The following is a 144179-nucleotide window of genomic DNA, read 5'->3' as shown; positions in this document are numbered from 1 at the left end:
GTGATTACACCTGTTATAACAATGGCCAGAATACAACTCCAGTTCTCAGAGGAATTCATTAGCCCCCCACTGCTAAGGAGAAAAAAAAAAAAAAAAGAGTAGTCTTCCCTTTGTCCCTTGTTAGCAGTAGACAAGGTCCAAATACAGTGAGGGGTCAGATTTATCATACAGTAAGATAGTAGTCTTTAGGGAAAAAAAAAAAAAGAAAAAAAGAAAAAAAAAAACTTTTTTTTTAAGGGAACTTTTGCACTTGTGCTTTTTCCCTTGCAGTTTCAGAGCTGTATTTATTATCTGTAAAGAAAGGATATAAGTAATGTTGTATTACTAACATTGCACATTACTTTTCCTTTGAGTCTTAAATATGTACCAAAGCATGTTTTCTTTAAAATATCTCTTTTCATATAGACAAGGCTTGGTAAACTGACTAAAACAAGGTCTCACTTCTTCATGCAACCAACATTATGTGGCCCACATTTTTGGCACGAGTTCTGAGGCACAGTAAAATGTATAATATTATCACTCATTTCCATGGTTTTCATCTCTCCTTCCTCTCTAACTCAGCATTCAAAGCCATGGAAGAGAGGCAGTTGTGACTTGGTTTTTACGTCTATTAATTGCTGGCTCAAAAAAAAAAAAAAAAAAAAAAAAGTATTCTAATTAGGTTCCAGATTTTAATAGACTGAAATATGTGCCTATGCATTGTCCTGAACCAAGATGTCTTTCTGAGTCTGGGCCTAAACTGCCAACATAAGCTTTTGTGCATGCACATTTTCTATGGAGGATTCTTATCCAAACACTTACTGTCTGAACCTTGTTAGCACTTGAAATTCAAAGTAGAAGTAGTATCATACAAACTCTGACCACTATATGTGAAGTAGAAGGCTGCATGCATTTCAAAAGCTAATGCTTCCCTAAAAGAAAAAACAAACAAACAAACAAAATAGTAACTACTGGCTAGATACAGACAAACACTGAGAGATATAGAAAGAATACTGCATGTATAAAAGGACTTCTAGATATGCTGAGTGTCCTAGCTTAACCTAGTATACATGACTGAACTTCTTCCTGGAAAATGAAAATTATGCTATCGCTCCTTCCTATGTACTGTAGCATTTGGATTCATGGAGCTGCACAGCGATGACTTATTTCTTCTGTTTGCCAGCAGTTGCTCCAAGAGAGTGCTAGAGTAGAGAAAACGGGTCAGAACTGTGTGTCTGAGAGGCAGGCTGGTGTCCTTTTACATAATAAGCCTGTACCACTGATTCCCAGACCACAAATTTCTGCAGCATACAGATTTTTTATAATTAAATCCTGATGAGGAACAGAGCCTTTAAAAGGATTGTGCTGGTCTGTGCTATTGCTTTGCAAGACAAGCAATCATGGAGTACAATGTCTAGGGTCTAGTTGTGTTTGACCTACAAATCTACTTTTACTGATTTAGAACAGGCCATCCAGAATTAAGGCAGAGACCCAGTTTTCATGGTCCTCCATTTTAGGTTCATGATGTAGATGTCATTTTAAGTCTTTCGAGGGCTGGCAAAAGACAGTGGCTGGTTTAGTAGTTCCCCTTCCTTTCTAGGGGTTTTATAGCAGCTTTCATCAACATGAAATCTGAGTACCTATTTCCTTTTTGGTCTTCAGAGGAAGAGAGGGCCATGTAGATAATTCTGCTAGAAAATCTGATAAAGCCCTTGCCAGCACAGGGGCTTCCTGGGACAAGGTTTAGGAAAGAGCTGGCATCAGACAAGGACTGATGGTGGATTCAGTTTGGTAGGAAACTAGAAGCAAGCTGGAAACTGCAGCCAGTAGTGTAATTAGAGCACCTCCTGAGCAGCAGCAGGGGATCACACTTAGGACCACAAATGAGGGCCCTGTGAACGTGGCAGAGATGATGCTTCATGGCGCTGACCACTTATGTTAAGCAACATTGTGATCCTTTTCACACATCAGTCTTCCCGCAAAGGGTTAGTTCTGCATGCAGTGACTCACAACCAACACTTGCCAGCTAAGTGCACCTTCAGCAACTGCGTCAGGTGGAGGAGTCAGCATGAGAGCAGGAGCTGAGAGTTCAGGACGGAAGGCACTGCATTTTATCTCCTCACTGTGTTCAATGAGATTCATTTACATTTTTTTTTTTCTACTTTGCAGTAATAATCCATCAATTACTTCATTCCTCTGTCAATTAGAAATCTTTGAATAACCAGGCTACAGGCATTCATTGCCAGTTCATATCTATTTGCCATTGCTTAAGTGACCTATTCTAGCTCAGATTTCTCTTCTGGTGTTTTCCCTGTCCAGAAACCCAGCCATATCTTGGGATGCATAAAGAAGTGCAGCTAACAGTTTGAAGGAGATGATTCTCCCCCTCTGCTCCAGTATTCTGAGACCCCACCTGGAGTACTGTGTTCAGCTCTGGGGCCCCCAGCCTAAGAAAGACTAGGACCTGTTAGAGAAGGCCTAAAGGAGAGCCATGAAGATGATCAGAGAGCTGGAGCACTCCTCCTATGAAGAGAGGTTGAGAAAGTTGGGGTTGTTTAGCCTGGAGAAGAGAAGGGGTAGAATCACCTCCTGGGGAGACCTTACAGTGGCCTTCCAGTGCCCCCTTTAGGGGGCCTGCAGGAAAGCTGGGGAGGTACTCTGTCGGGGTGTAGTGATAGGACAAGGGGTATTGGCTTTGAACTAAAAGAGTGGAGGTTTAGATTAGATATTAGGAAGAAATTCTTGACTCAGAGGATAGTGAGACACTGAAACAGGTTGCCCAGAGAAGTTGGGCTTAGCAGGACTGCATGCTGCTAGTGGTTCTCATGGATCAGAGCTGACCAGCACACATTCCTTATCATTTATTTATTTATTTATTTTAACTGCAAGCCAGTTGAGCATATTAATTTGAGACTGGGGGGTTTGAAGTCAGTTTTAATTAGAACACAGTGTCATACCTCTGGGAGTACATGGAAGTTGATGTGACAACAGACCTGTGTCATAGCTCTTGGCACAAACCCTCTTTGGTACCGTTATATTATGAAATATACCATAACAATGGACCCATAGCAACAATGACATTAATTCCAGATCTGTTAACCACAAAGCAGAAGCGAGAGGATTTTTTTAAGACATTGCTGATTTGCTTTTAGTCTGGTTCCTAAGGAAACAGGACTTACATGATCTGCTGTCTATCTGCCTGCTCATCAGTTTCCCTCAATCCATTTCAAACAAACATAATGAAGAGATCCCAAAGCTGCCCACATTCAGTGTAAATCTGTTAAGGAGGAAGATAAATGGCCATATTAATGCTGCTACTAGGGGAAAGACAGTCATTGCTACTTGTTTTGTTTGCTCTGAAGGGATTTTGGAGAAACAGGTGGTCAACTAGCACCAGTGTTGGTGGTAGCCTAAACAGCAATTTATGTATGGTTTCTGAAAAAGCCAAAAAATACACTGTTTTCTACACAGCTGATACAATAAATAACAGTTGAAGACCTGAGAAGGAGCTGAAGGTAGTGGACAAGTTGGCCTGAAGGAGCTTTTAGTGATAATGTCATATGGAGGTGAAGGTGACCCAAAAAGGATCTGCTCATACTGTTTTGGGTAGGGGGAGTGAATGTAGGAAAATATAACTCAAGTTTATAGGGAGGGTGCAACAGGGACCCAGAAAATAATCCATTAGAACAGACGATTTCTCTTCTACAGGTGGTTTGTGTTCATTCCCTTGCAGAATTGCAGCAAGATCCTCCTTGCTATGGACCACAGCCTTATCACCACAGCTAGGTAACTGCATTTGTTGAATAAACTTGTCAAGATTTGACTGCATATTTCATTTTTCTATCTTGTATGTGCTTTGGAAGCCCTTGAGAAGCACCAGCCTTTAATATCATAGTGGTTTGAATTTGAAACCCAGGAGCAGTTTATGTTCCACAGGATTTTTGATTCCTCCCCCCCCCCCCCCCCCCCCCCGTCTCAGACTCACTTAGTGAAAATAAACTCTCACATGAGTGTATGTTATTCAATTCATTATAAAAGTTAGACTTTTCTTCTGTGCAGTTCCTAAGAGGATTGCTAATAATTATATATATATAAATACAAATATATGTATACATATTAAGAAATGGAGTGGATTTTTTTTTCAAGAAACCCTCTCCACATGGCTTTAAATGGTTTCAGAATGAGGTAAATAATTTAAAGATATTTTCCCCATGTTAGCAAAGTTTGGTTTGACACAGGGCAGCTTGAAGCAACGCCTGTAATGCCAAACGTGTTCACACAGCCCTCCGTGAGGGTAGAGTCCCTGAACTGAGAATAGCAAAAGCTGAAGAATTTTGTTTCCAGAAGATCCCAGCCACAGCCTCTGAGTGCTTCTGAAGATAAAATACAAGCAGTAGGAGATGGCAAGGTGTAGGGAAAACGTAAGACACCTCTACATAGTTCTACCTACTGAGAGAGTGCTTTTTCTCGGTAGGGGGGTCCATGTTCTTTCAAGGCAGCAATGCAAACCATAGAGCCTAATTGTGCTTTCTGGGCATTCATTTTACTGGTATGCTTTACTTTTAGGGGGAATAGTCCCTGGAGACAGGCAGCCTTTTAATTCTGTATTAAGATAATCTAATGCTTTATGTACAGCACACAGGCAGCCTGGAGCATATCTCATTATCAGATCCTTTTGTAAACATTGAACAACCAGTTGTCACGACAGTCCTGAAGCTACTAGGTGAATACAATCAACCTTTCTTTACACATGCAATTGCTGTGACTAAGTGACTGGGATTTTACCAAGCCTCAGGAATATCATGCTGCAAATTTTTATCTAAGCTCCAGGATAACTACAAATGAAGACCTCCAAGATTTGTGTACAGTTTGTGATCATAGTACTTGTGATCATACAGTAGATTCCTGAGAAAGTTTTGCCATGTCAATAACAAGGAAGGTCCTTCTCAAATGTATAACTTACCCCCATAACTGGTATTAAAAATATCATGCTGATATGTGATTGGACAGAGATGGATGTAAATCAGAAATGTTATGATGAGAAACTGATATCTAACATTACTGACCTTGGGGGTCTGGAATGAGTTCCTCTCTTTGCCCAAGCAATACACTGCATAGCCCCCTAGAAAGTTGTAGAAAACCTCACCTTACTGAAAGCCTAATAACATTTTTCCTAGCTTAGCTAGGATTTCTTCTGTACTCCTGGTCTGCACGTGCTAGTTCAGTAACACCATTATTTTTCACTATTACTTATTATTCACAGACCTTATGAAGGTTCTAACAAGAAAAGAAATCAGGCGATTTCCAACAAGAAAATGGTGGTAGAAAAACATGTATGTGTGGTTGTGTTTCATTCTCTCACCTTGTAAAACATCCTAAGGAGTGTCCAAAGTCTGTTGTTGTTATGGTGTTTTGTTTTATTTTGTTTTCCATAATGGCAACTTGAAATGACTGCTGGAAGTTCAAAGTCTCCCTTTCCTGCTGAGGTTCCTCTGTGCTGACTTGCAGCATTACTGCCCTTCGCTCAGCTCAGTACATGCTAAACATCTAGTCTTCCTTCAGTACAAGGAAATCACATGCACAAGTGTTTTTAATACAAAAGGGCATGGTGTAAGTGTGTGAAATATGTCCATATGAGAATGTAATTCTGCCTTTCAGAGCTTTGCTTGAGGTACTGATTTAATGCACACTTTATGGTTATTCTGCAACAGCTTAATGGTCCTTAAATACAGTCCGGCCTGCTAGGAAGCCTTCTTCACAATTGTTTTGCCATCCAATATCCAATATACAAAATTAACTGGAAAATAAACTGTATTATACACAGATAAGGACCCTTTGACAAGCCAGCTTCCTCTGCAATCAAAATATTTTCCTAGTTTCCAGTCTGTTCCTGCTCACACTTTTCTGTATGTTTTGTTGTCTCCTGAAATGCCGTGACTGCAAAGAACACATGAAAACTCATTGCTTCCTCTGCAAGCTCTTAGAAAACTTATCTTGACATGCTAATTAGTTTGCATTGGATGACTAATCGTAGGAAGTTCTGCCTAGAGGAGTAACACCGTGAAACGGATATATAGATGTGCAAGTATAAATGAATTGTGACTCACAGTCACTCTTAAACTTTTCTTGTGAATGTGTAGACACAACACCCTTTTATACATTAGTGATGGTGAATTTAGCTGCTTAAGTACAAGGATAATCTAACTTAGAGCTACAGCCATGTAGACACTACTAGTTAGGCTGTGTGGCACCATAGTTTGTCTCACTGTCTTTTCCCAAGATCCACTTTCCTGGCTCAGAGTATACAGCAAGACCCGCAGTGTGCAGCAATGATGCCCTAAGATCTACATCCTGGTTTGGAGGGGAAGAGAGTTGAAGAGGACGGACACAGCTGGCTGCAGTCCAGGGAGTGGTCCTGGCTGTTAGAGTACTACTGTAAATGTTGCCCATGTTGTCCTGGGTCAGTGAGCATGCAGCAAAGAAACAGTAAAAACGCAGCAAGATTCATATTGCTTACCTACATCAAAGTGGGAACTTAAGTAATCTGTTTGAGTGATCTAACATTTTCTATCTGGAACTACATATATGGCCTCAAAGCTAACTCATGGACACATATTATAGAATATAATATCCATTCCTAAGGGAAAGCCTTGAAGGGATTGACATATATGCTGATGCCTAGCTAAGGCTTCTGAGAAGGCTTATTTCACCAATAAAAATCAAGCCATTTCCAAGCAGCAAAGCTCAGTTACTCTTATCCTAGATTTGTTAATTTTTTTCTCTCTCTTTTTTTTTTTTTTAAACCATGCACTGTAAAGCCAACAAACAATTCATAAAAACATAAGGGAATCACACTAATTTACACATACCAGTGGCCTCCAGCTTCCAGCAAAGGAAGACACGGCTTTTAGAAGCACTGAATAGTAACTGAATTGAACTCTGCAGAGAGCTGTTATCTAGAGAGATGGGAAGTAGAAAGGAAGGATGTTCTTGGATCACATGCTATGCTGCACCCAGGAAAGTCAGATAATAGTATTTCTCCTGATGTTTGTAAGAACTCTGCAGCCACAAGATATGGCTAGGACAAAGCAAAGAGAGCAAGAGAAAACTACTGAACTGAATAATCAGATATTACAGGGGTGCTCACAAAATGCTTGTTACAAGTTTGTGCTTGTTGTAAGTGCTTACAAAAATATCCAGTAGCACCCTAGTTTCTTTTTAGTGTATTTTTCAAACATCTGAGATCCTTATAGTCATTTCTAAGTTGTATTTTCTTACCATAGCATTTGCTGTTCACCCCTTCTGCATGTGTTGCTCAGTTACTCCTGTTGTCAAACCATTGCAGAAGACTTTATGGGAGATGTGAGGCTCATTACAGGTGTCAAAAGGTTTAAACCTCACATGCATTTGTAATTAAAAATAAATCAGTTAAAAGCTGGGATATAAACAGAATATATTCCGGGGAAAGGCAAAGGGGAGAGATGTAACTTGTCTGGTATATTTAGATTCAGGTATGGCTTCCCATACACACACACCTATTTCAATTTGATTTTATATCCTAATTCCCTTCATCAAGGGAGATGGCACACTAGAAGAATCTGAGCAAAGAACCTACATAAACCAGGCTGTTGGGAAATGGCATGACTGTTTCCTTGTCCTTCTTCAGGCTCACTGGCAGCACAGAGTTTGGAGGAACTTATGAAACCAAGACCAACTTCTAGATCTGTTTTGCAAATCCAGATATTCCTCATGCTCAGGTGTTTCTGAGGATCCTAATAAGAAAACAACTGGCAGCAATTTGCAGAACTCTTTCCTCTGACAAAATACCACATTGCATTTGCTCTGCATTCTCTTGGTTCCTCCCGCCCTCATTCCGAGCAGCTGTTTCATCACAAGCAAATCACAGAGAGGATTCTGCAGGAGCCCCTTCTTCCAAACCCTTAGGGGAATGCTTTTAACCAGTGCTGAGAAGTGAAGGGACGCAGAGCTAAGGGGAGGCTTTGCTCTAAATTGCCATCAGCCCAGTACAGCTGTGGGAACCAGTCATCATTTCCTCTTGTAATCAGCACCACCCAAGGCAATACCACTAAAGTCTGAAAGATCCAAACCAGGACATGCTACAGTATACCTACTGCACAAATACCATGACCAAGGCTTTCTGTTTCTTGCTGTAGAAATGACCTAGCTTCAAACTGCAGCATCTGGCTTTATTTTTCACCTTAGATGCTGCTATTAATGCAACAGGGCCTTAGAGCTTTAAATTCCATTCTCTGGAAGATGAAGGCCCTGCATCTTTATGCTGTCATGCTGCTTTTAGTCTGGTGGAGCTCATTTGTCCTTAGTGGAATTGCACCAGTGTAAAACTGGCATAATGGGGCAGAGAATCAGGCCCATGGGCTGCAATTTATTCTGACATAATAGGACAAAATTATTTGTCTTTTATGTATTATCAAGTTATAGTGCTGATGAAATGTGTCAGAATAAAGCCCTGGAAAGTGAAGTCCTTTTTCTGTCCATTAACCAGGCCCAGAGTGAATGGGAAAGCACAAGCTTCACCAGCAAGGCTGCGTGCTGCCCTCCAAATACGCCTGAGACGAGACCTGGGTATGCCCTCTCCCATGTGACAGGACAGTTTTGTTTCCTCGTCCATTAATTTCTTGACGTCTCTGCGGAGACCGCCAGAGGGGACACCAGTCAATGTCGATGTCAGTTGTTATGCTGTTTTACTGTGCATTGGAAGCACACCCAAGAACTGGATTGGCACCCCTCACCCACATAACGACTGGATAACCTACTTTCCCTCCTTACTGACCTACTTATATTCACACTAGTGACCTAGATATGAAAGGCCCTATAACCTGCTTAGTTCTCTGGTCCTATCACCATGAATGAACTCAGAATGTTAAGTGTATATACATTTTACCACCGTAAATTTGGTACTACAGAACCACCCACTGGGAGAGAAGATTGCATGCGGAAGAGTAGTGATTAAATGAAGAAAAACATTATCTTTGCCTCTCATATTTTTAGACAAGGATCACTTGCAGCACCAGAAAGGTCTGGATACAAAGAGCAGAGATGGATTAGCAAAAGGTAGAGAATTGCCAAGAGAACGTGGAAGAAATTGATTTTGCAATTTAGTACACTTCCACTGATACATAGTCTTTACCAAATATTATTAAGTAAAGTCTCAAGACCAGTTGCAGTTATTGACAATTCATATTTTCCACACATGTAAATTAGGGGGAAAAGCCTATACAGTACAATAACAGGTCAGATGTGCCCTTATTTTAGCCCATAGTTAACTGTTATCTGAAACAACTGTCTGCTTCTCTTATATACTGGTTCAGTAAAAATCTACAGTTACTGTAATTCCTATTGTCTGATGGGCTGCATCCTCAGGTAGTGCAAATTAATGTTCCTCCAGTGATCTGGACAGTCTGGCTCTCAATATAGGTTATGTAAGAAAATGGACGCATACGTAGACGCTGGCCTGGTAGTAGTTGATATGATAATATAAATCAATTCTGTACGGGCTATATTTACATCAGGGGCAGATCCACTTTGGGATTCACAATGTCAGAAGCTCATATGCAAACTGGGACCACCATACCTTTCAAAGTCTCATGACAGGAGAACAAATAGAGGTTGTAAGCTTTATACAGACACATTTTAGGTGCTGTAAGACACAGAAGTCCACCCTCACCTATGTGTTTTCCATGTCCTCATGGCCAAGGAACAGCTTTTAGCTCATGACACATAAGAAACTGATAAAGCCAAAGCATCACATCTAGCTACCCTTGTGGCCCAGACACCCATATCTGGGCCTGCTGTGGGAAATCTTCAATATTCAGCTAGCTAGCAACACTCAAGTGTCTAGCTTTGGATTTAAGGTGAGACAATTTCAGCACTTCATCAATGCATTCCTCATATTAAATTTACTGAATAGATTGCTACAGCTTCTTAGCATGTCACATCCCTGAAACAGCAAATGGGAGAGGAAGAGATTGAGGAGAGATGCTTGCCACCCTGCCCATTGTAGGCCATGATCCTGAATATACTATGCATACTTAATTCCAGTTTTACATCACACCACCCTATTTCCTTTATCTACATCTTATCTATAGATTAATGTGTTTCATTCACAGAATTTGAGCATGTAGCCAGGGGGAAATGAGTTTTCAAAAGACATTTTCCAAAGGCACTCATGTGTGCCCATGATGTGAAGTATGACTTTGTGAAAGCTGTCACACAGGTAATCCACATGCTCCAGCACTGATGTATCAGCATGCTGGCATGGTGACATAAATACAGTCTTTCACCACTGGCAGCATTTTGACTCTGCATTTTAGGCCTCAGTGATCAAAAGCTCTGTTTTTCCATTAACCTCTCACATGTCCTCTGCCTGCACTAGAAGAACAGACTTACAGGTGGATGAATGTGTCATCTACCACAAGCCCAAAATATTCCAATGTTCACAAAGTGAGAGATGCCTTTCTATGTTGTGGGTCTACATCCCATGCTGACACACTTTCCGGTTATATGCAAGTACTCTTGCTTCTGTAGCAGTCCACCATAAGGGCACTAGATTTTCTCATACATCTCTGAGAGACAGTGAGCTGTTACAACAACTGACCGGCCTATGGGGAAAGGAAAGCCCAAGGTTTCTTCTTCGGAGAGCAAGCTCATCACTGTGATCTCCTATATGGACTTAACTCTGGTCATTGTGTGTCTCTCCTCAGTTGTCTGGAGTGAAACAAGGTAGTGTCCTCTGACACGACACCAACCTTCTTTTTGACCAAGGTGATGCACAGCCCAGAAAAATCCTGCAAAGGCACAGTTGCAGTTGTATCCTCAATGACCTGGCAGTTTCAGTCTCTACAAAGAAGTGGATTTTGATGGAAACAGAAGTGTCCCTTGAGCACCTGGGCTGTCTGAGATTGAGAGACGCTGCAGGCATTGCATGGTACTGTGCCCAGCCTGCAGGGAGAAGAGTCTCCTGGGTGCATTTTAAAATCAGAAACAGGGCAGAATACAGTCACAGCAGCTGGCTGCAGATACCCGACACCAGACTGCACTCAGGAGAAAAAAGAGACCCTTGTTGCCAGTAAGTCTGTAGGCTGATAGCTTACATTTTCACATGAGGCTTACTGCTGTCAAATGCTATTGCATCTTTCCAGCAGAGCTGGTGCAGAAGTAGGAGGCTCCCTTCATCTCGGATAGGCTTTGCCACCTTACTGACCCAGCCACAATTTCTCCTCTTTTCTGGACACCTTGTTCTGCCTTTTTTTGTCCCCTTATTTTGAAGAGTGCAGTAAGTGTGCACAGCTTAAAGAAAATGGAAAACACCCCTGTCAAGATATCAAGTCAAGTCAGAACATGGGTACAGCAATAAATTTGCTCTTCCAAATGACATTTGCAACAAAATAAACTAGGAAAAGAAATCTGCTGGAACCTTTTTTTCCAGAGGTAAATAGACATTAGCATGAAGTGAACCTACCCCTATTCAGTGTCTGCACCGTTCCCAGGCCTGGATCCAGACTGCAGCTCCACAGCTGCCTTCCAAGGAACAGCACATTTAAAGAGCTCTTCAGAGATGCAACGCTGTCTGCACTGTTTCTCAGTAAGCACGTCTTCCCATTCAATTAGCTTCAACAGTTTGACATCACTGTTACACAGGACCCACAGTGACTGTTGGTCCTCCTGTGCCTGCTGCAGGAGCTGGCAGCGCTGCAATGTGCAGCACGGCACGGCTGCTATGCAGGCAAGGTAATGTTGAAATCTCAACAGGTGCTGCACCTCTTGTGGGGAAACAGAATCCTCCTGAACTGGCGTTTGATAATTGCACTACTTCGTGGACAAAAACCACCATAACACACCTGGCACTTACAACACTCCTGAGCGGCCAACTTATGACAGATGTAGTTGCAACACCAATTTGCAGATTTGTACTGCTGCTGAGAAAAGGAGGGTGATGTTCTGGTGCTACTCTGTGGAGCAAAAATTATAAAAACATGAAAAAAAAAAAAAAAGTGAAATAAAGAGTTTCTTTGCCATGTGGGCTGACAAAGAGGTCTGTGCTGATAGCACCAGTATCTTCTGGGAGATGGATGGGCTCACTGTCCCCCTCTGCTACATGCAGTTGGCCTTGATTCTTGTTTAAAGGCAGGTGACTCCACCAGCAAAAGTTTACCTGGGCTCAAGACATAAGCGAAACCCTTCTACTGAAAGATTAATCTTGACTACCTGGCTGAGAAGGGACATGGATATGACAGTGAAACATCATCCTTTTCCTTTAGGCCTAAAGCCAGTGGAATCATTGCAAAATGCTTTCTGTTCCCGCTGTCCACGAGACACACTGGTTGAAATTTCCTTTTTCTTTCTGCCACATTATTTGTCTATTAGCTGTGCAGAGTTAGGCATGGGGGTTGCTTTCTGGCATCACTTCCAGGACTGCTTTAAATTCAGCACAGGGTTGGGGTGACACTGTATTTGACCTAAGAGAGAGCCAGAAGGTATTTTTGGCTCAACTGTCTCCTCCTGGCACATTCATGCTCAAACATGACAGTGCCTGTGCAAAATATAGCCTAAAGTGTCAAAGGAAAGGCAATGAGTCAAGGGAATATACATCAGAGAATTGAAAAACACATGAATATTACAAAAAATAATAATAATAATAATAATAAAAACTTAAATGGTAGTGACAAACATTGATTCAGAGAAAATTCAATAGCAACGTGTTTCAGACTGCTACCAGTTGTTAATGAAAACATTCCCAAAGTTTCACCAAGTTTAACACGAGCAATTCTTAGTATGGATACTCACAATGAGAATCTACAATTAGGGTGGACCAGAATTATTTAACACTGGTTTTCATGGTTCATTACAAATGCAGCTAATTAATTTGTTTAAATGAAAAAATAAGTTTTAGTTTATCTGAAATAAAAACAAAATATTACCTCTTTTTCATTTTTTTTAAAATTATTTTCCATCCATGAGGAATGAAAACAGTAGGAATATAGATACCATGCTAATTGGGGAAAAATAAAAAATATAAAAATAATCTTCACCAAGAAATATATTGAATTTATTTCTTGAGAACTCTTTTTTAAAGGGAATGATGAATATAACAACTTTATATATATATATATATATATATATATATATATAACTATTGTAAGTCCAGTTTCTCATTAGAAAACCTCTGTTGATTAAAAAGTTTTAAGTGTTTTTGTTCAAGACCATCATTTTCAAGCAAGGGGTTGAACACTGGAGGAATAGAGACAATACCAAGAGGTCTGGGGCCCTCAGCTACATGATGCCACCAGTGAACAGCCAGAGAGCACAACACACAAGGGAAGAATGCAGAACTGGTGCAGATTACTTAGTAAATACCTGAGAATAATGAATGCATCCAGACAGACTACAGATCTCTTCACAAGTGCTTTATTAGCAAAGGGAGGCTGAAATTACTAGTGAACATATTTGCGAGTGGCAAGTTGGAGAAGGGAAGCCACCAGCAAACAATAAAATTTGTATTAATTAAATAGAGTGCTGTCTTCACAGATGAGCAGAAATAAAATATAATGGTATGGTTAATGGTAAATCTGCAGGATGCTTAAACAAAGATTTACTGTAGGGGACTTTTAAAACGCAGCTCTAAAATATACAGAGCATTAAGGATTTTTTTTAGATCTATAAAACAGCAGTTGATTATGTATAGATTAAAGTTAATGAACCAGTATACTCTGAAGTGTCTTCTTTTCTAGATACAGCTCTGTAACTTCCATTAACATCAACACACTCTTAAATACACAAATGCATTAGTCATGCATCAAATCACACCGTACATTTCATTTAGTATCCAAAGACTGAAGTGACTCATATGGTCAAAATTTCTTTTCCCATGTGAATCAGATGTAACGCTTGACAAATCTCAACCAAAAAAAGAAGGATGGCATCTTTTGAGTAATATTTTTTACATCGCCCAATGGATTTAGGACCCTGTCTGTAAATTAGTCACGCTGATTTCCAAACCGGGTTTTCAAAACTGTATGAAAAACACATCAAAATATTAGGAAGCATCTGTCAGCTATGGAAACAAAGTCCAGCTCAGCATTGCCTGATCCACATGTAGCCAGTTTGCACCAGTAGCAGTGAGTACCTCGCATTACCCAGCCAGGATGGCCATGTTTTGCAATCACGTTTCGTTAATGAATCAGATCTCAGAGGCTAGAATTAAAACTGTCCCTACTCTTTTGCAAGGAGCTTGCTTTATCCAACATTTTCCCTTCAAAAGTTCAGTTTGGTCTCCAGGTTGGAGATGAGTCACATCACGACTGCAGATGACTTAAACAAGTCATTTCTCTGTGATTCACCAGCAGCAGTTTTGCAGCCTTTTGCATACATTTCCACCTCAAGCAGCAACAATTTTTGGAGCGTTTGTGTTTGTCTTTTGTAATTTCCAATCTTAGTTTCTTATATCCCACCCAAGATCCTCAATCTGTTTCCAATTAAGATCAGATGGAGGCAAATGCCGACTAGTACGAGGAGCTTCACCACGTGCACACCATGTAATAGCTGCAGAATCTGGCAGCCCTCAAGTGTGTCACTTTCTTCAAAAAAAAAGGCAACTGGCCTCACTTTGGTGCATACGTCACCCTCTTTTAAGAGTTTGGCTTTTTCTGTGTAAACAGGGCCCGTGAATGACGCATGTAACCCTTTCCTCCTGCCTTGCTGGAAGCTGCGGGCACGCACTGGTGACACGAAGCCTTGGAGAAATGCCACGGGGGGCTCAGAGATGTGCCTACAGCGTGGGTGGGAGGTGGGCCTGTGAAGTGCTTGTGTGCTGGGGGAGAGAAAACCCTGGCCCCAAGGTGCTGCTGCACTGCTGGGATGCGTGTCCAGGAACTCAGGGAGCTTTGCCCACGTGAGAAGAGCTTGCTCTGTGGTGTGCCCCATTGTCCTGGGCTGGAGGAGGCAGCGGGTGTACTTTCACAGCTGGAAAGCCGTTGAACCTGCCTTCACATCCATCTGCTTGCAGCCAGCCCTCTGCTATGACACAGTAAAACCCACAGAGCTGGCCCGGCAAGCACGAGGGCTGCGTTTTCACTGATGAAAGAGATGTTTTTTGCACTGAGAACAATGCGTGCACACACTGAAAGCTGTCCTCATGTATTGGAGTCACAAAGAGCAACCAAAGAGCTTAAACTCGTGAGTCCTCCTTGGAGTCAATCCACAGGCCCTCAAATACAGGGACTGAAAAAAGATGCTTCTGGAGGGAGGGGAGGGGCAATTTAAATTCAAAATGCTTTGAATGTGAGAAATGAATATGAAGAGGGCGACAGGAGATCTGCAGGAGAAGATGGTATAATAGGCTGGAAAGAGAAGGAAAAGACTGTTGCAGAGGGTTGAGAGGAAGAATGATAAGACGACAGAAGAGTCCCTTTCAGGCTCAGCCTTTCTGCTCCTGCTAAGGCAGGAGTGAGACCCTGGTAGCCCTTGGTCTTCAGCCTGCCCTCGCCACATGGTGTGAAAAGCAAGTGCTGCAGCTGTGGTGGAACGCAAAGCAAAGCAGACAGAGCCACTGATTTAATGGAAGAAAAGACAAATCTGTCCAAGTGAATGAGTATTACTACCCTGGCTGCCACCTCTGCTCCAGCTAGGCATTTCTGCTTGCTGTTTAACCCAGGCTCAAGGGCTTTGGCTGGAGCAGCTTGATGTTTCTGGCTCTTTCAGCTTCAATGCCAAAGGTAGAGGATTTCTATTTGGGACAAGAAACACCCCTCCATATGAAGCAGGTCTTGGTAACGCCTTCTATTCTGGCTGAGTTAGAGCAGATCTCCTTGTCTGCCCCTGAGTCTCTCTCATCTCCTGATAGAATGAAATGGGACAGTCTGTTATTTCAATCCATCTTTTCTTGCCCGAAAACACAGACGGTTGCTAACCAGTATGCCAGGGACTACATTCCTCCGTCTCTGCCTGACTGCAGCACTTTCTTTCCCTGCTTACATTACAGCCTGCCAGTCTGAATGGTCACACTGATTCTATTTCTCCAAGCACACAGGTCCTCAGGCCATGTGAAGATGAGATGCATCTCCTCTTTTGGGCAAGCTGCTTTTCCCTTTTCCAGTGGGAACAGCTGTGTACGGTAACTCCCTTCCAGTTCCCCACCTCTGACTTCACACAGAGACAATAAAAGCTCTTTACACACATGCTCTTTACACACATTCATAGTCCTTGCACTTAAAATGTCTTCTGGGAATTTCTTTGTTCATTCTCAAGTGCTCTATAAGTGTTCTTGTGCTCTACAACCACTGCATCATTTTGTGGCATCCCAATGAGCTGATGGATAGGGATTCAACTTCACACTCTGTCTCAGTCTTCCTTTACAAACAGCCCCAAAGGTCATTTCAGCTCTTTACTGGCAAATTATATTACTGTTTCTTGCCACATGAAGATCCATGGTGAAAACAGGATTTTCTGTCAAGCTACATCTGCACAGCACGATACCAGGTCAGCGCTGACCATGCTGCTCATATGGTAGCAGCTATGTTGGTGCCCAGCTTTGCTTGGGGTGAGTTGTCCTGCCAGCATGCACCATCTCAACTGTGCTCACACCAGCAAGCTCCCGTGTTGGGCCTGACTGCTGACTGCACCAGCACATGGCTGGGAGCTATTACCTGTTGCTTGGCTTGGCCTCTGCATCAAGCCATTCCTCCATGGCCAAGTGCACAGGCTGGTTCAAGCAGAAAGTGAATGCACCATTGCCCGGACATAAAAGCTCTTCTCTTAGTTAGTCTCTAATCCCCAGTTTTGGCTTCAGTGTGCAGGGACCTGTGCGGGTGTTTGCTTTCAGATGGGCAGTCTGTAAATGGGCTCAACTGCAGCTAAATCCTGAGGAATGTAAAAATTCCTGCAATAAAACTGAGAGTGGTCATTGCAGGAGAATATGTAATTTCCCATGGAAGTAATGATACATCATGCTGTAAATTCTACAGCCAGACTCAAAATGACATTTTTCTGTTTATTTTTTTTTTTTTTTTCCTTGTCTGTTGCTGTTTGAAAAGCTTCCTTAAATGATGGGGGAAATGGTGATTTGAATTGACTGTATAACAAAAATAGTAAAGCTGCCCATCGAAAAGTTAAACTGTGTACACCCCAACCCTCTGAAATGCAAAAACGATTAACCCTTGCCCCTCCTGCCCTCCCCAGATTGTATATATTTTTCCTTGCAACCCTTTTATCTGAAATAGTTTCAAGTGGGATTTCCTTTTTAAAAGGACCCCAGCTCACACGTGGCCCAGCAATGATGTGCATGGGTTTTAACCTTTTTGGACCTTTTTAGCCCGTTCGCTCAGCCTGAGATCACTGCTGCTTCTAATATAGCGACGTCCATCGCTGTCAGTTAACAAGAAAAGAATGCACGGCTCTGCCAGGCAGAAGGACCGAGACCGAAACCGGCAGCTCCAGCCGGCAGCCACCGGCCCCGGGGCCACGCCGGCTGCTGGGCGGCCGGGGGCTCCCTCGCGTGGCGGCTGCGGGGAAGAACGGCCCGGGCTGCGTCCTCCCCCGGGGGCGGGGGGGAGAGAAGAAAAGAAGAAGAAGAAGAAGAAGAAGAAGAAGAAGAAGAAGAAGAAGAAGAAGAAGAAGAAAGAAGCAGAAGAAGCAGAAGAAGCAGAAGAAGCAGAAGCAGAAGCAGAAGAAGAAGAAGAAGAAGAAGAAGAAGAAGAAGAAAGAAGAAGAAGAAGAAGAAGAAGAAGAAGAAGAAGAAGAAGAGAAGAGAAGAGAAAAAAGAAAAGAAAAGAAGAGAAGAGAAGAGAAGAGAAAAGAAGAGAAAAGAAGAGAAAAGAAAAGAAAAGAAAAAAAAGAAAAAAGAAAAATAACTCTTAAGACACTTTTACTCTGAAAGAATTAAAAAAAGTATAGCAGTTCAAGGGAAAATGCAGTAGATTTACATCAGTCAAAAGAAAAATGTACTTGGGCAGACAACCCTTGCTTTTGAGTAAGAGCCCTTCTGAGAGGTGTTTTTGTTCAAGTCTCCTAAGGACTGCAATCAGTTACTCTGTCTTGTCTAAACTTCGGCTGAATATATAATTTCATTTAGCTACAGTAACTGGCTCCTGTTAGCCTTCATGCAGAGACCCTTTGGAATGCTGCCAAAGATCCCTCCCATTTGGAGCCTGCAGCAGCAGCAGCCCAACTCTCCTATTCTTCTTCAGCCCCTTAATGTTTGGCAAGCCCCGCAGGGTGTGATCTGCCCTGGCTCTTGGTGGCATATGCTGCGGCAGGCAGAGGAAGGTCCCCTCCACCACCCTGTCCCCAAACAGGGGCATTTGATTCCCCAGGAAGATCTTATTGATGAAAAGTGCCAAAACATGGCAGAGTATTGCTTGTAAAACCATGTAAGTGGCAGTCCTCACCCATAAGAACATAAAGCTGCCATTGGGAAAAAAATGTACTAGGAGCACATGTGATACTTGAAAAGATGTTCTGATGTAAACACGAAGTGGCTCCCAGTAACCTAGGCTTTGTAAGAATGAAGATGAGAACACTGGAATGATATGGAATTGGGCATGTAGTAGCAAAAGAAATGGAAAAGATTCTGATCTTTGGTATAGTTGTATAACCAGAAAAGCATCAGACTGAAGATGTCTTATTACAAGTCCGTATTCATCTGAATTTGAAAGTTGCATGACCCACATGTCTCAGCTGCTGCAGTTTGGTATCTGTCCATGTTAGAACACTTTGCTGTGCTTCTGGAGCCTGGACTTGGGCTGTTCCACCCCGATTTACTCTGGAACACAGCAGGTGTTTTGCTAGGAGTGAGCATGGAGAGATCAAAGGTGGCCACACATTCATACTGGCTCTGCTGTGGGCAGTTGCCCTGAAAGGACATATACAGCATTGCCATGAAAGAGTGACCAAAATTTCCAGGATCAGCAACACTTATTATGTTTTAAATGAAGCAAAACTGGTCACTGACATCAACTTTGCTGCATGACCATGACTCAGTGCATGGTGTAACCTTCCCTGCGTACAAATAGAAACACAACTAGGACTAGAGGAAGGACTGAGCCTTGCTTATAAACACATAACAGTAAATATGTTATTTTGACTTGGAAGGTGCCTTTCCAAACCTGAATGGCTGCATTTATCATTTGAGGTGTTACCACCACTAAAAAGGCTTCATCTTTCAACTGGTCTTCATTTGTTTCTATTATTTTTCCTTGCTCTTGACTAAAGACCAGGAATCCTAGGGACAAGAGAGTTCTTGTATGGTCTGGAAGCCTAGTGTGCCCCTGGAACTGCTGGAAACCTATTTAAGATGTTCAGGTCAGTTGTTGATAGCCTTGAATATTTAAGACTAATTAATTGCCATTGACTTAATTGGGAAAAAAATAAAAATGATATGTTGTTAAACAGACTGTCATGACATGGCTATCTCTGATAACAGGGGCTGGGCTTTGTCTTCCAAGACAATCTTTTCTCCCTGACTTTCTGTGCCTGCACTGGCTAATGGAAAAGGGAAGGAAGTCATCACAATGTAGAAAAAGCTTCTACATGTGGCAATGTACCATGAATTTCTGTGCAGTAGTTTGCATCTCTGATATGCACCGATACATATTTACTGTCTTGAACCACAACTTGGTCCCACAGAAGTTAGCATAAGTTTTGCCATTGACTTCAAGAAGCTCGAGATTTCATTCCATTGTTTTTAGCACAATTATATCCTACAAAACAGTAAGAAATCTATGCTCTTATAAGAAGTTACAAGATGATTCCGTATAAGCAGGTTCCAGGACCTGGAAAGTAATGTGCTACAGAGCAAATCTGTTATATATTGTTCTCCTACTGATTGCCTCTGTCACAGCTTGGGATGCTTTCCAAGACTGCTTTGATTCATCATCTAATATACATCGGTGTTTTCCCAAAGCTCCCAAATTTATGCCTATGAATATGGCAAAAACTTCATTATCCCTGTGTTGGAAGATCTTAAAAACAAACAGAAAAAAATAATAACAGCATGAATAAGTGAGCCTCATCACTGACTACATTTTATAAACTGTGACGTCTGGGAAATCTAGCATTCTGGCATGGAGAAGAGACGGGATGGTTAATGATGAATCACTTCTCTGGTATTCCCTGCAGAAGTAGACTATAAAATTGCTAGAGAAATGGAGCTGGAATAGGAATGAATAAACTTGTCTTTTGAGACTGCCTTAACAGCTAAGTAAATTCCACACTGTTCTTGTAACAATATTTGTAATCAGCTATGTGAATTCAAGCTACAGAACGGAGTGAAGAAATGCTGATTATTTCAAAGCTACACTAAAAGCACTAACAAGTCCTTCTCTTACATTGATACTGCAGGAAGCACAGGGAGCTTGCGAGAATGTCTGTGGGGAAAAAAAAAAAAAAAAAAAAAAAAAAAAAACACTTTTATTTCTTTTGAATGCCTTCCAGATACAGATGACAATAATTGTTCAACTCCACAGGGATGGTTTTACTTATGCTAGAAAATGTTCCTGTTTCCCCTGCTGTGCAAAGGAGACCTTTCACCAAACAAAAATGACAGGTCACATCTCTGTAGACTTATGGCATGACTTCTTCAGAGAGCCTATTCACACAAGCACCTCACATCAGCCAAATAGCACCAAGCATGATTTAGTGCGGGACAGCTTTTTCACAGAAACTTCGTAACTGCACTAACCAGGTGTTTAATATACTTGCTGCTGGGCATGTGGGGTTATCTGGGGCATCAGACAGGGTTTCCCTGCTGGAAACCATTAAGATCTTTGCTTTATTTTACCAGGAGGCTCACTTTTACATTATGAATTTTATTTTACAGTTCTTTTGTTAATTTACTATTGTTACAAACCAAAAATAAACCAAGCAGCAGGTCATATTCTGGGTCTCATGAGAATAATTACTGGAACAGTCTGCATCTGTATTGACCAGACATTTCAATGTCACAGCAAAGACAAGACTAATAGAAATATTTGATAGTACTTATGTGATAAGACTCTGATCTGGATCTTGCATATTGTTTTATTCTTTTTTTATTTATTTTATTAATTTATTTTTAGAACAAAACATCTTGTACACAAATGGATAAACAGGCTATGAACAATATGTCTCTGGTTTTGGCCAGCTTCCAGGATTTTACTGAAGGTGGTAGGTGATGTAGAATCAAATATTTAGGTTATAATATTCTGGTTTAATTGGATGTAATAGGGAGCTTTGAGACTAAATATGATTTAGGGGCTTTATATTGTTCAGATACATTTGGGGTTTCAAGGAAAACATAATTGTTTGGCTGACTACCACAAGCATAACTGAAATTCATGTTTTCCTGACACACACTGATGTTTGGAGCTTCACATTTCCAGCTTCCCCCACAGGCTGAGCATGAATTCTCTTCTGTGTACAGAGTAAGTAAATACTGGAGTAAGTGTAGGGTGATAAACTGTAAAAGGTCTTCCAGGATTAGATTGACAGAGAGCTCGGGGTCATCTGGATGATCAGGTTTGAGGCCTTTTTGATCCTTCACAGAGCACAGGTCAGCAGACCATCCTCAGAACAATGTCAAGGCTTCTGCCCACACAAGAATGTCATCACCCTTTGAATGGTTATGAAGCCTGATTTAAGTATTCCCACTGAGAGTGGGTCCTTTGCACTCCTTGGGAATTCACTATTGTAATTAATCACTGGTTTAAAAATGTCAACATATTGCCCATGCATCTACCTTGAGTTCAGTTTCTGTTTCTTGACTACTGTCACTATGATGGCTGTGCTGCCCAAAGGAGTAACCATCAGCTAGGAAAAGTTTTCTTGAGCTTGTTTCTGAGATATCGCCTGGCTACCTTTCCTCTTTTACCTAAGTAATTGTGTGCAAATTTTTCATATAGAGGGTGTTTTCCCAGATGGGTTCACTACAGACCTTTCTGAGCACTCTGCTTATTCTGTCCATTGGTTCAGCTTCCAACTCTCCACTGGGATTTAGTAAAACAGTTACCATGTCTTGGAAATAAACTCACAACTGACAGTATTTCATTACTCTGCAACTTGTATCTAACACTTGGAGTGGCAGAGCATTGGCCACCTATGGATGGCCAGTGACACACCACAGAAATTCTGTGCCTGTGTAGAGTCCAGTGACACACCACAGTAATTCTCCTTCTTCATCATGTAGCCAGGAGCATGCCTTCTCCTTCTGACTTCATCAGCAAAGACTATTTCAAAAATAGACATGACCTCAAGAGCATCATTTATCATTAGGAAGGAAAGGTTCCAGCCAAGCCAGAGAAGAAAACAACCTTGAAGTTGGCCAAGAACAGACCCAACCCAAAGTACAAGGATGACTGTTCACAGCTGTTCCAGGAGGAAGCTAAGGTTATCATACAGAGTTATGCAGCCTCTTCCTTGCAAGATGGAGAGCAGACCTGTATGGAGCTCTTGGAGAGAGTCAGGTGAAATTAAGCTGTTGTCAGAGGGGCTCTCTTTAAGTAAGAGAAAAACACCACACTAAGTGAGAAAGATCATACTAACAACTTTTTAAGAGGTTGGCATTTTTTTACAGGGTAATCGTTATTTTTGTGAACTACTGACTGCAGTGCGGAAACTTCTTGTGAAATACCGGTGAAGTTACCTAGACCTTCAGTGACTTGGCTTATCTACTTACACATTAAAATAAAAATGTATGCTACCTGGAATCTTTGTGAGACTGCTCTATTTAATATTTGAAAAATATTTGGAGATTTCTAGATGATGGTCACGACAGAGAACTGAAAAAGGAAAATATATAATTGTTCATAAAATACGCTCATGGTTTCTCAAAACCTTTGGATTTTTGAGGCAATGACAGACAAGTAAATAACAATTTGATAGCCAACTGTTGGGGTTTTCTTTGTATGAATAATTTGAATCATTAACAGCATGTGTACACACACAGTTCAAAAGCAAGTGAATGTAACAAAGTAATCTAAAGCAAGCTGATATTTGTAAAAGGCCTTGCTATCAAAGCAAAGACTTGCAGTAGAAACAGAACTGCAGTCTCAGGTAAGATTTTGTGTGACCAGCCATTGCAGAGACACTTAGCTCATATTTTGTCACCAAAGTTACAGCTGTGGCCTGAAGACTCAACTGTTTCTAAGATGTGAAGTACCCAAAAAACACCGGAAAAATGACCTTTTCCTAAATTTTTTTTTCACGTCTGGGCCCTCAACAGATTTTCTTATTCTTGGACTGGATTATTGTCTGCTAAGAAAATGACTGAAGACCATTCTATTTGAATGTGAGCTACATATTTAGACATCAAATGCAGTCAGAGAAACCAACACTCTTGCCTGCTAAGCCACATCGTTCACATTAAGTATTAGTTCTAACTGTGCAAATATTGAATTGATCTAACCCATCAAAGTAAGCTGTTTGTAAAGCCACTGCTACCACAATTCAAATGCTTAAAGTTGCCAGAAAACAATGACTTTAGAAATGTTCCTTTGAAACTGACTAGAAGAGATGGATGCACTGTAGGTCTCTCCATATTCATGTCCTTTCACAAAGAAGGGCTTGTCCAGATGCTGGGGGAAAGCAAGTGGAAAAAGGGGATTTATCCCAAGAACAAAAAGCCCAGCCTCTGCCCTTACCACAGTGCCAGGAGGCTTGCCTGTTTTGTTTTGTTTTGTTTTTTAATCGCTCCTTTAACAGATGGGCAGCAGCATACATCTATCTCATCAGAAAAGTTCACCCAATAGAGTGGTCAGGCTTCCAGCAGCTCCCAGTAGGCACAGACAGAAAAGCATTTCTCTAACACAGGCCCTGCTCTTGAGGCAATTAGTTTTGACATTCATATTCAAATGGTATCATGGTCAAGCTCAAGCATCTACAGATCTGGTGGGTCCAGCTGTCCAAATACTGAGCATATACCTCATAAATAGCAAAAGATATGCTAGCATGGGAGACTTATACTGTCCTGGTATTGCTACAGCACACAGCTCTCACTTCTGCTTTTCTGAAAAAGTGTTGTTCTGCAGAATAATTTGAATATGAATAATGTGTTCCTCTCATGGCAATGTATTTTTCTTGTACTTAAAATAAAGCTGTTGCGTATGTAAATACTTTTTTTTTTTTTTTTTTTCCCTACAAATCCCTACAAATTAATTCATTTCCCATGCTTTATTCCCTTTGCAGTGTCACTGAATTAAGGAATGTTTTTGGCCATAAGAAAGCAATGTGCTTAACTAGGAAGTTTGGTTGTAAGGTTAGTTAACTGAAAGTTAGAGGTGCCTGAAGGCACACATGGTTCCTCTATCAGTGTGAGCTGACTTAAAACTGAACTGCTGCTAAAAAGGTGTTCCCACCTCCATCCTGGTGTATGAACCAGCACAAGAGCTAAGCTCTTACAAGGGACAGTTTTCAACCAGACCAGAAAGCCTCATAGGTGTACAGCTGTCTGTGCCATCAGCAAGGAGGCGGTGTGACTGTGCAGGATGGGAAGAGAGGACTGCTTCCTTTGAGCAGGGGTGCAGCCTTAGATCAGCTTGCATTGCTTAGGAAATGCTGCTGCCTTACCCCATCCACACTTAATGCACTGCTGTGGAGAGTGCACGTATGGACAGTGTTAGGAGTGGTGAGCCCCCTGCCATCCTTATTTGACTACATGAAACGTAGGGCCACAGTGAAGCCATACTAAGATCCCAAAGATCAGGCTTTTTTTCTGTTGACACAAACTCAGGTATTTGCTATGAGCTAACCATACCTTCAGCAGGACAAAACATTGCATATATATGCAGCATGGCAAAAACAATTGTTACATTAACATTTTTATAGTTTAAAATTTTGTCTTCGGAGAAGAAAATAAGTAGGAAAGAAAGATAATCTAATTGGCTTTTATGCTCAGATATTCATATGCTCAGCACAATATAACACACAGCAAATCAAAGCCAGCTTAGACTCAGCTTTTATGCAGCTTTTTCCTCCTCTACCCTTCCAGGCTTACTAATTAATAGACACCAGATGTCAAGTACTTTAGTATGACCATAAATCCAGGATGTGAAGAGACTGATCTCCTCATCGCCCTGGGGCCTTGTGTGCAAATTGAATTTAAGCATCACTATTGATTTGCTAACATTTTGTATCCCTCTGCCCTTTAACCTGATGTAAATAATGATGCAAAGGAGAAACTGTGCCCAACTTTATGAATACCTTCCTCTCTAACAGTTTTCATCAAATCTTCTAAACAGTGATCAGCAAGAAGCATGATTCTAACCATACACTTTGCAGATCTGACACAGAGGTAGAGAAAATGGTCAGAAACAAAAATTTGAATTTAGATCTTTATTATACAGGCCCAAAGCTGTGGTCACCATGCAGTTACACCATCATGGGAATGATCTTGCTGAAAGGATCTCACTAAACAAGTTTAAAGAGACCACAGACTACAGCATTCCATATAACTGGCACTTTAATGTTTGAAAGAGTGAAAATAAATAAAGGAATGGCAGGTATGTCCTTTTCACATATGGTGGGGCATATACATATTCCTTCTTTTTTATAGCTATTTGCGAGACAAAATGAGCAAATACTGCCCCAAAATGCAGACCTTTCACATGAGGGGTCAGATAAATTAGCTGTTTCTCTCCCCTTGGTTATTTAATCAAACAAATGTTCTGATAGGTGGATATACCAAAAAAAAAAAAAAGTAATTTTTTTTTGTCTTATTTTTTTTTCTACTTCCTGACTTTGTTTTACCTTTCAGGACACTAACAGGAAGTAATTGGAGACATCTACTCAAATAAAAGCCCTGGAATCTGTCCCTTCTAGTTTTCCATGATACTTTCATAATTTAAGGATTCATCACAAATCTAAAAAGGTTCAGGTGTCTCACAAAGAATTCATCATCTCTGGAATACAGATAGTCACAGTGAAGAGCTGCACATAGACTGCACACATAGTGTTATGTAAAAGTGGTTATTTTTTTTTTTTAAAAAAAAATTTTTTAAATTTTTAGATCAAAACAAAGCATATCTTATTCCCTAGAGGATTTTCTTGCAACCTGTTCTTCAATTATTTGCACTAGGAGATGCTACAAATGGTATTAGGTACAATATACAGTCCACTGTCTTCTTCTGGTCCAGCAGAAGAACCTGTCTCTCCGATGGATGCAAAACTGTTCATTTGAGCAGATCATCCTCAACAGCACAAATATGGTCTAGAAACTCATAGAGTTTATGGCTTTAATTTATAAAATTAAACCTGCCCCAGACAGGTAATACTGGTATGTAAGTTTGCCACCCCTGGGTTCTGTCAGAAATGGGGTACTGAGGTGCTCAGAGCCGTCTCAGTCTGCAGCGCTGGGATCCTTCTGGCACTTCAGACCCAAGATGCGATGTGATGCACGCTAGAACATGGGCGCACGTCTCACTTAACTCTGCAGAGCCCGGGACATGGTAAGCTGCCAGAACCTCCTTCATCTTGCCTGTTGACAAAAGGAACAATAACTAGTCATCACTGGTTCTTGGAGTGTAATTTCAATTTCTAAAAAGTCCTGTAAATGAGACTGTTTTTTACCAGGCAATAGCAATTTTTAATAAATTACAGATTTCTGAAGAGGTTTACCATCTCTCTGTTACCTATAGGATGCTTCTAAGGAAAAAGATGTCTCATACCGCATGGTTCCTGTATTATTAGTGAGGATCAAACATACTGTTATTTTAAAAGTACTATTAATTTCCCTTTAATTATCCATTAACTTAGTGTTTTAGTATATTATGTATACTTCATTAGTATATTATGTCTGGAAAGAAGAGTTGATCTTTTATAGAAGATTTCCTGGCTAAAAGTGCTGTTTAGTCTTTCACACACAGTGTACACAAGATACAGTATAAATAATTTAGAGGATTATTAAAGAATTAAAGAATCCAACAAGTTAATAAACGTCTTATGTAGATTTGGTGTATAATTGTCTATGACACATATTGGTCATGTCAACTATGTATTGATAACAACTATTAACCATTTACTAGTGCTTTATAAGTGACTCGTTCAGTGGGCTTCACAGAACTGAGGCTCAGAAAAGACTACTAGGTTAGCTACTCTGATTTCCTTTCAATTAAATTTTATCCAGGTAGTACTTTATGAAGAGCATGTACATTTGTTTTACAAAGAACTAAAACTTTAATATCACAGACTGAGAAAAAGAAAGACCAGCCATACCCCTGCAATATATAATTGCTACAGAATAAGTACAAAGAGAGACAGAGGTACCTTTGGAGGGTGATTCTTCCACTCCTTAGGTAATCTCTAAAAGGTGTCCATCTTTTTTCTATTCACTATAATTAGACTAAAGACTGACCTTTCACATGGCTACAATTAAGTGTTTTGTGTCCTACCACAGGAATCTGACTGTATTCACTTATTTATTTCATAAAGACCATTCATAAAACCATCAGACAGTAATTATTTTAAATTATTACTGACGTTGGCAAAATTAGAAAAAAATATAATTGCTCCAGTCTAATGTAAATACAGATATCATACAATAAATTCCAGAACTAATATTAAGTTTCTTGTTATGTACCCTGAAATTTTGTGAAGATACCCAGAGTGCATTTGGTATGTATAGTTATTAGCCTCATCATTTTCACATACTAAGAAATCCCTAAAGGACTAGGGCTAGCAGGTAATCTGGTTGATCACTTCATCCATCTCTGACTTACGCTGTGTTCACTGACGTTTGTCTGACCTATTTTTATACTTCTGCAAGGCTGAAGATTCCAGGAATTCCCTCTAAGCAACCTATTCAAGGGTTCCACTTTTCCTTGCCACTTTTTTTTTTTTTTTTTTTTTTTTTTTCCCCTATGCTTACATTAAATCATCCTTGCATTGATTTAAGAATATTATTCCCTTCCCATTCTGACAGCATACATGGCAGTTAAATCCCTTCCTCTTCAGAATCACCTATTGCTATAGGAAGGCTGCTATCATGTATCCCTTCCACCTTCTCATTTCTAGACTAAACAACCCTTCAGTCTTCCCCTGAAGGCCCATGTGTTTTAGATCTTTGACTAGGCTCATTGGCCTCTCCCTAATGCTCTCTAGTTGGATTGGATCCTACTTCAGCTGCAGTTCCTAGAGCTCAGTAAAGCACTGTTGCCTTATCAGTACTGAGTAGATTAAAATAGTTACATTTTATGCTTTATTACTCCTGATCATATAGCCCACAATAACACTGGCCTTATTTGCAGTAGCACGATATCACTGGCACTTGTTCAGCTTGGGATCATTACAAGACAGGTGTTTTCTGCAGATCTGCTGCCTGGCCAGGCATTTTCCATTTGTATATTTTTCAGCTGACATTGCTTACCTATCTGTCCAGTTCTGCAGTTGTTCTAATTTAACTGCTGGAAAGCTGACATTTTCTAGGCTACACCACTACTTTATCAAGATAATTTTCAACTGTAAGCCTTACTTCCAACACACTTGCTTTGGTTTATGCATTCATTAAGCCTATCTCCTAGCCTTTCATCCAAACGCTCAGTGAGAATATTGAATAGTACCAGAACAAGAAAAAAATATTTGCAGAAGTGCACTTAACAGTTTATCATTGAGAACTAGTCTCTGCATATGATTTCCAAATCATTTATGCACTCACTTCATAATAATTTATTCTAGCTCAGTTTCCCTAGAGCACATGAGCATATAAACAACTGAAATATATTACCATACAGTGCTGTTCAAATAAAGCAGGCGATGCTAGTAAATCTTTTATAATGAATTATTATATACACTTTGAAAATGAAAGCATTATGGAGAAAAGATTTCAAGTGAGAACGCAGTTTTGCTAAGAACTGATTGTACATTTGTATACTAGTTTTATGAAGTATGTGCCCTTTGGAATATTTTTCAATTTGGGCAAAATGGAATTCTTTCATAACCTTCTAAAACTGATTTTTGTTCAACAGAAACCTTCACTTAGAAAACAAAGACATCACTGCAATACTTCCATTGGAAATAAATTAGTTACAGTGTCACAAAACTCCAAACTGCAAATTACTGTTTGCTGGTTGTGTAAGTTCTTGATCAGAAACATAATGAACAGGGAGTGCAACCATCAACACAACTAGTTGTACTGACCCTTGCATAGAAAGGACTACCTTTTACATTAATCTTCATGGAGATACAAGACACAAATGCAGGAGGCACAGATCATTCTTATTACCTAATAAGGGTTATGTGCCAGACTTTTTCTACTTCTCATTCTGTGAAATATTCTGTTTATGCTATCTGAGCCACTCACAAGAGTGAAATAACTGGCTTCCTGAAGTGGAGCCCAAGCCCTCAGTTCTTTCACACTGATGTTCAGTGCTGTGTTTTCAGTTCTGGACTAGAAGAATTGGAGACCAGTGGAAGTTGAAATACAGACTAGTTACTAAACACCTTGCAAAACTGACCTTTAAGTAACAAGAAAATTCATTTGATTTGATATTTAGGGATTTATGTTCTGTGCTGCTATGTATACCATTATATTTCCAGTGAAGACAGAAACTGTAACCCCTCTGAAAAACATGTGGTTACAGAAAGACAACAGCATAAAGAGAACATACAAATGCTTTCTACTTTCTTCAGTGGAAAAGAAGGAAATATGAGAGGGAGGGATGGGCTAATCAGCCCAAGCCAGCACACATCATGATGTACAACCAGCTGTCTGCCCGCCAAGGCAAGGAAGGGTTCTCACAGAAATCTCTGCTTGTTATGGGAAGTCAAAAGTCCTGAGTCTGAGATTAACCAGATGTCTTCACTTCTCTGAGAATAGCTTCAGGGGCTTTAAATTAACAGGATTTAAGAGACTTCACTGAGAGTCATAGGCATTCAGATACTAAAATTACTTTCCTCATTTTGTTAGAGACAGGGCTAGAATTTCCTACCTTTCCTTAGATCAAGAATTTTGATGCCAGTAAAAGGGAAGGAAAGACAAACCTCTCAATCAGAAGTACAGCTAAGAGAGGATCTGAGCAGCAGCTTGCTCAGCAACAGCAGCAGAGCTGCCGTCACACTGATGATACAGAAAGATGTATGTGACATGGTTACTTTTCTGTTAAAAGATCTTCATAATTCTCATGGGAATCCAGAAATTAAATCTGCAGAGCTTGACTGCTTTACAGGCAAGGGAAGGCAAACTGTTCAGCGGTGAATCCTGCTTCCTGTGCTTGGGTATTACAACACCATCATCTCCTGGTAGAGAAGAGTGGACTGCACATCAAGTCATGCACATCTAGTGCATTTTATTTTTTAATTTTTGAGGGACCGCCACTTCTCAATGGTAACTGAAGCTGCATAAAGAGTTGTGATTCTAATACACACAAAATCTTTCCCTATACCTCAAACCACATGTAAACGAGCTGCTCTGGTCATATAGAGTGATGTTGGGGGTGATTCAACTCACCAGGGGTGGTTTTCTAAGGATGGGATTCAGTTCTCTAAACATAGGTGTCTCAGTGTTGGGCACTTCTGAAGGAGAATTTGTCCCACGCTTTCTAAAGTGCCTAATGTAAGCATTGGGAAGCAGCCCTAGATGTGGGTGGGTGTCTGTCTCCTACTGCTGAGAGCTCTCGCTACACTACAGAGACAAAACAGTCACATTTGCAGTGTAAATGTTTTGCAAGGATAAAGTTAGGTGAGTCCCACTCATTTCTGCAAAAGCAAGAAACATGACTCTGCATATAGAGAGCAGTGTAACGTTAGCATGTTGACTGACAGAGGGAAATTAGTAACAGAGGGTAAATAATTCTGAGGTTACCAAATAGCAAATTAATTAAGAGCCATAATGATAGCAAATGCACAAGTCTTTCTGAAGTTAGCAAGCACCATAAAACATCCAAGTTTTAACTGACTTCAAATTTCAGTCAAAATTTATGATTAGAGAGAAAACTACTGAGAAGGAAATAGCTTAATCTGCTTGTCTTAAACTTTATAGTGAGGAAATGCTAGTGATTATATACTTGAATTAAACCATGAAACATCTGTCCATGATGTTAGTGTAGATTCTATCAAGATAAAACTAGTATTTTGAACATCATTTCATGTTGCATATTTTGATGTCATATCTAAACAGGTAGTAGGAAATTTGAAAATTATGATGGTGATTATAAGACTCAGTCAAAGGTGTTTTTTGAGGGGGGGATGAATGAGTTATCTGAATTATTGTAATATTTCTGTGCTTGTATTACACACAAATCCCCATAGCTATCTTCTTTTTTTCTTTTTGGAAAAAATTAATGGATAAACATTAAACAGAAAAAGATTAGATGTATTAGAATACATCTAAGAGCTTTGATACCATACAAGGAAGCTACAATTAACTAAATTCAAATTACCCTTAAATACAATAGATAGTCTCTAAACTTTCAAATAATTTATTTAGAAATATATTTTAAAACTAACAAGAATCTGCCAGCTTGACAATCTCATAAAACAGTTAGAAAAAAATAGTAGCATATGCCATTCTTGAAAAGAATTTAAAATTCTTTAAAATTTTTAAGATTCTTATACAACTTGATTAAAAAATCTGCTTAATTTATAAGCTTTTCTGCATTGAGTGTGGGTAATATCAGCTAGAAACGAGCAGTAGAGTGTTATACCGCATTCTGTAAGTCAGACACGACTGAGGTACAAACTGATAACCCAATTGCTAGCCCTCCAAATGCAGCCTGGGTCCCTGCAACTTGTTGTGGGCTTGGGCATGTCCTGCACTGGAGGGGGAATTTTGCAGTCTTGGAGCAGTTTCCCTGATGTGTAACTGCAAATGCACTGCACGAGCCAATGACTGGAGCCATCCCCGACCTCCCACTTGATTCCCAACTTTCAGGTAATCTATACCTCTGCTTTTTCACCTCCCACGTCTTCCTTCAGTAAAGATGCTGGAATCCAAACCTATCCTCATTGCAGCTGTGCTAACTCTGGCCAAATGCAGCCCTTGGCTTTATCAAATGTGGCCTTGTCAGCTCTGGAGATTTTCTCATGTGCTCCATGATGTGATTATTTATTTATTTATTTATTTATTTATTTATTTATTTATTTATTCTATAAGGTCTCACCTGCTCATGTGACAACCTCATTTTTAATCTTTTAGCTACTTCTGTGTGCTCATAGATATGTAAAGAAAATGTGCAAAATGTGACTAGGCACTGGTAGGCTCGGAAGAAGCTGAAAAAAAAACAAAGGACAAAATAAAAGGGATTTCCAGAGCATCAGTTTTAAGATTTCTCAAGATTTTAAAGCCAGTCTCACAATTTTTGAAGCTGTGATTTTTGCTTGTTTCACTTGTGCAGGACAAGAAACAGACAGATCTGGTGCCTGCCAGATTTGCAGGCTGAAGCAGTTATCCCAGTTATCACAGCAGTGCTGTGAGGGAGACGAGGATTTACGTTACTGTTGGCCTATATCCACACAGCTAGGGGACTGAATCTTGACCAGCAGCCAGCTCCTGACACACTGGCTAGCATACTCAGTCTGTGTTTGAGCTGAGCCTTGCTCGCTGCAGTGGCTACGGCGTGAGAGCTGGAAACTGCAAAAGAAGACTTGGAGGTGCAAACAAAGAGTAGCTTTAATCTCTGCTCAGCTGGGCTTGGCTGCAGGACTGCTTCTGCTCTGCCTCAAGACACCTGAGACTGATTTGGGGAAATGTGTGCTTCCAGGGTCCAGGTGAATGTTGTAATTTGTCCCAACAGCCCTTCACTGCTGTTTTCCTCCAGCACAAGCCATTGGGGTGGAGCTGGGAGAAGAAGGAGGGAGTGAGAGCAGGAGGAAGGGGAGGAGTAAGAAAGCTCAGCAGCCATCTTTCTCACCAAGGAGTAGGAGCGAAGCAGCAGCTGTGGTGGTGGTGTGGTGTGGTGTTGCTTTCCTGTAAATGGTTGCACTGGGACAAAGTAGATATGAAGTCATTGCACAGTCACTGAGGTTCAAGTGGACCAGAGAACAAGAAGTTTGCCAGCAGCACAGGGTAGCTCCATACCTCATCTCAAAGCAGTAACTGACTCCGTTGAGCTTCCAGGGATGTTGAGAAAGCAACCTTAAACCAAAGTCAGAATTATGACCCTGAAATGAGCTTGAAGCTCTCATGCCTCTCTGCACCTTAGTCAGGGCCATACCTCTCTGATGGCTTGTGCCATGAGATGTCTCCATAATGAGACAACAAACCTTTTCTTCTTTTTCACAGCTGAAGGCTCATCTAGCTTTTCAATCATTGCTTGCCATCTCACTGAGAACTTCTCATTCCCAAGAGCAATCTCGGGAGCATCCAAAATTGTCTGTAGCCCTTTGCTATGCAGAGTAGAATGGGTGCCACATATGGGAAAACAAGAAAAAAAGTCATAGATTGCAGACTCCTGTTGCTCCTTTCCATTGACTGACTGAACTTTATCCCATCAGTTTGTTTACTCTTCTAGGAAGTCATGGCTCTGATGGCTAGAACGTCTTTCCCCGCATTCCCACTGCCCCCCCTTTTTTTCTTAATTTAATAATAATTTGCAGCTTACATTTATGCATGACCAATATATATCACTGAGGTTTGTGTCTACAATAAGCAGACTTTCTGCTTTTTGGGTGTGTACAACTTGAAGGCAGTTACAGAGAATGTGACCGTAGTCTCTTTCCCAGGTCTCCTTTTACTGAATTCAATTAGTCAACACCTATTCATGCCCTTTTGCCTTGTAAGTTTTTCTATTCTTTCCCAAAAGCTTGCCTCTGTGTCTGTTCCAGTTTGATTCAGTCCTTGAACATGAGTGATGATACTTCCATACTATATCTTATAAAAACCGCCTATAAAGGCACTGATGATTCCACTATCGCTGCTGGAAATATCTTATTTGATATGCCCTAAGATAGCATTTACCTTTTACACCCATTGCTCAGAGTCATCTCACAACTAATAAACATACTTTGCTTTTACCTCATTTTAATATCTCCAACAAGTAATTGTAGAAATTGTCTTTCTTTAAATATCTGACTTTAGTTTTGTATTATTAAGCTGCATCCTAGTCTTTCAACATTTTCTTTGGATGAAAGAAAATCACACCTGCAGTAATCTGGTAGGACTTTTCCAATCTGCAGAATTAATCTTTGCCTTGGTTGCATGCCCCTTTGCTGTCTAAGAGTTTTGTCTTCTCTCTGTCTTTAGTCATGCAGTGGAGGCCTTCAGCTTCCTTTCCACATGCCCTGTACAGCTCCCATTCTGCAGTAGAAATACAATTTCTAATAGCTAAGTGCAGGAATTGACTCCTGGGAGAATTAGAAATGCAGGAATAGCCAAGAAAGTTGCAAGAACCTCGGAACCTAAAGATTCTCTTAAATATATTGAAAATAGCTTGACAAATATCAGACTACATGTAAATATAACTATTGATAAGAAGCAGATTAAATTAATGTCTTAAATAAATTTATTTTAGGTATAAGATATGATTTGTCATTACATGTGGTTTCTCTGTGACCTTAGCTGCTATTGATCAGAAAGTAAACAATTTCAGTGCTGACTCTGTCTTATGGGGCTTGGTACTAGATATATTTTGGCGCCTTTAATTTTAAATTTATAAATTATGTAAACAAAATACCTCTTAGTCCCATATTCTTGTTAGTCTATAAATGTCTCTTTATTCTTAGTAAATCTATCCAACACTAAATAAGCTGGAGACAATCTTTCTGTAGATCATTTTCTTCAGATCATTAACTCCATTTTCTAACATGCCTGTCTCTGGGCATGTTATAAAAACATTGATTGAATCTATAATGGTGTGACTGCACATCCATTACAGTTATTCCAATCAAATACCACAGCATATGAAAAATGCCTCAGATACCCATTATGGGATGACAGAGTTTCAGGGCATATGCAAGGTTCTTGCACTTGTTGAAGATTATTGTCCCTTATTACTCCAGCTATGGGTTCTCAGTCACTTACTACTAATGCTGGAGGATTAACTGGACTAACTGTTCAACATAATTTGTTTCAGCATTCATTCATAATACATTTTAGATATGTTAAAATGCCTAAATCTATTTTTTAAAAGAATAATCTTTATTGTCCTTTAGAAAAAAAAAAAATAGTTTTGTATAAATAATCTTAATTATTAGCAAAATACTTAAGAAATACTCTACTACAGGACCACAAGAAATCTTAATAGAGGAAACAAAGTAATTTATTATTTTACCTGCTATTGAACTCACTTTTCTCTTTTAAAATACAGACCAAGGCACTCTTCATGTCAACCTAAGAACATCTCCACCACCACTATTCTCGCCATTAAGTATGACAAAGACTTTGATCCGGTTTTAAACAATGGTAATTACTATTGCTTGATGTCATTGATTTTAAAATGATGCCTTTTACATCTGCCTGATTCTGAAATCTTGTGAAGTTTCAAGTTTGTTGGGCATTCTACATGAGGCTCTTAAAAATATTTAGCTTTTTTAAACAATAGATATTTTTTTATTTTTTATTTTTTTTCAGAAATGGGAAAACTGAAGACAAGTTCAACTTGAATTGTGCAGAGACAATCATCTTTTCAAAAACAGCCTATCACTAGAGCTAGGATCTTTGTTCCCCAGCTCTGGCACAGACCACCCAAGCTTCAGAAAGTCATCCATCAGCTCTCGGTGGCAGAAGAGCACAGCTGGCTCCGGATACCAAGGATCTCCAGAGAACAACATAGCCAAGTTCATATCATTCATATTTACCAAAGGATTTAAACCAGAAATATTTGTGCTAATTGTTATAATTGTCTCTAACTGTAACTACCACCAGCATTTCTGAAGAGATCTGACATGCCAAGCATGAAGATATATTAATGAATTGTTTGAGCCAGAGGAAGATAAAGAAACTTCAGAGGATACTAAGTCTCCAATCAGATTAAGCTGTTGAGAATATTCAATTCAAAAGCAATCTGAAGACCCTTCTTTTACCCTGAAGACATATTCTGTTTTTTCTTCTGAAAGAAAAAATTCATCACAAAGGCAAATTCCTTTACTATAAGCAAAGCTTTTAGTAAAAAAAAAAAAAAAAAAAAAAAAAAAAAAAAGCGTAGTAAAAATTTTAAAAAAAGCAACCTATCAAAAAAAAAAAACAACAAAAAAAAAAAAGAAAAAAATAGTGACAAACTTGTTTACTTATTTAGGATGGTTGTGCTATTTGGCTCGTAGCACTGATAGAAAAATCTTGCTATCAGTATTTCATCAGTAATTCTGCAATTATAAACTGAGCCAGAATATATTTTATTCTCTAATTGTAGCACATGCCTCTGCAGTGATATAAATAGTTGGAAAAACATGTTCTGCAGAGAACAAACACATCTGACAAGGAATAAATACGTATAGTGTAATGGAGATAATTGAGTAAGAAAGCCTAATAAATCCAAAGAAAACTTTATCACCATGGCTACTTTAATTACTGAATTCCTACTTATGTTGAAATAAGATTTGTGAAATGTAAGATTCAACAAAATTATAGACTTATATATCTTGAACAGCTTCAACCTAGCAAAATTCAGTCTGGTGCCTTTAAATACAATTTATTTGGAGATGCCTAAGAATGTAGAGGACTTTCCAAAAATGTCATTTAGAAAGATTTTTTTTTTTTTTTTTCAAGTGCACTGCTGCCAAATATTTTTACCACTAAAGAAATGCTTTTTCAGCTGCATTTGAGCAGAGTAATAGTGGTAGCTAATGGCCTATTCAGTTAATCATAGTTATTCACTCCCTGGAAATGCCTCAGAATATAATAAATGTTTTGTTTTCTTTGTGGATTCTTAAATTACAGGCATTATATAATATACATGATATATAACCCATCAGTATGAGTACAAACTGAATCCAAAACCACTCCCCTAAAATAATTCTAATATTTGGAGCCTCTGAGAAAAAGAAAAATGCTGTTGTTACCCACAAAGCTACTGAAATAGCACTGATAGCAGGGTAAGAAAATGCTATAAAGAAAGTTCTAGTTTAACTAAAATGTGGCTATTTGTCATCTGCTTACAGGGGTCTGAAATAACTGTTACAGACCATTTTCAATAAAGAAAACAAGGAACATGCTCAAAGAGCTGAATGATATAGATAATTTCCTAAAGTAAAACAAACAAACAAACAAAAGTTATAGATGTAGTGTTGCAGTTTGGCACGTAACAGATTATATAAGACTAGTTTTTGGTCTGAGACCAATAGTCACATTGGCTGTTCTATCAATACAGGATTTATCTTGCTCACCCCCCCCCCCCTTTTTTTTTTCTACATTCAGATATGTTTTGGAACTACCCATGGTTTTGTTCTCAGATTATCTGAGAAGATTATATTGATTAATTGATTACTCTGCATGTAGTCTACCTGTCACAGCAGTAAGGATGGAGCTGGCTATACCTCATCTCTTTGTGGTTACCATTACACTGAAGAGTCATGTCACCCAGCATAATTCCTTCAGCAATTTTATGTCAGATGTGTTTAAAAAGTTGCAGATTAATCTAAAAACAATGGCAGGCTTCCATGGTCAGAGAAGGCTGTGATTTTTAGTTGAAATTGCTTTACAGAAGGGATTAGTTTACTGGCTCTTGAAAATAATCCACTGGCTACTTCAAGGAGTGAAGACAACATGCAAGACAGTCGTCTCTTGGCTTCCTGGATGGAAGAACTCTGCCATGAGCACTGCATCTGCATGTTGACTTTTGTGACTGAGACACCAGTTACCTTGGGCTGTTGTATGCAAACGTCGCTGACAAAAAAAGGGAAGCTTAACTATGTTCTACAATATAACTGCAGCTTTTCTGAGAGGTGGGCACAACCAAAGAAAATGGTTGAGGTGTTCAACCATATATTTCCATCAGGGTTCTCAAAAGAAGCCAGCTATAATCCTGATGCCTAACATATTTGAGGATCTTCAGTAATAAAAAAGAGATCTGTAGAATGAGATGTGATATAAAACAGTTTACAAGATTGGCTTAGAATTCACTGTGATTGCAATAATTTGGGTAATTATTCTGAAATTAATGCATTGGATCTGTACAGGGCAGATCACCACTGAAGACTAATGCAAGTGTGCAGATGTAGAAAGACTTGCTGGGCAGCAGTACTGCAGGAAGGATCTGCAGGGAGGTTACAGTGATGTATAAGCAAATTATAAATCAGGATGATATGCAGTTGCAGAAAAAGGCAGTCTGATATATATTCGTGATAATACTATATACAAATCAAGTGATTATTTTTTTCTCTATTCTGTCTGTTCTGTCCAGCTCTGCCTACCATGCTGTCAGGGGAAGGAGACAGTTGGAGGGAGTCCAGATGAAAGCTATAAAAAAAATGATAATGGATGTAGAACAAGGGGAGGTTGAAAGAATTAGACTGTTTAGTCTAGGAGAAGAGAAGACTAAGAGAAGACATGATGATATACTTAAGCTATGCAAAAGTTTGTTATGAAAAGACAATGGTGACTAATCGTTCTCCATGTTCATCATGCATAAGACAAGAAACTGACTTAATATGCTGATGTGGAGACTTAAGTTAGACATCGGGAAAAACTTTCTATCCTACGGACCACCAGCCCTGCCATGGGTTATCTATAGGTATTGCATGTAATAATGTCACAGCAAGGAAAGGGGGTGGTTGAGACGAGCACCTGTGGACATGAGTACAGGTCTGCTCCATCCTCTCACCAGCAGGTGCCTGGAAGCCCAGCCAGCCCCACCTGTCAGTGCCCAGCTGCAGAAGGAAAGCACAGGCTTGATCAAAGAGACTAAATACAACCACCTGCACTGATGTGACGTATCTTGAGATACTTGCCAGGAAGGACTGAGGATGGGCCTGCAGCACAAGGGCTGGATGTCCTAAACCTGTTCAGTTCCTTCATTCAGTTGGCTGGAAGCAGCAGAAACCAAAGCTTCAGTCACTGCCGTGTGCTGTGGGACTTGTTTAATATGCTCACGTCCACCCCTAACTTTATTCATCTCACCTTTGCTGTCAACAGCTTTTTTCACAGGTTTGCAGGGACTGACACAGGGTGATTAACTATCTGCCACTTACAGTCATTAGAGAAACAAAATGAGACAAATTTAAAAGAAACAGGCAGGACTGAGGCTGTAGTGATGCCAGGCAGGGATCAGGCTGGTCATCATGACAGCAACCTGGAGGAAGTTAAGGGTGTGGGGATGAGGAAGGGTGGTACACCAAGAGACTGAGTAGTGGAGACACTTGCTAAGGGGACACAACTGATGGCTGCGGATGCTGGATCACAACTCTTGCTAGTGAAATGCTCTGCCTGCACTAGAGCTGCATGCCGCAGAAGCCAAAAGGAACAAGGAGGTTTCTGATCTGTAGCATGAAGCAGGCAAATGGAGCATGGTTAGGAATATTATCTCTGGTCAACAGGATATGGAACCCAAATGTGATAGTTAAGGGAAGGAGAGCCTTAATCAAAGGCAACTAGGTCTTTGAATTTTGTTACCTTTGGAAGTAACTTGGAGTGAAGATCAGGGAAAAAAGACATGAAAGGTCCCACCCCCTCCCTGCATTTTTTTCTCCCATATCTGGCCAAGCTCCAACCTGTCCTGTTGCTAGAAGCACTCTGGGGATTGCTGGAAAACAAGGGCCTGTGCTGCACAGATTTTCCTGCCAAGGAAGAAAAATGAGTCATCTGCTCTCTCCTGTGGACTGTTTAGGAGGTCCTGATTCCCAGTGATGGTGAGACACAGGTACACACAGGTACTTGGCTTTGCCCTGAACATGGGTGCATTTCACATCTATTATATTCTTGTTGTTGTTAAGAAGTGTACAGTTCAGTTGAAATTGATACAGATTTTCCAAAACAAATCTACATGTAAGCTGGCTAGTGGTGCTGACTGAGTTGCTTGAGAGGAGTCTGCAAGGCCAGAAGCTGTTGTTAGGGTACCTATTCTGACTTCTCGTGCAATCCTGCCAACCTTCTTCCTTGGTTCTTCCTGTAACAACATCAAATACCACCGTACATCTAGCATAAACACCTGAACTTGAAGTCTTCAAACTACTGCAAATTCATTTTCCAGGCTACAGCAGCGTGAAACACTTCCATGATATCTTGTCAGTGTTTTAGTCTTAAACAAAATAATCTACAAAAGCAAATTACTCTCCACTTAAAATAATTAATTAAATAAAAGCAGACACCAGTGAAAACATGGCAAATGCTCACAATTGTGCTTGACCACTTGAACACAGAGATTAGAAAGTGACCTATACAGACTGAATAATGCACTGTGTATGCTGGAATTTTGTTGTCTCCTTGTGTGACAACAAAAACTACAGTTCTCACCTTGGGAAAATCAAATTCATGGATAGATGGGATTAAACTTATACTGTCAGTTGTCTGTACTTTCTACTTTTCTGTCAAGCTTAACAGTTTTCTGAAAAAAAATCCTCAGGTTAGAATTAAAAAAAAAAAAAAGTCAATTCTTAAACCATTTTAATGATGATTTACATGTTTTTTCTTGATATGATGTAAAAATTAGCGTAATTACATCATCTTTTATTTACAGATACAGACAACTAAGGAGACTGTACAGTTTACAGAAATTCAAACCTGAAAGTCTGAGTGGTCCCTGCAGGGAAAAAAAAAAAAAAAAAAAAAAAAAAAAGAAAAAACAAATCAAAAAAATCCCAACACAAGACAAAATATGAAGTACAATACTGATACAGAAGAAATGTTTGTAATGCAACATTCTGATTATCCTTTATATTTTTTCAAGTATATTGAGGTAATATTAATATTTGGTTGCCTAGACATCTTCAATATTCATAAATATAACACTTGTTTTACCTTTAAGCACTTCTGAGGATCACACTTGTAGGTTCTGGAAATGCCCATCAAAGAAATGCATTCATCAGGTTGTTTTCCTGCTTTGATTCCTCAGCCACTCTAGAGCCCCTGAAGACTGTACCTACATGGGCAATGATGACCCATGAAGAAGAATAATTTGGAAGATGAGATGTCTATAAAATGATGTTGCCAAATTGGACATTAACAACTTCGTGAAAATGACAGTTTTTCTTCATTTTGTAAGATTGCCCTGTTGGGGATCTACTTTAGCCTCTCCACTGAATTTTGGCACCAGCTAAATGCTATGAATGTAGTAAATATTCCTTTCTTCTATGTGTGGTGTCCTCCTTAGATTGCTGCATATTGAACAACTACTACTGAAATTCACAGTGCCATAAACTCTGAAAAAAAACTATGCTAAATAGGGACTGAGTATACAGAAAAGAAACATGAGCTTCCACAGACAGAAGAATTGCCCATAACTTCCCAAATTACAAGAAAGTATCCTTGCCTTTCTGAAACAGTCTAGTCATAACCTCCCTGAAAGCATATAGAGCATTAAATGAGGAAAGCATCACAAAACTTATTTCCAGTACTGCCCTACTTTGTTCCTAGCTTTTCTATTACAAAATCTAATGAACACGTGCAAAAGAGTTCCTTATCCAAAAGACCACATTTAAACCAGATAAGAGACAGAAATGAAAAAAAGTAAAAATTATATATTAAAAATACTACCATTATCCCCTTTTCATACATGGAAAACTAAGACACTGAGACAATAAGCAATTTGTCCAATATCACCTTGAAAATCTACACTAAGCCACCTGAGATACGGGCTAGGGTGTCTCTCTTAGATCATTCAGTCCAGCTCCCAGTAAACCGTAATTCATGTAATGGATAATATTGCTATGAATTAGCTATACATGTAAGACAAGGGTGTCAACTCAGATACAAATGCCCACTTCCCCTGATTTTTCTGAAATCATATTGTTGATATGTTTAAAATGAGAGCCCCAGCCCCCTTCCTACTCCTACAAATAAAGTAGGGGCTACTTCTCTTCTGAAATGGAAAGTGCATAGCACGGAAACAGAAACATGTGCTCATGTGATTAGAAACAGCAAGGAGGAGAAAAATTAAAGTGCACTGAGGAATCAAGGTTTACAGAAGTCAATACTGTACTGTCCTCTGATCTTTGCAAAACAAGAAGGAAGAAGGAATTCACAGAAATTCAGCAGGAACAATGCTCTAACCATTGCCATAAGATTCTGTCTTTTGTGACTTTACAGTTGTGTGTTACAAATATCTTAGCTTGAAAGTTTGAAAGACAAAATATCACATTTGTATAACTAGCCATAATTAATATATATATATATATAGCCTTTCAGGATTGTACTTCAAGTATTTCAAGTTAAAATCTTTGTACACAAAGTAAGGGCTTAAGTGCCTTGAGAAATCAGGCGATGATGTGTACTAGGGAGACTCTAGAATAAAATGAATCTTGAACATATGAGACATCGTTCTTCATGGGAAGAGACAGGAAAATCCAACGTAAAAGACTGTGTAGGTTTATAAGCACACACAAAATGCTTTTCCTGTGATGATCTAATTCTAGGTAAGCTGATTTCAGCACACCTACCAGGAACCATAAAACATTTCAGTTCAAAATCTGCTTTACTATGCAGGTGCATTTCCATCAGGGTTTACACCCATATACTGGGGAAGAGAATTTGTGTCTTTAAAACCCTGTGCTTTTATACTCTGCTCTGTACCATGCTCACAATGAACAAAAGAGAATAATGGACTTGTGTAAACTGTAAGATAAACAGTAAAGTAATAGATTTCAGAATCTATTATTTTACTGTTAGTACTGAAGGCCAGATTATTATGGTTTGTAACTGATTACTTTTCAGAGTTATACAATTATAAGCTAAATCAACTTGATAATGGTAGAAGTATTTGTTTCCTGTGTTGGAACAAAGATTTTCAAGAGCAAAGAATAAAATGTCATTTTCATATCCTGCAAAGGAGTCCTTTCTAATGTGATGACACATTGATATTTGGAGGCAAATACAATACAGCTTTATTTGGTATAGCAGCTTTCATACAAATCATGTCTAACTTTGTCTTCTTTTGTTTAAACATTTCAATAATTCAATAATACCGTTTCAAAGTTCATATAAAACAAAAAGAGATAAGGAGACAAATTAAGATGCAAAACTATTTATGTCTATATCCTGATTGTCCATGAATAGTATGGTAAATTTAAGCCTGTTTAAAAAAGAGACAATAAATACCATGCTGGACCAAAACCAGTCAGGCATTAGGAAGACCATATATAAAATTTCAAGGAGCCTGGTGAAAAGATATTTACTCAGACAACACCCAGGCTTATGGACACTCATTTGTAAGTATTAAAATACGGTTTAACACACATAAATTAAACAGCACTAAAAATGTGTCTCAGTTAAATATCTTGCATCCTAGAAAATGTACTTGCTTTATGAAAACCTAATTAAAAGCCCAGGAAGATATCTAATCATATCTCCCAGTGCTAATGAAAAAACTGCCTTCTGCTTCTATCAAAAATGCCCTGTGTGAAGAGCTTCTGAAAGCGTCTGGGAGGAAGGAGAATCTGAAGGAATAATGTGTGAAAGATTGCAAACAGAATATATCAGAAGATGAAACTCCTCTATATGAGATATTTTGAAATTCACCAAAGGTAGCCCCACCAAAGAAGAGCTCACTGGTGGGAGGGTAGTTTCTGTATAACATTTCCCTAACTTTTGTTTAACATAATACTTTGGAAATCAACCCAGATTCATGATTTTTTTTTTTTTTTAATTCAAATAGCACTGCACATTCTATTATAGAAAAAATGATTTCATTAGAAAAACAACAACAAAAATACCCTCATCTATCTTGAACCACAACATCAGAAAAACAGAAACCTAGGAGATGGAAATATTAACAGGAAAAAAAGGACAAACTAATGGTGCATTTTAACATTACTAGACTTTAAAACTTGTCACTATTTCATCAATCATGCTTACATCAAGTAAGCAATCAAGATTACATAAGTATTGTTTTTAAGATAATATTTATTTTTTTAAGTGTTGTTTACATTCTTTTCTCTTTCTCCATATTTGCCTTATTTATCCCTTTTCATGTAGGCACTGCTGCAACTCTGCACTCACCTGTGTTTAAGTTTAAACATGTGAGAAATTCCACTTACTCTAGTCAGATTAGCCTCATCTCATGTGCTTTCTTGGATTGGTGTCTAGGTTCTAAAATTTAACATTAATCATAAAAAGAGGTGGTTAAAACAAACAACACAATCAATGGGGTAAGCAGTTCGATCTACTTTTCAATGTATTAATGGAAAATCAAAAGCACCAAAAGAAGGTAGAAGGGCTTTAAATTAAATAGTATATTCAAATATCATTAGTCATTGCTTTCAGGTGGTCAATATTGAAACCTTAGACTCACAAAGCAACTGTGGAATCAATAGTTACCTAAACAAAATCTATTACATCTGCCATTAGCTTACACATAAGATGAAAATAAAGACCATTATATCTGCCAAATAATGACAGCGTAATTTGAACTAGCAGGAACTGGTCATGAGTTTTCTTAAATTCATCGACCAGTCTCCTGACAAGGAATGGTATAATAATTTTCAAATCATCTTTACTAGAGGAGAATCTAGTCTAACCACAAATATTTCATTCTGACTAAATTCTGCTACCAGGTTATTTTCCTATCTACCTGTTTATATGCTTGGGCAGTGTATTTATTTCCTATTATTGAATTACAAATGTGTACCCTCTTATAAGATGTACAGACTGGCACTGATCGTGAGGCAAGAGCTCAGACACAACTTTCCAGGCACTTTTGAGGGGTGGCTTCCTCAGCCCTCTTAGGAGCCATTGCCTCCCAGTGAGGCTGGATGAGCAGACAAGGGTCTGTTCCTGAGCCATCAAACCCAGCATGTCGCTGGAAATCGTTGAGCTCTCCATTTAACATCAAAAAGGATTTTGGGAAACATGTGAGGCAGATGTATAACCAGACCAGCTGCTACCAGCTGAATTCCCTTATGGTCTCAAGACAAACTCCCAAGACTTGAAAGGCCTTACTCCATCACATTCTGATGTGCTCCTTTTCCCAAGTCATTTGTTTTCCAAAAATTGTGGATATTTTAACTGTTGATACTCTAAATCATAAGAGCAGCAGCTTTCTTCTAGTATTCATGAGAATAATTTCTATCATAACCAAACCTTGCTCTCCATAGCAACCTCTTAGTTACTGTAAGTTAACACTTCTAGTTGTGTCTTTGATGAGTATTTAAAATACACTTTGGGATAATAAATATTTTTTAGGGATACAGAACATATCTGGAGCAATGATGGAGAACTGTAATGCCCTGATAACCATGAAAACTCCAAGTAGGTACAGGATTACACGTGTTTCTGCTGTGCTTCTCCACCCAAGCTCTCTTTGAAACCACCTCATTTGCCAATTCTCCAGTTACTAGTCACTAAACTGAGCGGCTTTTCTGTCCCAACAGGAGCAAGATAGTTCTTATCTTGAAAATCTGGAAGCTGGGAGACTTTGGCTTCTCTCTGCTACAAGAGCAGTGAAGAAGAGCTCTTGCAGGAAGAAGGGACCACGTGAGACATTACCATAGTGGCATTCCCTCACTAACATGGTGTCAAGATAGGAAGGGAGTAGAAGAGTCAGATATGCAACAATATGGGGCTATAAATGAGACGGTTGCTACCCTTTGGTCCACATATGCTGACACCTATCCAGAAGATGTCTATGCTGGAGGTACTGCAATCACCATGATAAAAGTAATTCAAGCAGCAACCAAATAGTATAACCTCTACTGAACCAAATCTGGGTATCACTGAGTGGCAAGTTTCACTCTGCACCACCTTCACAACTGATTCTAATGAAGAAAAGACTAAAAGAATTTTCTGTCTGCAGAAAATTTTATTTCTAAATAAATCTGCAGAAAGCCCTCTTTCCTACTGTTTGGGACACATTAGGAATGCTGTTAACAGAATCCAATTGGAAAAAAAATTCCATCCTGTTTTTGCAAAACTACAATTTTTTTTGAAACATCAATAAAGATGTTACTGAATTTGTTTGACAAAACTTCATGTCCATGAAAAAATGAAAAGTGTATTTATACTAAAAGGTCAAACAGGTGTAAAATCAGACTGTCCTTTACTTCATTCCTTTAATCACAGTAAAGGACATAATTTATATTTTACTCTGTAGCTAAGAGAATAGTACAAACACATTGTTCTTGAGCAGAGTGAGAAGACATTAACTACAGTATGGGGGAAAAACAGAAAGAACTGTAACTTCAGAGAACTGGATAGGATCTCATTAAGGAGATGACTGAGAAATCAGACACTCCTAATTAAGGTTATCACATGAAAATAACTAATTTTCTGGCATTTCCTTTCACATTTCAGCACTCTAAAAGTGGACCTCTGGGTTTCTTTTGATGCTCTCAGTTCAAAGCACTGTGCAAAAGCTGAAATACAAAATCCGACTAATACTCCAACATATTGAAGGTAACACTGGACTAAGGAAATCAATGTAAATAAAACACTCATGAAAGCAATGCTCAACTGACCCAAACAATACTAAAATTTATTTTATTGTGAATGAGACTGAGAATTTTATAAAGCAAAGTAGAAAACAAATCACTTGCTGCTTTGGATGCAAATCTCAAGTCTCATCATCATCCCTTCTCAGCAACCTGAAGGAGCTTCAAAACGTCAGTCTAGACCAGTTACTTAAATCCATGTACTCCAGATATCTGAATTAGGGTTTTCGTACTTCTACAAGATCAATCAACTAGCAGATGAGAGGAAGAGCATAAGACGATGTTTGTAAATGCACAAGAAATGTTTCCAACCAGATGCTGGAAAATTAAGATGTTTTTGGAAAAAAAATATATAAATAGAAGTTAAAAAGAAGAGATATATTAATATGAAAATAAGCTAACAAGTGATTTTCAGTGACTCATGGTAGGCTAATTCACATAATTATGCAAGCATTCTAACAGCCAAACATTATAAACATAGATAGCCAGACATAAATGTAAATTTAAATCCAGACAAAACACAGGATAAAAATGCTTCACAGTGGGATGAAAACTTTTTCAAAGCAGTATTATGCAACTACAATGTTTACATTGTGAATCTAAACTACAGATTGCTTTTTCCCTCCTTTGAGATATTACAGGAATTAAGTTAGGGCTGCTGAGGTGTCACAACTGTATGCTTCTACATGGTAAACTTACAAAGATTCTTTTTATGTCTCAGAAAATTGTACCTGTGATGCAATTTATGCCACTGAAACTATATATAAAATGTACTCATGCATTCAATATAGAGTACATTGAATACGTTACTATCAATAAAAATATACATATATATATATATTTCATATGTTATTTGGTATATTCAGTATCACGCTGTTAAATAGAGTGCATAATGACAATAGCTTAATGAAGAAATTAGTCAGTAATGGGCATAGTAAAATAAATATCCATTCAGTGCAAACTTGTAGGTGATTAAAGCCAGAAGACTATCTAATTTATTAGACTTCATCATATAAATGACCAACTACTATGCAAATATTTTTGAAGTGTTCATAGTATTTCTCACAGGAATGATGTTAGGAGATGGGTTTATAGGTGGGAATGTAAGACAGCAGCCACCTTCTCTTTTCTAACCTGTTGCACATGGTGGGATAGGCCGACACCAAAGGCTGACACCAAATTTGCAGCACTGCGCCAGGTTGCTGGGAAGGATGAGACAGCAGGAAGGGTGGAGGAAGAGGAAGAGAAGAAATGGGGTTTGAAGGGGGCCTTGACAGAGGGCTGCCAATCTCCTCCTGGGTAGCACTTGGGTTCCTGTCAGCACACTGCCGTCGTACACAGTTGGCAACACAACAACCTGAGTTGTTGTACACCTTTATACCATGAGGCAGCACTGATCTGCTGAAACTGTCCCCCACCAGAGTCACGTTACCCAGAAACATCCAAAACTCATGAACATATTTACAGCACTCCTATTCTGGAAACAAGTTTTGTAGATACTTCACTGGGTCAAGGCACTCCTGTATTATACCTGGGGAATGATTAGATACATTCATCTACATATATATGAGCCCATGAATGTTACCGCATAAAGAAATCTAATCTCATTGAGGTTCTATATAAATATAGGGGAATAATATCAAAAAGATGACAGGATAAAAATCATCCTACCAAAAGCTGTGATAAATCTACAAAACACCTAAATTCCAAGCCCCCAGCACAAGAGCAAACAGTTATAGGTAAAAGTTATTTTCCCAGTTCTTTCCAGAGGTGTACACAGCTGGTCCCCTTTCAGACACGATGCATCATACTGTCAAAACAAACAAACAAACAAACCACCAACATCAAAAAAACTCCACATAATAAAACATACTAAGCAGTAGTTAAACAATAGATTCTTATACTCAAAGAAAAAACATATTCTAAAGATGATGTAAGGCAAATTCCCTCAGCTGAGCTCTCCTGGTCATGTTTTTCTGATTTGTGAAATAAAGTGTATGAGGAAGTATCTGAGGATCAAAAAGGCAAGAGCATGGCAGAGTTTGAGGATCAAAGAGCACAGAGCAGAAAGTAGCCTGGGGAAACACCTGCTTGCTTCTCATCAGGACGTGTAAAAGGAAATAAACTTTTAAAAGTTATCTATGTCCTTGAACTATGTTGTAATGGGCCAGAAAAGATAAGAACTGGGAGGTGGTAGGCAATGCTGACTGGTCTGCTTGGGGAGGGAGTGTAGCAGCTCTCAGTAGAGCACCTGCCAGGTTAGTGCTAGGACTGTTTTGTTATGGTCAGTCAAAAAGACAGAGAAATGCTTAAACAGCCACTTTCACAGACATTTCTCCTAAAATATCACAGTGACAAACAACTAAGGTTCACCAACAATTTCTGAAGTAGGCTGTGAAAATGATGCATGTGTAATCCCTGTTCATTTTAGCAGGGGATTAAGGATCAGACATATAGGAACTGGCACGCTGTCCTGAGTCTGGCGTAAAACAGTGGGGGGAAATTCCCCCCCAGTTAGCATGGACATGCACAAATTGAACTGAAGGCAGTGCAGTGAAGCACAGCTGTGAGCTATTTTTGAGAATCACGTTCAAGTGATGAGTACCTCATCTGAACAGGGCTTAAGAGGGCAGCTGTCTGATTCCCATGCTCCAGTAACACAGGAGACTGCACAGAAACAGCTTGGACTCTGTATTCTGTGCACCCTCTGCTGGTTTCAGAGCACCAAGCAGCCAAGTTTCAAGCAATAAATTTAGTAAAATTGAAGCAAAACAGAGGGAAGAAAAATCAGATTAATTGCAAGCAATAGTAAAAAGAGATAGCACAATTACTTGCAAAAAAATAAAAAGAAATAAATGTTTGCAAAGACTTCTTATTTTGAAAGTACAAAAAGGAAATTAATATCAGGCAGTGTCCCTTGCCCAAAGATATTCCATAAGAGTTGCAAAATTACTGGCCTTACATTTTTACTGCAACTTCTTAATATCTGGTTAACTCTACTTGCATTTTTCAAAAACGTTTAAAAGAAGCATCTGCTTAGATTTCAGTATTCTCTTTTTTTTTTTTTTTTTTTTTTTAAGAGAACAAGCAAATTAAGCTAATCTCAAAAAATTTAGCAAAGAAACTCAAGTCAGTGACTACATTGTATTTAAAAGTAAGCCAGATATTTCCTACCAGCTATTTCAGCTGTTTTTCATTATGGTTTTTACCGAACTACAACAGACATCCTACTCATAAAACAAGAAAAATAGGAGTCAGCATTTAATGTTTTCTTCAGAATCACTTCTTTCTCTCTACCATAGCTTTTACAAACATCATGGTTTGTAATTATCATTTCTCTTCAGTTTACAGTACTCCTCTTGACTGTTCACAGGGTTACACACAAGCCTCCATGGTTTGTAAAGCTGACAAAACCCAAAAGTTTGCATGTTAGAAGTGACTGAAAACTAAAGTGAAACAAAATACCAGTGTATAGCAGCGTTAGCCCTCAACAGTAGATATAATGAGCTAGCTTGGCACCACCTCTACATCACAACTAAGTGAAAACACACGTAAAACCCAGCAACTTCACTTAATATTCCTCACAAATCCTTTTACTTCACATTTTTTCAAAGCCACAATAATCCCTTTGGTCACTGCTCACACTTCCAAAAACATATTTAATCAATGCTTTAACCAACACTAAAGAACAGAACATCAAATCTCGAGTTCACTGCATCACTAACAAAATCACCAAGTGCTCAGAAACTCTTTTAGAATATGCAACGTTGTGTACCTTCGCAAAAAGAGCTTCTATAGTGATTAATTTTAATTTTCACACAATAAGTGTCTTCTGAAAGATCTCATGATGCTTTATCAAGTAACAGCTCACTACTATCTATGCATTTGATCATGAAAGTGTTCAAAATTTTAGAGCGCAGAATTAAATATTGTAGTAAAAACCACAGGAAACATGGTGGAGCTTCAGAGATCTCTCCTGATCCTGCATAAAACACAGTCCTCGGTCCTGAAAGAAAAGCTTTCCCAATTCCTATGCTATCCTGCTTTTTGTGGCTTGAATGCTCTGGATAAAAGGTAAAAGAATAAAAATAAACAAGTACATAATTCTTATACTGCAGTGTGTGCAGCCAGAACATGTGTTTGTTTTAGAAATACAGCGATCAAAGAAAGGTTTAACAACCACATGAAAGCAACAAATTTAATAGCATTGGTGGAGATTATAAGATCCTCAGCCTATCAATTATTTCTGAGTGGGGGATATACAGCTCCCCTCACTGCTATGGTATTAAATTGTAGGAGAGAATTAAATGGTGAAAAATCAATAATATTTTGTTGTTGGTTGTGTTTTGTTGTTGTTGTTTTTCCTTTTGTTTGTTTTTTAAAGAAGAGACAGAAGAAGCTGTGTGCATGGCCGAGAGTGCTTGTCTCCTTTATGTTACGGAAACAAATCACTGATTCTAAGTATCTGTGTACTTCACTAGTATTAGCATGGTTTGGAGCTCTGCTTAGGATTTCAATAGTATTTGCAATGAATGACTCAGAACTGGCCACACATTATGAAAGGGATAATAACCAGCTGCTGGAATTGTAATTCCCAGAGTCCCAGTAAAGATGATGGTAAAATCATGGAGCAACTCATTCAGCTGTCATTCTCGTCTTCCTATATCCAAGGACTTGCTGCAAAGAGAGGCTCAAAGCCCGGATAAGGTGGCCTTGAAACAGAGACTTGCTCGTTTCACTCGTCTTGCTGCACACACTCTGAGGAGCTGCTCTTCACAGAAGTCGTGAATCTTCTGGGGACACATTGGACATTCCCTCAAAAGAAAGCAAGAACGCAGGCTGCGGTGCCTTGCTGGATACCACTGCTTTATGGAGGTGGGGGAAGCATAAAAAAAACCAGCAAGAGTATGCAGAAATTGTTTCATGAAAACTCTTGAAGAATATCTTCACATTCTGACTGAAGATACTGGAAACCTTGCTATAATAGTTAGCTTTAAAATGCTCACTGCAAAGAGCTTTTGCTGAAGAAAATAATTGAGAGTGAAAATGCAAACTGGAGAAGTATTTTGTCACTCCAGTAGAGAACTTGTGCTGAAAGAAAACACTTGTGTTTGCTACAGCAAAGATATCTGTAGGCTGGCAACTTCTTTACTCTGACATAAAAAAAAATGTCACAGACAAGACTGAACCTTTCTTATATATGCAAAAATATAGTTTCATTTAATTTAAAAATAAGATCTTAAAAAACACTTGGTGTAAAAATGTGGTGTAACCACACAACCATTTCATAGCAAGATAGAGTCCTACTTTAATAACTGATTTTTAAATATTCACCTGATTTTCAGAGATGATGTGCACTTAAATCTATACCTGAATACTCCCATGTCTAACTTTGACTCCATTGGCAAAGTAGAAGACAAAACAGATGCTTCACTTTCAGGAACACCATGGCTGACACATATACAGCAAAAGGAAGAGTTCGTACTGTACTTTGTGATTCTTTTCATACGGTGCATATTAGAAAAACTGTGGCTAAGCTTTCCAGAAACTTCTAGAAAGTATATATAAACACCATCAATAGTTTAATAATAATAAATTCTAATGTGTTTTGTATCTTCTGGTATGTACCTCAAGTCAGTGCTAGGCAATTATGGTAAGACAAGATGTATAATTTCAAAGCTATACTGTAAGGTCCCAGTTCTGAAAAACGTTAGTGAGACAAACGTGAAATGTCTTGGAAGTATCTGTAAGAAAATAAAATTTTCAAACAGATGGCTCTCAAAAAAAGCCAATCGGTTAGTAAAACAGACCGTGAATTAAAGCCTTTCCAGTTCTCTAGCAGACTTTGTGTCTTACCCATAAAATTGTGGAAATGTTTAATAAATTGCTATTGTATTAATAAAATTGTATTAATAAATAAATTTGTTCCTTTTGGATTCATGATTGCTTGCTTTCCTGTCACAAGATCAGAGATGTTCGGAACAAATTAACTCCCAAAGTTGGGAAAAGTAAAATTCTTCATCATTTTCAGACTTTTTTTTTTTTGGTTAAATTCCTTCATTGAGAATAAGTGACTAAATTAGCTGGCAACAAGGTAAGACAAGAAGTGAAATATGAGACCTTGGCATTCACTAAAATGTGTAAGCATTGCATGGGACAACAACTGAAGTCACTACAGCTTGTGCTTAACCTTACAAGTTGCATGGAATAGCATAATCTACTAAGTGGTTTTAAAAATACCAACTTATTTATATTCTTGAGCATGCTGGAACCAGACTATCATGACAAATATATATAAATATAAAATTTTTATTTATTTTTGTTTTACATGTCATCCGTTCTTATTTGTATTCTAGTCATACAGAAATGTAAGAACTTGTTGGAGAAGGAAATTGAGGAGAATTAGGCAGTGAATTCTAAAATGAAAAAATAAAATTTTATTAACCTAAAGAATTCATTTTTCTTTAATTCATTTGAAGAAAAACTATTTAAAATAATATAATAATAATTAAGAAAAATACAAAACAAACAAACAAAAACAGACAACAACAAAAAAAAAACTCCCAACCTTTCAAAAAAGCAGTAAGCAGATGGGGAAAAGAAACCAGAATACATAATGGATTCTAATCAAAGAACAGTAGCCTTGTAGTATGGGGCAGCTCTACATGCTGCAATTAAAAAATCTTCTTAAGATCATTTAAGGGAGAGACAGAAGGTAAGACCAATGTGCTTAACTAGCTTTACTTTGCTTTCTTTCTTTCTTTCACTCTATGAATTTTTGAGCACAGGATTAGAAATGTATAGGGCTTGCAATTTTATATATTTTTTTAGACATTTTGTACAATCTACTCCATCATACTCTCAGAGTCTTACAACTGTCTTTAACAGGGCTGTCTGCTCATGAATTGAAAACACATGAGAACATAAAAAAATTCAGCACCACCACCAAAAAAGTCTATATCCTAGAAGGCTTTAGCCTTAGAAAGAGTAGAAATCAGACAGATCATTTTCTACCACCTGCTCTTATAACGGCTGCTGAAAAAGAATCCAAGACACACAAGGCAAAGAGTTTGAAATTCTGGATTCAGTGAAGCCAATGGCAATGTCCCACTGCTAAACAACTGAGGCAGCATGCCACATCCTGTTTTAACACTAAGACTGAAGAAGCATTATATTTAAGTCCCTAGAAATCCCATGAAAGCTAACACTCCCAACTTGTCACTAGCTGTCTGTATCTGTATTGGTCAGGTATGTGAAGATGAGAGGTAACTAAAAATGTAACAAATCCAAATATCCTCTCAACAGCATCCAGATTAGTTAAATACTGAACAAGGTCAATATTTGGACTGGGGCATAACACAAGAAAATAAAAATAACTTGGATTTTACACCAACATCTCAGTTCAACACATTCCTTGCAGACAAAATGTTTCTTTATCATTCTTTTACTTGGGGCCTTTTGTGTTTTGGAGCATCTACTACTTAAAAGTGCCCAAATAGTTATATTAACATTGATATTCAGTATTTTTTCCAAGAACATTGTAACCTTACAAATATTTGTACATCTATCTGAAACTTCCTAGCTTTTTTTTTTTTTTTAAGGTATGCACAACATTAAAGAAAATGCTCAGGACTACGTAATGTTATTGGATGCTTACTTCTTAATCACTAAATATTAAATCAGAATGTGTGCATTAAATTATTAAACCTCAAAAAAAAAAAAAAGGTTTATTTATGCTTTGTAACTGAGGTTTTATCAGATTTCAAGTTAGGCTAGCAAGCTATTGCTTCTGAGACAACAATATCTACCCATTGCTTCTATATAGATGCGATTCATACCACATTCTCAGTGTCTGCTAGGATTTCCCACTTTTCTCTTTTCCACATTCGTTTTGATCATGTAAATTTTCAAATCAGTATGAAGTCTGAGAATATGACATTATATAGCTTTTAATAAATAACAAAATTCCAAATGAATGAGCGAACATTTTGATTTGTTTTCAGCACTTTATGGAATGAAGTCTTTTAATCACAGATAGCTTGAACAATAAGGTTCTCAATACTGAATTTCTTAGTGATCGGTAGTCATACTGTAGAAGTAATCCATGAATTTCAAGAAAAAGACTTATTTAAAGTCTTAGATTTCAATAACCCATTAAGCAACTGAATGACATAATTCAAAGGCATTTTTCATCTGTTGTAAGAAGAGTTCTGTGATGGCACTAACTGACAAAACAATGTATTGCAAGCATATGAAAATAAATGAAAAATGAACTGGACAGACTAGTATAACTTGTAGTAGACATTTTTAAAGCAGATTTTCCATTTAGTGGTTATGTACTCACACTACTACTGAAGTGACAAAAAAATTATAGAAGAAAACCACCGAAATGAAAATTACATTTGAAATTCTACTGACAAAAATTTTGTTCATTTTGTCCACACTTTTGTGGAAAAAATTAAGGCACACTTAAAACTGCATTTCACTGCATTACTGAATGAGACCTGATGATCTCAGAAACAGCATAAATTCAAAGTTTTTTTTTTTTTTTTTTTTTTTTTTTCTCTTGATAAATTAATATGACAATGATGTAGCTTGCTTTAACTGGAAGAAGGTAGATGGATTTTTAAAAAGGACCTTAAACATTCTATCATTATTTATACTGAATTTCTAGTGCCGTCAAGAAAAAAGCGAGGCTACACTTCCTGCTTTCCTAGACATAATTTTATCATGATGTCTCTTTTAGTGTGAAAGTCACATCAGACCAAAAGTTCCCTGTATCTACGCAGGTGCTATGTATCTAGGTCCAAGTTAACAATTCTATGTCCACTTAATATTCTTTACCTACAAAGGATTATTTGCACTGACTTGCAAACAATTGTAATGCTCCAAGATACAAATCACTACAGCTGTGAAGTCTACCCTAGTTTTAGAAACACATTGTCATCTACCCTAAAGAAACTCACAATTTGTCTTCAACAGAAACCTTGAGATGTGCTAATGTGAACCACATTTGTTATAACTCAAATTTTAGAGAAAAATTGCAGCATTAAAGCATTAAGTTGTGAAGGAAAAATGTTCAACTAAGTTATCTGCAGGTTGAAATACTGCCTGAGAAAACCTTTTCTGTAAAGAACAAAATAGTTCCTTGTCTAAGGGCAGTAGTATGATTCATTTTATAGGAAAAAAAATTAAAACTAGCATTAGTGAGGTAACTTGAAAATAAAAATGACAAAGTACAGAATAAGATTAATAAATCAGAAACAATACTGATATAACAAGCATCTCTCAAGTGCTGCAATGTGTACTTTAAACTTCTAAAAAAGAGAAAATATGTTCATCTTCAACCGCACAACATATCTTAGCAACTACTTGATTTTTAAGAGCATGCACATCATTTGTCCTTTCCCTCCTCTAATCTCTGGTAGCAGAGCATCTATAAGATAAGTATCCGTAGGATGTTCAGTAAGACTTCCCTTTCATCAAGTTTTTGCAAGATAGAAAGGAATTTTTTTTTCATCAAGCTTGTGCAAGATAGAAAGGAATTTAAGAATTATGGCAAATACCATTTTCTGGTTTACCAACTTCAAAAACAATCAACAAACCCCCCACCATCAATGCAACTATTAAATGATTCTCTTGCCATCCTGTCACTGACAAGAATCACTTTTCAAACCTTACACACCTTTTCCAGAAGTTATTACATTTGAAGAGATGTTACATATTTTTAGTAGCTTTACTTTACCATTCTTGACTATAAAATATAATGTACATATTTAAAAAACAAACAAACAAAAAACTTCAAAATGTTTGTTGAGTACTGGAAGAGCTTGTATAGACTATGTGGGGTGAATGCCATCACTAAGAAGATCCTTCAAGAAGAGTTGTAAGACTAGTTACAATTCTTATCTTGCAATACGATATAAGCTTTGCTGCTGTAAGGTTTCTGCTGATGTGAATGAATATAGTAAAATATATATATATATATATTCTATTCTTGTTCAATTAAGCAACTCCACACTAAGATGATCTGCTTTTATGCCTATTAAATCAGCCTCTCAACTACACAAGAAGTTGCTGGCTTCTCAGAACAAGTTTACATGTGAATGCTCAGCACTTGAAAGGAGAACGTAATTCATGTAAAATTCAACTGTCAGCAGGAAAGAAAGATCCTTTTATTACTATATTAACGACAACAAATTGTCCTTGTTACTCTTGGTGACTCCTGATATTCTGAATAGGTTTTAAATTATATCTGTTCAGCTCCTGTTAAACCACAAAAGCCACTTTTTATTGTTATTTTAAAATACATTACAGGAAACACAAAGAATGAAATCTGGTAAAAATTGATCCTAATTTTGAATTAAATGACCCAAGCATTTGACTTTGTAGAAAATGAACCAAGGAAATGAGTACTTGAAATGTTACAGCACCTGCTGAGGTAGCCTGGGTTGCAGTGATCATGCCCTAGTAGAAATCATGATCTTGGGGGATAAAGAAAATAGTCAGGACTTCAGGAAGGCAAACACTTTCATCTGCTTAAGGGACTAGTGGATGGCACCCCCTGGAAAAGTGCCCTAGCAGATAAAGGAACAGAAGACACCTAGCAGACGTTTACAGACATTCTTCATAGGGCACAAGAGCTTTCAATTCCAACCTGCAAGAGATAGGGCGAAGAAGGCAGGAGACCAGCATGGCTTTTTCAGGACCAACCACTCCCCAACTCCCCCCTCCACCCCCCCCCAAAAAAAAATACAAAAAAAAAATACAAAAAAGAACCAAACCAACCAACCACTACCAACACCAACTTAAAGGACATGCATAGGCAGTGTAGACAGGGACATATATCCTTGTAAGATTATGGAGATATGGCTTGTGGGTATATAGGGACGGAATCGAGAAAGGCAAGGGACAGCTACAGCTGAACTTAGCTTGGACGTGAAGAATAACAAGGATTTCTATCTACTTAGGTCAGCAAAGGAAGATAAAACGTATTGTACCTTATCCTGTCAAGTGAGATAAGGGACTTGGCTACAACTGACATGAAAAGGCTGAGATACTCAACAACTTTTTTTCCTCAGTCTTGTTCTGACCATCTCCCTTTTAACCCCCCAAGTCATAGAATCTCAGGGTAGGGACTAGGGCAATATAGTATGACCCACAACAGGAGAAGACCAGGTTCAAGGCCATCTGAGGAACCTGAAGTTGTGCAAGTCCAAGAGACCCAAGGATATGGGATCCTGAACAAATGGTGGATGAAGTTGCTAAGTCACTCCATTATATCTGAAAAGTTGCAGCAGTCAAGTGAAGTACCCAGCAACTTGAAAAGGGGAAACATAACATCCATTTATAAAAGTGTAAAAAGGAGGACCCAGAGAACTACAGACCAGTCAGCCTCACCTTCGTGTCCAGTAAGATCACGAAGCAGATCCTTCTGGAAAACACGTTAAGGCACACGGAAGACAGGGAGCTGATTGGAGACAGCCAACATAGCTTCACAAAGGGTAAATCATGCCTGACTAATGTGACCTTCTACAACAGTGACAGCATTGATGGACAAGGGAAAAACAACCTTTATAATTTACCTTGACTTGATAAAGCCTTTGATATGGTCCCATTCAACATTCTTGTCTCTAAATTGGAGAGATGGATTTGACAGATGGACTATTCCATGGATAACAAATTAGCTGGATGGTCACATCCAGAGAGCTGTGGTCAATAGCTCAATGTTCAGGGGGAGAACAATGATGAGCAGTGTTCCTCAGTGGACCATTTAACATCTTAATTGGTGACACGGACAGTAGCATTGAGTGCACCCTCAACACTCAATGAAATACCGATGTCAGCATAGGTGACACCAAGCTGAGTGGTGCTATAGAGGGAAGAGATGCCATCCGGAGTGACCTGGATAGGCTTGAGACATTGGCCCATACAAATCTCATAAAGTTCAACAAGTCCAAGTGCAAGGTACTGCACCTGGGTCAGGGCAATCCCAAATATCAGTACAGAGTGTAAGATCAATGTGTTGAGAGCAGCCCTGAAGAGAAGGATGTGGGGACATTGGTGGATGAAAAACCAACATGAGCTGGCAATGTGCACTTGCAGCCCAGAAAACCAACTGTACCCTAGGCTGCATCAAAAGAAGCGTGGGCAGCAGACTGATGGAGGTGGTGATTCTCCTCCTCTACTCCACTATTGTGAGATCCCACCTGGATTACCATGTTCAGCCCTGGGGTCCCCACAACAAAAAGGACCTAGACCTGTTAAAGTGGGGCCAGAGGAGGGCCACAAAGATGATCAGAGGGCTGGAGCACCTCTCCTGTGAAGATAGGCTGAGAGAGTTGGGGTTGTTTAGCCTAGAGAGGAGAAGGGTCCAAGATGGGGTTATAGTGGCCTTCCAGTACCTAAAGAGGGCCTATGGAAAAGATGGAGGAGGGAGTCTTCATCAGGAAGTGTAGTGGTAGGACAAGGGATAGTGGTTTTAAACCATTTAGATTAGATTTAATTTAAACCAAATTTAGGTTAGATTTAAGGATGAAATTCTTCACTCAGAGGGTGGTGAGGCACAGGAACAGGTTGCCCTGAGAAGCTGTGGATGCCCCAACCCTGGAAGTGTTCAAGGCCAGGTTGGATGAGACTTCAGGTAGCCTAATCTAAGTGGGAGATGTCCCTGTCTGCGGCAGGGAGGTTGGAACTGGATGGTCTTTAAGGTCCCTTCCAACCCAAACCATTCTGTGACTCTGTGATGACTGGCACAATGTACCCTTACGCGTGTTCAAAACTGCCAATACTATATTTTAAGAAACCTTTGCAATAGTGGCTTATTTTACCAATACCTTCTATAGACGATTTATTTGATAATTTTCCAACAATGCTTATTAAATGACTATTCATTCAACACTACAGGCTTGATTCCGGTATTCCTGTCTTGCCTTATTCAGGGTAATTTCATAAATAAAGCTATTTAAATCACTGATATGGCCTGAGGAGTGGTATACTATTCTACTAAAGCAAAGAAATCTAACAATCTGTTCTCTTGAGTTTGTAGTAACAATGTGAAGCACCATGTATAAAAATGAAAGTGTACCAATTTGTAAAAGAAAAAATCTTCAGCAAATAGATCATGTCATTATAGCAAATAAAGCCTATATTTTATCTTTGTAATCTTCTTGATGCAACAACATTCTGCTCAAGTAAAGTACAGCAAGAGATCAGAATCACATTCTGCCAAGGTGGGTATTAAGTATATCACGGAACTTACTAATGCATAAGGTTTTCAAATAACGTGCATGCCGTAGTATTTTGTGTTGTCTGCAAATCTACCTGAATTATTTTTCAAAATATGTTACTTGTGTAAAAATACAAAGCACTGTGGATCAGCTTCTTTAGTTGCTAGAATTGACAGCTTTTATCACCAGAAAAAGCTTTAAACTGGCATAAATGAGAACTGTTGCCCAAATGTCAGGCCCGTCTTCTCTATGTCCCATTCTCACCCTTTCCATTGTGTCAGCAAAAAAGTACGTGTCGCTACTGTGAACTACATCACAGACTTGATCTGGATATTACTACAGCTCCTTTCAGTGCAAGTGTTGGCTTATGACGGTTTAATCTACAATGGGAAAACAAAAGTCTTCACTAAAACTTAAAAAGATTAAGAACATTTCCACTGGCAAGATAAAGAAACCATACTATGTTTGTACGTATTATGTCCCTTCTTGTTCTTTTGGTAATATTTGTCCGCGCCCCGAAGTAGTAAAACAAGACATGGAACCGTTCTAGCTCTGAAGACGATGCAACTGAAGACTGTACAATAAATTTTTATTCTACAAAAAAAAAAGCTGTTAGAAATCGATGGTATAACACATATGTACAGTAGCCAATTTATTAATGCTTGAAAGATATTAACAAAGATGAATTCATTAAATAATACATTGTTTTATATCACTTCCAAATGGTTTATTTAACCTTTCTCACCCAGTAATTTACCTACATCATGATACTACAAGTAATTTAGCATACTTCAGGTCCCAGTTTAGAAAACAGACTAACTTTTTGTTTTAAAAAAAAAAAAAAAACATTTAACATTACATCTGAAAATAAAAGCTACTGCCAATATGTGTTTGATTCTGGGTATTTACATGGTCTATGACTGAAGTATTTTCAGTCTGCATGTATTAAAACAAAATGAAGAAAATCCCTTATATTCACAAAGTACCCTTACAGCTATTTTTGTATTTTTGGACTTCCAGAACCATATCTACCCGACCAGAATACTAGTAGTAGGTTGTGCAGCACCCATCAACTTGAGCCACAATGCCTACACATGAAGGTACTTTTAACCTTAAATATTGTTCATCTCAACTCCTGAGACACGTTCTGGTAATAAACGCATCAGCATGGTCTTTTACAAAGCAGTAATTCTTTAATGCACACCACACCACATCCTAATGACTAGTACTTGCACAGTAGATAAAGAATCATTCATGTCCACTTTCAAAGGGCTACCTTCCTTAAACTGACAGTTTATTTACTATCCGAATAGAAGTCCCTATAATTGAAAAACTGAACCATGACACAGAGTGAAAAAATAACCCACATCCCAGAGGAAGAGGGCAACAAACACATGCATAACTTGAGTCTACTTTCAAAGGCGTGCTTATGCTTTACACTCATGTGACATTCTCGTACTTTTGTCCCTTTGGGAGAGCAGGAAGGGGAATTAAAACTTGCATGTTTACACTTCATCAGGAAAGATCAAAATTCTAATCTGTGCTAAAAAGTGTTTCTTCTACCAAGGGCTGTTCATGTAACACAATCTAATCCTTGATCCTATTATGCAAGACAAAAACAACTCTCTCAAAACTGAGTGAAATGCTTTCAGACAAAATTTTAACACAAGTTATTTTGAAAGAAGTTGGTGGAACGCACTTGAGTAGAATAAATTGAAAATCTTACATTACCAAATCATCCACCACCAATTTAAATGACACAAGCAGCAAAATATATGAAACGAGAGAATAGTGCTACTAATTTACCGAGGCAGCCAATTCATCTCGCCAATTTAACAAGAGGTTCTACTTCAGTATTAAGCCACCAAAGCACAAAGTCCCCCTTATTTCTGTTAAAAAACATGTAGTTTTTTTTAGACCAACAACAGCTTTTTACTTTTCGTGCAACACTTCTGGATTTTGAGTCACTAAAAACAAATAACCACAAAGTACTTAAACACTACCACTACCTATCCAGAATATATCCAGAATACTAAATATGTTACAAAATAAGACAATGCAAATATTTAAGTTTTGGCTTCATGTGTATCTGCATTTAAAAAAAGAAAGCTAAAATCCTACTGTATATTCTTACAGTGTATCATGTTCCACCTTCTATAAGTAGTAAGAACTTCGTATAACTATTAGCATAAGAAGGTAAATAAAAGCTTGACAGCATTGCAGTGAAATAAAGTTATCTTACTACCTAAAGAAGGTGAAAGGCAAATTTTTAGAACCTAATTTCATTTCAATTTTATTGAACTGTCTACAATATTCTGTGAGTGTGTGCACATACACAGGCACGCACAGAAAGACTGGTATCTACAAACAGTTTACACAAATATTTACATACATATGTCATATACATAAACTAATGACTGCATGACTTTCAATGTAAAAACCATACGCTTCTTTCTTGCGCATTACAGCTGTTGCATTGGTCTTACAAAAGTAATATAAACCTTTTGCAACAACTAGCTAAGCACATACCATAGCTGACTCCAAGTTTTTATAGCTTGCAGGTTTTAAAAAAAATACAATACCTAGAACACTGTTATCAAACAAATATGCTTTATTGGCATCTAAAAACAAAATGCACCCAACATTAAAATGTACTTTTTCATTTTTTTAAACCCACTGCAGTACGAGGAACAAGTCACAAACACTTACTTTAGAGAAAACAGAGACTATAGTGTAGATTTTACAAAACCACTTTTAATCTCTGTGTTATGCTCCTTAAGTAACATGGGCCATTTCTTTTTTCTGCCAAATTGTAGGAACATAAAATATCACAGCTTTGTCTATACTTTAAAATTCTGCAGCAGCCTAAAAACACGGACAAGATACACCAGCACCTGTTTTCAAGTATAACAATTTCGATAGCCAACCTAAGGGTAGTATCTAAAAAATTCCATTGTCTTCCATAGGAAGTCTTTGTTTGACAAGCTGTTATTTTATCTTTGTGAAATTAAAAGCAAGTGGGGGCAAGCTTACGTTTTACCAGAGAAATAAAAAAAAGTTTACCTACCATGTTCAAATTAAGAACAGTGTTCTATACAAGTCAGTTGTACAGTTATTTAAGCGAAAGATGAACATGAACATCAGATTAACTTAATTCTGGCAGACAAAAGTGAACTACTAAGGTCCAGTCAGCCATTTATCTATTACAGAGAGATGACAACTTTACAAAAGGTATCTTTTACCTACTGAGTGATGATTATGTCCCCTCAGTTTCTGTGCTTTCTACCACTGGTTCACTTTCTATATCAGCTTCTGTGTCACTCTTCTCTTTGTTTATCTCGACGGAAGAGGTCAGTTTTTCATAAAGTTCTGGTTCGTCCTGCACCTGTGCAGTTGGTGGCTGACTTTCTGTCTCTGTATTTTCACCGTTTACCTGGGGCATATTATCAGCTTTGCGTTGGGGAGCGGCCCCATCAAAATATTCAAAAACCCGTGGATGTGGAGGGGGGATCCAGTTGTTTGACATTCTGTCTCTTCCAAACCTGTTCCCATTAATTTCTCTGCAAAAGTTAAAATCTCTGTCATCCCTATCCCTCTGTCTTTCCCAGGGTCTTCTGCGGTCATCAAAATCTCTGTGTGCATCTGGTTCAAATCCTCTATTCCAATTGGGACCACTTCTACTATCAAATCTATAGTTTACATGCCGAAATCTCTCTCTGTCTTCATGGAAGCCTTTAGGGCCACCATAAATAGGGAAGGTATGATGCTCTCTTTCATCATAATCTCCTCTCTGTCCCCAGTGCTTGTCTGAATTGAAAGCAAAATGCTCTCTTCGGCCAAGATTATCTATACCTGGTCTTCCAAAATTTTCTCTCATGTCTATATGTGGTCTTGCAAAATGTTCTCTTCCATCTACTGGAGGCCTTCCTACACCCTCTCTTGGATCAATTGGTGGTCGTCCAACAGGATCTCTGACATCCACTGGGGATGGTCTGTTAAGATTATCTCTATTTTCTACTGGAGGAAAACGATAATCTCTGTCTCCTTCCTGCTGTATGTTATCCCCTCCAAGTGGCAGTCTTTTCTCTGGATTAGATATGCTATCAATATTTTGTCTTCCTGGTGCTCCAAAAGGTCTTTCTGTTTGATTAAAAATATCTCCTGGAGGAAAAGGACCTCGAGGTGGTGGGTGAAGAGATGGATCAAGGATTGCTGGAGGAGGAATATTACGCTGTGGTGGCACTCCTGGCTGCATTAATGGAAACCTTGGTCCAGGTGAGTGGGGCATTAGGCCTGGACGGATATCTATGAGAGGCATTCCTGGCATCCTTTGATTACTTATATTTAAATGAGGCATATTTTGAACACCAGCTGGATGCTGCATTGCCAGAAGTCCAGAACTACTTGAAATATTTGGTGGTGGCACTCCCATAAGTCCAGAACTACTCGAAACATTGGGTGGTGGCATTATGAGAAGGCCAGAGTTGTTGGAGACATTCGGTGGCTGCACTCCTGACAGAACTCCTGAGCTGCTTGAGACATTGGGTGGCTGCATTCCTGGTAGAAGGCCAGGGCTACTTGAGATGCTGGGTGGATGCACTCCAGCTAGAAGCCCTGAGCTACTTGAGACATTTGGTGGTTGCACTCCAGCCATAAGTCCAGAGCTACTTGAGACACTAGCTGGCTGAACTCCTCCTGCAAGGGAAGAGCTACTGGAGACAGTGGGTAGCTGTACTCCTCCTGCAAGACCAGAACTGCTTGAAACAGTTGGCGGTTGCACTCCTCCTACAAGTCCAGAGCTGCTTGAGACAATGGGTGGCTGTACTCCTCCTGCAAGTCCAGAGCTACTTGAGACACTGGGTGGCTGGCCTTCTCCAGTAAGCCCAGAACTGCTTGAAACGCTGGGTGGCTGCACTCCTCCAACAAGTCCGGAGCTACTTGAGACATCACTTTGCACTAAAAAGCAGCAACAAGAAGAACAGTTAACAGAATACGCCAATGCAACACACGGCATTCAAAACAAAATGCAGCTTAATACATCATTCAATTAACAAAGCCTATCTCTGCAGTGTCTCATTTTCTATAATGAACATTGATCATTTTAATCATGTTGGTGATAGACATTAAGCCATGGAAATGAACATCTCAAGTAGTAAAGAATGCACAGCAGCTTAAAACTGACAAACTCCAAAACCATCAGCCCATTCATGCAAGAGAAGTATTAAAATCTTTGATACAGTTTATACCTCCTGTATCCTACCCCCTCCTTCTTCTTTCCATTGCCGCTTACATAGAAAGAGCACACTTTCTAAAGGCCCAGCTTTAGTTCTCAAGTCTACAAATAAGAGATTCCTGAGCATGAGCTGCTAAAAATCAATGATCAGGTGATGATAGAGATGATTTCCATCACTCCTCCATCTTAAACTGAAAATAATATTCAGTCTGTAACTTCCTACTCTATTTATTAATTCAATAGACAAGGATCTGCAAAAAAAATCTCACAGGCATTTTGATATTTATTGTATGTGAAAATATCAGACAATAATTTCTTACCAGCTCTATTGTTTTCACTGGAAGAAATCTGAAGGTCTGTAAGATGTGATCCCTTTTCATCTGATTCTGGTTTGTTGATTGGCAGAGGATTAAAAACACTTCCAGCAGACAACGTTGGAGTAGCTAGATTGCTTGTAACTGTGCCAACTGGTAAAATGAGGCTAGTAAAAGGAACATCCTTCATCGTCTCTTGTGTAATTGGTAATGGAGGCTGTACTAAAGCTGTAGGGAAATAACAGAAGTGTATCAGAGTAATCATATTTTCAGCCTTTAAGTTTAGCTTGGCATATGTCAAGATGAAAAATCAAAATAAGTGAAATTATTTCAACTACCATAAGAATAATGATGGTTTTGATAACATTTTTTAATCGTCAATCACCACTCTTTTACTTTTTTTGTAGAGGCCACAAACTGCAGGCATCTTAAGCAATCACTACTCTTTAACAGAGCCTTTTAAGTGTTAAACTGATAACAGTTAAAAGGCTAAGCAAAAATAAATTATTATAAATTATTCAGCAATTAACTCTAGATAGCCTAAGTTACAAATACATGTTATAGCCAAGTTCTAATATTAAACTATGTATGCAAATAATAAATAATTCATTTGTCATTATTTTTTTTCAGTTACTCCGCAGTAACTATCATTTTTCAGTCAACTTGAAAGGCTCTGTAAAATTTTATCTCAATACTTGCTTAATACAGCTATGCAATAACTTCTACGTTACTATTGTCCATTAGACAGGAATAACATACTTCTGTTTGAATGAAAAGTAGTATATCAAACAATTAAGCTTTCAATGACATATGACAGCCACTAGAATAATCAAACTTACGTGTTGGAACAACTGGTGGGACAACAGGAGGTGGGACAACAGGAGGTGGGACAACAGGAGGAACTGGGGGAGGCATAAAACCTATATAGAAAAATGACAAATCATTAGAAGGAGTAGTAAATATAATTTTGCATTAAAACAGTGTTTACATTATTTATCCTGAGAAGTTGCACCACTGAAAACTAGCAAACAATTAATGTATACAAAGGGATGATAGTGGTTGCTGTTTTCAAAAGCAATTAATTTTTACAGGAAAAGACCTGTATGTGAATATTTAAAAGATATTTCTGTCAGCAACATCCAAGGAAGAAAATCGAAAGTTTCAAAATTTTACGAAGGAGATAAATCTTAAGATTTTTTTCATTTTCTTTGATTTTTCCCAAAGACTCAAATCACCACCAACAAAAAAATCAGCTTTAATTAATATTCTCCACAAAATACACTGGCAAGAATAATATTAAGTTAGACATAAGAAATTTCATATTGGGCTGAAATTACAGATCCAAAGTTCAGCTGTCTCAAGCAGTAACAAGAACCTGATGGAAGCTATACAAAGCAAAATACACATACACAGCAACATAGGCTCAAATTTTACTAACTTACCTGGAGGTGGCTGTGAAGGGTTGAAACTTGCTCGCAAGAAGGGTGGAGGAGGAATTGCGCTATAACCAGGAGGAGGGACAGACATTGTGACAGGAAACGCAGGTGGAACTAAGCTAACAGCAGGCACAGCTGGAGCTACTGGAATCTTTTTTTCATGGAAAGAAAAAAACAAGTAACTTCAATACTTACAGTATTCAGTGGCATTAAAAGTTTATCCACTGACTTGACTGCAATTTATGTTAAACATTAAACATACTAAAGGCTTCGAACTTACATTCTGAACACCCTGAAGTATTAGATTGCATTCTGGAATGGTACCTGCACTACAGATAAATAAGGACACTGGAAAAATCCTATGCTATCTATTCTTTATTCTGAAAGGAAGAGAAAATAAATACATGGTTAGCCATTATACTAACTAAAGAATTAAAATTTATCTACAGTAGAGAGGGGAATACAGAAAGGGAGAGAAACAAAAAGAGGGAAAATGTAGACAGTGCGATTTGAGAGCACATTAAAAACAGTGACTCCATTCTCATTACAGATATTTGCATATTTCAGAACAGTATTAGAATGTTGAGAGCTTAGTGTATGTAATTACCAGGCTAATAATCCCAATAATAATCCTGGAAATTATTTAGTATTTTTCAAGATTCTATTTAAGCTATGTGTTTTGGTACAGTGCAGCAGAATTACAAATAATAAGCAGCAGAAAAACATCAGTATATATACATATATGTATATATATATGTGTGTGTTTAAATGTATACATATCAGCGTATGCAAGCAGAAAGACAAAATAAAAGACCAAAGATAATTTTTGTTAAAGTAAAAAGAATTCAAGCTCAAACTTCAATGCAAGCAAATGCAAAAGCATTAGCTTTCACAGTAATCTTACATCAACTTAAATACAGGGAACATCTATACATGTTAAGAGAGAAAAAATGATAATACAAATACAATTTGTGTTAAGCAACTGACTCTCATTTTACAATCTCATACGGTCATAATAAAAAGGATTTAGAGATGATATCAAAAAAAGGATTTGACGTCTAAAAAGGATTTATGGATGATATCAAATGCCTTTGATAAAAGGCATTTGAATTTATACTTGATAAACACATAGCATGTAGCATAATAAAGGAAAATTACGTTGTATTCTTCCAGTCTTCTAAATACCTTAATCGATGTTAACAAAAATAATGTTTTAGCAGATAAAAGACAATACAGCAGAGATTCAAAGACTCTCATGAATTACTGTGTATATCAGAACTGCAACAACCTACTACTTTGAATAATCAACTCTTTTAAAGACAAGATTGTCCCCATGAAATCCTGCCCTAAACTACCGGGAAAATAATTAATGTGATGGTCAAACTTCTTGTGGGGAAAAGTGGACAGCCAGAGAAGAAATTTAACATTTAAGCCTTCCTTTGAGATAGCACTCAAGTTTGAGATATGTTGTGCATAAAATTAAGGATTTTGCTCAACCAGGGCAACTGATTCTTTTCTAGAATATTTCAGAGAGAAACACATGAGCACATTGTTTTAAGTATTTTTGTTTTCAATACTATCATTTAGTATTAAAGTTTGTCTGTATTGAATAAAAACTTACCCCTCCAGTTGCATGGAATTCCTGCAAACTCAAAGTTTAATACAAACCTGCAGCATAGTGACTGGTTGTGTGTAAGCTTCTGTCTGCGTTGTGATAACTGTGCTCTTATCAACTGTAGTAGTCTGCGTAGTTTGAGTAGTTTCTTTAGCGGGTTCTGAGTTTCTGGCTGTTTCCCATTCTTAATAAAAAAAGGAGTATTTTTAATATAAAGAAATAACTAATCTGTTTGTTGTTGTTGTTTTCATAGTAAAAAGTCCTCTTCCATCTTAATCTTTATTTTTTAATCTGATATCTATTTAGACAAATTACCCCCAAACTTATTGTGAAAACAGCAAATACAATTATTTACGTATTACTATATATTTTAAAGAATGTAAAATATCTCTAATCACCTGCTATACACTATTTAATTATGCCAGTGTACAAACTGAATTTTTAAAACTTGCCAGTTTTTTCAATCATTTTGTTAATAATTCATAACATAAAGTGTTTTCTAAAAATTGTTGCTGTCAACATATCTATGTTATCATTTGTGTACTGTAGAATGACAGATCCTCATGTGGAAAAAAAAAAACAAACATCAAAACATAATTCCTTCCTTCTACTACCTCCTCAAGCTCACTTCCACCAATACCAGGAAAAAAGGTTTAATTTTCAAGTATAAAATAGTGACTGTATTTCAGTAATGTTGCATGTTTTAATTCCTCTGTCATTTATATTAAATTCTTATTCAGAGCATTTTGAATGCATTTTTACCTGAAAAATTATTGTCTCTTTTATAAAACTGTCTTAACCCACTGCTTATTTTAGTGCTGTCTAGTCGTTTTGTTGCTAAATCCATTTCAAGAAACTACAGTACTTATAAATCCTTTACAAACCCAACAAACCTCTCAATTAGCTGGGTTTCAATATATGGTCTAACACTACCTGTTTTCTCACCTCTTTGACTTTAATGAAGGAAATACCTTAAGGTTCGGCTAAACTGTGGCTGTTTAGACAAGTTCCAACTGTAACTTAAGTATTATACCTGAATTATAAATACCTGTAAAGTATTTCACAATCACCACCATAACATAATTTTTATACCAATCATATATTTGGAAATGAGTACACAGCAAATTCAGAACTGTTTTTGGAAAAATGTTAACCATTGTTATCTTGCTTAAATTCAACCACTGACAAATGGTCATGACAACTAATTAATTACTCATCTACAGAGACGATCTAGATTTCAATGACATTTATATGGACATATTAGAACAAGTCCAGAGGAAGGCACAAAGATGACTGATGGACTGGAGCACCTGTCCTGTGAAGACAGGATGAGGAAGTTGAGGTTGCTCAGCCTGAAGAACAGAAGGCTCCAGGGAGACCTCATTGCGGCTTTCCAGTACCTAACGGGGGCCTACAGAGAAGACTGGGGGGGATTCTTTGTCAGGGAGTGGAGTGATAGGACAAGGATTAATGGCTTTAAACTAAAAAGGGTAGGTTTAGATTAGATATTAAGAAGAAATTCTTCACTCAGTGGATGGTGAGGCACAGGAACGGGTTGCCCAGAGAAGCTGTGGATGCCCCATCCCCAGAGGTGGTTCAAGGCCAGGCTGGATGGGGCTTTGGGCAACCTGGTCTGGTGGGAGGTGTCCCTGCCCATGGCAGGGGAGCTGGAATGAGATGACCTTTAGGGTCCTTTCCAACCCAAACCACTCTATGATTCTATATTGCAAACAAGTAGCTAGTAATATTAATGTAAAACCAAAAAGAGTGTTACCTAAAAACTTTCTGGAGATTTACAATTAGCAGGAAACAAACACATTTTCTAACTATGAGAATCCCTGTTAATGTCCATACCTGTATTTACTGTTTCCTGGTCAATCATTCCACCTTCAGCAAATCCCTCCAAATCGTCCAATTTTACTTTCTCCCAAGGAATATATGAAACTCCCAGATCCACATCCCAGAATTGCTTGTACTCTGTTTTCACACCTTTATTCAAAGCCCAGGCAATCTGAAAATACAACCCAAACAGATAACCTCGTTAAATCATATAACTTGGCAACTGGTAAGACATTTACTTGGCCTCTGCAACAACAGGCATGTGGAAAATTAATTACATCAGAAAGCTCACATTTATTCAACATTAATGCTAACAAATGTATATGGGGGAAATTAAGAATACAGTAATTCAAGGACTTATGGTAAAGCATCAAAGAAAGTAGGGAAAACACAGCATCTAATCACATACTTTAATACTAGCAGTTTTAATAGTAAGAGATCCACGTGGTCAGGTACAGGACTTCAGTTGTTTACAGTACTCTTATCACTAGAATATATATAAAATGCTTTCCCAATATTTCCTAAGTATCAAGACAAAATTTCACTTTACTATCTTCTATATTACCTGTTAAAATCTGCATTTTTATAGAGAGGAAAGAATACAATATACACCTTATTGATTCATTATTCTTCACCATACTAGTCATTTGAATGAATAGCTGTTAAATGACAAATCACCATTTTAAAACTGTACTGTATTTGAAGTGAATGGCATCCTCAGATTAAGATTAATTTACCTTAATAATTTTAGATCCAATTTTGTAGGACCCAGAACTAAGTTTCTGAAGAGCACGATATGCATCTTGTCTATGAACCATGCAGACGTAAGCACAACCTCTTGGGGGAATCATCTGTGGAAAAAAAAAAAAAAAATCAATGGTCTCGAAAAGCAGAAAAACCAGTGCTTCAGTTTACATGTCTACATGAAGTGAATACTAATACTAAAAACAGAAGAAAAGGCTCACACTGTAAATAACCATCACTGTAATAATTAATAATTCTGAGCATCAGCAAAACCTAATAGTGAAGCTGGCAGGGTACATCAGTTATAGTATTTTCAAGAAGCAGCAGCAAGCTGAAGAATGGCTGCTAAAAATGTCACAAGAGATTTAAACAACATGCAGCAGGCAAGAACTGCAAGCTATTTTATGGTAACTTCAGAAAAGCAGGTCACCAACTCTTACTAAGTTCCAAATTCACTGTGAGCTGAGCAACAACCTTTTGCAGAGGCACAACCTAATGATTAAAAGTATTGTGTATTTTTGGAGGGTAGAGTCCTTATTCTTGAAGTTTCATTTCCACTAGCTTTAATGTTTAATTTAGGAAGTAAAAGCATGATGTGACTTACGATCTTTGAAAATTTTCAACCCACGTATGACAACTACTTAATTTAGTTTTAGTCAGAAGCAATAAAACACATATGTGCTTTTATGTTGTTTTGTGAACACACGGTAACAAAGAACACTTAAGAAAGTCAATTTTAATGCAGATGTTATAAAAAATGTTTAAGATTATACAGATATGTTATCCTACTTACATACAGCAATATGGACACCACGTCCAGCGGTGTCCATTACAGTAAGGAAAAATAACCTCTACCCCTGTGCCACCTCACAGAAAAGAGGAAAATGCATAACCCTATCAGCTAAGACCTGGGTTTAAAAAAAAATGCTTAAATTGTCACACTATAGTTATTGCCAGGGAAAATCTATTTTACCATGAAGTGTATGTACTGTGTTTAGTGTTTCAAACCCAGTACACAGAAACCACCAACAAGCAAATATTATAACCACAGTTTTTAAACAGTGATAAAAAATAGTCTCCAATAAAGCTTATGATGCTAAAAAGAATCCAGCAGCATAAGTCTGTTCAAGTTTTAAATCTTTGAAAGTGGATGATAACATGCTCACTTACATTAATAGATTCTATTTGTCCAAATTCTTCAAACAAGTTAGTCAAATCTTGCTGCGTAGCCTTCTTGTCTACTTGACCTACCCAAAGAGTAGTACTGCAAACTGTTGAGAGAAACATTCACGTCATATTAAGTACTAAAATGTTTGCTCATGAAATAACTTATATCATGGATATAATAGGTGCAGAAATCATAGATCAAAAGCAAGAAGAGTAAATCTATAACTTTTTATACAAAGATTAAGTAAACTACCAGAAATCTTAAAACATTAAAGTGATGAAAAACTAAAATACTATAAGTTATTACCTATGGTAAACTGTAATAGCAGTTTTCCATAGAACTATGCCTGTAGGATTAACAGATTTTCAATTGACAGTAGTAAACAGTAAAACTAAGAATGACTAGCCTTTAAGATTTCTCTTAGACAATGTCAGGTACATTTTTCCCCCTCAAATTTCCACATCTTAATTGTGGTCCTTAATATCTCCCTTCTACATGACCTGAGTTACTTCATAGGACCTCAAGTGCAGCTGGTGTTCTCCAGGTTAGCATCCCTATCTTCCAGCTCCCATCCACTCTGATTATAGTTCCCTGCTTTGTGGATTGCTGGGAAAAATCTTCACCATAAAAGCGATTTGCTACTCTTAATGTGAAAAGCCAGAGAAGAAAAAAAAAGATACATCTAAACTGTAGTGAAGTCCTGAGTTTAAAGTCACCTTGGAATGATGTAAAATATTAGAGACCAGAGAACCCTTTATTTTAGAAAAATTATTTCTGAACTGCTTATCTTATCACATAAATGATAGAGTTTTAAAAACACAAGACAAATGCAGAACTACATCAGAGACTGTGCATAAACCATTTAAGTCAAGTTAAATTCAGGAGTGTAGGTTTGTTACAAAAATAAGTTAAGTGCAATGTATGTATCCCATGAATCTAAGGTCCTGAAAACAGCAGCAATGGGATATACTGCTACTGTACCAAAATATTTTTTGATTTAAGCAACTGTGTGGAGGAAGTTGTTCTCCCTGCTACCCTCTTTTTAGTGCAAATTCAATGTGCTGCTCTGCACAGAGCAGTACCTGAAATTCAGTTGGGTTTTGGATACTCTTTTTAAGATATGACCATTATGGCTTTCTTCTGATGGCAAAATATTAATGTTTCATATTTCTACCTGTTTTGGTTCTATATACCTGTGAAAAACTGTTTAAAAAGCACTTGAAAATATTTAACAGAACTGGATTTTATTTAAGTATTCAGCAAACTGTCCAAAGCGTGCACCACATACTTAAATCTCTTGTTGGTATAATTCTTTTCAGATCAAGTGCTGCTCATTTTCAAATGCACCATAAAAGAGTATATTTTAACTTAGGGACAAGCTCTTACTACTCTTTGTTCAGAACTAAAAGCATCAATGCAACAGTATAAATAAAACCATCAGTGGAACAGTATGATACTTACTTTCCTCTAAGATGAGATGATGCATCTGTATGAGTTGTATGAAACATCAGAACTCAAACTTAAAAAAATAATTTGTTTACTTTTTTTGTAACAGTACTCCAGATGAATATTGTTCTTTCAATAAAATGTAAGGCCTTTTCCCCTTTAATGCTACATTATTAAAACAGGAAGTAGCTGCCACTTACCACTTAGTGTTTTTGACCGTATAGGAGGCAATCCTTTTTTCTGACGTTCTTTTTCCCTTTCTCTAGCCCTTCTTTCACTGGAGTACGATCGAGATGACTTTCTCTTCCTTTCCCTTGATCTTGAGCGTGAACGTTTTCTGTGTTTACGCTTACGAGAACCAGATCGTGATCTAGACCTTCGTTTTCTTGGTGATCTACAAAATACTTAATTTCAGTATGCTGAGGTATAAAAAAAATAGTTTTTTAGTTTTCTTTTAACTACAAGCTTTAAGCTTTAAGCTTCATTTCCTTTATATTTACTCAAACTGCCACTAGTGTGAAGGACATATACCCTGGGCTTTAAACAACAAAAAAAACAACAAGCCAAAACAAAACAAACCACACTCAAAGAGTTCCATATCAGTATCTATTTTCCTGACACCAAAAATCTGTCCAATTCATTAGTGTTAACTGCTTATTCTTCTTACTTGAGCAGGTCTTAAAAAATTTAAAGTAGTCCATAGTTATGCAAAACAAGGTTTTATACAGAAAATCTTCATCTAGTGCACAAATACTAAATGAACACTTCCTGTTTGTTACCAAAACTACTTTGACAACCTTGGAAAATACAAAACAGAATGACAATCACAAATAGCAATTCTGTTCAAAAAAACCTTGATTTTCTTAGTACAAGTTCATTACTATACCTTGAACGAGATCTTGAACGAGTTCTTGATCTTGAACGAACAGTTGATTTCTTTTCTTCTTGTTCAAAAATCTCTTCTTCAGCAACATCCTGTACTTCATCTATATCCATGTCCTGAGGTCAAACACAGAAGTTCATAAACATTTAATAGAAATACTCACTATACATGAGCATATGAAAGTATGCATTGATTTTGCTCATTTTGAAATCAATTTAATATGCATTTCCTTCTGTAATTACATTGAAAATAGTTTTACCTGTTGCTGAATATCCATTGAATCATCTACATTTGTTTCTGCTTCTAAAAACTGTTGTTGACTGCTCCCTTGTGACGGTGATGCAGAGTGCTCTGAACCAAAATTTCCTTCTTGATTTTCCTCGTTAGGGCTTGCCTAAATAATGAATAATTATAGATAGATGAATAATGAATAATTATAATTATAGATAATTATAAAAGGCCTCATAATTCAAATTGTTAACTATGTCAAAATTTAGACTAGATGAAACAATGATTCAACTTTTTCTGAAAAAAAAAAAAAAACAACAAACCAACAATTAAGTTTCTCTTATTTTCACACTTTAATATAGAACAATTATCTACTGAGAAAATGACAAGCTGAACTAGATGTGGCACCATTCTGATTCCTTTTGTGTCATCTGCAATAAGAAATATCCCTGACTATAAAAAAATAATGCCATCTATTTGCTGAATCAAAAGAAAGAAAGTACACTATTTGTTGCTTAATTTAGTTAGCTTAAAAATAAAACTCACAGGATAAAACAATAGTGAAGGCAGCCTTTATGTACAGGGACACTGAAAGAGACTCATCAGTCACCTGCATTAGGCACATGCATGAGCACATGCATTACTACATTCCATTTTGTTATTATACAATGAAAATATTTTTAATACCAATTCAACTATTTAAAACATTTACATTTATATCCAAACTTTCTTAAAACATGTGATTCAAGACAGTACGTACTACAAGATAAGGGAGGGTGTTTTGTCATTTATGTGATCATGTCAATTACAAGAGTTCTAACCAAAACAGACAGTTCTGAAAAACACCAAAATTAAATTCATTATTTTAAAATGTAAAATATTAAATGTGTTGTTGCATTACTATCCCACAGCCCCCAAAATCTATAATGGCCAGTACACTGTTTGAAATCACAGATTTGGAATTAGTATCTGTACGATATGAAAGACATGCAAGAAATACAGAAAATGCAATTAAAATATTCAGAAATGCAATCTAGACAATTTAGATAAATAACACAAACCAATATAAATATATTTCAATGATTCTCATTACATTTTCATTTCAACAAAGATATATTCTATCTGCTAGGAGAATGCCATATATGGCATATATACTCTTCTGCTGTACCTTCGTATTCTTAGACACCTTATAATGAGAATTTACTAAAAATAATAAAATTGCTACAATTCATTTAAAGCATTTGTCTTCTAACATTATCTGTTTCACCTCATTTTCTTTAATTATTCTTCAATAATTTCTATATCTTGATATTAGTTCCTATATCAGTAGTTGATTCTTCTGTCTTCTATCCTCTCCTCCTCTCCCTCTGCTCCTAATTAGATGCTTAATAATTTCGTTTTGCGTTTTATCTTTCTTCCTCTTTCCCTTAATCTTTTCACTGATGCTTAAAATGGGATTAAAGAAAATCTTCCTTATAAAACGCTGCAGTCATTACTGAGGAGTTCCAGTAGAAGTTTGTGCCTTTTAGCTGCTATCAAGGTGAAAAATGAAACTTCTTCTCCATAGCAACTAGCCAAGAAGCTGAGTGGACCTGAAGGGAAACAACTTCTGGAAAATCATTTCAAGTAGAAGATCACATAATAAGGGGCGAGTCATATGAGCACTCTACCCATACATCTAATGTAAGTGAATTTCATAAATGAAATGTAATGTCTAATTGTCTTTCTTTTTTTGAGAGATAAATTATTTTACAATAAGGTGGGTATTCAGCTTTTTTGTTGTCAAATTACATAGCTATTCTTAGATAAATCATATCAAAAGCTCCTGAAACAGATGCACCCTTCAAAGTTATATTCCTATACAACAATGTGTATAGAATTTAAAGGCAAAAATTGCTAGATTATGCATCTATACAAAAAGCTATTTAGTCTGCAGCTGCTGTACAAACCTTCTCAGTTATTACAATTAAATGAAATATGAAAATAAAACATAGTAAAATAAAACATTAGAATAAGAAAATAACATCTAGTAAAAACTTGATCAATATTTTTCTAAACAATTAAAAACTCAGTTACAAATTTAAAATTCACATTGATGTTCTGAATTTAGTGACTGCATCTTTGCACAGGTGCAAAAAAACTAAAACCCCAACAGATGTACATTAAGTTTGTGGTGATTTTCTTTCAATCTAGAAATTTCTGATTTACTGTGAAACTGCATCCAAATACCCTATAGAAAATCCACTTCATACCTGGCCAGTATCAATACAGAATAAACTTTTCATTTTCTAATGGATCAGTATGGGAGAAGAGCAGCTCAAAACAGAGGATTAACCTCAGAAGAAATAGGTCAATTTACTTCACTGAAGAGGGGACCGAATTCACACAGTTAAGAATCCATTTTGTAATGTTTCAAGCATCAGTTCTTAATTAAGAACTTCATGGGAAATATATGACTCTACTCTTTAGCTCAAACTCTTGAGTAGAATGAGGCATTTATTAGTCAAGGCTTGAAAAGGGAAAATTTAAGTTAAAGTTCAATCTGTTCTTCTGTCCTCCTGTAGGTTCTGTCGCAGCAGCTTGTACACTGCTCTGCCTTCACAGGTAGCAGCATATTCAGGGCCCACTTCCTCCTTCATGATCACTGGAAAAAAAGGTTTATTTTCCCCACAAAAAGATCTGAACGACCAACGCATGGTCAGCCTGTAACTGAGCTTAAGGATACTCTTTTCTAAGAGAGGCAAGATTTATACCCCATACATTTGGTTCTATTTATTTTTCACTTTACACACTTTATCCTGCTTACTCCACTTACTCTGCAAGCTTCTGGCAGATGACAACCACAAGATGGAGTTCTTACCTTTTGAGGCTGCTGTTGCTCCAAAAGCTGTTGTCGCAGATGTTCTAAATTTTGTTGCTGTAGCTGTTCAGCTAGTTGGTGAAAAAGTGAGTTGTTCACAGATTCTGGTACTAAAGGCCTAAAATGAAAGTTTAAAAAACAAAAAACATTTTTTCCTCTTAAACAGTGGGTAAAGAGTTTTTCACAACTGAGTTTCAAGTTTAACTAAAGATGTAGAATAATGAAGACAATGTAGATAATATCACCTTTTGTTATCATCATTACCATGTTACCGGCAAAGTATGTGTTAACTTTAAGATAAAGTTGTCAAAACTTCAGGCACACAGATTTATATAAAATGTTTAAAAAATGCATACATTTCAGTAATTCAGAGTATGGTCTTTTCTCTAGTTGTCTTTTCTGTTGTTTTGGTATACTTACGCTCTGAAAGAAACAACATCTTACTTTCTATTTAATTCTCACGTTCGATTAGTGCCTAATAATTTTGTTATTTTTTCTTTGTTTGTTTGTTTTGTTTGTTTTGTTTTGACTAAACATAGCTTGATCTTACAGTTGGGAAGTAGGAGTTTCCTTCTTAGGCTCTTCATTTTGTTCAGGTTCTTCCCCAAAATCAAATCTGTCCATCAGCTTCTAGGAAAAAGCAAAATAAATGTTACTGAGTACTCCTTATAAAATATGTATTTTATGTATACTTAGTTTGCGAAAGAAAAATGCTCTTATTTCTCAACTAAAACAAAAAAAATAAAAGTAGCTTGGCAAAGAACCTAACTTGTAAATTAAACGTCATACTAGTATTGCTACTAGTATTGCTACTAGTATTGCTCTTGAATGCATTGACCCCCGAGTCTTGGCTTTGGCCTTCTTGAGCTCTGCCTGCTGTTCCACAGCAAGAAGAACCACAGCTATTCTGGAAGAAGACTTATAAAAAGATAAAATGTATGTGATAGTACCTTTAATTAGAAGAAATTCCTATGAAGAAACCAACTATTCAATCCTCTGGCAAGAGCAGCAAACTCATTTGGCTCCTTTGGCAGAGCTGCAAACTGCTCTGCTCATATAAAGACAAGACCTACAGCTTGATTACTTCAAAAAGAATTACTGTATTTTCACACACATGTCATTTAGACAACCTGAATTCCTTCAAATACACTGCTCCTTGAAAACAACTTCTGACTGTGAAAAATCAAAGTAAGCAATTACCACGCAAGGGGAAGAAACCTCCACAGAGATAAAAAGAAAGGTATCTGTCAAGGAACAATAAAAACTTGGATAAACTTCCTGTTTTATCTGTAAATATATCTATGTTGTAGTTCTGCTGAACAACAAAGTTTTTGTTTTTTAATTTTTAAACAGCCCAGAAGCATTTCAGTATCACTGTACTTTCTTGAAGATGAGACTAAAGAACAAGCATGAAGAAATGCAACAAATTTTATTAGTCAGATTGTGTTTTTTTCTATAAATATGCATCAATACAGCAGTTTTGTCAAATCCATGTCTATTCAGTTGGAAAGGACCTCCAGAGATCAAGTCCAACTGCCTGACCAATTCAGGGCTATCCAAAAGTTAAAGCACATTAAGGACATCATCCCAATACCTCCTGAACACTGACAGACTTGGGCTATCATCACCTCTCTAGGATGCTTGTTCCAGTGTTTGACCACACTCACGGTAAAGAAATTAAGGGAGTTTATGCGAGGTGGGATGTATGATGCAAGTTACTCAGGATTGTTACAATCTAATCCACTTAAAGCAAGCTGGCTGCCTTCTTTTCAAATTGAGTTTTTTTTTTTGTTAGAATATTTTCAAATAAAGTATTTGAAAAATGCTGCGTCTCTGAACAGAATATGCATTTTAGAAAAACACCCAGTCTCATCTTTAAAATATGATTACAGAATCACAGAATCATCTAGGTTGGAAGAGACCTCCAAGATCACTGAGTCCAACCTCTGACCTAACACTAACAAGTCCTCCACTAAACCACATCACTAAGCTCTACATCTAAATGTCTTTTAAAGACCTCCAGGGATGGTGACTCAACCACCTCCCTGGGCAGTCCATTCCAACGCCTAACAACCCTTTCAGTAAAGACGTTCTTCCTAATATCCAACCTAAACCTCCCCTGTTCCCAACGAAGTGTATGCCAAGAACAGCCAGTTTCTTGAGGAGAATGCTCTGGGAAATGGTGTCAAAAGCCTTACTGAAGTCAAGGTAGACCACATCCACAGCCTTTCCCTCATCAAGACATGCCCCATCTGCCTGGGCCAGCTGTCCAACATTGCTCGTATCGACCCCTGCAGGCACTCCTTCTGCCTGGAGTGCATCCATCTCTGGGCTGCCAAAAGAGACACCTGCCTGCTGTGCCATGGGCCCATCATTGCAATCGTGCGCCTGGCCGATGACCTCACAGACGTCTAAATGCAGCACAACACGCGGCTGGGGCGGCAGCAGCAGCAGAGGAGCCCCCCAAGCTACCACTCCCACAGTGTCTCGCCCAGGCACAGGGAGCGCAGCCCCTCCACTGAACGACAACTTGTCAGGAGCTTCTCCTGGCACTCAGGGCAGGCTGGGCGCAGACTGCCACAGCCCAGCAGGACGCCAACACCGGGGACGCAGACTGGCTGCAAAGGATCCAGCAAGAGGAGCTGGGGGCCAGGGACCACACGGGCCACCAGGCTGGGCCTCCCACCTGAGCAGGCGGCCAGGCCTCACCTGGGGACGGGCTGGGGGTGACAGCCACAGTTACCCCAGGAATAAATTCCGACTGTTCCACCCTGCAAAGCCTCTGCCTGCACTTATTCCTGCATTGGTCAGCAGGGGGGAGCTGAACGCAGCCCTCTCCTGCTGCCCATGCTGCCAACTGGTTTGGGGATGTCTGCTCCTGATGGGGAGCGGCTGTGGGTGGCAGGTCCCCGAGTGAGACTTGGGGGTGAGAAGTCATTTGGGGTATGAGAAGTCATCATGGGAATAACAGAACATATACAATTTAAACATTAATCATCTGAGAAAAGGAAAAAATAATTCAACTGATGATACAAAAAAAAAATAAACTGAAACCAGACAAAACCAAATAACTGCCAGCCAAAACAGTCAAATATGCATCATGATTTCTGTTTAAATTTACTTTTAGTAAATTTAAATTAGTAGATATTAAAGTGAAAATTTTGAACTGAAATATTTTTTAAATAAATTGGAGCAGAATCACTTCTACATTAAGGAAACAGACATTTAAACATACAAAATATTAGCATACCTGAGTAAACCCACCACACATAAACATACAGAACTACAGAACTTTCCGTGAACGCTATACCTATTAATTACTTAAGAAAACAATATGTTCAGAAAAGCAATGGGAATTGTTAAAGACATGAAAAAACACTTTTTACTTCAAAGGCAAGGAAATTCTTCTGAAGCACCAGGATAATTGCTTTAGAAATCATAATAAAAGTAATGAGATATAAATGTACAGGACAGGTTGATCAGTGTCACCCCCCCCCCCCCTTTAAAAAAACAAAAACAAAAACAAAACAAAACCAAAAACATAAGGATAAAGAATTTTTCACACAACGTGCATTAAGTTGTGCAACTGATTACCACAAGATACTGTGGAGGCTGAAGACCCTTGAAACAGAGAACAAGGACTGGAAGAACTGTCAGACTTATTAAAAATAGGAGTTTGAAAAAGAATATGGATACTATGGTATTCTACAGAATTATTTTCCTGCACCATTATCCTTCCTACTAGCCAATTCGCTGTCACTGTTTCATGGAATAAAAACTAAGCTACACAGTTTTCTACAGGTCACTATGCTTACTATTTATATTTCATAAAAGCTGTTGCTTTTTCATTATTATTATTTTTAAGTGTTTGACATTTACCTTTTGTCACTGCCTTCAACCATATACCCACTCACAGTTCTATCCTCCATTCTATCAACTAAACAGTCTTTTTCAGTATCTTCTACCAAAAACTATACAATATTTCTAATGATTTCTTTCATTAATCTCTAAATTCTCAAATTTTGCTGCTGCAGGTTTTTTTGTTTGTTTTTAAGATCATAGAATAGTTTAGGTTGGAAGGGACCCTTCAAGTTTACCTAATCCAACAACATATTGTTATAGTCACTGGAAATGACACTCTCACTACTCTCCCCTTATCTCCCAAACTAGTCATTCTTGAGTCAAACTCTCATAAGGTGTATACACATCATATGAGCTAATCAGGTTGGTCATGTGTGATATGTCCTTGGTAAATCTATGCTGATTGTTTCCAATCACCTTGTCTATCACATATCCAGAACCATGTCCCAGAAGTACTAGCTCCACAGAGCTAAGTGAGGCTGATCAGCTTGTGGTTCCCTAGGTTGATCTTTTGGCCTTCTTTGGACATGGATACAACATTGGTCCTTTACTAGTTATTAGGGACCTCTCCTAATCTCTACTGACATATTTTATTAAACTGTAGCTAGAAGAAAATACAATTCTCACTGAACAATGAAGAGAAATTTTGACTATGTTATGTAAACACCAGGAAGCACTTTTTAACTGTGTGGGTGATGAAGCAATTGGCCAAGGTTGCCTGGAGAGGTGGAGTTTCCCACCCTGGAGATCCTTGACAAGCTGCCTGAACATCCTCCTCCAGAGGTCCCTTCCAAATTCAACCAGTCTGTGACTGAGAGGTTAGACAGGACTGATCAAATTTGACCTCTAGTTGCTGCCTGATACACACCTCAGAGTTATTCAAACTCCTTTTGTCTTCACCAGACAAATCTGAGACAACAGCTTCTTCTGTCTTCTTGCTCCAGGTAACATATTACACAATACAAATCTCCCATGTCATACTTGAATTCATCATCAGATTTACTTTCTTTTTCAGTCTCTTTAAGAAAGACTGTGTTGAAATAATATAGTTTCTGAGAAGTCAATGTATGTCTATTAACTAGTTCTTGTTCATTTTCTGTTGTGACCTAGAATCATTGACACACAATTTCCTTTACAGCAGTACTAATTGCTGTTAAAACAAGGTTCATTCATATGTAATTCCTGTTGTTACAAGTGTACTTGTTAATGACTTATTTTCTTACAAAGACTATAGTCCCAGAAATTAAGCAACTGAATGTCCTGTACTCAAGAAATAGTTACAGTCTAGTGTTGTTCATTGTACAAATATCCAAAAACAAGGTGTCAGAACAGTATCTCTAACACTATTTTTACCTACATCTGAAGCATTTTTTTCCTCTTAAAAAGTTTCATATTTTTTATTTTGGTTTCACACAAGTTACTTTGAAGCTGCTCTTGTCTGTCCTTGTTGACTGAATGCTTGTGAGCACTTGTAACACATCTTCTACTTTAGTTTAATCCAAATGAATCTAGATTATGCACTCAAGACTGGTCTGCAACGTGAACGAAAGAGCGATACATGTAAAGCAACAAAAGTTTCAATTCAAAAGAATGTTCCTGATTCAAACCAAAACACTGATGCTTCCTATATAAGTAAATATTGCCTTTTTAACACATAAGGCCGCCACATCTAGTCGAAAAATGATACAATTAATTATGTGATGAAATGGAAGGAAAGAGTCCAGCAAATAGAATTATATCATTATGATTCATGGTGTTCAGAAGTGGCATTTGGGTTGCAAGTGGTATCAGTGATGAGAAACTCTTGAAAAAAAAAAAGCAAGAAAACTAGCTATTCCAAAAACTTATAATTGCAAGAATAACATTGGCCATTAATACATATATATTAATACATACTCTGCTATAATACCTAGATTCAGAAATCCTCAAACCTCAGGAAAAAAGGGAAAACAGGTATGGTAACGCCAGGTTTACAGTAAAGAGGAAACATTCTAAAAGTACATGCTGCATCTGCAAAGCTTCAATAGACTAAAAACGTACGTTAGTACTTCATTTAAAGAGATGCTATAGAACACAGAAGAAGGAACTTAAGATTTATTATAACCTAACACTACTTGAATAATGCAGAACTGAGAGAACAGCTCAATGCTATATATTTAGTATATATATACACACCCACTGAAAGCCTGTAAATTATCACATCGAATTCTTGCGCAAGAGTGGCATTCTGCAACAATTAGCATCAAAAGTTCCAGAAATCACAATCGTGTACATTCACTCTGCTGACAACTTCCAACCTGCATAACATTACTGGCATAAACTAACTAATGAATGCCAGGCTAAACTCTCATAAGGTGTATACACACCTCATCACAATGCCAATTCCTTCAATTTGCTCCAGTTAACCTGTCCATGTTCAAGACAGTCACACCTGCCCATACACCTATCCACATAAATGCTGGAATCAAAGAGCATGGAATAAAAGCACAATACAATGCTGTGTTCTTAATTACTTTTTGTATTGAAATATTAAGGTGGTCCCCATTACTGATTCATTCACTCCCTGTGATCACACCCTACTTCATCTGATGGTTAGTTACAATATAGCATTCCAAGATTGGATTGTGCTTTGAGCAACCTGGTCTGGTGGGAAGTGTACCTGCCCGTGGCAGGGGGACTGGAACTAGATGATCTTTAAGGTCCCTTCCAACCCAAGCCATTCTATGATTCTATGACTACAGGAATTTTTTTTTCCTGGTTTAGTTTTAGAGGTGTATCTTTCATTAATAATGTCAATTCTTTATTATTTCAGAAACTTCAATTTACCTGAAAAAAATCTAGACACTTAAGATAAACTGTCCTAAAACTTTAGACTGATTACTTTAAAAGTTTTAGGCAGCTAACTATCTGAAAAAGAGATTAAGAGGATTAGGAAATAATAACACTGTTTTGATTCTCTGACTTCTTTATTATTTATTCCCTTCAGGACAATCCTACAGAGATATATAGTCATAAGCTGCTCCTTCTGAAGACACTGGAACAAGAGGTGTTTTTTTCAAATCTTTGAATATAAGTTTTTTTTTTATTTTACTATTCTAATTGCCAGCACAGTTATTGCTACCTGGCATTCTACTATATTAACTTTATTCTTAAATTCCTCCATTCCATATTTTTATTTATTTATATTTGATAGACACACATGTTGCAGCACATACAAAGTTTCTTTACTTACAGATTTTGTTTGTTATTACATTTTGACATCCTTTAAAAATTGTCCTGTGACTAGCTTTAACTATAATCAAACTTATCTCTTCACTTACTATCACTTGGTGGGTACGAACAGAAGGTTTCTTGGCATTTATAATTTAAGAAAATTACAAGTCCAATCACCTTTTACTCTTCTGGGAAAACAGGCTATATAAATTTCTGCGTGTTTTTCTTTCATTACCCTGTAAGAAATCATTTCATACTTTAGACCATAAATACAGGAAGGGGAGAATACAAGACATGCTCAGTTCTCCTCACCATGTTAATAAAAGGTGAAGAACACCACATAACTACGTCACAACTTTTACTTAGATATATTATACAATAAATATATATATATATTAACTTTTATTAATCTACTGCTACCTTATTAAAAGAGACACTTTGTTCCAGTGGAGTAAGTGTGTTGGCAGCAGCAGCTGCAGCTGTAAGTTGTGCGGTTAGGGCCTGTAACTGAACAACAAGACCAGCATCCAGGGCTTGAAGTAGCGAAGGCTGGGGTTTCTGCTGCTGTATTTGCAGCGTCTGTATCAACTGCTGAAGCTAAAAGAGAAAAGACAACTGCATTAAACAAGAATTTTTTAAAAAATAAGTCTCTTTTCCTTCCAGATAGGGAAAAAACCCTCATGAACGCAGTATCATCTAACCTCTGACTATTAATTCATCTTAATCTGTTTTCATTTATGGCAAATTATGTTCCCACTTACTGGCTAATTTGTTTTCTGTGGCTGATAAGACATGCAGATGCTTCTTCCTCCTAACTTGCTCTGACAGGTTGCATGATGACCAGTCACCACTCAGGATTTCCTGCTTTCTAGGTTTCACCCTCTTCTGTTTCTCCAGTTTGATTCCTTCTGACCTGAAAAAAATCTGTTAGCCTACTCCAGCTTCCTAAGGGCCCACTTATATTAGGAAAATCTGTATGCTGTAAATAACACTTGTGTAGTGGAAATAACTGCACTTTTGCAAGCTCCACCTTAAACTGGTGTAACTTGCCTATATTAAGAATTTCTGCTGGCATCCCTGTGTAAGTCATGAGGAAAATCTCATGCTGAAACTCAGGTTTGCACTTACACAATACAACTGCCATGTTATGTCAACCAAATCATAAAAAACAAATTAATGAAGAATTGGGAATATAACTTGACTTCCTGCACTGGCATAGATTCTGCATTACATATAGCCCTATCCTAGGATAAATTGTGACGGTTAGTGAGAGACAATGTCAAACCAAAAGTGCTGGCTCTAGGGCAACAGATGTCTTGTAAGAACCAAAACTCCTCCATCAACAATGGCAAAGCATAGTGCAGCAAAGGGCTGTACCTACTTCTCTCATTTAAAATAAATATATAATGATTAGTATGGGCAGTGTCAAAAGGCAGATGTTAAATTATTAATTTTTATTAACAACCCCATTCTGCAAACCAGGAGAGGTCTTGGATTATACTGAAATGAGTACTATAGATCATCAGAGAAAGAACTTTCAGAAGTGTAGTGAACGGCCCAGAATGGACCTAAAACATTTGATCAAAGTATATCAACGCCCTCAAATTTAGAGGAGAAAAAATAAAGAAAAATGGCATATTTTCCATAAAGGTTTTTTGGAACAAATGTACCATAAAGACCATTTAATTGTCTGGTGTATCATGATTTTCTTACCCCAACTTACTACTTATGTTTATTGTTATTATTATATAAGGAGCTGTCCCACTGAGGAAATTAAAGGTTAACTTTTTCATGTGTGGATCTGTTCATTTGTTGAACAGAGACACTTCTATAAAATTGTTCAAATTTATCTTAATGCAAAAGGAAAAGGTACTATCCCTATGGAAAGAAGCCCTCCTGAAGTACCTCAGAATTAGTGGAAGCAGTCCTTTGACTTTCCATTAGGTAAATCCCTTAGTCTTATTTTTGGTTATTTCTGGAAAAAGGTTGAACAAACACAGGTGTTTCAAACTCTGATGACTTAAGGGCCCAGTTATCTTTAAGTTTACGTTCTACCTCCTTATGAGGTTCCACACTAAGCTTTTAAGGCTTCAATCTCTTTCTTTTTACTAGGGTTCACTAGAATCTTTGTAAGCTGATTAAGATGATCTTCGTTACCACAATGCATCAAAAATACACAATCTTCTTTTGAGATTGTTTTAAAGTTACCTTCTGATAATGTGATATAACTCTTCCTGTTCCTTAAATACATACTCCTCATACAGCAAAGCCTCCAGAAATGCTTCAGTTACTGTTTTACCTCGCCACAAGTTTTCACTAATTACTGCAATAGGCAAAACTGAAGAGCTTCCCAATTCCTTCTTGGCTGATCCACTAAAGATATACAAAAGAGGCTGCTCATCTTGTACATTGCTTTGAGGAGGAAGGAATCAAACTGAAGAAGCAGAGGTGGAAGCCCCAGAGTGGGAAAATCCCGAGTGGTCACCATTCTAGCTGTTTTCACATTCTTGTTGGTCACATCTTTCTTACTCCTGTCCTCTCCTATGTCTAGACTCGTATTTCAGCTGCATGCATTCTCACCCATTAAACACAATCTCAGGATTAAATCAAGGACTTTGGGGAATGGGGGAAGTGACTTGGAGAACAGGTAAAAAAAAGACAGACAGAGGATGGAAGCAAATGCTGAAGTTCATCTACTAGGCCTAGAGATTTGTATGTATAAGTTTGTATACCCAGTCTTTCTCCACACTTTGAGTCCATCTTTTCCCTCCCCCAGAATCCATTCTCTTCTTCATATTACCATTTTGGGATAAATATCCAAATGCTATTTCTTTGTGACCTGCTGGGTTCAAAACTCTTAACTTCTTTCTCATTTTATTCTTCTTATTTTTTTTAATCTCTGCTGCTTCCTTTTTTTTTAGAATGTTCTCTAAGTAATAATCTTTAAACTGACTTTCTTACTTCACATCCCTCCCTTAGAACTATGCCACTATCCTTTCTCCACACTTTACAAAGTATCCCACAAACTCATTCTGCTCTGCTTTTTATGTACCCTATGAATGTGATCCAACTAAAATACTCCCTCTACTTGGTTTATGAACAATTACAGATGGCTCTGCTCAGCTGAACACTGTAAAGCCAATGTTTAGCTTCTTGGGGGCATCCAGCAGTGAAATATGCTAAATGGCATTCTATTTTACACCTCTATTCATAAAATCTCAGTGTTGCTCTTTACTTAGTCAACTGCAATACTAAGTAGAGAAGAAATTGTATGTATTATAGCCCATCTTATCTGAAATCACATTCTGCGATTCTTTTAGGGAACAAACAGGGTTGGTTATAAAGGTGATAAGAAATTTTAGTTTACCTGGAACTTACTTGTCATGAACAACCCTTATGGGATAGTTAACATGAATGCTGGACAAAAAACTATGAGATATCTGTGAAAGCAGTATTCCTTTTAGTATTTCTTAAAGACACAGAATCAAATAGTGTAACTGTCTATAAAATATTCACCTGTTGGCCTTGGGGACTCTGTAAAATTTGTGCTACAGCAGCAAGTGTATCTGTATTAGCAATCTGAGATACCCAAGGATCAGGTAAACTCTGCACCACATTGGCTGGAGTAACTGGAGTTACAGGTGTTCCTAAAAGAGAGAAAATACAATATGCCAAAATATTTTAACGTACCGACTTAGAAACAGTGTTAGGGGAGAAAAAAAAAGCTGCTGTAACAGAAATGATAAAACTGTTATAAGTGTTCCTGCTTATTTTATACAACAATCATTTCTGGATTGCAAGAAATCAAATTATAAAGACATGCTAATCTTTCTTGGACATCAAAACCAGTTATTAAATACTGAGAAAGCACTTATTATCATTAACAAACTATTTTTCTGACACGTATATAGAGCATACAGAAATAAAACATACTCATGTCAACATTTCTGAAAAAGTAGTATTACTTTGTGTAAGTGTATTTCACAGATCTTTTTGCTATGTGGGACTACTAACAAGAAATACACAGGGGGAATGTCAAGAAACCTAAATAGGTTTCACATAGTAATCTAAACCATTTAGTGGGAACAATGTATATCAAATGATAATTGATAGCAATCTACTCAGAAACATAAATTAATTCCAAACTTAATGGACTGCCACTTTATGCCCAGTAGAAGCCTTGACGATTCTACTAAAATTTCAACCTGCAGCAACTGGATTCATTAAGATTGCCAGTTTTATCTTCTTGCTCCTAATATTTTTTTTTCACAAAGAGCTGAAACTAAATCAGCAATCTGATCATAACATTCACATCATAACGATCAGAATAATCCTCCATCCCTGCAAATACCCTTGCTTTTAGTTTGGAAGTAGAGATATGCTTATGAATGCCAAATAAAAACTACCAGATTGCTGTTTAAAAAGACATTTTGTATCAAAATTCCAAAAAGTGTTAGAGTAAAACTGTGATTTCAATAATTTAAAGTAATGAAAATAAAAAACACTGAGGTAGAAGATGCAGTAAGTCCATGAGCTGAACCTACGTATTTACAAGTATCAGCGGAAAGTAAGATGGATTTATCTACACTGCTTTTCAGCATGGGATCAGCAAAAGGTGGGTAATAAAATCAGGTTTGTATGTGCCAAAAAAAAGAATTTCTACATATAAAATTTCCCATGCATCCCAATCTTCAGTGAAAATACTTCAATAAAATGAAAAAATGTTGAAAAGTCATCTCTCCACCATCTACCTACATAAGTAAGGAAGATGTTTAAAGCATGGAATGATCAAGTCTACATCTATTAAAATGTCCATATTTGTTACCTTGGGACATACTCCACTAGCAGTTTTTTTCCCACTTGATTCTCCAGTATGATTTATGAGTCACTAACTCCAAACTAGACAGAGAGGGAAGTATGTCACTAGATGCAGCTTATAGTACCAATGCAGGTTGTTTTTTGTGTTTTTTTTTTTTCCTCCTGAAAATCATTGCCAGTTGACTGGCAAAAGACCACTGTCTGACGTTGTCCACCAAGTTCAATTGTAGAGACAGAAAAAAGATACAAATGAATTCTCTTTCATTCTCTCAATCATGGCACCATTAATTAACAAACACTGCATTAAGTGCTGTGATGGGTTTTCAACTCTGACAGCGAACTTCTGTTTTGTTTGCACTTTCAAGTGCAAAACTAGGTCTAACCACACTGTTATATTATAAATATTTTCAGTTGTTTATAGTTAGAAAGTAAACACAATGGGCTATGTTTTGTTTTCTATTTCTCTAATCTGGATGCTGACTGTAACACATTTCTTTCAGGAATTTATTTGATTTATCTAAAGGATACCAGTAAGTTTTTTTCAGCATGTTAATGCTAGGGTACAAGAGGTGATACAAGGGTTTTGATACCATGTGATTTATTTGATTTTAACCTGTCTTTGCTTACCTGGTGTATTGTTGCTCATAGCAGCTGTAGTGCTGGGCAAGACGGGGGTCACAACTGGAGGAGGAATTCCTGCTGCCATATCCAAGAGAGGCTGAATAATTTCACTCTTGAACACATTATTCTTCTGCCATAAGTTTAGCACTCTAACAATTTTACTCTAAAATGAAAGAGGATAACAAAAGACCTGTGTCACGATAATTTTTCTTGTTATTATGAATTACGGAAATCTTAACTTAACAACACCAATCTGTGTAGATCGAAGCACCATTAGGCTGACAAAACAATAAGAACCATAAAAACATTTATACTGCATCACATCAAAGATGTCTAACCCATGAACCTGAGGCTGACATATAGAGGGTGTCTCAACATCATGAATAGTAATTAGTAAAGACTAATTAATTTGGGAAGATTAATTAATCTAATTGCATGCATCTTCCCCCATCCCTACACTCAGGCAAGGAAAATTAAAGAAATACATATAAATGTGTAAGGAGCAGTCTATAAATAGGTCCACTGTAGTAAGCAAAAAGTGAGATCAAAATCTTTATTCTTTATACTAATGATTGCTTTTATTAGAAAAAAATATAAAAGTGGCTTACCTTGTCATCCCCAGGACAACGATAAAGATTCTGGAAAGTACTTATAATGTTATTGCTGAATCTTGGAGCAAATACATCCTTCTCTTGCCCAAACTGATGCCGGGACTGTCTCACAATGGAGTCAATGACATAGAGGCCAGGCACCTTGTATTCTGGTTTGCACTACAAAGAGTGATAGTTCAAAATTTGCATATGTGAAAAGTAACACAAACCATTAATGGCAGACTAAACATGAACAGCTCACTATTTTTTAAATGGGTCCAGGTATCACCAAAATGTTTGGTATTTAATAAATTGTGCTGAAGTATAAAACACTCTCAGAGACAGCTAACCCTTAACGATCAGTTGGACACAGCTGTATGTATTCTACAAATATGTACATGGCTTGAATTTCATTTATTACCAATTACAAAATATACCAATGATACTTATTTTAAAACAGTGGGAAACTTGTACAATTTACAAACAGCAATAAAACATATGTTCTAACTACATTGCAAATTATTTAGCTAATTTTACTTAACAAAGGTAAAATTTTGGTCTTTTAGTTGCTAAGTATTTGCACCAGACTAGTGCAATCAGGTTTAAGCCACAATGAAAAGTGGCACAGAAATACAATGAAATCGTCACTAGACTACACTATGACATGGATTTAGTTCATTAATATTGTTGTACACACTTATCACACAAGATATCATGGAAAAGATGAGAAAGAATACTTGAGGAAGTACAGTTTCCCCGTCTAGTCCAGATAATCTATAAACATTCTATTTAACACTGTAAAGTCATCCATCACCTCTAATACAGCCTTTTAGTATCATCTCCTCCTAGTTTTCTCCCAAGCATTTTATTACGCTTCAGTTAATATTTTTAAGTGCATTAGTTTCTTTTCTCCGTTCTTTCACCTTTTATATTTATTTATCTTGAGACGTTCTTTTTATTATTTCTCCTTCCCCAGTGAGTGTAACTTCCTCCTCTGTGTACTATTTATACCATCTTTGAGGTCGTTAATAAAAAGGTATTAAATAGGGCTGACTGAAATGTTGTTCTTTAGTTATCCCCACCGGGTAATACAGACAAAGTACTATAAATTATCTTTACACCTCAATTATTCATTAGAGAGAATACGAGAGGTTCTAAACACAAACACTGTACATCAGATACAACGAAATTCACTAACACTCAATGATAGTTTTGCCCTTTTTTATGACTTAAGACTTACAAATTGGAATCCATACATTTCCAGATATAGGTAAAATGTAGTTTTACCCAACAATAATTAACTGTTGCAAGAAAGCACAATACCATAAAACTCTTTTTTATATAGAATCTTTAAATAATTTATCTTCCCCAAAAGTAATTCCAGTCTAGCCATATTTGTTTGTTTTAAGTTACAGGAACCAGTGAGTCAAATGCTACATCTCACACTACACAAAAGATGAGGATGAAAGGTCACCTTCAACTTTAAAATCTATGGGAAAACCTGACAGAAAAGCAAAAGTAACTGTCACTCACCAAGCCACTTTCAATTCTTTTGCTGTCAGCTGCTCATAGGCTAAATTTAATTGACAGCCTCTTTTAACATTAAATGAATATACCTACAAAAGTACTTCTAAAGCAGAATCCACCAAGTATTTGTCTTTCTATATCATGGGTTATGACTACCTACTTATTACCAGCAGAAACAGAATGCAACTGAAAATTAAAATAAACTGTTGTGTGATAAAAACGCTAGTTCATATGTATACATAAAACTTGACGGTCTTGAATAATCTGTATAATACAAAACGGGGAAGCTTTTCTCTGTGGTAACATGAAATACCTGTTACTGACTTACCTTTTGAATGAATTTCTCAACACTCTGTACAACATGCTTGTAGAACTGGAAAATAAAGATAGTATTTCAATAGAGGAGAAAATCTTAATACTTGTTCAAGTCTTGCAATATGGACAGTAAAGCTACAATTACAAACTTTGGTTGATTAACTAGCAATCCAACACCTACAGCTGAATATGCTGTTTTGGTTAGGAGATTTAATAGCATAAGGAAAAGTTAATCTCACTTGTTCTTTTTTTTTTTTTTAATAACATTTTCTTATTTAGTAAGAAGGATGTTAATTGCTTCCTGAAAAACATACTATTATTTCACTGCACGTGTCTGAAGATGTTGGTGCAATGTTGCCTAGTATAGCATTTTTCTATATCTCACTTATTTTACATATATTTGCTTTAATAACCTAAAAACATGATTATAAAGAAAAAGTACTTAGTGGATGTTAGAGTTGTCCTACGGTGTGTTTTTATTTACTTATTTTTTAAACATCTTGCATATCATCGCAATAGCTCTACACCATCTCAATAAATGCTCTACAAAATTAAATGTTGTTACTGAGATAATAAACGTGGAAGCCTGAGCTACGCTATTCCAGTATCTCATAAGATGCACTGGAACACTCATCTCATAAATACAGCAAGGGACCAAATGCAGCAGTTACTTTACATCCTCTTTTGTCTCAACAGTAGCATATGGAAACTGACTGTTCTAACAATTAACAACTCCATACATACTATACAGTTCGAGTATACACTTGGAGTAGCTCTAAGAACTAAAAAAACAACAACTGTGTAATAAGATACATCACTCTCAATTACTGAACTTATATTTGTTTCCTGATACACCTCTCTAGCATTAAATATCCCAAGGTTGTAAGATAAGATACTGAACTGATAGCTAGAAGATAATACTGGGAAAACTAGGATTAGAACTTTTAAAACTTTAGCAGGTTAATGTCTTTGAGGTTCAGTTTACTCAACAGTGAAAAATATATAGTGAAACTTTAAAAACAGACATACATATATACATTTTAAGGTTCCCGGGATAAATACATTATACAAGATTTTGATATCATTTGTTTAATTTATAGAACTATTTATTATCAATTACTATTTATGTTCAGTACAAGATTTAAGCATTTTCATTATACTACAACACATGGTCTCTAACTTATGCTGACTTCTGTGTCTTAAAAAACAGATTAAGTTTAATTCTTCTACCACTAATTTGCTCTCTTGGAATTAAACAAAACTCCAGTGCAGATGTCACTATCTGAAAACATACCTAGCTTCTGAGTGGAGGAATGTAGAAAGGAAGAGCATAAGTTCATGTCTTTTTTGCTTTTATCTTATCCCCTTTTTCATCTCTCAAACTTTCTCTTAATGTCCATCTCTTTTAATGCTTAACACTAATGACATACTTCTTTCCTCCATCATTTTTCAGTGCTGTTTTCTGTTGCTTTGTTGCTGTTTGGCAATTAGTTTTACTTTGTGGCAAGATATGTCTTAAGTTAGTGTTCTAATGCTTAAGCTTACAAACAATTTATATCCAAGCAACATGAAAAATAAAATCTATGAACAACATTTCTGAAAAGGTATGCAACGGAATTTATGAAAATTAATAAAACTTATACGATTACATTGATTCAGAGGCACACCTATCTTACTTTTTCTGAAAACAAAACAAAAAAAAACCTTTGTATTTTGATAATTATTCAGCTGTTCTCAGGTAATTTTAGTGTTTCCTTTTTAAAGGAAAAGAAAGAAGCCCCTCTTTCAGATCAGATCGAAGAGTTAAGTTGGCACAATTCTTTCTCACATAAGACAACCAACAAACGAAAGTCAGACAATAAATTAAGCCCTCAATTGCACCTTTGAAAATCCCATCACTATCATCCTTGGTCATACCTAGGAAATTGTACACAGAACAAGGGAGAAAAAAGTTCAGCAGTAAGTTCTTTAAGTTATTCAGGAATTTTGGGAGAGATGAGAAATAGAAAGGTAATTAAAATAAGTTAGCCACATCCTTACCTTTATCGCCTTGATTGCTGCCTTGGTGATCTGCGTCATTTTAGCTTTAGAAATGGGTGGCTTGTAATCATTTAGCGAGTACAACTGCAAAAAACAAACAACAAAGCAGGAAACAAAGTGATCACAAATGTATTCTGGAATTGCAGAAAGTATAAAACTACTGTATTTTTACCACTAGGAAATACCACTTCTGATTTTCATCTCATTTTAAGCGTACATTACTGAAGCAAAGGCATCCCCCATTTAAGAAGAAGAAACAAAAAGGCCCAATTAAATATAACGTAACAACCAAAATACTCATACTATAACAGGTTTTTCTTTGCAATGGTCACTGTATACCTGGTTTTATTAGCACTACATACAGCAGACACCCACAGGTGACATTACAAAGAAAACGCATGGGATATGCGAACATGATAGCTCTCATCAAGTTTTCCCTTCTAAGGCAAATATATATATATATATGTATGTATATATATACACACACTTGATGGAAGCAAAACAGATGCTTAAACAAATATGTTTATATTCATCATCACTTGCCTGCTGAAACCAATCTTGTTTATTTTCCATAAAACAAAAACCTCCAGCCCAATGAAAATAAACGTACCACTTTTGCCACTTAAACCAGCACATTTGCAAAAAGCATACACTTCATTTACTGCCTTAACATCTACTTCACTACATTGCCTTCATTTACTGCCTTAACAAAAAGAGGTAACATATCCAAAGTACTACAAATCCTTAAAACAAGGTCCATCTGGGTTCTCAATTTTAACACAGATTTCTAACTTTGTAATATCTAAAAACCAAAAGACAGACAGTATACAAGTTGTGTTTTGGAACTCCTCCCCCCCACTCCAAAGATGCTGTAATAACTTTGTTCTTTTTACTTGTACGTACATTTCCTGCCAGAACCAATCCAGCATGACACATATTCATCAGAAATTTGCTACAAACTGGGAACTGTACATGAACTAACTTCACAGCTATGACTGATAGGTGGTAATTGGAAGCAACTCCTTCCTTCACACTGAGTCAGAAATCCGTCATTCAAGGCTCTTTACTTGCTGTGAAATCCACTGATTATTCACAACATATTGCTTTGAAAAAAAAAAAAAAAAATGCTGCTCTTTACTCCTCCAAACCTAGATGTGAACAAATACAGTACTGTCCAGTATTCGCTGCATCCACAGGCAAAACGTCAAGTGTCTAATAAGTTTAAGGATGTTCTCCACTTAGCTCACCCTGTATTTTTGTTTAAAATGTGCATGTTTAGAAGCACATTAGCTTGGAAATAGAGCCCTAATAATGGGAATGGCTGCCCATACAAACATTTTAATTTCCTCCTTAAAGGCAAGAAGAATTAGAGTTTATTGCATAAAATCATCCTTGAAACAAAGTCAGAAGTTCAGCCTCCTCTCCTACTACACACCCTGAGCAATACAATGCATTTATTTCTTTAGCTTCCGAAGATTCATTCAATCTTAAGCAAACAGCTAGCTGAGAAAACATAATTCAGAATGGTTTGTGTTTCGCAAAGTAAAACGCAAGAATAAACAGGATCACACAGTGGAAAGGATTAGACAATCGTAAATATAGGTCATGCTCCCCAAGCTGCTTACAATATTTTATTGCTCTGAAGTTAACAGGAAGTTCTCAAGAGAGAAGGATTTGTTCTTACTGCGAACATGAGATGCTTTTCTGTCCTTTCCTGTCAAAAACAGCTTTAGTTAAACTTTGCATAGCTGTCAAAAGAAAAATTAGAAAAAAAAATCTGTTGCCCTTGCATAAGTACAAGTTTTTTAGCCTGAAATAATTTCAATTCAAACTGTGAAAAACTAGTTCACAGCTAGACATCTATTTTTTAAACAACTGTTACTACCTCTCACTAACCCTACTTGCTGTTGCAAAATATTCTGAATTGTTTATGTGCTTCTCAAATAAATAAATAAAGCAATAGCCTTCTAAAATTCAAATACATAAGTGTTCTCAGGAGGTATTGGGAAAAGGGACAAAAGAGGCAGAGAATCAAAAGTCTCCAATTTGTTTCTTCTTTGTCTTAAGAGCTAAGCTTCAGTTAATTTTCAGTTGCTCACAGGTGATTTACCAGACTGCAGGTCAGTTTGGCCTACACAGTGGCTTAGCTAGATGATACACAACTACAGCTACAGTATTTCTGGGGCCACTACAGTGCCAGAAACATTTTGCTTGCTTTAACGCAGAATGCCTTAGTTTGTGCATTCCTAGTCAGCATTCCCAAAACTCAAAATACTAGCAAAAGCCATTCACAGATATGTGAGCAAGAACGAAATCAGCCTAGATTCAGGAAGCCGCCTTGCCAATCCAAATACTGACCAACAGAAGATAGGAACGGTAGCTCCCTACCACAGACACACAGCTACAAGGAGGCAGAGCCACTGACTCACGTCCACGTGCAGGGACCACACTGACCAGTCCATCAGCTTTGAAATCCTCAGAAAAAGAAGTGGGTGGATGGATGGATGGATGGATGGATGGATGGGGCAGTTCAAAGCATTAAGAATGCTATGAAACTGCTGGGAGACGCACACCAGTCACAACTGACTAGAAGCGTCAGCTGTATGCAGTCGGTTGCCTTACTACCACACATTCAGAATATGCCCCAAAACAACAGGATTATATGGCAGGTAGCAGAGAGCCAAATGCAGCCTTATATTTTCTGGTTTAAATGATCTGCCATTAAAAACAAACAAAAGAAACAGCAAAATTAAGAGAACACTTCTCTACAGAGAGGTTTTTTGGACAATAGATGCACCTGTTCTGGGTTTTAACTCTTCAGATATTTTTTCCTTAAGAGTCTTTAAGAAGCTTTAATTTCCTATAAACACTTATTTTGAAAACAACATTCACGTGGAATACAGTGATTTAGGCCCATCAGTGCATGGCAGAACTATGAAGGAGCGACATCTGTAATACTGCACGGGACAATGTGAGGGCTGTGTGTGAAATACCTATTTGAATTTTGCATCGCTTAATGCAAGATTAAAAAAATAATAATCGAGTTTCACTTATGAAATTAATAAATATGTCATTTCTTAAAATTAAATTTAATCTTTTGCATTGTACTGAATTGAGTTACATAAGACACGGGCACCCGCAGGGTAGTTTAATCCAAATGCAAGTGGACCCAAACCACACTTCGCTGAATGCAGATACTCTAACATGCACAAGGGCCTTCCTGAATACCTACCAACAGCACCCCTGTTCTTAGCTCCATCTTCAGCTAGTTGGTACACTACGTTTATTAACTGTCAACCAGGGACTCCTCTCCACTTGCTAGGCTGGTTTGAGAGGCAAGAACTGAATGCTTCTCTAGCAATTATATTTTGTTGTTGTTGTTGTTGTTTTTTCATCCAGCATACACGATTTTATTATTTCATATATATACACATATATTAAGAAAACAGGCATGTAAACAAAGCAAATACAAATCAAATATACTTCAAATCTAGTTAAAGAAAAATAATCACATCTATTCAGGGTTGTAAAATATGAAAATAGAGTTAAATATATACGGAGGTGACTGGCAACAGCCATCATGGCTTCACTAGGGAAAGATCATGGCTGACAAACCTGGTAGCCTTTTATTATGAGGTTATGGCACTGGTGGACAGGGGAAGAGCAACTGACTTCATCTACCTGGACTCGTGCAAAGCATTTTACACTGTTCCACACAATATGCTTGTCTCTGAAGTGGAGAGACAGGGATTTTACACATGGACCACTTAGCAGATAAGGAATCGGCTGGATGGTTACAAAGAGTTGTTGGTCAACAGCTCCATATCCAGGTGGAGATCAGTAACGAGTGGTGTTCCTCAGGGGTCAGTATCCTGGGGTGTATCAGAAGGGGTGTGGATAGTAGGTCAAGAGCGGTTCTCTTCCCCCTCTACTCTGCCCTGGTGAGACTGCATCTGGAATATTGTGTCCAGTTCTGGGCGTCTCAGTTCATGAAGGACAGGGAACTGCTTGAGAGTGCAGCACAGAGCCACGAGGATGATTAAGGGAGTGGAGCATCTGCCTTACAAAGAAAGGCTGAGGGAGCTTGGTCTCTTTAGCTTGGAGGAGACTGCAGGGTGACCTTACTATGTTTAAAAATATGTAAAGGGTGAGTGTCAGGAGGATGGAGCCAGGCTCTTCTCAGTGACATATGATGACAGGACAAGGGGCAATGGATGCAAGCTGGAACATCGGAAGTTCCACGTAAACATGAGATGAAACTTTCACAGTGAGCATGACAGAGCACTGTAACAGGCTGCCCAGGGGTTTGTGGAGTCTCCTTTTCTGGAGACATTCAAAACCTGCCTTTATGTGTTCCTGTGTGACACAGTCTAGGTGTTCCTGCTCCAGGAGGGGGATTGGACTAGATGATCTTTCAAAGTCCCTTCCAATCCCTGATGTTCTGTGATTCTGTACTGGGACCAGTGCTCTTTTAAAATCTTTGTTGGTGACATGGACAATGGGATCAAGTGCACCTTCAGCAAATTTCCCAATGACACAAAGCTGTGTGAGGTGGTTGACACCCTGAAGAGAAGGGATGCCATCCAGAGGTACCTGGACAGGCTTGAGAGTAGGCCTGTGCGAACCTCATGACATTCCACAAGGCCAAGTGCAAGGCCCTGCATCTGAGCCAGGGCAATCGCAAGCACAAAGGCAGGGTGGGTGAATGGATGGATGAATGAGGAAAAGGACCTGGGGGTGGTGGTTCATGAGAAGCTCAACATGAGCCAGCAACGTGCACCTGCAGCCCAGCCAAACATATCCTGGGCCACGTCTAAAGAAGTGTGGCCAGCAGGGCAAGGGAGGTGATTGTCCCCCTCCACTCTGCTCATGTGACACCCCACCTGAAACACTGCATTCAGCTTTGGGGCCCCCAGCACAAGAAGGACATGGATGTATTACAGGGTCCAGAGAAGGGCCATAAAGTTGATCAAAGGGCTGCAGCACCTCTCCTGTGAAGACAGTCTGGGGGAGTTGGGGTTGTTTAGCCTGGAGAAGAGAAGGCTCAGGGGAAACCTTAGAGTGGCCTTCCAGTACCTCAAGGGGGCCCACAGGAAAGCTGGGGAGGGGCTCTTTGTCATAGAGTGTAGGGATAGGACAAGGGGGAATGGCTTTAAACTGAAAAAGGATAGGTTTAGATTATACATCAGGAAGAAATTATTGACTCAGAGGGTGGTGAGGCACTGGCACAGGTTGCCTTGAGAAGCTGTGGATGCACCATCCCTTGAGGTGTTCAAGGCCAGGCTGGATGGGGCTTTGGGCAACTTGGTCTGGTGGGAGGAGTCCCTGCCCATGGCCCATGGGTTGGAACTGGGTGGGCTTTAAGGTTCCTTCCAACCCAAACCATTCTGTGATCCTATGATGTGTGCTATTTTTATTTTTTAAATTTGCATTTATAGTCTCGCTCATTTTTTTCTTGTATATCCTTGTGTACAAATGCTTAGTCAGAACAGTTTACAACAATTATTTCCTGATTATGATTTTATAAGGCATTCATGCTCACTGGCAGAAGGTAACCGCTTGCCCTCATGTAAAACAAGCCTTTAAACAAACTAGGAAAAAACACCAACTTGGCTTAAGTCAGAGAAACACTCTGAAGCAAAATGATAGGTATACTACTGAAAATCAGCAGTGGTACCCAAAAAGGAGAAAAAAAGGAAGTGGCCATACATTGTAGCTGGCAAATTAAAATATAAGAAAATAAAGCAACCGGGTTTGAGAAACAAGGAAAAGGTGTAACATCTAAGCCTTTTTTCCAAAGGCAGACAGAGTAACAGACCTGTCCATGGGGTCCTCCAGGGCTAAAAGACAATCAGTGCATACAAAAGGACTCATAGGATATAAAACCCAACAGAAGAACAACCCTCTGCATCTGTTTATAGATCTACGCACTGAAGAATAACTCTGGAGATTTCCCATACCACCTCATGTGGCACCGAACAGGTTTGCAAAGTGAAAAATAATGAACCGCCAGAACCAAACGGTGAAGGAACTCAAGAATCAAAGACCTACTACTAACCGTGATTCCTGCATTTTCACTTCAATCAGGCTCAATTTTGTTGTGCTAAAAGACAGGAGAAGCAAGAGGAATTTCTGAGAAGGGCTCAAGGGGAGATTTAGGAAACAGTGTGGTTCAATGTTTGTACCAGAAATATATATATAAATTACTTGAAAGAAAAGAACTAGTTGGCACAGATAATTTCACACAGCTGTTGTAAAGAAAAGCCGCATCTCAAACTCTTGCTGTTCTCTGGAAGGCTCCATGAGCATACAGAGAAATCACTAACACAGCCCACCTGGTGTACCCAAAGGCATTTAACGCAGATCTCTCACAAAAGGCTCCCAAGGAACTAAGGTCTGCTAAACAGGCACTAGCATGACAAACAGCCTGACCAGTTACTCCTTACAGACAGTCAACATGTGAGTTGAATAAATCATTTTATTTATAGTCATAAGTCATTTTGTTTACAGCAGCAGGAAGTCCCAGAGTCCTATTTGTGCTGAGGACTATGGTGTTCTCTGTGTTCTGGATAGGAAAGATGAAATCTGACTAGCAAAAGCTGCAAAGGAGCATCAGTGATACCACCAATAAAAAGGCAAATAAATGAAATGCAATCACACATGAAGTAGTGGACACAGGCTTTGAAGCTGACTATTGCCATTCAGGAATGAGATGTGCTGATGCAAGAGACGGTTCTTTGAAAGCAACAGCTCAACAGTAAACCAGAAAAATCTCAGTAGTAAACACAGCAAATGCTTTTAGAACCGCATTTTTTTAGGCCACTGTACTAATCTACAGGGCGTTCTCATCTTCAATATTTCTGGAATTTCTGCCCTCCCCTCTAATTCCCAAGGTTTGCAGGAAATCACTATGGATAATAAAACCTATGGAGAAGCTTTCAAGCAAAGAACAAGGGTGGCTAGGACTCTTGAGACTTCAAACAGGATTTCTAAGGAAATGGCAGGTGACAATGCAATCCTGCCTTGTGCGGAAGGTGAGGGGGATGAGGAGTGTACCACATGAAATTAACAGGGACCAAGTGAAAACCAAGCTGGTGTAAGTGGCTCTCAATTGCCAATTTTGTTTCCCTCAGAGAATTCCCTGCCTCAGAGGAGAGCTTTGGTGTGCCTTAGAGGGACATGACTCACCCTTAACAATTATTAACATCTTGATACGTCTTCACCTAGGTACCATAATGAAACACACCCACTCTTTTAAATAACTGTATAAAATACAGCTAGCCATCTGTATGCTAGTATAAAACACAGCTCTTGGTTAAAAAGAACTCTCTTTAATGAAGTTTTAGCCTTATTGTGTCAGGCAGCTGCATTTCTCCACAAGAGAAATATAGTTAATTTCAGAGGGTGGAAAGTGAAATACTACAATCTTTCCATTGCAGACAAAACCAAGAAGTTTCAGAGTTTTAGAAACATGCTAGTCACATTTACAATACAAGCTTGAAAGAAGAAAGCATAGGAGCATAACACACAAAACCATAATGGAAACTTCAAAAAAATATGCTTAACAGTTGAGCTACCATATGGTGGAGTGAATTTTGAAGAAAATCTAAATCCATTCACTAGTCATTTATCTACTTTTCTGGATAAACATCAATGCATACCAGACACTTGCCCAAAGAGACTAAAAAAAATGATCAGTGTATCTTTAAGCATCTGACCCCTACCAACAGATATCTGACCACCAACAAAATCTGTTTTTTCTAGTTATTTTCATAACTTCACAGTTGGAAGGACTTGCATACTTGTGCTTACATCTTTTTATTTTTTCTTGCACCAGGAAGTAAAAATAAATATGATAATCCAAACAAAACTGATGTTCTTTCCCCAGCACCGTTAATACCTGAGAAGAAAAGTCTTCTGCCATTTGCCCAGAAAAATGTAACATGCCATATACCCACAATCGTGGTATTCGCCCACGATTCAACCTGGCAGAAAAAGACTCTCGAGTCACCCGAACACAAATATAACACTTGGGGAGAATGCTGGTTGTTTTTTTTGTTTGTTTGTTTTGTTATTTTTTTCCTTTGCTTCAGTAAACCGACTTCTCTCTCTAAAGGTAAATAGTGCTATCATACACAAAATGAACTGAGCCACAGAAGGAAACATCTGATGCTGAAGGAAGCAAAACTAATGTCTTCCAAAGAACACTCGCTAACAAGGAAGAAAGACTAAACTTCTACAAATTTTTTTGAGGGGAAAAAATGGCTAGCACAATTGAAGACAAGTCATGAGCAGTCTACCTGTGCTGGTAAAACGGAAACCATTTCCAAACTATTGGCTCTGTTTTTGAAAAACAAACAAAAACAAACAACAAAAAAAACACACAATCAAGGGTTAAAGAATTAAGCTATGAAGAACATTAAAAGCAGTTTTCCCACATGACTTTTTGGCAATAATACTTTTTTTTTTCTTGTGAGAAAAATAAAGAGACTATTTTCAAGTTACTATGAAAAGTGCCAGTGATTTTTCAACTTAGTGCACTTAATGCTAGTATACATTTGATTGCAATGCCAATGAAAATATAACGTTGTATTAGTTTATTCTAGAAAGCTGTGGACAAAACACCTGACTGCCTCTCTGAAGTATTCCAGATGCCTGAATATTGCTCAGCTCCAAACACACTGCAAACAAAATTGGAAACTACAAAACAGAGGTGAGCATTAATCTTCCCAACCCATGTATAGCTAAAGGAAACATCAGATCAGTTTGCAAAGAAGTTGGGTGTGGGGAAGCTGTTTTACAGCCTGGCTTTATGATGATTCCATCCAGTCGAGCCTTGACACCACCACTTTGATAATTAGTTGAGGGAGAATCAATAAACCTTTGATAGAAGTCTTCACATTTGGTTAACCACTAGCATATAAATCACAGGTAAAACTTCAAAGGGAAGGCTTGAATCCGAATGGCACTTCAGGACAAAATGAGTCTGGAAAGATACACTTATCACCAAACACTGATCTGTCTCAGTGAAAGCTTTTCCTAGGGTAATGATCTGACAAAGTAAGAATCAGGTACCAGCCAAATGGTCATGTAAGCATGTAACAGCTTATCAGACAGATTGCACTGAAAGTCTTCAAGCTGATCATAGTAAATGGTAGGTGTTAAAAGGGTGTGGTTTTGTTCTTGCTTTATTGCAAGATTATCTTGTCAATGTGTTTTGTCGCTGTCTTAATTGTAAAAATATATTTTCCTATTTTAAAAGCTCTTATGCTAACTGAACAGTACAGAAATGTAACTGAGACACAGAGGGTCAAAACTGCATGATGTCTCCAAAACTATCACTAATTCCTCCCCAAGTCTCTTCAGTAGACTGTGTAACAGCTAACCAAATCGCCTCATAATCACGCCTCCAAAACCATCCCTATCCAACCATTTCACTCCTCCAATTCATTGTCCTTGTGGCACACCAAAACATTAAGTAGCATGACAGTGCCATCCATAGTAGGGTGAAAAAACACCAGTGTGGTGGCTTATACTGTTAACCAAGTCTCCTGCTTAACAGGAATGGAAGTTGGAAAATTCTCAGTGGAGGATTTGAGCCATAGAGATGAGCTCATAGGATCATGCCCCTTCGATGGCAAGAAGCACCTTTCACCATATAAACAACCAGAATACCAGGTTCCTTTTCCAGGTCCTCCAGAAACTCATGAAATTGCAGATACACTCTCCATCCCCTTTTTTATTACCCTCCAAGTCCAGTCTCACCAAGCCTTTGGATGTTCTTGTCAACCCTCACAGAGTCCTAGTCAGCTTGGACATTTCAAGTGTCAGGAGGAGTGGGAAGCTTCACAACATGACAATGATTTCAAGCTCCCTGTCTGATCATGCCTCTGGTCTGAGCATCAACACATAGCATCCACACCTCTCAGACCCTTCCATGAAGTGGTGGTGGTTATCAGGGCTGCTATGCTCTCTCTGTCCCTCTATGGTTCTCTCTTTTTAATTCTTTAATTCTTAACACTCTTCCCACCTCTCATCATCATCATCATCTTTTTAACCTCTCTTTTTTTTTGGGTTATGTTTTTGTGGGTTTTGACTTTTTTGGTAACCTCTTCTCCTTTTCTTTGAACTAGGGTATAGTAGAAAATACATTATTTACTGATGCGCATCACTAGTGCAGAGAAAAAAAAAAAAAAAAAAGGAACTAGACCCCTATCTTATCATCCTTCAACCTCTGTTCTAGCCTGAGAAGAATATTTAGTAACTTCTCATACAAACCAGTGTCATTCCTCTGACTGTTCTTTCTGCCCTTCTCTAAATATGTAGTTCTGCCAGAATGGTCTTATGAGGTGAAACTATACTGCACATGACATAAAATAAAGATGTAATGCCATTATAATGAGTGTCTTTTATCTTTCCTAAACATTTCTGGGATCCTGTTTGCTGTTTTGATTACTGCTGAACTTTTAACAGGCTTTTTCATTTCAATTACAAGATTTTATTAATTACCGTATGATGTAACTTCAAGGTCCCCTCAAGCTGTACATCAGGGAAGGATTGCCTGCTTCATACCATCTACCCAGTCTCTGTGCCTGTACATTTAACTTGATGGAACTGCAGTCTGCCATCTAACAGTCAATATGTCAACATCACTTCGCAATCCTTCATGGTTAGCCTTTCATTATCACTATCCCAAATAATTTAATACAACCAACAAATCTGGTTGCCTCAATGTTTAATCCCTTTTTCACAGCACTTATAAATATATTGAAATGCATGGATTCCCAGCATAAATACACATAAGATTCCATCATCGAAAAGGAATTTATTTCTACATACAGTCTTTTTTTCCACTTCCCCTTTCAGCAGTTATCTATACAATTTAAAGATGTGCTCTTTCTCTGTGCAATTCAACTTCTCAAACTTTTGGGAATGGACCTTGCCATCTACCTTTTGGAAATCCCGGTAATTAGCATCACCTGTTCTCCCTATAGTCCACATGCTTGCAGATTCTCTGAAAGAACTCTCATACGTACATGACATAGCATCGTTGTGATTTTTATGAGGGAAAATGGTTTCTCATTTTATAGTATCCATTTGGGAACTGTTTCAGACAAGTTCTGGTACTTATTTGTCATTACCTTCAACTGATATTTCTCTTCTGTTATTATACTGGTTAAAAAAAGAAGCCTTAAGAGTCAGCTTTTATAATCACGTCTTTAAAAAGTGTTTCTCTTGTAGCACCTTCTCCCTTGCAGTCAACAGATATAATCTGGGAATATACAGGAAATTGTCCTCAGAAAGATTTTATATGCATTTGTTGGACAAAAAAAAAAAAAAAAGTGTCATCATTTCCTCATGCATCTCCTTCAGAAGTAATAGGTTCCAAATATAGTTACATAGATTCTACCACAAAAATCTAGATTTAAGTAACATATCCAGAGAAGAGGCCAAAAAGTAAAGCCAATTACATTCACAATTGTGTATTTTCCTGTCCCTGATATAACAATTTCATGCTTTGAACAGCAAAAGGCAACGACACTGACACAAACTATGTAAAAGCTAGTATTCTAGCATATGTAAGAGTTAGACTTAACCACATTACTAATACTCTCTTTTCTCAATGTCATTTGATAGAAAGTGTAGTTTTATCTCCAAATTTTAGAGTAAAAAAAACATGACCTTGCTCAAAGATTTAATGAACTGTATAAATTATATGTTGTGAACGGGGTAAAGACAAAGATCAGGTTGATGCTATACTTAAAGCATTGAATTTCTGCTGTTTTGTGTTTTTTTTTTTTTTTTTTTTTTTTAAAACTTTAATTATGTTAATAGAAGTGATGTTCAAGAGAAGGATTACTGCAATTCTAGGAATTCATCAGCGATTTTTCAAATTTTGATTGTTCAGTAATGCATATAATACCAGAATTGTAATTCAAGATGCGCTAAAAAAGTTAATTTTATCATAAATATCTGTTAAAAGTGAAGTTTACTGCAAAAAGATGTAATTTACAAGGCAACACTCTATACGCTGCTAAGCTACAATCTAAAGTTTCTCAAATGAAGACCAGGCAGCATGGAAATGAACTACATCCTCTATGGTCCATCACCCACAGAGCAACTTACTGCACCTCCATGGAAGGCACTGGCATACTATGCCCCTACAAAGCCCAGCATTTCATTCGGAGATCTTTCGCCACTCCTATTCAACACACAAGAGAACCAGACAGCTGTTTCCCTACTATAGTGATATCTTGAATAAAAGTCAGAACAAAGTGCTAACTTTCTTAAAATAAAGCTTCCTAAGTATTAGATTCATTTTCTTACTCTGGTCATGGCCTTATAAAAGCAAGAAAAGAACAGGTAGGAAATAACTTTTTCACACAAGACTAGTTTTGCCACCAGAAGCATTGAAAGCTAAGCACACCTCTGGTTTGACCTAAAGGAACAGATACTCATCCCTCCAACTCATTAGTTACAGCATTGTTACAACAACTAAGGGAATAAACGTTTTGATATTGATACTTTAGGACTCAGACCAACCTCTAGTGTGAGATCAAGTCCAGACTGATATCTGGGATATCAATTACACATACCTCTACTGAAATAGTTTTTTTTTTTTTTTTTTTTCCCCCCTCTCTGAAGCATTTGGTCCTGGCTGCTACCAGGAAACAACACTAAGCAGACATCATATACAACAATAAATGTTTGCAATTTTGAAGTAAAGACGACAAAATAAATACTTCAAAGTCATGGTTAATACAGATTAACAAATTATTTTTTCCACAATTTAATAGCATTAGAAATCAATCAAATCCAACCGTATATACGGAAATAGTCACTGAATTGCTTACCAAATATCTACATCACCACACTGCAAAGAACAAGAAAAGAGCATTGTCAGTGATTGCTTTAAAAAAACAAGACAGAATCAATGAGTTTTATGATGTTGCATTTTATACTCTCTCCTCAATTTTACTGTCTAGAAAAGTGACTTAAATTACTTGAGCCCATCCCTCAGTGAGTAAGATTTTTGATTGGAGCTGACTAGGACCTACCAGTGAGAAATGTTATCTGAACCCAATTAGCACATCTTCTGTGAGCTACACAAAAAATTTAAACTACAGATCAAATATGTGCGTGCAAGATGACCAGAATGACAGGTGCTCCACTCCGCATATGACATTTTAGTTTGAAATGAGAACAACGAAAAGTTCTTTTCTTCTAGTAATCAGTCAAAGACAATATGAGATGCCAAAACCCAACATTACAAAAGCACAGAACAAGACAGGGCTGCAATTCAACAGCAACCATCCTAGTACAGCTGTTTTCAAACACTTAAAGTGCATGACGTCGTTTATATTAAAGCACAAAAATAACACTCAGTATGCTTGATATCCCAGTGTTTTCCTTTTGCCTTTACACTTAATTGATTTATAAAATATTTAAAAGCAACTGAGAACACTTGCTTGAAAACCTTACTCCCTACATGTCAGTCATATTATATACTACTCTCCACATGTTTATATTTGCAGAAGACATCCGAATACTCACCCTAACAGGGTGTGTAAACAGTTTAGTAAAATACAGTGGAGAGCCAACAAGCCAGACTGCAGCCAAGAACTCTTCAGCATGTGACCAAGGCAGGTATTACTATCACTCCCTTTGTTTAATCTTTCTTGTGCTTCCTCAAAATGAAATGGGTAGGAGTTTACTGAGCCTGAACAATTTTGAGACGGAGTGACAAAATTCCATTTTGGTTTTCATATTTTAGAACTGTAAGCCATGCTACAGCCTATTTACAGTTTTCTCTAAATCTTCTTTCCTACTTTCAAAGAAAGCTTTTAAGTCCCATTGGTATAGCCTGCTCTGTGCTAACAGACTATGAACCTAAAACTACAATTTGAAGAAACCTGAATTCCAGTCTAGCCTCCTGAATCGCTTGCAACTAAGAAACAGACGTTTCATTCAGAATAGAGACCATTGCCTCTAGAACATTCTTCATTTGCCCCCAGATCTTTAACAAGCCATAAAATACAATTTCTCTTATTCTCTTTATACTAAATGAAGATGTTGGCTGCATGGGAATGAAAAAGCTTAGAAAAAACTAAATGGGCCACATAAAATAGCTAGGCAAGACTAAGTGCTTTACCAAAGCCCAAGCTCCCAACAACAGAAAGATGATTGATAAACAGGTCCACATGACCCTCGAAAGTATATTGCATAAGGAAGCAGGGAACATAAAAGGGCTATTTCACTTTCTGTAATTCCTTCGTCATTCCTACCACACTACTCATTTCCATCATTAACATTTTTGCATGATTTATAGCTAATTCTATGCCACCAACAGAAAAATCTGTCATCTTCAAGGACAACATCAGCCTGCAGGATTCTAGAGGCCAGCTCACAGGCTGCCCTCGCTGGAGAAGTACCCTCTGTTCTTGCTGCAACGTGCTGATTTGGAAGAATGTAGAGCAGTATGAAGTTAGGTGCCTTTGTGAAGTCTAAATACAATCACACCTCTACAATCATAAGACACAAAGTACAGGGATAGATCCTAAATGTTTTGAAAATCAAAGAACTGCGTATTTTCTTTTGATTATTTGCTTATAGGGCTTACAAGAAAAGCTGTCCTATTGTACTGATTTCAAAGTTTTCTCCTTAGTTATAATTTAAAACTCCCTGCATTCCTAATGAAGCTTCATGATTCAAAGTAGTACTAAAAAAAATCATGGTTTGTAGCAGGTTGGATTTCTCTGCAACCAATACATTTGTTAAATATATATGTTTCTCTTTTCCTGCTAAGTGTTCCACTTGAAATTTCTGAAAATTAAGAAGTAACCTACTACTGCTTAACTAGTTACCAAGCTTTAAAATCAACACGTAACCTGTAGTTGTCATTTAGAGTAGATTCAGAGAACAACCTATTCCTTTTCATACAAACCAGTTTGGTTTTGTTGATATGTATAGGAGATTTAGTATTCTGAATAACTTCTGTTTGATCAGATCTTTCCTCAAGCTTTCAATAATCTATTTAATATATTGTAAGCTCTTTGGACTTGATTTTTGGAAAATGCAAAGACCTGTATAAACACGACTATTTCTCTTTTTAAAACTTCAATCACATCAACATCAAAAACATTAAAATTGTATTTTCTATCTATCCTACCAGTTTCTAAGTGATCTGCCGAGAGAGCTGTATAAATTATTCTATAAGGCCAAGATTTTTAAAGCAACTGTTTAGAATGAGTAGCATTCATTTGAAAGTACTTTGTACTTCCACAAAGCTATAGAATACTAGGGATGGAAAGCAAAGGATATATGTAATCAATTCTACTTCTGTTTTTAAAAGTAACTAATAAATCCCACACCCTCCAAAACTTCCAAAAAAAGAAGGAAACCCTCACCACTTTAATCCAAATCAATGAATGTGTGGAAACACAGAACCCTAGGCCAAACAGCACAAGAAGACGTATCTGCTGAAATATCTTTCCCAAAAATGCATGTTATTTCAATTATAAATTCCAATTCGACAACGTCATACAGCTGTTCACTGCCTTTTATAAAATACCTTGTGCAGCTGTAATCAGTGCTCACAAAAAAGTATTTACTCCAATCTTTCAAAACGGATGTGATAATTAAGACAGAACTTCAAAATAAACAAGCACAAGGCTACAGAAACGGGTGCCTTCAAACTCTGCTATTGCTGTAATTATGCTCCGTCGCCACCCACCCAAACCACCGTTCCTTGCTGCTACTGCTTTCAGGATCTAAGCTCTGCTCTTCCTCTATAGCACATCTTTTATACTAGTATTGTAAACGGGAACCAGAGCACTGGCTGTCAAAACTGTAAACTGGTTAAAATGTATTACTACGTTTGATACACAGAAAGTGGCATTGCTGCAGATGCCTTATCTTCAATATATATGTTTCATTAACTTAAATAATTGCGTTATATTTCCATATGTCAAAGCATCAGAAAAATATCCACCAGCTAATTGCTTGTATAGTCATAACACCAGAAAAAAAAGCAGCAATCCAGTAATATTCGTCTGAAATGTAACAAAACTCGTACCATCAAAAGTCTACCTAGTACAATCAGCTAAACTCTGTAGGCAAGCTCTTGAAAAAAGTGGAAAGACAACATCAAGTTGTTGTATGTCCATGGTTGCCACTTCTGTACAAATGGTAGCTCACTTGCTAAAAGCTTGACAGTATAAGGAGTGGGCTGTCACAAGAAATACATGTTATGTTTATGGTGGAATAAATCTGACAGAGAGTCATAGTGGCAATGTTCTCATTTCCTCTTACTTTCTCCAAATTTTAACAATTCCTTTAATTTTTTTTTAATATATAAAAAAAAGGGCTGGTTTTGGTCAGTGCAGCTGGAAAGGATGAGGTGAAGTTTAGAACTAGTATAGTGTAGCTGAAGACCCTCTTGTTCTCTTAACAAACACATGCTGGAGTCTAGAAGCGGCAGGCAAATAAGGTTAATAAAATCACCTAGTAGGCGGCTGCTGCTGTCAGTACTGCCAGAGAAATACGGCAGAAAAATAGCTCCAAAGAAATGAAGAAATGGAAGAACAGCTCATGCAATTCACAAAAAGCTATGCTACAAGAACAAGGACTAATATTGTTTATGGAGTTCAAAGCCAAGCTGACCTCTGGATGCACACGTGAGCACACAATTACATACCATTGTGCCAGGCCTCACAATGGGGTTGCACCAGTGTTTGCTAAGGCCAGGAATGCAGGCCCTAACCAAGGCTGAGTCAGCCACTCGGGAGACAAATTTCTCAGCCACTGTCCAGAGATGGACCAATTTTAGACAAAGAAAAAAATAGGCCTCCTCCTAAGTGAAAAATTCATCATGAAAATAGTCAAATGTCCGGACCTCATTCAAAGACGTGTTTTATCAAATATCCTTGTTCTGAAAGTTTCTTGATTTTCTGTAAGAAAGCCATTTGGATTACTAGACTTCACTTTACAACTGCCAGAGGAAAACAGACTGCTGATGGCAAACTCTAATAAGACTCAAGATAATTTCAAGTACTTTGCAAAAGATTGTAGCCCCAGGCATGGTCTTAGTGAGCATGTAAAAAAAAAAAAAAAATTAAAGGAACTGTAGTCATGAGAGTTCAGAAGTGCATTTGTGTTCAACTGCAAAATGGTTTGCTGTGCTCTAAATGAACAGCAAACAGGACTTGGAACTACTTGGTCACAACCCAGCAGCATTAGCAGAAGCCAGAGGTCTACATTACCACCTTCCACCTCCCTGAAGCATACAGGGATCTAATCTAGACCAGGGTTTAAGAAGAAATCTAAAGTATATGCATAGAAGGCAGAAAAATAATCAAGGTCTGCCCTACGCTACTTCACAAAAGATGTGAGGTCCTTGAGCAATATATGCAGAAAAGAAAGCTAACATTTGGGGCCTTTAACACATCCTCGCATGATCATTTACAAGGCCAGAACTCAGGATTCTGTGACTGGAGAAACGCTAAGATCAGATCAGGTTTTGAAAACGAGATATTAAGACTGTAAATATTTATTCAGCACACATGGAGACGTTTAATCAGGTGAACATCAATTTCATATTTACTACGTCCTGATGAGCAAAGTGATTTCTGTCCATACACACCTTCAACAAAAAGGTGAATAGGTCAGCTCTTGCTGGGAAGCAACTTGGTGAAATATTTACATTTCACCGGTATTGCTCTTCAAATCCCTGACAGCAAAAGTTAAATCATCAATCTTTTAAATATTTTTCTGTATCTTAAGGAAATTTATATGATTTCTGCAGATTCAGTGTTTTTTCTCTGAGGTGCAGTATAGGATTATGAAGCAAAACAAAGTTGAACAACTTTTTCACATCCAAGCCGGAGGTTAAGAATGAAAAATGGAGACAACTTTCCAGATGTGTCTATGTGCAGATGCAAATATAGTGGGTTGTTTTTATTATTCTGAAAATTGAGAATAGGAGGTAAAACAAAAGTTTTCATCCTGATTTGCTACAACAAAAGTTATGAATCTCAGGTGATAAATACAGCATCAGATAAACAAAAAGTAAGGAAGCTTCAAATGTAACAGTTGCAGAATTATTCAAAACAGCAGAGGATGTGAAAGCAGGTTGCACTTTTCTACCATGTTAAACTATTAGTGAGAGAGAAAAGGAAACAGACAGGATTTCTCATCTGCTCAGTGGTAAGAATAAACAATCACCACCACAACCACCAACTCTGCAGATGTTTCAGGTGCTTCAGCCACCATGAAATATGCAGCAGGTTCTAAGAAATAACTTGCCCTGGAGTAGATAACATGCCCTTTCACTGTTCCTCATTCACAACTGCTAGTATCACTACTTGCACTAATCAAAGCCCTGGCTCTTCTTTTCAAAGAGAATCCTTTTTATCACTTTCCCCAGCTATTCAGCATCAATCTCTATTTAGCATCTTTATGAGGCATACCATTTAGCTTTTTTTAGCATCAACTGGCATTCTTTTGTGAAAAAGCTGCCTTAGTGATTTTTAGAATTTGCCATTTAAATAAAGTATTCTAAAATAGAAGAACTGATTTACACTTCTGTACTTTCACACACCTATATTCTCCAACAGGTAATTAAAATGTGGGTTATTTCCAAGGGGCACATTCTGAACTGTTCCCCGCTGTCACCATTGCTCCCATTTCTGAACTGTTCTCCAGTCCAGCTAACTGAATTGTTCCTCGCTGCCACCCACAACATACCCTCTAAAGAAACCTCATGGTAAAGGTGACCAACAGACAATTAAGTTAAATTGAGTATATTTACATTTAACTGCATCACCAGCAAATGATCAGTGACTGCTACGCTCATGCCACTGACAAACTTCAGAGGCAGCAGTTAACCCAAACGTAACGATGATTTTACATATCTCTTCCTCTCATCTTACATGGCTCTCACAACCATTCTGCACACCAAGAGCTCACTTTATGATGACCTATGTGCAGACAGACACTTTCATTGCTAATAACAGCCGAAGTCCAGTCTAACAATTCTGTGCACGTTTTAATTGTGGCTTTTTTACCTAGAAGACACTTAGATTAACAAGAAAAAAGGCTCAGGAACCCATATTGCTCTTTATGCAAAGTATAATCACCGCCTTAATTTTAGAGTGCTTTGTGTGCATCCTCCCCTTCAAACACTTCCATGATACTTATTTTCCATTCAATCCACTTGCATATAAAAAAGACCAATACCCTACTGTACAGAGAAGTTTCTTCTTCTTGGTGTCTGCATCAGGGAGAAGATTTGTCTTCTCCTTTTTATTTTTTTTCCCTCTAAATATACAGTTTCCCTTTTAAAAATTGCATCTTTGATGTCAGGAATACATTGTGCTGCTTCAAGACTAGAAATGCATAGAAGATGCAGCTAATGTGGCTAAAAAGTATTACTTCAAATATCCAGTTTATATTGTATTTAAAACTATTCTGTAATCTCTGCTTTCCGTAAATTAAATCTCAATATTGCATGAAAACTCTGGAGTATAGCACCCCCAAACAATTTCCGGCACAGTATCTGAAACTGATTTGAGAATGGCTAGCTCTGAAGCTGACAGTAAGGCTTTAACACTGAACTATATAACAAATATTAGCTTTTAATTACTTAAGTTTGCAATTAAACCACTATCATCCTCGTGCTGGCACTCTGCAAGAAAGCATGCTTGTCTCTAGTCCATTTGAATTCTTTTTAAGAAAATACCTTTTAAGGAAGGTATAAAGAATTTGAAACATTTAAACCATTTTCTTCTGTTCAGACCTGTTCTTGACTTTGATGTTGTACTTTTCAGAAGCAGCTTAGCTGCTTCTGAACTGAGACTTGGAAGAAAAGGTTCTGCAGTGGCTAAACTTTAGAATTTCAACTGTAGCAAATGATAAACTGTGCAGTATAAAACACTAGCAAATAATGGTATACCAAGTCAGTTGTATAATATTGTATTTTTTACTCAAAGGTAAAGTATCAACTATTGCAATATAACCATACTGAGCATGTTTTACTTGTCAGTGTGATTATTTCTCATCTTCAAATTTACCTTTCCCGAGACTTTAAATGTTAGAGCTAATTTTATATACACAATTAGGCATAGCACTGACAATGCCAAGTATCATCACTGGACACGGAACAATTTTCTGCAACAGCAGGCATTACTTCCAGTACTCGGCATTCAAGGAAACTTGAGATTTCTTTCTAAACAAATTAATGACCGCTCTATGCTAATCACTTCCATTGTGCCTACTGTATAGGACAGCTATAATATGGGATCTTGCTCAGTTTACACATACACTTGGAGCAATCTACACTATCTAGATGGACAGCTGTCTTTATTTTAGCTTTATTGCAGAATCCAAACACAACTCCTTCCCTGAAAAGCAAGAAACAAACAGTAGAAGTACCTACACCGCAGATTTAAGCATTTAAATGTATTTGGAATGTTCCTTCTAAAGCATTACCTAGATTTCACCAGTAAATTACATAAACTACATCAACTACTGTAAAATTGTTAACTGAATGCAAACTGCATAAGAGAAGGCATGCTAAAAGGTGATTTTATTTTTTTCCCTACAAATTTAGCCTATCCCATCTGCTGCTAAATTTAATCTACATCTATTTTAAGCCCCAAATCCCTAGAATGGAATTTTGACGTCATTTTACAGTATAACATGACCCTAAAACATCATATAAACAAAGAAAAGGGATTTTAGAAATGAAGTAAATTTATCAAAAGTATTTAGGTATAGTGCAGACCACAACCTTTGTACTTAGCCACTTTAGCTATTTAAAATATTTATTAGCCATATTCACAGTTCTAAAATGCAATATGTGCATACATCAGTAAGACCAGAAACAACTACAAAAAGCTGAGATAAAATCAAGTTCTCCCCTGGATACAGGGGTGTTGGAGTGGCTAGTAATTTTACTTTAATTTAAATTAGTAATTTAAATGTATTTGGAATGTTCCTTCTAAAGCATTACCTAGATTTCACCAGTAAATTACATAAACTACATCAACTACTGTAAAATTGTAAAAAAAACTACTCCATAAACACAGAAAGTTTTGTATCATTTACTTCCAGGATAAGGGTTTTGGTAACAGTATCTTTAAAACCTTCCTGCATGTGCATACATAAGACCTACGTTAAACCAAAACAGAAAGAAATCATAAAAGCAAGTCTAATCATAGATGCTGTCTATTAACGCCATAGGAAAAAAAAATTAAAATATCATAACTTCATCTTCTGTGTTTTCTTTTTCAACAATCCAAAGCATACTTTTTTCCAAGCATTTAAAAGATTTAAGGAACATTCTAAAGCTCTCCTCTTCAGTATGGTTTTCACCCTACATCTTCAGAGTTAATCATTTTGACTGCACTTATACCTGAGCACGTAGCAAGTCAGCCAGAAGTTGTTTTCCAATATGGAAGTGAAAACTTTTGCTCACACGAGCAAGTATACATAAGAGAAAGGTTCTAATCTGTTTACTCTCTTCTGTTCTTGTGAACAGACTTTTCCCTACTTAAGAATATAGTAGGTAAGCGAATTCAAAAATAAAAAGAAAATAAACAGTTGGTAGATATCTTTCAACAACAGTTTGTTATCTTTCTTTTAGCGGTCACTGTGATTCTTCCACTTAAATTCAAATTACACTATACACGATACCTAGAATTGTATATCGGTTATGGCTACTCAACTGCTACTGAGTTATAAGGAAGTACCTGCTTGTTTAAAAACCTGTAAAAAATTGTGTTTTGGTTTATAGAAATAATAGGGTTAGCATATTAGCACATTACTTCCCTAAAAAAAAAAAAAAATAATAAAAATAACCATTTAATAAAATGAAATAACATTGTATTCCTTTAAGTTGTTAAAACAATGTCACTAGTATGCTGGGGGTAGAGAGGGAGGGTAGCCTGGAGCTCCCATACTGGGCAGTGTGCAGAAGTATACATTGTAGTCAGAACTGATACTTTCTACATTTAATATACAAGTCCAATAAGTAAGTCCAGTTTCCTATGGCATATGACCTAGGAGGTGTTTGTTTCCTTGTTCTCCCCTCAACTTTCTCAGGTAAGCGATACAAACTCCTGTGGTGAAGAGGAACGAACCGGTTGTCACAGGAGCGGCCTCGCGATAACAGAAATATTAACCAGGGGCACGGAGAGCAGCCCCACGCCGTGTCACTACCTGGCTGGCGAGGGGGTGTTTGTCGCCCTGGCGTGCCATTCCCGGCGATGCGGCTCGCAGCGCTGAGGTGCAGCACGCCAGCTCGGTGCCAGGCGCGCAGGGACGCCTGCTGCCGCCCCGACCTCTCTGAGCACGCTCCTTCCGACCACCCAGGCGAGCCTCCGGGCCCCCCCTTCCCCATATTTCAACGAGGCAGCTCCGGGAGGTGGGGAGAGAGAGAGACCGATGGCGGCTGGAGGGGGCCGCGGGCGAGGGGAGCCCCCCGGGGGGCGGGAAGGAGGCCTCCCCCGCTCCATCCTCTCCCCCCTTTTTCCTCCCCCCGCTCCCCGCAGGCTGTCAGCAGCCCTCTCCCGCCCGGCGCGGGCTGGAAGCCCCCGGGGAGCGCTCCCCCGCCCCGCCCCAGCCCGGGCCGACCTTCCCGGGGCGGAGGCCGCTCCGCCACCGCCTCTACCCCTGCCCCCGGCCGGGGCTGCGCGGCCCCGGCCCCTTCCCCAGCCGCCGCCCGGCGCCCGCTCCCCTGCCCGTGCCCGCCCCCTCCCCGCGGCGAGGCGCCGGGCCCCGCGGCCCCGCCCGCTCCCCGAGCCCGGCGAGGGGGTCACACACCTCGCTGTTAAAGGCTTTCACGGCCTCCATGTCGCGGCGGAGAAGGGGGCCGGGCGGCTTCTCTCCGCTGATGGCGGCCGGGAGGGGGCTAAGCCTCGCTCGGTGCGTGCGTGCGCGCCCGCCTCAGGAGCCGCCGGGCCTCCTCGCCATGGCGGCTGGCGCAGCAGGGCCGCGGGCCCGGCTCCTTCCCGGCTCCTCCCGGCCTCCGAGCCCCGCTCCCCACCCGGCGGCGGCGCCCGCGTCCCGTCCCCCGCCGGGCTCCGCTGGGCCGCGCCGGGAGGCGATGGAGGAACAAGGCGCAGCGGCTGCGGCGCGGGCGCCAATATGGCGGACGCGCGGGGGCTCCTGGCAGCGCAGCTCCCAGACGAGCCGAGAGCGGCGCGGGCGGCCACAGCGCCGCCTGCCGGGCAGCGCCCGACACACCGGGCCGCCGCCGCCGCCACCGGGCCCGCCTCCCCGCCGCCCCGCGGCCACCCGGCGGCTCCGCCTCACGGCCACCCGCCGGCCGCGACGCTGAGGAAGGGACGGAGGGAGGCAGGCGGCCTCACCGCCGGGCTCTCGGCCCTGACGGCTCCCGCTGAAGCACCGCGGGAAGCCGTGAGGCACAAAACAGAGAGATAATGAGGGAAAAAGAGACCCAGCCCCGCCGGCCCCCAGCCCCCCGATCCGTCCCTCAGCGGGAACTCACCTTCAGCAGCAGTTGAGGCGTTCTCAGCACAGAGCCTCAGGAGCCTTTCCCCAGAGCTCAGTTATGTCCTTTAGCCCTGCGGACACGGCAGTGCTGTGGCAGAGCAAATTCAGGTCTGACCTGTGCTTATTCCCTGGCCAGGACTCCAGGCTGCTCTCCAGATCACCCACACCCTCCTGCCCTCAGGAGCTCCCCTCAGAGCCGAGGCACAAAGGCTCTCCATGACCCATTAACACTCCTGCCAAAGGACATCAGGGGCTTACAGACCAAGGAGAGCTTTACTTGACAAACGAGGTAACTTAGGTAACTTAAAGTAAACCCAGAATTTGAAGTAGACTTGTAGTGTTATGGACCTGCCCTTACAGAACTGCAAATAAAGAGATTAAGTCCTGTAACGGAGTTGGGAGTCTTCCCCAAAAGGTTCACCACTAAGGGAAGAAGCCCATCTCCAGAAACAATGCAAGAACAGGCCACAACGAGGGTCAAGAGGTTAGAGCAGATGCCCCGTTCTGAAAAGATGGGAGGGATCAGAGTAGGGAACTGAGAGCCTCAAGCCAGGGATGGCAGCTGGTAGCAGCCAGCATCCACAAAGAGAAATGCCTGAATAAGGTGCCTTAACATTTTTTCATTATTTTGAAATAATTGAGCCTCTGTTTCAGAGGTTAACAGCAGGCCAAGGAGTGGTCTTAAATTAAAGCAGGGGAGATTCTGACACAACAGAAGGAAAACCTTTTTCATTGTGAAGATGGTCAAGCAGTGGAACATGTTCCCCAGACAACAAGGTCTTTGCCCCTCTTTCCCCTCCTCACCTCCCCCATGGGAGTTAAGAGTAAATAAAATGTTCGAACTGTTGTAGGGGCTTTGTGGGAAATTGCATGGGATTTTTTATATTGCAACAGTAACTGGTAAAACTATTACCTTTGTACTCCTTCAGTTACAAACTATCCTCCAGTATCTGGTAGCTTTCCTTTTGAGTGAAACTGAAGCAAGTCTTGCTTTGCCTATGAAAATGGGTGGAATACCACACTGGGTAGGAAAACATTTTACCAAAACTATTTTGAAACTGACCTCAAAGTGACCAAAAACTTCCATGTGATTGCTCTTATGGAATATTTATTCCAATAGCCTAAGTTCCTCCAGTGAAGGAAAGGGAAGAATAAGTAAAGGAGTAATCAGAGAAGGAAGGGTAGTATTTACACTTTAAGATATATTAATGAACGCTTGGCTTCTGATGTGCAGAGCCTGAATTCGAAGTGAAAGAGTTAGCTATCATCCAAGAATAAGAAATGGGTTATGTGTCTCTGAGCATAACACTAAGTGTTCTAAATTAAGCAAGCATACAAATGAAGTAATATCAAAAACAGTGCAGGGAAATGGTTCATTCTGGGCAAGGCCACCTTGCTCCATGAGACTGTCTAATTTAATGACTTATAGTATTACTCATAACACACCAGAGTCGGGAGGTTTCTCATCTCGTTCTGGATGAGAATGAGTGACAGCTTGCTGCACAATGCAGGATTTCTTCAATTCTGATGCTTTGTGCAACTACTGAAACTCAACCTGAACATTTTCAATTTCACAAATAAGATCACGCTTTTCAACATGATGAATTATACGTAAGATTCACAATGGTGGGGTATGCTTCCTGTTTGGGTACAAACACAGCTTTGCAATTATGACAGAAAATCAAGACTGACAAGATCTTTAATCTGACATGATCTGAGTTTTTCATGAGATAGGTATGACCTCCTTTTTCCTACTTCTGTCAAGTAGAAATGCAGAGCCAATAGAACAAACAAGTGTCACACATACAGATGCCCTTAAAAAGCCCTCCAAGTGAACAATTCTGTGCTGTTTCCTCTCACCTTTTAGATTAACAACCAACATACAAGTGTCAGGAGAGAGAGCTGGTGTTCACATAGACACAGAAAAGCAGATCTGTTATTAGCCACTTGCAGCTTAAATTAAGAGAATGATACTGTTTTCTTAGCAACAAATTCTCACCACACTTGGTTTTTAAGACATCTAAGTCATCAAAAACAAGCCATTCTGCATGTACACTTGCCATTCCCTATTTTTTTCCCAGCATGTTTTCAAAGACCTGCTTACTATTTTGACTGAACATTAGCACATTCTTCTTTGTCCTTTATCACTAACTACCTCATTGTCATCATTCATTTGCATTTCTAGTTGCCACTACTCCTCCTCTACCACCATTTTAGATGTTCTTAATTTATAACTAGAGGCATCAGAACATTCTTCATTGAACTTTTACTGAATTTGTTACCTACAGGTTCTCATGAGGGCCTTTTTTTAAAAAACAAACAAACAAACAAAAAAACACACATGAATTTTAAAGACTGTAAAAGAAATTCTGAACCACCAGATTTGTAACCATGTGCTGTTTGTGATAGCCTGGTTAATGGGCATCCCAGTCCATTTACTGTCCAGTAACTTCAGGTCAGGCTTGACTTACTGAAAGCATTTTGCGCTTGTCTTAGCTCAGGATCAGACTCTAGTCATTACACCACAGAAATCGCTTCAAAAATTACTCCATTGGAAAAAATGCTTTCAAAGACAATTCAGGCTTTAATTTACAGGCCAGCTTCAGAGCTCAGATACACACCTTAGATCTATACTGATTTCAAATGAATTGTGGAAAGCAGAAGGCTTAGAAATTACTCCCAGCAACACTTCTCAGACTTTATTGTAGGTCTGGATAACTTGATGCAATTGTGCTGACAATGTAATTCAGGCTTACAGTGCTATCTCCAACATTGCTAAAATAAGCTCAGCTAGAAAATGTTTCCTAATGATTTCTTGTTCTACACAGGGTTCTAATCCTCAACTTCAAACTTCATACTGTGTTGTATGTGTATAATTACAAGGTAGAATGATGACCGTTTCTTACGGCTGCATAGCCAACATTTAGTTCTGCTCCTAACAAGACATTTCTTTCAAAGTAAAGGTTAGCCAATGGTTTTGCAGTAGCAGTTAGAGCATGCTTATCTGATTTTAATGAAACAGCAGAATTACAAGGATGGAACATGGAAAATCTTTATGATATCCACTTGCAAACACTGTAAAAGACATGAGAGAAGTTTTCTAGCTAATTCCAGCTACAAGCATATCCATTTTTGAAAGCTCAAACTGAAATAACTATTATATATATTTATATAAAAAAGTATATACTGAAGTCTTCATAAATTAAATTCTGGTGCTAATAAAATAAAGTTTCCAAGGATAAATTTAAGTACTTCAAGGGAAATTCAAGGAGGGTTCATTGATAGTTTTCAGACCTTATAACCAACGTAAGACTGCATACTTAGCGCAGTGCTGTTTGTAGAGAAACAAGCCAAATGAGGGCGGGGCTAAAAAACCTCAAGTGACAACATGAAAGATGACTGATGAATGAAACTTTTTAATCTTAAAAAAATGTTTATCTGCTAGCTCATGTGCCTTCTGAAATACAGGCTGACAACTAGAAGCATCAGTTCTTGACCAATAATTTGGATTGTTCCTTCATATTATCTTATGTCTTCTCTCATGCCTGCATGTACCAAATCTCCAGTATGCAGCCATTACTTTGCAAAACCATAATTTTTTCTCCCAGTCTGCTGAGACAATCTTATTTGGTTTTACAGAGCATGACAGAAATGAACACAATACACTAAGAGCCATTTCCATAATTTTTCTATCATTCCAAACACTCAATGTCAGGAAATTTTAATATTTTGGTTCAAGCCTATTATTTGCTTTAAGATTAATAAATGAAACCTAAGCTATCACACATAGTATCTTAAGCTACAGAGACATGAAATCAAAATTTCAGTCAGCTTAGGATCACATTTTCTGTCAAAAGCATAAAATATCAGTCAAATATAAAATCAGCATGCAGATTTTATAGGCATGTCTTTGCTCCAGGAAAATATGGACCTGGACACATTTCTCTCCAGTGGGTGGTCTAGACTCTCACCACACATCTGTATTCTGATAGCTACCAAAAATCATATATAGAAAACTAGAAGTGAAGGAATAGCCAAGGTTTACTTTCTATTGACTGGATCTGTCTGCAACACCTAATTAATCAACTGCTGACAAAATATGTTCTTATGCTTGAAGAAAAAAGTCCCAAGAGATGAAGCAGATGAAGTATGCAGTCTTATCACACTGACACTTTCCTCATTGTGTTCAGCAGTGCAGCCTGATTTTCCTGTTTCAGAGCTTCTTTTCTGGCAAGTTACGACCTCATTACAGTCATATCAATTTCATATTTTTATCTAAACAGATGGAGTTCTCGTCTCTTTCATTACCTTTCGGTAAACAATAACTCCAGTTAGATGGTGAAATAAAAGATCTTCTATCACTTACTTGCTCTATTAGATCTCGGACAGCAAAACTGAGTTCATTAGCAATTCACACAGCACTAGAAGAGACCAGAAGTCAATGGCAGCACAGTCCAAGCAGCAGAGTACTGAGACACATGGAGAAATTAATCTGTTTCCTTCAAAAATACATGCCTGTGCTTTGGACAGATCAATCAATGAAATCTTTGCACTGGAAAAGTTAAATGGAAACTAGCAGGATAAAGAGGATAACAGGTACACACACAAGGGGTACCAGCATAAAAGACCAAGGATTTCAAGACAACCACCACCACTTTACCCAGGGGTGGTAAGAAAATGACTGGCTACTTATGGAAGTTATAGATACGCTTTATCCTTTTTATATTCCCATTCCAATGTGCTTACTGAAAGTGTACACTAGAATGACAATATTTGCAATCTGCAGTATTAACAATCTTGAAATAATATATATTCACAGCATGGCAGTTAGCTATGTGTCAACACAGATTTCTCTCCATATGCCCTAAAAATAATTTAATTAAGGCTTATATGATTGGGATAAAACAAACAACAACAAAAACTACAGAAGCTCTTGAGCATGCTCAAACTCTCCATGAGGAAAGGATTGTGCTTCTTGAATCTACACTATGAGTACATTTCAAGCGAGGCATGAGCATTTGCTTACTGTTTTCACCATTAGCTTGACCATCTCCACAACCAGTAGGTCAGAATTAAACTAAAGGTATATCAGCAGATTCTTTCTTTTCCAGTAAGATTCTTTTTTTCTTACTTTCTCTCTTTTTTTTTTTTTAAAAAAAAAATAATCAATACAAGACTAACAAAAATGATTTGGAAACCCTATCCAGGAAAGGATTTCATTACGCAGTTACGATTACTTCCAACACTCTTAACTTGATGCTTATTTTTGTCTCTATACATATATTTATCAATATAGTTTAGCTCTTTATTATGAAAGACAGTGAGAAACTGGCAAACTGGCACACTATAAGCACTGCAGGGCTCTGCAAAACACCACCTAAACTACAGCACAGGCAGCACTGAGTCAGAGCTACTGAATTCAGCCAGGTTGAGCTGATACATGCACAGTTACTCAGGTGTGACAGCTCTACAGTTCCCAAACTCTTGCAGTTTCCAAGGGGAAATCTGCTTGTCTCACACATCCAAACTACTCAGCTCTCCAGATCCATAACCCTGGATTCAGAATTTAACTCAGGATGACAACAGAACTGGGATTTGGCTAGCTCAGGTCCAGCAAAACATAGCAGTAATGTTTCTAGGTAACAAATCTTTACATTTGTTAAGCAGAAAAACAAGAAAATACTTTCAAGATCTGAGCAGTCCCCAAAACAATCTAGCTAAACCAGCACAGTACTTCATTTCATTTCTTTCTCTGGCTCCCTTGAAGCTTTGATCTCAGGGAGGAGGCAGCTACCAGAAGAATGCATGCTTTCTAGCAAAAGTGGTGTTCGGAAGGACATTCCCAGCTAGAAGTCATCGCAAGATTTGTGATGGACAGTGTCTGTATGTTGGGGTATAAAAAGTTAAAAGACCTATCATGCCTAATAGCTGGAGGTACCTTCTGAATCTGCAAACAGATCAAGAGTAATTACAGGATGCTGAGTTGCAACAAAGGTTTCTGGTGAACTTCTCCCAGTTTAAAAATCTCACCTCATGGCACTACAGGAGAAGACACTTCCTCCTTCTGCCTCAACCCAAACTTGCTTCCTGGGTCAAAACAGGTCTTGAAAGTAGAAAGCACAGGAACAAGCCACGAAATCATTCATTCTTATGTCCTTCTCTTGAACAATCCTTCTAGGCAGAGAACCAGAAAATTTAACTAAACACTTTTTGGTGAGATCTACACAGTTTTCTGTAAAGTTCAGGGAATTTTTAATTCCCTTGCCACAATACTGAATCAGCCTTTTTTGTTGATACATTGAAACAGGTACAGAATTGCATTTTCCCATGGTAATCTGCTTATCATTTGGAGGGAAAAAAACACTCATTTTGAAATCAATTCACTTTAAGGAAAACACATATTAAGTTGACACAACTTCCTAGTCAAAGATCGTATTTGCCCCATACACAAGCAGTACAGAAGCCACCATTCTGGTTAATCCTGATAACTGCTCTCTTGTGGGTGTTATCCACAGGACCACATACAATATTTGCAATAGCACAGTGCCTTCCAGTACCTGTAACAGTGAAATCTGCTACTTTGCTAGGGACAGAAAGCAAAAGTACACACTCCCTCTGTAGGAAAAGTGGTATTTACATCACGGTACAGTCCCAAACCCTCTGTTTGCTTTAATTTTGTTACAGGACAAGTTGTAATCCAGCTAGCCTGTAGGCAATGTAAAGTAAATACATTTTAGTTACAAAGGATTCCTCGCCATGCTTGATGTCCCTAAGTACTCTCCACCTTCAGCTCTCAGGCTCTTGAAACTTAGACTTTAGGGCATTTTTAACCTTAATGCAAGGTGATAGGTATACAGCAAGTATATCCATTCAGTTCCTTATAAAACTACACATGCGCAGGTGAAAAATTACTGATACAAGAATGTAAACATTGAAAAACTTTATATTTACTTTATAAGGCATGTTTGTACAATAGCAGATAATTGTTTTCTTAGTAACAGGTAGATCTTGCATTAGTCAGAAGATAGGGGATAGGGTATTTAAAAGCTCTTTTTTGTCTGTTTTTTTTATAAGATTTTGTAACAGCTAACTGGATTGTTGACTCAAAGATTTTTGACAAGAAACACAGCAGCAATCACCTTGCCAAGCTTGATATTTTATAACAGACACTCATTAAGGTCAAGCCTCAAGGAGCTAATACTGCCATGAACTCACTCCTTAACCTAAAGGTTACTCTGCCTGGGTGATGGCACTACTACGGGAACACAAACATTCAAGAACATTTTGTATCGTCATCAGCTCTGTTCAGACGTGAATGCACTAGCCAAGAACTGCTCTCACGTTAAGCAATAGCTAGAACAAGCAGGAGCCACTCAAGTATTGCTTCATGGTGCGTTCAGAAGGACAGGAGGGCACAGCAGGGCAGGGGCTGGGCGTGCTGGTGGAGCTCCCCAGCAGAGCAGCTAAACAGGATGATACACAACTGCTTTAAAGATACATTTCCCCTATGGAAATAGGAAAAATAAAGCTGATCTCTCCAAGCTGGAGCCCAGCCACTGGGGAATGAACCGTTATGAGCCAGGTGATCCTTCTCAGTCATATGCTTGCTCCGCAGGATTCATAAAACAAGATTATGTCACTTCAAAAGCCCTTACACAAACAGAAACGTGTGTCCTAGCCAGGACCCTGCGCCCACTCATGGTCAAATTCAGCATTTCAGCTCCACATGCATCTAGTCAGGTAGAATTAAACTGACAAGAAGCTAACCTTCTGTTTGCAAAAACAGCATTCCTACGAATATCTGATCTAAACCCACACTTGTTTTACAGAGGTAAGCCTCTGGTTACAGAGATCAGTGAAATACAAGCAGTTGACAGCATAAAGAGATAAAAAGTATAATTTTAATAACTTTTGCCTTACTTTAAGAAAGTTTTCAAATGCAGTCTTGTCTCATTCCTGCTGTATTACAACAGTACAGCAAGAAACACTAGGGTGTGTTTTTATGCCCTCCAGATCAGTTGTACTGAGAGCTGCTCCGGAGGAAAGCCTTCCAAGCCTCAGTCTCCCTGCTACGACACCAGCACTTACCAAAGGCATCCCAGCTCGCCCAAAGGTACATTTACAGCAGCAGTTACCCCTCGGAGGGGAGCAGCCGCAGGTAGGAGGCACCACCACCACCCCCAGGCACCGCCACCCCTCCGAGGCACCACCGCTGCGCTCCGGAGCCGGGCGGCGGCGCCACGGCTCCACCTGGCGGCCCCGAGCGGAGCGGCCCCGGCCAGCGCTGCTCGGTCTGCAGGGAACCACGCTCCCCTTCCTCTCCTTGCACCTGTGCCTTCTATTCCTTCCATCACTGCCTAAATAAACCCCAGCACAAGTAAAAAAAACCACACGCGTCCCCCTCCGACAGCATTTTGGCCTGCTGTCAGTAACCAGGAACTCCCAGCACTCCTTTCCCAAAACATCACAACAAAATTTTGTCAGACTACCTGCTCCTCTTCCCCAGGTGTTGACCCTCCTTCACTCTTGAATCTCCCAAATCAGCACATACTCTCCAAAATACTGCAGCTTTAACAACGCATCTTAAAGTAGATGGGTCAAAATTAATAGGCAAGCTGAGCATGGTTATTTTTCAGAAACTCCTCCTACCCTTCCCTTCCATTTCCCATAGCCAGGAGTGATTAAAAAAAAAAAAACTTATTCTTATATAAAATTTTTACAGTAATAAAGGAATGATTTTAATTGTATACTGGTCTGTTATTCTAATTGTATATGCCACATCAAAACAAAGGCCAGATTATTTCTAAGAGATTTCCGCTTCAACTATAATATTTGTTTGTATTTTCTCAGCTTAGTTATTCCAACTCTAGGTTGTTATGCATTTGCTTTGGTTTAGTAACTAGATTACATCTGGTGTGCTTTGCATGCTGAGGACCAGGATTTGTGAACTCAGCTTTTGCCCAAACACAGTGTTCATAGAGCTCTGCTGAAATAAATGCATGTTGCAATCTACCTGTACTAGAGACACCTTGCATTATTTTCTCCTAGTCTTTTTTAGAGAAATAACTGTAGAATCCTAGATTGGGTTGGGTTGGAAGGGACCTTAAAATTAATTTGGTTCCACCCGCCCCAGCCATGGGCAGGCACACCTCCCACCAGACCAGGCTGCCCAAAGCTGCATGCATCCCGGCCTTGAATCACCTCTGGGGATGGGGCATCCACAGCTTCTCTGGGCAACCTGTGCCAGTGCCTCACCACCCTCTGAGTCAGTAATTTATTTTGAATATATAATCTAAATCTACCCATTTTTAAGGGTAAGGCCATTATCCCTCTTTATACCTTCTGAATCCTTTGAGGTAGCATCAGGTAAAACTGAACCTCTAATATAATGTAACCATTCTGAAACTATACATTAATAAAGTGCATGATAACCACAGGCACAAGGTCTGCCAACTACAGCACCTGTATTTGTTTAATAAGATCTTGCAATGCTGTAATTAAAGCACTGATTCTCCTAAAAGGAAACTGGGCATTAGTACTAATGCTAGCTACTACTAATGCTATCTCGTAGCAAGGTGGCAAATGATGACCTCAGTACAACCAAAACCAATTAGAAATCCCAGTCCTGGATATGCTAAAACCTCAAGCAAGGTTTAGTTGTTGCTAGAAAATTGGCGATAGGAATAAAAATAACAAAATGATAATCATTAATAACAAAAGGTATGTTAGGTATAAGAAAAAAAAACAGGATATTGTCCAAAAATACTTGCAAAATAATTAGATTAACAGTTGCATGTTTAGTGGCTAGTAAAAAGGTAATATATTACAATCAGATCTGCTAGACACACTGTAGCACCAGCAAGGGAAAACTATTTTCAATCTTTCTTCTGAACTGAAATCAGCTGAATAAACTTGAAAGAGAAAAAGTACAAGATGTTTAAATAAACATGTTTGTCTTGTTCCAGAAAGCTGTCAGGGAGAAAAAGAAAAACAGAAAAAAAAACAACCAACATTTAATACAAAATTTGTTCTTAATAAGTCAGTACAGTAATTCCTCCCAAATCTAACATCAAGTTGTCTGCTTGAGCTCACTGACATGAGCAATGAAGTTTTACATAAAGGAGCAAAGGTCCATCCAATTACAGGATCAGGCTCTGCTTAACTATAACTGATGTTGACAATTCCTCAGGACTTCTCTTCAAACCTATTTGACAAAAGGTTGGCTCAACTTGGAAAACAGGGAATCAGCGACAGGCAAAGCTAAAATTCATGCTCCTGTTGCTAGTCAGACTAAAACAAGTAACATCTGTTCCTCTAATAAGGAAGATAGGATAACTACTATTGTACATCATTTCTTTATCAGGAGTTAGATGTAATCCTTAAGATTTTGGCAACTTCTTAGTGCAGTATTTCACACAGAGTTTACCTACCTAGAAATTATTATTATTATTATTTTTTATCTGCTATGACTTTTTACGTGTTCTTCTTTCTGTAAGACTTACATTCAATGTGAAAATTCTGATATTTGAGGGAGACGTGGAGAAGAACAAAAAGAAGAAAAAGTTACAGTAGAGAGACAACTTCAGAAAGCAGATCAATCTTTAACTAGATGTACTTGGAAACAAAAACTAAACTTACATGAAAGTCATATTTTTCAAGTCACTAATTCTGCATTGTTTCCCTCCATAGGCCACTTCTATATAAACTTTACTGTATCAAGTATAGGAATAACAGTGGCGTGCATTAATTTTAGAATTGTTATTGACATGACTAAACTACATAACCTTGAAAGTCATGCATTTTCATTTTAAGTATCATTACCAGCTATGCAGTTCCTCTCCCAAGGCGTGATTCCCAAAACCACAATGTAACATCTTAAGTTTCCAGACTAGCAGAAATTGTAGTTGTACTTCAAACAGTACAGATAATGTTAGGTTTTAAGGGCAGTTCTGAGAAGAAGAGAAATACAACATCAGTTTCTCCATGGAGGTGCATACTATAATTAGACAGGGAGAGAAAAGAGGTGATTTAATATGATCACATGCAAGGAATATAAAAAAGAGTTCTTCAACCTGAGCAAGAAGCATGATTTAAAATAAAATTGAAGCATACAATTAGTAAATATCACTTTTGGAAAAGAGGCATTGCTGCTGTCAACAAAAGTTTTGTTTGGAAGCTATGCCTAAGATGTTAAAAACATAGAGCATGATGATCACGGTGTTCCTGCTAGGCATTACGACCTTCTCCTATTCTCTTTTCTAGCAGTTCTCTGAAAAGGATAAATATTTACCTTTAAGAAAAATATTTCCTAGAATAGGTGAAGCTACTAACTCCCAACATTAACAGATAAACACCACTCTGCAAGGAGTATTTATCCTCTCACACAGCATTTCTTTCTCCCATGACCACAGAAGCATTCACCATGAAATGTGTGGACTAGGAAGGGTGCTCTGGGTGATCCAGAACAAAGGAATTGCAGTACCCCTTTTCTGGGGTGGTAGACACTGGAAAAACTGCACCAAACACTTGATTATAAATACAGTTCACATTAAAAACAAACAAACAAAATCAACAACAACAAAAAAATCAACAAAAAATGTAGAAAAACTCTCTATTATTTTTCTATTCAAAAGCCTTAGCTTTGATATCTAACATACAGAAGTATTTTACCATGGCTGAGGGTAAAATACTTGGAAAAGTATTGAATCTTCTCTATCCACACAAAGCAAAAAGAAAACTATCAGCTTACCTTAGTTCCCCTGAGGGGAAGAAAAAAAAATAAAGAAACCCCTTTTCAGGCTATATGGTTTACATACACAGTAGTATTTTTTTGGGGAGGACAAAACCTTGTAAGTCTTGTGTCCTGCCATTTTTCAGAGCAGAGCTGAAAATATCTGGGTCACTGCCTTGACATCAGTATCAGGTGAAGCCTGTTCCTCACCTCAGACACATGTCTACTGGCAGCACCTGCTTCACCAAAAGCACCTGAAGTACTTCAATCACTTCAGTGATGTCAGTTAGCCACCTCTAATTCATAGGCAAGGGTAGACTTAACTTAACAAAAGTAATTATCTGTCTCTGCTTTAGGGAAAGTACTACTGAACCACAAGCACGCAAACTTTATTAGGTCAGAAGATGCTATGCTGCATGTTAAGTGCTTGTTTAACGTTATTATAGCAGGCTATGGTTCCTCTAGAGCTTTTTTACACAAAGTTCAGCTTTCCCAGCCATAGAAACAACCCCTAGGACAGGACAAAGAGCAGAATTAAGTTATCGCCCATTTTAGTTCCACCAAAACTCTTAAGAGGGATCAGACAATAAGGCAGCAAAGTGCAAGACAAATCCTTTAACAACAGTAGAACTCCTGCTAAAGATATCCTGTGTTTGAAAGATAATTCCAGTTAACATGTTTTAAACCATTCATATATTTATAAATGAATGCTATAATAATGAAGGTAGGTTTTTTTCCACTTACCAGATGTTTTAAAGATATAACTTCATATTAGTCCTTTAGTATTGAGCCATCTAAACAGTAAGTACAACAGCTACCTTGTTTTACAGATTTGTTTTCTAAGTAGCACTATGATTTTTTTTTTTAAAAAAAAACAACACTCAACAACAGATAATAATAATAATAGATAGCTTATTATCTTCATCTGTTTGATAAGAAGAAAAGGGACAGGTGAGGGAAACTGGTTCAGCTGTGCCTTGTTGGGAAAGGAAGGAAGGGATTGGATGTCACAGCCTTCATTGAGAAGAAGTGGCTTCTTATGACAAATGTTTGACTATTATAAAAAGGTAGTGTTGCCTGCTGTAAGGAAGTTAAAGGATTTTTTTTTTTGGTTATTAATTGCATAATTTTTTTCCCTTTCTTGGATAGGTACTAAAAGTTAGAAGGCTGGTTCAGAAATTTTACTGGTGAGGGACCCTGATACGTCTTTTCTTCTTAGTAAGAGCTATGGTTTATGTCTTCTGTTCTTATCTGAGAGGTATAGTTAGTTCTGAGAACAGATAAAATTATGTTATGATTGTGTTTATGAGCATTATTGCTTTGCAAACTTTCTGTGGAAAGAGACGGTCACACTTTGAGCTAATGTATTATTGGTTGTTTCCTGTACTATGCTGCTAGGGGGCCTCCTTGTTCGCTCTTGATCAAAGTGAACACTCTGGATTAGCATAGATTAAGAAAGAGATTTAATAGTTTAAGAAAATAAAGCATGTTAGAAAACTGAGTAAAGTAAGGGTGTCTAGGGAAAGAATTCCTGGTCAAATCATCGACAAAAAAAAAAAACAGCTTTTTATTTAGTTTCTTTTAATTGTGGATTTTAAGTAGTCTATGGCTTAAGTAGGAAATAAGAAACATAGGTACTATTTCCAATTTAGATGCCAAAGCATCTTGACATAGCATAGCAGACACTTACTGTAGTATTCAGGGATTTTATTTGTTTGCCTTATTAAGCTGCCTGTACATGCATCATACCTGTCACATTCCACTGTCTCTAAAACCTGGGATAAAGCTGTTTGAAGTAGCAGGTAATGAAACTCTAAACCTTGAAGCTTTTGGTAATGTGTATGATAAAAAGTGTACAAATAAACTGAAGAAAGTGCTCCTCTCTGATATAAAATCTAGTGTTTCATGTTAAAATATTGATTTAACTTCAAAGACAGTGCTGTCTTTAACCTAATTCTGTTACATGGACTAAGATGTGTGTTGACTGGTAGTGTAACTTCATAGTGGATTCTTTATCTGGTCTTGAATGCTCCAGACCTTCATTACTTGTCATTATACTTAGTAGTGTCCTTTTTTTCCCCTCTTATTCTTAATGAAAACATTGAAAGTGTGATGTAGGAAGTAATTAGCATTACCACAGAGGCATTTAACTGCTTAGGAATTTAAAGAAACTAGCTTCATTCATGCAAAAGCTAATAACAGAACTATAACTGTATTTCAGCAGGTATTAAAATGTCACTCTACGTAAATTAAAGAAGAGGTCTGACTTTTGAATAAGACTACATTTATTGTACAAATAACATGGACAAAACTCTTACAGTTTGAGTCTTGTACCCTCTATTTTTCAGAAGTAGTGCTACTCCCTTTTCATAGCAGATCTTATAAACCTGTTTTTATTCATAACATCACCAGCCTGAAAGAGTTCAGCTGGCTATAGGCTTCTTGTTGCTGTTATTTGAGAAGGAGAGCCTCATATTCTTAGTTTGAAATAAGATGCATGCTTTAGAGTGAGCAGGAGGACTTTGAAATGTGCTATACTCACTATCATCTGGCCTTCTAAAGCAGCACAGTAAGTAAACTCTGGGGATTTATTATAGTCCGGTGGGGTTTATCACTGGGTGGTGCATGGACTGAGCAGAGATCTGAGCCCAGCACAACAAAGAAACTGGAGGATTCTGGGCAATGTCTATTCAGCCTCCCAAATAGAATAATTGGTCATCTTGCAAGTACCTGATTGGCAGTAAAACCCTGTTGGAGTCTTAACCTGTCATGTTATCATGTCTTTGCTGCTGAAGATAAAAGAACTTCCTGCAGAAGGAATATTATGTGTGTCTTCTTTTAATTCATTTTTCCTTTATTTAAAAAAAAAAAAAAACCTCTCACTTCTCAGTACCACTCTGGGACTACTGAGCTTAGAAGCACACATCTTTTGCATGAGGGAACCTGTTGGGTGGAAAGTGACTTTGCTTTTTTTCCTTCTTAAGTACTAAACACAATTAGGCTAGAGCTTTGCCATTTTGATACCTGTTTTTTTTTTTTTTTTTCCATTTTTAATAGAGAATTAAAATGAGAGTAATCTGTCAACAGCAGTCGTTGTAGGAACAGCAAGAGTTGAAGGCCTGGTTACAAATGCGTGATTTTCCTTTGGTGTCATCCCCTCTCAGATGGGGACCAGGCTGCCCCAAGACAGCGTGGAGTGCAGATGCTCTGGGGTTGGGAGCGGTGCTCGGATGAGGGGCAGCAGTGCGCCCTTCCAATTGGGTCTGCTGCTGAAGGCTGGCCAACGGGGGGGCTGCATATAGTGGTTCTGAAGTGCTATAACCCTCAAGGCACAGCAGCTACTTGTATTTTTCTCCTCCTGTGCATCTGGGGGAGGAATTCATGCATCTGACACAGAGCAGATCAGAATAGGCTTTCAGTCTCTGTTGCCTGGCGCTTGTCATCCAGCACCCCAAGATGGGGGTGGCTTTGTTACCATTGTGAATTCAATATATTTCGCCCTCACTAAAACTTGCTTATTTGTTCCCTTGAAGGCCCTGGATGTGTTTTATGTTTTGTTCCCTTAAAATAACAGCAAATTTTGTTGAATAAAGTTCCCTTATCTGATAGAGGAGAAGGGGACAACATAATGAATCTTGATGTCCTGTAAAACCTATTATGGGCCCAAAGAGTGGTGCATGGGTGTGCTCCCGTTTGCTTTCACTCCTCCACCTCTGGATGTGGATAACCTTTATTCTGGTACAATGTTACTGCGTTAGATCTGAAAGGTCCCCTGACATCACACGGCTAATCGGGGCTCCTCAGTGAATAGGATCTGGCCTTTTAGCAGTATCCTGAATGCACTATTGATTTGCTGACAGGAAGCCAGTAGCGATAACAAAAGAAGAAATGATTCAGCAATCACCGGAAAGCCTCCCTTGATTTCACATCTGTGAGTCCATCTACCTCCATGCCAGCTGAGCTGCCTTCACATGAGAGGAAAGTTTCTCATTGTTCTGTGCTTTGTGCTTCTTTTCTTTCTTTTTAGTGTAAAATGTCACATTTTCCACAGGCACTATCAAAACCAAACTAAAATGACTGCTAGGGTGGCAGCGTCAAAAAGTATTTGCTGCTAGCTGTAGCAGCAAATGAATACGTGAAGACAAAGTGCTGCATTATGAATGTCAGGGCAACTTCCAAAATTAGCTTAAGAAAGTCCAAGGGATTAGGGTATTGTTTTACAGAACTGCGACAGACCATTGCAGTCTCCAGGGTGACTCTGCTGCAGCCCTTTAATAGTGAAATCCCAAATCCTGCTTTAGATAAGTAGTTCTTGGTTTGTAACCTTAACAAAAGGGCACCATTCAAAGTTCAAAATGTTTTTCCTTTGTATTACAGTACCCAATGTGCTTAAGTAACCAAAAAATATTAGGGGATCCTTCTTTTTTAAAAAGAAAGCAGTAAAGCCAGTCTCTGTTGATCCGTGCTTCTGGTCCGAGTCACCGAGCAGCGTGCTTGGCGTGACTGAGAATTCTTCTGCTGTATTTGGGCAACGTGTGTGCTAGAGCATTTTTATACTTAATCTGGATGAACTCAAAACATCCAAGTTCTGGTCCAGATAATGGAACATTCAATGCTGTGTGATTCCTAGTATGTTCATTAACAGTTGCCTACCCCTATTTTTTGCTTTATAATGCATAGCACAAAAGTAGTATGAAGCTTATGTATCTTGGTTTTAATGCAGTTTGGGATATAGAAATGTACAAATAACCTTATGAAGTCAAAGTAGTTGTCTGCATACTTTCGATTCTTCTTAATTAATGAACAAGTCTGATGTATTCCTGAACTTGGATCCTTTGCTCTAAATCAAGAGGGAAGTATCACTTCTATAGAGAAAACTGTCTTCTTTCTGAAGCCTAGCTTTTCCACTTTAGGATATGAGTAACTTTGTGTTATTCCTTCTCCTCCAGGTGTTTTATTTGGGGTGTCTGTTTTCTATAATATATTGCTGCATCATTTCTGAGGGTTTTTAACTTAATTTAGGACTCTTGGGATTGATTTCTCTTTTGTGACTGTACTGGAACAGCATTGCAGAGAAGCAAGGATTGTTTGCTGAGTCATCCTTAAGATGTGGTGTGAGGGCTTTCTTAAGGACTCAGAAAAACTTTGGCAGACTGCTCTTGCAGAGGTGTGGGGAATGCGACCCAGTGTCAGAGGCACTGGAGGTCAGCCAAGGCACAGCACATCTCACACTTGTTCCCTCTAGGGGGAGGGTAAGATGATTATACTTAAAAATAATGAAGCAAGTCCTGACTTTAGGTCTTGTCTTTGGAAGCTGATCGTTGTCACTTGTCACTCCAGGGCCATGCTCGTGGTAGGATGGTGCTGCCCAGGGAGTGAGTGGGTGGCAAAAGTTTCCTCTATGGGCTTAGTGAAGTGGTACTCTGTAAATCTTGGCAAGGCTACTATGGAGTTAAGAACTAAAATGGTGTTAATCTAGAGCAACTTTACAGTTGCTGAGTTTCCAGCAGTGTGGCATCCAGTTATAATAAACAGAGGGGCTTTTCTGGAGGGGACCTCTGCACCAAGCTCTGGTGCTGCTCCTGCCTGGAGTCACACAGGAGGCTGGGGAGTGCTGCAGGACCACCCCGGGACTCTCCCAAGCCTCTCATGGAGAAAAATGTGACTGGAACACAAGCCTCTACGAAGGGAACATCCATCTCTATGGTTATGGATGATCCCTATGCTGTGGGAATACAAATTTCGACCAGACTTTAGGGGAAGAGCACCGGAGATAGTGCTTCCAGGACAGGATGTCCTCTGGTGATCTGGCATTCAGCTGTGCAAGTGAGATGAGGGCATAAAGCACATTTCCTATTGCTTAGGGACCCTCTCTTGCTATCCGCAGGTTTTATTTCAATTTCTGTCTCTTCGGAAAGCCTCTGTCCCCTTTCCGGCCGCTGGTCCTCCCCCCAAGCCCTGCAGGAGCCGGTCGCGGGCGCTGGAGGGCACTGCTGGACGGCGCAAAAACATGTCGAGGCCGCTCGCAGGGCTGTAAGCGGCTCACCCCGGCAGAACAGGCAAACGCAGGCCTGGGTGGATGACTCGCATGCGTCACGCTTTCACTTCTTCAGGAGAAACCAGCTTTTCCCCACTCATCCCTCTGGTCCCACAGCTCGCCCATTTGGAGCAGAGGGACAGCATAGGAGCACCAGCTCTGAGCAGTCAGTGGACCAGCATCCTTTCTCAGCCCATTTTTGCAGAGCTCGGCCTCTGCCTGGAGCTGACTGGACCTCTACAGGCAAAGAAATCAAGTTCCTTGGGTTCCCCAAAAGGCCCTGACCATGGGCATCCCGTGGGCACCGCAGGAAGGGAAACACTGGGGATTTGGTCCAAGGGCTCCCAGCTGGAGCAAGCAGTGTCTGTGTCCCACTTCTTGTTAGGAAGTATCTAATAACACAATGCTAATTGTTGTGTTTCTGCATACTTCATCACTAATTTGCTAGCAGTCAGGCAGATGCTGGAGAGAGCTGGCTGATTCTGTCCCATGGCACGTGGGGGCTGAGTGCAGGAAGCTGTACATTATGCTTTCACATGGAAACATGATTTTTTTCTCCCTACGCTGATATTTTTCCACGAATTCAAAGTAACTTGGAACTTATGGCTGATGATTGAGTATGTGAAGTATTAGCCAATGTGACAGAATAAGTATTCCATATAAAGGAAATTCTTGATCACTGAAAAACCATTCTAAAGAAAAAAAGCTAAATATTTATTGAATGTTGCTCCTAATGTGAACCTTTTAGCTGCCTTCGGGCAGGAAAATAGTAAATAGAGATGCTCTATAAAACTCTTTTGTTGCATCCAGGTTTCTTTTGTGGTTCTGAGGAGCCTCAAATTCTTTTTGAAGGATCTTTTTATTTATCTGTTTCTTGCCAGATTACTTAAGTGACTTATCTGTTGTCACTTGTGTTGGGATTTTTTTAGTGACTTTTGTGTCGCTGGGAAATAATTATTTCTCTTAGCTACTGCTGATGCTTCTTTCTCTAGAGCTCCCCAGGGAAGCAGATTCCCCGAGTCCCTATTCAGAGAAGAAAGAACAGCGATTACTTATGGACTTCATTTGTATATGTAAAGATGGCTCATCTTGCTAAGAATCACTGTGATCAAGCCATCTCTGTTGGGACTTCTTACACTGTGGTAGACAACACGCATCACTCCTGTTTATAAGTGCAGTCCTTATTCCCATGTGCACAAATGGTACTATGGAAGAAGTGCATCTCACTTTTATTTACTGATGAAAGAGGTGTATAACTTTTAAGGTATTTAAATCACAAAAACAATTTGTTGATGTTTTCTTTGACTTTGCCACAATGATAATATCTGGTTCCTACGGCATGCTGATGGGTAACATTATTCTCATTTCTTACATGGGTACTGAGGCACAATGAAGTAAAATAACTCCCTGGAAAACACCCAAGCAGCACATGGCAGAAGTTGGAAAATAATCAAGTATTCTCAGAGCTATCATCTTCTTTTGTACACAATACTGCTCCTTCATTAAAATTGGAAGGATTTTCTTTTATTAGGGATGAGGAGGCCAAACACTGTGAGTGGCATTTAAACTCTAACTCAGCTCCAGTTAGCTGAAAAAGAATGCTGTAGTGTGCACTGAGTTTAAAACATAAATAACTTTATAAACATTACTTTTAGTAAATGTTTGTAATGGAGGGAAAGAATGACCAGAAGAAAAAAGATGTCTGTTTTAAAGAAATAAATAAATAAAATGTTTGGCTACAATAACTAACCCATCTTGATAGCTTGTAAACTTGATACCGCTAACCTGACCTATTGAAAGAATGCAAGGCTTGTTTGCTATGAAATGCATTTTAGCCCTATAGTTACTGTCATTATCCTTTATTTCAGTTTTTTTTTTTTTTTAAATGAGGTGGCCTGTCCCACTTCTGTTGTAGGTGGTCCCCCATCTACAATGTATTCTGAAAGGTGAAGGATCCTATTTACAGGACAGGTGCCATAAAGCATATGCTTATCAGTCATGTCTGAATCAAGATCTTTGTCCTGTCCTGTCACATTTTTCCTTTGAAGCTACAAGCTAGCAAAAATGCCTTGTGATGTTGAAACTGTTTTCACAAAACATCAAAACTCCCACTTTGGACATCAGAAAACAGCCTCACTCTGTCGGGCTGAAAATAGAAATCCCTTTTCTTTAATGATCTGCTTGTCTGATCTTGTGCCAGTAGGTCATAGCAAGGGTTGTCATTATATCGCTGATGCATCCCGCTTTTCCCGTCCTCCTTCTCTTGTGACTTGAGGGTAGAGTATTCCTCAGGACCTCTAACCTGCCCTCCTTGTAGCCCTGCAAGGAGTCTTCATGGGGCTGACGCTCCTGATGACATTCCTACCATCCCTAGTGCATGCTAGGTTTGTATCCATAATAGCCTGGGCCTCACTGATCTGCCTTTTTGTCTGTGCAGAGCAGTCATGTACAGTTCAGTTTCTTGCTCAGTGTCCAGTGATCCAGTCCAGTGATCCCCATGTCATTGCAGGAGCAGGGAGACATTTTCCAGAAAAGGGAGTTTCTACCTGTCTGGGGGTTAGTGTTTTGGTATTGGCAACAGGACACAAGCAGTCTGCAGATAGATTTGCGTTGTGGTTTGGCCTTAAGTGGTGGAAAAAAGCTTGCTTTAAGGTAATAAATGTTCAAGATTGCTGTAAGATTACTTGAAAACATTGGTGTTTGTCTCAGTTCTTCAGAAAGTGAGCAAATGTGCTAGTCCTGATGGCCTTCAACAGGTCACCATTTAATACCCATCAGCACGAAGAATGCATGATGCCTGTTTTCTCTGAGAAAGCAAAGAGGAAAAAATAAATTCTTATTTCCTTCTCATTTTGGGGATTAAAGTTGGGAGGGATCATCTGTTATATCTGTGGCTTCCAGTCCCTCCTCTGCTATGCTGGGAAGCTTTAAAATGATGGCCAAACATGCCTATAAAACTCTGAAGGCAAGGGAATGTTTCTAGAACCGTGTGCTTGTGTGGTGGGTCTTATCTGTGGTGTTATGGCCCATGTGCAACTGTCAAAACTAAACAATTTCAAATAGACTTGGCTCTGGCAACCAGAAAGTGTGCTGTTTTATACTGGTGTATCTTAGAGACAGGAAGGGGAGAGAAGGGCAGCCGTGTGGTCTTCCACACTGGAAATGCAGGGAGATGTTTGTGAGTTACTGATTGGAAAGGCATGTGCTGCTTTCCAAGTCATGTTGAGCAAGGGGTTTATTATAGTTATTTCTGGTGAGTTTGCTAGCAGTACATTATTATTTAAGAATGTAAAAATATGGCTGTTCTGGTCATTTTAGGAATAACTTGTTCTTTACAATTTCAGTGGTGCTTTTCCTATAAGCCTTTATTTTGACAATAAAAATGTAGTTGTAAAGTTTATTTTACTCATTTTTTTAAGTCTGGTTTGGGTTTTAAGTCAAAAAAATTGCAAACGCCTGGTTTTCCAAGTGAGTATTTTCTAGATCTAATAAAAAAAATCATATCACTCAATTTATAACTATTTTTGAACAGCCACTACTCCACAGGAGAAAACCCTCTGCATGTGTAATTGTTTGACAAAGTAGCTGCTAGTTATCAGCTAGAATGTGTTTTTTGAAAGTGTAAAATAATGTAAGTAGAAGATACTTGTTTTTAATCAGTCAGTATACATAGAAATGTCTCAAAACCAGCAGTTGTAACTAAACTAAATCAAAACATTGCAGACAGACTCATTAACTTAGGATGGAGGGTTTTCAGCTGGGTTTGTTGGGGCAGAAGAGAGATCGAGGGCTAGGGGTTGATAGGAGGTCTCTTAGGCTGCCTGACCAGGTACACAAAGGGGAGAAGGCTTCCTACACATAAGTAATAGAAGTCTCAGGCTCTGGTTCTCGAGGGAGACTCCTATCACTCAGACACCTGCTGAGAGCATGCTGTGCCAGTAAAACAGGCAGTGCCCAGACTGCTGGGATTGTCTTTTGGTGACAGTTTCCTGATCTTCACTTTAAAGAGGGCAGGTGGGGTAGCTCTCCACTTGACATCAAGGATCTGGGGAAGAATAGTTGACATGTTTGGTCACAAGCTGTCTGTAAGGCTGAGGTGGCTGTGACTATGAGATGACTGAGTTGAGAGCCCAGAATAAGGCTGGACAGGTAAACTGTGGAGTCATGACTCTAAGAAGAACAGACCCTGTCTCATTTAAGAAATTGGAGAGCAGAATACCAAAGGAGGCTGTTATGAGGTGGGAGGGTGCTAGGGAGAGCTTACAGATTTTGAAAGAAAACTTAAGAGCTTGGGAACCTGTTTGGCTGGAAGGCCAGGAATTTAGGTAGAAAACTTGCTTGACTAAGGAAGGAGCTTTTTATTGAACTAAGATGAAAAAAAAAGAAGCATATAGGAAGTAGAAACATAAGTAATGGAATTAATGATGAGTTGAGTGCTGTTTGGCTGTTTAGTGATGAATTTGGGAAGGTAGCTGGAGATAAAATTAGTGAGGGACATTAAGAGTGACAATAGAGATACTGCAAGGATGCTAGTAGTAAAAAGAAACAACAAATGTCTCTCTTTCAGCTTACAGGAATGTCTGGAGAAATTGTAGACTAACTGGCTCACCTCAGGTTCCTCTTGGAGTCTGTTTCCAAATGCATGAATGACAGGAAAGTAACTGGGAGCTGTCAACAGGTTTCAATTTACTATTGTCAAAGCCTGCTTGACAAACACAATGACCTTGTATGATGAAATGACTGGCTATGTGGGTGAAGGGAAAGATTAAGGTACTTTAACTTTACTGAGGCTTCTTACGCCATCTCTCACAGCATTCTCAGATTAATATATATGTTGAGAACTTTGGACAAGGTCTTTGGCTTGAAATGAGCAAAGTGCCTAAGACTAATACTGGATCTGATATTGAAAAATATCTCCTGGTAACCTGGACAATTCAGTGTACCCCCAGAAAATTTGTGGGTGGTACTGAACTAGGAAGACTGATTGACAAGCTAAATGCTAGAATTTAAATTCTGAGTGGCCTTGAGAAACTGTGAGACTGGACTAATAGAAACGTAATGAAATGTACGTTAGCAGATAAAAGTCGTGCTTGTAGGGGGGAATGACCCCATGTTTGGCCAGTCTGGGGATGGAGTGGCTGAGTGACAGCTCTGCTGAGTACCTGGAGGTTGCAGTGGATGCCAAGTTGCAAATAAGCCAGGAGGGCAGTCTCTTTGCAAATTAGGTACCTACTGAGTTTGTTAATCTTGTGCTGTTATGAATACTACCATAGGAGCAGTGTGGCTAGCAGACTGAAGGAACTTACTAGCTTCTTGTGTTCAGCACCAGTGTGGCCATACCTCAAACATTGTGTTTAGTTTTAGGGACTCCCCAGCTCAGAAGGATGGGAAGACAGTGTCTGGTGGAGATCTACCACAGTGTTCAGGAGCCCAGAGCACATGACCTATGGAGAAGAGTGGGGCAGCTGAGCTGGTTTAGTTTGGCAGAGAGGAGTCTAAGGGGTGATCTAATAAGTTTCAGCTACTGAATGGATTTTTCTTAGTGGCACGTGGCATTACAGGGGTCAGCTGCAACATGTTCTTGCTTGGGAGGCTGTGAAACACCCACTCACATTATGAGAAAAGTTTGGGGTACTAGACATCTATCTGGATAGGCTGGACCGATGGACCGAGGCCAACAGCATGAAGTTCAACAAGGCCAAGTGCTGGGTCCTGCACCTGGGGCACAACAACCCCAAACAGAGCTACAGGCTGGGAGATGTGTGGTTAGAAAGCTGCCTGGCAGAGAAGGACCTGGGAGTAGTGGTTGACAGTCGGCTGAATATGAGCCAGCAGTGTGCTCAGGCGGCCAAGAAGGCCAGCAGCATCCTGGCTTGCATAAGAAACAGCGTGGCCAGCAGGGCCAGGGAAGTGATTGTCCCCCTGTACTCGGCTCTGGTGAGGCCGCACCTCGAGTACTGCGTTCAGTTTTGGGCCCCTCGCTACAAGAAGGACATGGAGGTGCTTGAGCGAGTCCAGAGAAGGGCTACGAAGCTGGTGAAGGGTCTGGAGAACAAGTCTTACGAGGAGTGGCTGAGGGAGCTGGGACTGTTTAGCCTGGAGAAGAGGAGGCTCAGGGGCGACCTTATTGCACTCTACAGGTACCTGAAGGGAAGCTGTAGCGAGGTGGGGGTTGGTCTATTCTCCCACGTGCCTGGTGACAGGACGAGGGGGAATGGGCTAAAGTTGCGCCAGGGGGAGGTTTAGGTTGGATATTAGGAAGAACTTCTTTACTGAAGGGGTTGTTAGTCACTGGAATAGGCTGCCCAGGGAAGTGGTTGAGTCACCTGGGGGTCTTTAAAAGACGTTTAGATGTAGAGCTTAGGGATATGGTTTAGTGGAAGACTTGTTAGCGTTAGGTCGGAGGTTGGACTCGGTGATTTGGAGGTTTCTTCCAACCTAGACTATTCTGTGATTCTGTGATCTGCTTTTACTATGAGAGTAGTGCAGCATTAAAACAAGTACTTGGAGAGGCTATTCAGTCTCCACACATGGTTTTATAGGTTCAATCGGACAAAGCCATGGCTGACTTATCTAATATTGGCAGTAAGAGGTCTCCAAAGGTCTTTTCTCTGTCTTTTCTCTATCTCAAAGCAATAAAACAAAACAAAAACAAACAAACAAACAAAAAAAAAAACAAAACAAAACAAAAAAAAACAGGAACTTGTGAACAGTAGCAACTATCAGCTTCTGGAGGCTCTGACTCTGTTTCCATTCTCTACCTCCCAAGCATGTTTTGTATGATTGTACTAAAGGTGGGTTTAAAGGTAGGTTGGTGTTACAGGACTGTGACCTCCATTGCTCGAGCAGGGATTTCCAAGTCTGTTGCTGTTTGTAGACATGTTTGTGATAGTCAGCCTGGGGGAACAGGTGCTGGGGTTGGAGCTGAGCCATGGGAGGCAATGCAAGCTAGGAGAAACACTCCACAAACTTGGCATTCGGCTTAATTTTTCTTATGCTTGAGAAATTGCTCTGCCAGTCCCTAGATACTGTACTACAGCTGAAGGTGTGACTGTGGTTCATGCAGGCATGTCTAGGGTAGCTTTAATCTATCTAGCTCACATACCAGTAGCTCCATAGCTACAGCAACAGCATAAACCACAAGGCGCTTCTGAAATGCGGAGTGAAAATACAGGTAGCTTTCTTGTGCTAAGCTGTCAACTTTCTCAGCTATGCTGCAAGAAATAATTTTTTTTCAATGTGAAAAGGACCTCATCTTACTTTTCTTTGCAAAACCAAAGCTTTAACCCTCACTTGCAAGCTTTTTCTATTCAAAGTTAGCAGAATCAAACTGTGTAGACTGTCATGATAGGAGAGCTCCAAAGCCCTTGGAAAACAAGCCCTCTAAATGGTCAGACATGTCCAAGTCCAACAGCCGTGCTGGGTCAGCTCAAGGATGGAGGGGATAAAAGCATGGCTTAAAGCCTTCTCTCCCTGTCTCAGCTTCCAGTATAGCACTGTTTAGTCAGGCCAAAGAATCTACTGGATTTCATCCAGACTTTGCTTGTTCTTAGGGTTGCGTTTACTAGACTTTAAATAACAACAAAATGTGAACTGATTTTGTCAATCTGGCTGCTCTTTAGGTCTCAGACCCCTTTATCCATTCCTGCTCTCATAACAAGCAGCCTTTTCCAAGAATGATACAACCACAGATCTGGCAGGCCAGTATGCTGCTAAAAACAAAGCGTGTAGGAGTTAGCTCCCAGGATGGAAAAACTGCTGGCTCGTGGTCTGTGGTCAAGATCCAGCTGTGGTATTCTTATAAGAGTGTTGGTAACTCTGGTTGATGCTGAGGGTGCTGCTCAGGATGTTGCTATGTTCAGGGTGCTGCTTCTGGTATCGTTCCCAGAGCAACCTTTGCCATGTGAACTCTCGAACAGCATAATGAGCTAGTAGCATAGTCTGAACTTGTTCTGGCCTCCTCCTCTGAGCTGGTTTTAACAGGGAGCAGGCAGCTACAGTCCCTAGGTCAAGGAAGACTCCTAAGTAACTGTATAAATTCGAGCTCATTTGAGAGGAAGAAAGATTTTTCCTCCTTAACTGAGGTGCCAATTCTGACCCATCAGTTGAGGAATACTTGACGGGATGCTCCTGCTACCTACTGATGTTCCCCAGGTTGACGTTGGAGGAACTCTGGAGAGCTGTTATGTGGCTGGGTCTCCTTATGCCCCACAAAGCTGATGAGAGAAAGCAGTGTGGTTTACTGGGATATGTACACGTGATGGTTTGTGAAAGCAGTGGCCAACTGCCTGGAGGAAAAACATGTGGAAATGCTCATTTCATTAACCTATGTGAGCTGGGGTGACAGCTCCTTTCTGAGCAAGTTATGAACATCTTACAAGAGATTTGTTAGGTTTTCACATCCCTTCTCCCCTCCAACCAGCTTGCTGACCTGTTCAGAGCACAGAGACCACAGTACAAAGGGGGACCCTGGGGTTATTCAAATGTGGGGGGAA

The 144179-nt window shown here is 38.6% G+C and overlaps 1 protein-coding gene across 4 annotated transcripts; it reads right to left on the bottom strand.

The window, feature by feature from the left end:
* Positions 1-25302: 25302 nt before the first annotated feature.
* SCAF8 (SR-related CTD associated factor 8) lies at positions 25303-117605 on the bottom strand. Of its 4 annotated transcripts, none has more exons than XM_035322346.1 (21): positions 117224-117605; positions 94403-94486; positions 92376-92420; positions 90539-90700; positions 89937-90093; positions 88008-88138; positions 84912-85088; positions 77968-78047; positions 77418-77535; positions 74589-74723; positions 74333-74445; positions 73647-73840; positions 72003-72103; positions 70826-70939; positions 70104-70260; positions 68303-68433; positions 66641-66785; positions 66038-66118; positions 65205-65426; positions 62894-64607; positions 25303-26458 (listed from the first exon to the last, which is right to left on the bottom strand). In XM_035322346.1, exons 1-20 carry the CDS (start codon positions 117251-117253, stop codon positions 62908-62910), a joined length of 4077 nt encoding a protein of 1358 aa, XP_035178237.1. In that variant the 5' UTR covers positions 117254-117605; the 3' UTR covers positions 25303-26458; positions 62894-62907. The 4 variants fall into 4 exon arrangements, with proteins under 4 accessions (XP_035178237.1, XP_035178238.1, XP_035178236.1 ...); XM_035322347.1 differs by lacking the exon at positions 25303-26458 and adding an exon at positions 52723-52838; XM_035322345.1 differs by lacking the exon at positions 25303-26458 and having other exon boundaries at positions 60224-64607; positions 117224-117604.
* Positions 117606-144179: the final 26574 nt, after the last annotated feature.

Source organism: Oxyura jamaicensis, chromosome 3, assembly GCF_011077185.1.
Source record: "Oxyura jamaicensis isolate SHBP4307 breed ruddy duck chromosome 3, BPBGC_Ojam_1.0, whole genome shotgun sequence".
Taxonomy (NCBI): Eukaryota; Metazoa; Chordata; class Aves; order Anseriformes; family Anatidae; genus Oxyura; species Oxyura jamaicensis.
Note: the sequence above shows the minus strand (reverse complement) of the source record. Positions and strands in the feature narration are given on the sequence as shown.

Bases quoted from the DNA above. Each gene is read 5' to 3' on its own strand.
- SCAF8 (XM_035322346.1), bottom strand. From the start codon at position 117,253: ATGGAGGCCGTGAAAGCCTTTAACAGCGAG. The intron at 90,094-90,538 runs GTAAGCCACTTT...CTTTCATTTTAG, and splicing joins GTTGTCCTGGGGATGACAAG to AGTAAAATTGTTAGAGTGCT. The intron at 70,261-70,825 runs GTAAATTAATCT...TTGTATTTTCAG, and splicing joins TTGGATCTAAAATTATTAAG to ATTGCCTGGGCTTTGAATAA.